Below are 144,179 nucleotides of genomic sequence, written 5' to 3'. Positions count from 1 at the left end.
AAAAAAAAATAAAAAATAAACAAAATTGACACCCCATTGGCCCAACTAACTAAAAAAAGAAGAGAAAAGATCCAAATCAATAAAATCAGAGGTTAAAAAGGGAATGTAACAACAGACACCATAGAAATAAAAAAAGTCATCAGAAATTACTGCAGAGTTGTATGCCAGCAAACAGGGAAATCTATCAGAAATGGATAGATTCCTGGACATAAAATACCTAAATTGAACCATGAAGACATAGAAAACCTAAACAGATCCATAACTGAGACACCACGTTAACAAACGGCAGAAGATAAACCATATGATTATCTCAATAGATGAAGAGAAAGCATTCAATAAAATACAACACCCTTTCATGATGAAAACTCTAAGCAAATTGGGTATAGAAGGACCATTCCTCAATACAATCAAAGCAATTTATGAAAAACCCATGGCCAGCATTCTGTTGAATGGGGAATAGTTGGAGGCATTTCCACTGAGTACCAGACAGTGATGCCCACTCGCACCATTGCTATTCAATATAGTACTGGAAGTTTTAGCCAGAGCCATTAGGCAAGAAAAATAAATAAAAGGGATACAAATTAGGGATGAAGAAGTCAAACTATCCCTCTTTGCAGATGATATGATTATTTATTTAGGGGATCCAAAGAACGCTACTAAGAGACTATTGGAACTCATAGAAGAGCTTGGCAAAGTAGCAGGATATAAAATCAACACACAAAAATCAACAGCCTTTGTATACACAGGCAATACCATGGCTGAGAAAGAACTTCTAAGATCAATCCCATTCACAATAGCTACAAAAACAACCAAATACCTTGGAATAAACTTAACCAAGGATGTTAAAGAACTCTACGATGAAAATTACAAAACCGTAAGAATGAAATAGAACAGGATACCAAAAATGGAAAAATCTTCCATGTTCATGGATTGGAAGAATCAATATCAAATGCCCATTCTCCCAATAGCAGCTTACAGTTTCAATGTAATACCAATCAAAATACAAAGACATTCTTCTCAGATCTGGAAAAAATGATGCTGAAATTCATATGGAGGCACAAGAGACCTCGAATAGCAAAAGGAATAGTTTACAACAAAAACAATGCCGGAGGCATCATAATACCAGATTTCAGGACATACTATGCGGAGGTTATAATAAAAAGACCATAATACTGGTACGGAAACAGATGGATAAACCAATGGAACAGAATAGAAACACCAGAAATCAATCCAAACGTCTGCAGCAAACTTATATTTGATTAAGGATCAATAGCTAAGACATGGAATCAACCTAAATGCCCATCAACAGAAGCCTAGATGAAGAAATTATGGGATATGTACTCTATAGAAAACTATACAGCAGTAAAAAAAAATGAAATCCAGTCATTTGCAACAAAATGGAGGAATCTGGAAAACATTATGCTGAGTGAAATAAGCCAGTCCCAATGGGACAAATATCATGTATTCTCCCTGATTGATGACAACTAACTGAGCACCTAAAAGGAAACCTGTAGAAGTGAAATGGACACTATGAGAAACAATGATTTGATCAGCCCTTGTCCTGACTGTCGAGGAACAACTTACTATTTTATTCCTTTTAGTATTTTTTTGTTCTACTTAATACTATTGGTTGAACTCTTTAATTAACACACAATTATTCTTAGGTGTTTAAATTTAACTGAAAAGTGATCCCTGTTAAATATAAGAGTGGGAAGAAGAGAGGGAGGAAATGTACAGTTCAGCACATGCTCAATTGGACTTACCCCTAACGGTAGAGTTAGAAACGTGCCAGGGGATTCCAATTCAATCCCATCAAGGTGGCATGTACCAATGCCATTTCACTAGTCAGAGTGATCAATTTCAGTTCATAATTGATCATAATGATAGGATTAAGAGTCAAAGGGATCACATAAACAAGACTAGTGTCTGCTAATACTAACTGATAGAATTAAAAAGGAGAGAACGATCCAACATAGGAAGTGGGATACACAGCAGACTCATAGAATGGCAGATGTCCTAAACAGCAGTCTGGCCTCAGAATCAGCCCTTTAGGCATTCGGATCTGGCTGAAGAGCCCATGAGAGTATTTCAGGCATGGAAAGCCAAGACACTGTGGCAAAAAAAAAAAAAAAAAAAAAAAAAAATGACCTAAATGGAAGATCTCTGTGAGTGAGATCCCAGCAAAAAGAACAGGCCATAAAAGAAGGAGGTACCTTTCTCTGAAGGGAGGAGAGAACTTCCACTTTGACTACTTTGACCATGGCCTTGTCTAAATAAGGTTGGAGTTGGCAAACTCAAGAAGCTTCCATAGCCTTGGCAGCTCATGACAAAAGCCTCAGGTGATTACTGATGCCATAAACAAGAGTGTCAATTGTTAAATCAACAATAGGAGTCACTGTGCACTTACTCCCCATGTAGGATCTCTGTCCTTAATGTGTTGTACTATGTGAATTAACGGTACAACTAGTACTCAAATAGTACTTTATACTTTGTGTTTCTGTGTGAGTGCAAACTGTTGAAATCTTTACTTAGTATATACTAATTGATCTTCTGTATATAAAGATAATTAAAATTGAATTTTGATGAAATATTGGATGGGATGGGGGTAAAAGCCGCTATAATCCAAAAGTTGTACTTTGGAAATTTATATTTATTAAATAAAATTTAAATAAAAGAGACACAACCCTTTCAAGAAATAATTTGGCCGGAGAGTACAAGAACCACAAAAATGTAACTTTGCAAACTATGTTAAGGAATAACAAAAACATACAATTGCAAACATGTGACCATATTTAATATGTCAGTATCTATCAATCTGAAAAGGGGATAATGAGAAACAATCTAAGAGACAGCAGTGCAGAAATGATAATAAGGAAAGCCACACATGTAAGACACTAATTTTTTAAATGATGTAAAAATTGTATGTTTTCTTTGATTCTTTTCTACTTTACTTTATATCACATCTAGCAGTTTGCATCATTTGTCTACATGATTAACTTCTGACTGTAATTTTCTTAAGCACTTCTACATTAATTGCCTGTTAAAACTTTGAAGTTTCAATGTTTAAATTTAACCCAGTGTTAGCATGTTAAGAAATCATATTTAGTACCTATTAGTGAAGATTTTAACTTGAATAATTTAATTTATTAACACAATACTGGTGTGTGAATGACTTAATTTCTTAACATAATACATGTATTCTTAATATAATACCTGCCTCATAAAACAAAACTACAAAGGATGCTCCACATTATGATTTTTTCCTGTATCATTGTGCCGATAGCTGAGATATTCCTTGCAATAATCGTGACTTAGCATAGTCTGTAGGGAAACTGTAGTGACAAGGCATCCAACAAATTCCAAAAAGAGAATCTGTTTCCCAACCAGAAAGAACAGGAAAAACACACATTGCTTCCCTGGTCTTGGAAGAGTTTGCTCTGAGTCCATTGAGTCCCAGATAATTTCAAGGGTGGAGATTGAGAAGTTGGAAAGATTTCAGCTAAATATTACCACCATTAAGCTCAAGTTTTAGGAGCTTGTGTATGCCCTGCAACATTAAAAGAGGGTTACCTAAAAGGGACCTCAGTGAAGTGTAGCCTATAATTCGCTTTAAATACTTTAGCACATACATCTGACATATATGTGTATACATGACAGCTTTAATATGCATTCCTAGGACAGGTGGCTGCCCCAAGCCCAACAAATATTCCAGGGAAATTTGTACAAAATCAAAAGTCACACTTTAGAGACCGTTACTTAAGCATTTCCTACGTTTTTTTATTGATAGCAGAGGATTTGTTAATTATCATAATGGACGTAGAAGTAACTGGCTCTCGTGAAAGGAGAACAGTCAGAAGCAGTGGGAAGATTCTCTGCGTCTTCCCAGGAATAGAACCCAGCAGTCTCAGAACTCTGGGTGTTTCACAATGGTGTTTGAGGGCTGCATCCTGGTACCAAGCCAATAGGTTCTGCTTGTTGGAGACCCATGGAAAGGTTGTCATCACAACCTCACTTCAGTCTGTGTGGCTGCTCCAGGTGCAACACACTGGTCCTTCCTCAAGAATACAGTTGCTTTCGTCTTAAACGTGAAGGCTGGTGAAAGCAACTAAAGAGACAGACTTGGGACTACCCTTCGCTGATGGAATAGCTTGTAGGGCTGCTTCTGTGCGTTCTGAGACGGTTTTCATTGAAGCCTCTTGAGTGAGGTTGTTGAGGAGGAGACCTACAGCCTTTTTCTTTCTTTTTTTTCTTTTTTCTTTTGACAGGCAGAGTGGACAGTGAGAGAGAGAGACAGAGAGAAAGGTCTTCCTTTGCCGTTGGTTCACACTCCAGTGGCCGCTGCGGCTGGTGCGTTGTGGCCGGCGCACCGCGCTGATCTGAAGGCAGGAGCCAGGTGCTTCTCCTGGTCTCCCATGGGGTGCAGGGCCCAAGCACTTGGGCCATCCTCCACTGCACTCCCTGGCCACAGCAGAGAGCTGGCCTGGAAGAGGGGCAACCAGGACAGAATCCGGCGCCCCGACCAGGACTAGAACCTGGTGTGCCGGCGCCGCAAGGCAGAGGATTAGCCTATTGAGCCACGGTGCCGGCCAGAGACCTACAGCCTTAATCTGTTTCTAATTGAAAATGACTGATACCCCAAGGTATCTTCTAATTATTATTGCATAACTTAGGTCAATTAGCAACAGATAAGTCCTGAGAAAATCTTTTTCGGCCACTGGAGCCACTACTTGTGGGCATAAGCTGCTAAGGATGGGGGCTTCTCACCATAGGGAAGTATTCTATCCATCATAAAGGATCACGGCCAATACCCCTATAACAAAATATAGGATGACAAGAGAAAAGCAAAACAAGTTCATGTATGTATTAATATGCACGCAAGCTTTATAAAATGCTAAGCTCTCAGAAGGGCCAGATGGTTGAGGCTTAAATACCTTCTTCAAAGGAGATTTGGAAGTGGGGGACTATAGGCAATTTTAGAAGGCAATGCTATGGTTTGCACGGGTTTGAGTCTCCCCCAAAGCTTCATGTGCTGAAATTTAATGCCCACTGAGAGGTATGATGAGGGAGAAAGCAATCTGGCTATGGTATTTAAAGGTGGGCCTTTAGGCAGTGCCCAGGACTAGATGAGGTCATCAGCGTGGAGCCCACATGACTGAATCATAGTGGCTTTACAAGACAAGAGAGACTGCACAGATAGGGACACAGATGCATGCACACATGGCCCCTGCCTCTTGCCGTGTCATGCCGTGGTGCAGCCCAGGGAGGCCCTGGTCAGAGCCTACACAATGCCATTTGCTCTTAAAGCCTCCACACTTGTGAGACAAATAGATGTCTTGTCTTCTTAAAGGTTTCCTGCCTCTGATACGTTATTGTAGCAATAAAAGAGCTAACACGGCAGCAAAGCATTTTTAGAGACGTGAATGAGCATGAATAACAGACAATGGCCTGGGACAATGTTTCCCTGGACCCTGGATGTGGTGTCTGACTTCCAGCGTCTTCCTCTGTGGTAGGAGTTTCAGCTTTCTTAGTGAATGAGGTTCCAGTAAGAAGAAGAAAGGGAGCTGTGTTCCCTGAGTGAATCTGATCCTTCTGTAGACATAGGGATCTCAGGGAAAGCTGCTCCCTGTGCTTTGGAAAAGAACAAAGATCAAAGGTGATTGACAGACCGGGGGGCGGGAGTTCAGCAAGATCTTGGTTCCGAGGCTCTTGTTCCAGCTCAGCATATGGCAGAGTGTCACCCTTGGGGGTGTTGTTTTCTCAGCCCCCAAATGTGGAGGAGCCCTGGTGTAGTTTCTCAGCACAAGAGAAACATACTACTCACTTGACTGGCTTCTGGAGGCTTCTGGAGGTTCTAGAGTTTCTGACACAGTGTCCATGGTTTGCCTGTGGGCTGACAGTACAAGGTACCCCTCTAATGAGGACCGTGTTCTCTGGGTTACAACCTAACTTCAGTCTGTGTGGTTCTTCCAGGTTGGCAACACACTGGTCCTCAGCTCCCTGAGCATTTTGCCTCATTATAAGCCTTTTGTTTCTCTCCAGCTGGGGAATGTTACCCAGACACAGTGGTTAGTTATATTGGTAAGCCTTGGGGGTGAGCATTGTGGTGCAGTGGGTTAAGCTGCCACTTGGGACTCCCATATTCTGCACCATCAGAGTGGTTGAGTCTTGCCTATTTTGCTTCTGCTGTGAGGTCCAGGGTTCCCAGTTGAACTTACTCCACATTCTTGACTTGGTGTGAGAAAAATTCAGGGCAGTGACATAGATAGAAGAGGTGCAGCAAGGTGGGATTTATTAAAGGTAGAGCACATTCAGACATGAATGTGGGCAACCCCTTTCCATAAAGAAGGAAGAGCTGCTGTCCATATCATAGTTATGGTCATCTCTTTATAGGGTAGTGTGTGATGCCCTAATTGAATATATAAATGGGATAGAGTTTGGGCAGGGTTTCAGAACACTTTGCTCCCTAGGAAGGTGTCATGAGGACTCCAAGTGAGATTTGGCGTAAATGTGGTTGTCTTGTTGTCTCATTTGTGAGGGGAAGTGAGGCTTAGGTGCATGATGGGAAATAGGTGTGAGGAACCTGTAGCCATGCCGGATCTGGTTGTGTGTGGTTGTGATTGTTGGCAGTCTTTCAGCTCTTTGTCACTCACTGACCACCTGGCCGGTAGCTTCGGGATCTGCAGGAGAGAAGGCCCACACTTCCGGGAATGGAGAGTCCCTACCCGCACTTCTGGGAAGGAAAAGTCCTTGTCAAGGTCCCCGTGGGCACCTAAAGGTCAACCAATGAGGATCAGACCTGCCTCAACCTTTAACTCCTATGCCCTGTATCTACAAAAGGAGCCCTCCCAACCTCTGATGTGCGACTTCCCCTGCCCCCATTCTGTTGGGACTGGTGAACCTCGCCCAGCAGTGGAATCCCAATAAAAGCAAGCTTGTAAATTAATTGATTCATCTGGCTGGGAAGATTTGATACATGCCAGACACCTGGCAGATGGTGCCGAGAACCAGGAGCTGAGGGTTTGTGCCTTCCCTCTCTGGGTTTGAGGCCTCCTCACTCCCTGAACCTGTCCGGTGCTCCAGGCTGACTACGGACCATGCTCGACCAACTGTAAGTAATTCCTCCTCTGCTCTCCCTCCCTCCTTTGCGCTGGCCCAGTCTCTGCGAAGTCTGGCCAGCCTCACCATCCAGAAGAGGACCCGTTTTTCTGAGTCATGCACACGCCAGTCCCATTCCCCACTTAGCCTCCCAGCAGCTGTGGAGACGTCCTGGTTGCTGGCTTGGCCCCATTGAGGACTGATCTCATATCCGTCTACTGAAGTTCAGGACAGGGGATGCCTTGACCGAATTCCAGTAGATCCCAGGCTGCCAGAAGACCATGAGACTTGGCCAATCCAGAGGTTGGGACTCAAAATGCCCCCTGCCCTCCCTCCTAAAGAATTTGAAACAACTGCGACTAGCCCAGGACCTATGGCGTAAATGCCACATCTTCTACTCCACCCAGACATGGCCTAATTACATACTTGCCAACGAATCTAAGTGGCTCCCTGATGGAACCTTTGATCCCAATGTCCTCACTGACCTTGACAATTTCTGCCACAGGGAAAGAAAATTGTCAGAGGTCCCACATGTCCAGGCTTTCTGGGACCTCCGCTCCCACCCTATTCTCCTCTCCTGCTGTTCCACAGCCCAGGTCTTGCTGGCCAGGACCAGGCCCCCACCTTCTAAGGACGCCTCTTCAATGCTACTGCCAAACTCTCCACCCTCCACCTTTTTGGACCCTCCTGAGTTCCTGGGGACCCCACTGCTGGCCAAGAACCTCCTGCCCCCATACATGCATTCTTCTGCCCCACCACCATCTTCTGCCCCACCCTCTGCCGCTCCGCTGCCATCTCCTGTCCTGCCACCATCTTTTCCATCTTTTATCCAGCTACCCCCTGAAACCAGTCCTTCATCTAACCCCACTTTCACCATAACCCGTGATGAACCCCTTTCCCCATTACCTATGACAGGCACCCACGTGATATTGCCATTGCCCATAAGTGTGTGCACGCGGTCACATGACCAGAAGCCCTCTTCCCACTTCGAGAGGTGTCTGGGGCTGAGAGTATTGTGCGTGTCCATGTTCCATTCATGCTACAAGACCTTGTACAGATTGAGCAAAGACTGGGGTCCTTTTCAGAAAATTCAACTAGGTTCATCAAAGAGTTTAGATACCTTTCTCAAACATACGACCTCACCTGGAAAGACCTTGGTATTACCCTTTCCTCCTCTCTTGCTTCTGAGGAATGGGTACAGGTCCAACAGGCTGCCGGAGATGAGGCTGACAAGGCTCGATTATCTGATCCCACTCTCCCACCAGGAGCCCAGGCGGTACCAGAGGTGGAGCCAGGATGGGGCTACCGGGAAGGACAGCAGGAAGACAAAACGTTGCCAATATGATAAGATACTTTTTGGCCGGCATGCACACAGTCTCCCACAGGTGATCAATTCTGATAGACTTTGAGAGGTCACCCAGGACCCGGGAGAAAACCAGGCTCTTTTTTTAAAATAGGCTCACTGAGGCCCTAACTAAGTTCACCAAACTGGATCCTCATTCCCCCTCAGGGGTGGCAATTCTGTCCTCTCATTTCACTTCCCAGTCCGCTGCCGACATCAGAAAAAAAACTAAAAAGGATGGAGGATGGTCCAGAGACCCCATTAGAGACCTTGTAAAGATAGCTCTCAAGGTCTATAACACTTGGGAAGAGGCATCTGAGCAGGCATGACAGGCCAGAATGCAGAAAAAGGTTACTTTCCAGACTCAGGCCCTGGTGGTGGCCCTGCAGCTGGAGGAGACAAGAAGGGTCAAGGGCAACCAACTGCCCAGGGCATGCTTCCAGTGCAGATGAGAGGGACATTGGGCTCAATCATGCCCCAAACTTCACACACCCACCTGGCCACGCCCCACTTGTGGCCAACTGGGTCCAGGGGAGGCCCGACTCCTGCGCCTGTATGCGGAAGCCCAACTCCAGAAAGGACTCCATGCTACAACTGCTGGGGATGGCCGAAGACTGACAGAGCCCAGACTAGGGGACCCCATCACCCTCGCTGAGCCCAGGGTAATGCTTCAGGTAGCAGGTAAGTCCACAGAATTCCTGGTGGATATGGGAGCTACCTATTCTGTCCTGTTGGTCTATGTGGGCCCACTCCTGCCCTCTTCAATTTCCATGATGGGGATCGATGGGACTCCCTCCCACCCTAGGCGCACGCTGGACTTGCTTTGTCAACTGGAAGACCACCTGTTCTCCCATTCCATCCTGGTAATCCCTTCCTGCCCAGTCCCCCTACTGGGACAGGACATCCTATTCTCCAACTGGGCTCGTCTCCAGATTCTACCGCAACAACCTTCAGCTGCTCTCCTACTCCCTCTGATGGCTTCTCTAACCTCTCCCACCCCTTTCCCTGATTCATCAAAACCCCAATGGCCAATCTCTCCCACAAAGGTCAACCCTCAGGTATGGGATTTTTCAACACCAGTGGTGGTGACGCACCACCAGCCAGCCCTTTTTAAACTCCAGGTGGGCGTTCCATATCCTAACCGACCCCAATTCCTCATCTCTGAAACTCACAGACTTGGCCTTAAACCCATCATTGACAGGCTCCTCTAACAAAATCTCCTAATACCCACTAACTCCCCTTGTAACACACCTATATTCCAAGTAACTGCCAGGTGAGTATAGACTAGTCCAAGACCTCCACCTGGTCAATGCTGCAGTTATCCCCCTATCCACTCTGTGGTGCTTAATCCCTATACACTGTGATCACATGTTCCCCCCAAAACCTCCCACTTCAGAGTACTAGACCTTAAAGATGCCTTCTTCTCTATTCCTTTACACCCTGATTCTCAATACCTATTTGACTTCACCTGGACAGACCCAGACATGCACCGGGCCCGAGAGTTGATATGGACTGTCCTCCCGCAGGGGTTCCGAGATAGCCCCCACATATTCAGACAAGCCCTGGCCAGTGATCTTTCAACATTCGAGGCCCACAGCTCTACCCTACTACAATATGTGGATGACCTCCTCTTATTCAGCCCCTCCAAAGAGGACTCTGAGTCCCAGACAATGGCTCTCCTAAATTTCCTAGGAAACAAAGGGTGCAGGGTATCCCCCACTAAGGCCCAACTGTCCTCTCCATCAGTGACCTATCTAGACATCCTTCTGACACCCTCCACCCAGTCACTAATGACTGATCGGCCTCAGGCCCTAAAAGTTCTCCAACCACCAACTGACGCTGAGGCCATACTCTCCTTTCTTGGATTGGTGGGGTTTTTCTGACACTGGATCCCTAACTTCGCTATCCTGGCTAAACCTTTATACCAGACCACTCATGAGACCCCAAGGGGCCCTTTATCGTCACCAGCCACCGTAACTTGTGCCTGGAGGATCCTTCATGACGCCCTGCTCGAGTCCCCCGCTTTGGCCTGGCCTAATCCTACAAAGCCTTTCCATCTGTTCACAGATGAACACAACGGAATCGCTACTCGCCTCCTGGCCCAACCATCTGGCCCCACACACAGGCCGGTGGCCTTCCTCTCAAAACAGCTTGACCTTACAGCCCAGGGCTGTCCCCAATGCATTTGAGCTCTGGCAGCAGCAGCCACACTTACCAAAGATGCCACCAAACTCACCCTGCAGCAGCCTATCATGGTCCTGTCGTCCCACAACTTAGCTGAACTTTTGGGACAGAGGTTCCTCCCCCTCCTCAGCCCCTCCCGGGTTCAGGAGCTACATCTCCTGTTCATCGAAAATCCCCGTATTACTATAGCCTGCTCCCCACCCTTAAACCCAGCCACCCTCCTTCCGCTCCCGTCTTCCCCCATGGACCCTCTTCCTGACCCATTCCTGCACTGAAGTACTAAATTTCTCCCAGACCCTGAGAGACCATGTTCTAGATTACCCAATAGACTTCCTTGACCTAACACTGTTTGTGGATGGCAGCTCGGTGAGGGGGGCAGATGGGGTGTGGAGAGCAGCTTATGCGGTGGTTACCCTCAATAAGACCATAAAAGCTCAATACCTTCCCCCAGGAGCCACCTCCCAGAAGGCAGAACTCCATGCCCTGACCTGAGCTCTTACACTTGTTAAGGACAAAAGGGTCAACATCTATACAGACGCTAACTATGCCTTTCTCATAGCTCATTCTTATTCTGCCATATGGAAGGAAAGGAGGTTCCTGACATCATGGGGAATGCCAATAGTTAATCCCACCCACATCCACCAGCTTCTCCAGGACCTCAACCTGCCCCTCCAGGTGGTGATAATCCATTGCAAGGGCCACCAACAAATGACTGATCCGGTGTCAATGGGTAACAGGCGAGCAGACTTGGTGGCTCAGACACTTACTAGTCAAGACCCACCTACAAAGGAGCCCCTCACCCCTTTATTGTTTCTCACAACCTCTATTAAGCCTGCTTACCTCCCTCAGGAAAGACATCAACTACTACAAAAAGGAGGTAAGGAGCACACTGAGGGGTGGATTTTTCTCAAAGATTGCTCTCCCTACTCAAAACTCCCTTCCATTATTAACTGACATTCACAACTCTCTACATATAAACCCAGACTTGCCTACTATTTTCTGACCCCTCTGTTTTACTGTCCTACTCTTAAAGATCTCCTTAAACAGGTTCATTCGTCCAGTTCTATTTGTTCCTTGACATCCCCTCAGGGAAAGCTAAAGCCCCAGATACCGACTCACCAGATGAGAGGCCACCTTCCTGGTGAAGACTGGCAAACAGACTTTACTCACATGCCCCCTCACAAACGCTTATGGTCTACTCTATCCATGGTGGACACATTCTCCGGTTGGATAGAGGTCTTTCCTACGACTTCAGAAATGGCAGCTGTAGTGGCTGAAATCTTACTACAACACATGATCCCACGATTCGGGCTGCCTACCTCTATCCAATCGGACAATGGGCTGGCCTTTGTATCACGGGTGGTACAACAAGTTACACAAGCCCGGGCACTACCTGGAAGTTACACATCCCATACCACCCCCAATCCTCAGGTAAAGTCGAAAAGGCGAACGGCATGCTCAAAGACCAGCTTACTAAACTCTCCATCCACCTTCAGATGGGCTGGCCACAACTACTCCCGTTGGCCCTCACCAGGCTCCGTGCAGCTCCATGCAAGCCTCTGGGACTTAGCCCGTTCAAGCTCATGTATGGAAAACCGTTCCTTATCAACCATAACCTGCCGGTCCACACCCTGCCGTTGGCCTCTTACCTCCCCTGCGTCACCTTACTTCGTTCACTTCTCAGGGAACATGCTGACCAACATCTCCCATCCCCAGCTGCTCATCACCCAGCTGGTCTGGAGCTCCTGCCTCTCCAGCCGGGGGACTCCATCCTACTCGGATCCTCCCAGTCCCAACCACTGCATCCCTGTTGGACGGAACCCCACATCGTAATTCTCACCACTCCAACTGCAGCCAAACTACTGGGTCGTGAAAACTGGTATCATATCTTGCCTCAAGAGGGCACCTTCCTCTCCCCCAGGGCCGCCGTCATCCTGCACAGCCACTGCTCTGGGGCCTACCAAGCTTAAGTTTGTCCATAATCCTAGTCCTCCTGGCCCTACCCCTGATTCCTAAGGTCCTGGTCTCGGCTCAGTCCTTGCCCACACGTTCACGCTCCTCCCGCCTATCTTACTTTCCAGCCACGTGTTATAAGGAACATCAGCACAATTCCAATGTTCCTTCGCTGGATTACCAGCAATCCAGGGAACTGTCCGCCGTGGTGGAGTTCACAGACGTGACTACTTTGGCAAATCCCCCGGATCAAAGGTCTGTATGACACCGACCACTCACTGGGGCTATAGTGACGGGGGAGGGCACAGGACTTTAACCAATGACAGGAGGTTGCTAGGATTAAGGAGGTGCACCACTTTTCCTATCATCAAGAGGTTGGGATGGTAGCTTCGGGATCCACAGGAGAGAAGGCCCACACTTCCGGGAATGGAGAGTCCCTACCCGCACTTCTGGAAGTCCTTGCCAAGGTCCCCGTGGGCATCTAAAGGTCAACCAGTGAGGATAAGACATGCCTCAACCTTTAACCCCCATGCCCTATATCTACAAAAGGAGCCCTCCCAACCTCTGATGTGCAGCTTCCCTGGCCCCCACTCTGTTGGGACCAGTGAACCTCTCCCAGAAGCAGAATCCCAATAAAGGCTTGCAAATTAATTGATTCATCTGGCTGGGAAGATTTGTTATGCGCTGGACACCTTGCACGGGCTACCTATACAATGCCCATTTCAGCTTCCTGCTGGTGCGTCCTGGGAGGCAGCAAAGGATGGCTAAAGTGCTGCTTCCCCAGTACCCACATGGGAGACCTGGATGCAGTTCCAGGCACCTGGTTTTAGTCTGGCCTGCACTAGCCTACGTGGGCATCAGGACTGAACCAACAGTTGGAAGATTAATCTCTGTCTCCCTCTCTCTCTCCCTGTCTCTTTCTATGTCTCCCTCTCTTGCTCTGCCTTTCAAGTAGATGAAAATAAATAAGTGAACCATTAAAAAAAGTTAGCCTTGGCTTCTAAGGCGTGTTGTCTTCCTCCTTGCTTTGAATTACCTCCCTGACTAGTTCTTGAAATTTAGATGCATATGCTTTGGAAATTGAAAGAGGCTGGTCCTGTTTTTCACCATCAGATATCAGAATATGCCACCCCAGTTATGACTGTAAGAGACCAAAATGTACCACAGGAAAATACGGTGGTAGGAAGCCAGAAAGCCATCATAAAATATGACTGTAGGAGAACAGGATTTGCTACCCTCAAATCTGGTGAATTAGCATTGGGATCATTTTGACAAATAGACACAGGAGGAGTTCTGAAAACAGAGTGGGAATCTCCCTTTTCTAAGGGAAAATCATATTTACGAAGGAAATCTTCACTTGTAAGGGTTCACTGGGTCAGGAGGAGGAGGAGGCTGGGCAAACCACCTGGGGCTGCTGGTGGAGGAGGTACTGACCTGAATCTGCATAAGGAAACTGACCCTTGTTTGCCATGCATTTCCTTCCACCTCCCCCTCTCTGGCCACCCTCATGCATTCTTGTCTCATCTTCCACTGAAGATGGATTTTTTAAGCCTGACTGTTCAGCCGTATCTTTGGGAGTTATTAATTTTCCCCAGGTATCTCCCATGTATACGTGGGGCATTCGTGTTAATAACCTTTTGTCGGTTTTTCTCTTGTTCATCTGTCTCATGTTGGGTCCCGAGTTGAGAACATAGAAAGGTGGCGGGAAATTATGCTTTGCCACTGTTAAATGACCATGTGAAACAATATCATGAATAAGAAATTTGCCCGTTCCACACAAGCATGTATATATGCCGTGTGTGCATGTGCGTGTGTATACAGACACACTGACTTATAAATATATAATTTTAGAAGAGTATGAAAAAGATCATGTGATATATACCAGCAAGTAATCAACACATTCAGAATCAAGTACATTGCTATTTTTGACACATAGTATGTAAATATTCTCTCTAAATGGGATAAATAAAACTGTATGTATCCTCACTTCAGTTCAAGTCAGCTTCGGAAACCAAATGAGCTACACAATTTGTTTACATTTTCCACATCTTAGGATGTAACACAGCACATGAGGGATCATGAACTTGTGTTATCCTGGTAACGAACATCAAGTCCGCCATTCTGTTCTGTTTTCAGCACTTGCTCGGTGTCCTCAGCTATGAAAGAGGCTGTTCTCCCATCACACTCAGAGATTAAGGACGTAGGTAAGCAAAGATACAAGGAAACTCTCAGATGGTTCTCTAATTCCCTTTATCACACAGGGAAATACACAATGCATTCAAATAAGCCTGATGGATTCTTTTGCAGGAGAATGTGAACACCCGGATTATTGTGGGGAAAAAATCATCATTTGTTCTCCCTCCCTTTCTTTGAACAGCTAGATGGGATGCAGATATCTCCTTCTCCAGGGAAGATCTGCAGATGAAGTAAGCGAGTTACAGGGTTGCTAATGATTCAAGCCCTGGGTGGATACCTATCAAAACCTATTAAGAAAAGAGCAGGAGTAGACCCTAGGCAAAGCAAGAGGTGCAAGGTCCAGAACCTCAGGATTAGGGAGCATGACAATTGTGGTGGTCTGTGGAGAAGGGGGCACCTGTCCAGTGCTTCCACACAGAGCCTTGAGCACCCGGTGGGTTAAAGGGAGGAACCCACCATGTACCAGGCAGCAAATCTGGACTTGGGCTCATAGGCTTTTGCAACAGCAATACAAAGACTCCAGTAAGGAGCCAGAGGAGAAGTAGGACAGAAAAAATCCAGCAAAGAGGAATGATGGACATTTCTGGATGGCTCAGGATTCACTGACAACAGAGAACCATAGCTCTCTGACCCCTTGTGCTTTGCTCTTACCGTGTGAGACCTGGAAACATTCTACCTGCTGGGGAAATGATGGCTGTACACAAAATAGATGATGTCATCAGGATCAACAGTCTCTCTCTCTCTCTATCTCTCTCTCCCTCTCTCTCTCTGGTTCTGACTTGCAAATGAATAAATATAGCCTTAAAAAGATGAAGTGATGTGAGGGTGGAGGCAGAGCTCAGAGTGTTGTGTCTACAAACCAACAAATGCCAAGGACCACCTGGAGTCAATACAAATTGAATGTGGCGAGCTGTTGACTGTCCAGATTTTCCCCAGAGCTTTATAGGGGGCAGGGGTGGGGGTGCTCCTTGACACCAGGCTACAAGCTTGCAGAATGACGGGAAAGTAAGTGTTGGTTCGTTGACTCCAATTTGCTCCATCAGCCCTAGTAAGATAATCCGAGCACCTTCAGGGGCAGTCCTAAGAGAGCTGGAGGAGCGAATCCACACACTCAGGAGTGACAGTCACGTGGGCAGATGCACAACAGCAGTCAGACTCACACCAGGAGTTTTTGTGCAAAAACCAGGCATTTTTGCCCCAAGGCTCTTTTATTCAGAGAGGCATCACCGATCGGGGCATCCTAATCAATTATTGTCTGTGTCTGTCTCCTCCGCTGGATCACAGATGTCTAAAGGTCAAGAGCTTTCGGCCGGCGCCGCGGCTCACTAGGCTAATCCTCCACCTTGTGGCGCCGGCACACCGGGTTCTAGTCCCAGTCGGGGCGCCGGATTCTGTCCCGGTTGCCCCTCTTCCAGGCCAGCTCTCTGCTGTGGCCAGGGAGTGCAGTGGAGGATGGCCCAAGTGCTTGGGACCTGCACCCCATGGGAGACCAGGAGAAGTACCTGGCTCCTGCCATCGGATCAGCGCAGTGTGCCGGCCGCAAGTGCGCCAGCCGTGGCGGCCATTGGAGGGTGAACCAACAGCAAAAGGAAGACCTTTCTCTCTGTCTCTCTCTCTCTCACTGTCCACTCTGCCTGTCAAAAAAAAAAAAAAAAAAGAGCTTTCATTTCTTCCTTCAAAAATGTATCTAAAGATTGCCGCATGCTCCACTCTGTGCTAGGTGCTGAGATAAGATGTGCCGAATCACACTCGGTTCTTGCCTTCAAGATGCCAGTAGAACTTGGGTGGTTCATCACTCTTCATTCAAATAATCTGAGTTGGGTGAAGGAAATAAATGCAGAAGAAAACCGTTTGGAGGAGTGGACAGTTTAGTACTGAGAGACCTGGGCTCCAGCTGTGTAGACTTGGATCCAATACTTATCTCAGGTTCCTTAATAGTAAAATGGAGAATGCAGCACCGTGTGGAGCTGCTTGGGTGATTATCAAAGGAATGAATGCATATCACACATAAAATGTACGTGCAAAATGCCTTCGTTGTCACTGTGTATGAGAAGCTAGTGTTTATACCTTATGTTAAGCTTTGAGTACTTTTTTCTTGGTGTTTTTCAATTCTATTTTTTCCCAGCTTTTTTTATTTATTTATTTATTTATTTATTTTTGACAGGCAGAGTGGACAGGTGGAGAGAGAGACAGAGAGAAAGGTCTTCCTTTGCCGTTGGTTCACCCTCCAATGGCCGCCGCGGCCGGCGCACTGCGGCCGGCGCACCGCGCTGATCTGATGGCAGGAGCCAGGAGCCAGGTGCTTTTCCTGGTCTCCCATGGGGTGCAGGGCCCAAGCACTTGGACCATCCTCCACTGCACTCCCTGGCCACAGCAGAGAGCTGGCCTGGAAGAGGGGCAACCGGGACAGAATCCGGCGCCCCAACTGGGACTAGAACCCGGTGTGCCGGCGCCTCTAGGCGGAGGATTAGCCTAGTGAGCCGCGGTGCCGGCCCTTTTCCCAGCTTTTAATGTAATCAGAGCATGGATGTTTCTCAGATGGTGTAAAGTAGCAGGAAACCAATGTCACGGGACAGGGTAGTGTGGAGCTAGGCTGACACCTAAGGTTTCCTGTCTTCTGGGCTCTGGATTCACCACCACAGCCCAGCCGCCCCCTCGGGGAAACAGAATTCAAGACAGGGTGGTTTGCTCCCATCTGCAGGATAAATAGGACTCCTCTTCCTTGAGAAGCAACTTACCCACGATTTATGTCTTCAAAATATTCCAGCAATGGTGGGCATTTGGTCTAGAGGGTAAGATGCCTGTGCCCCCTACTGGAGTCCCTGGGTTTGGTTCCTGGCTCTGGCTCCTGATTCCAGCTTCCTGCTAATGCAGACCCTGGGAGGCAGCAGGTGATGGTGATGGTTCCTGCCAGCTACATGAGACCTAGATTGAGTTCTTGGTTCCCAGCTTTGGCTTTGGTCCCAGCAAGGGGGAAGTTGCAGCAGATGGACCTCTTTCTCTCTCATATACAAAAAAATATGTTAAAACATATAACACAGCTTTAGTTATCAACTTGGTGTTGATAACAACTAATGCTTACATGCATTGGTCTTTATTCCAACTTTTTTTTCTTTCTCTCTCTTTCTTTCTTTCTTTTTTTCTTTTTCTTTTCTTTTCTTTTTTTTTTTTTTTTTTTTTTTTTTTTTTTTGACAGGCAGAGTTAGAGAGAGAGAGACAGAGAGAAAGGTCTTCCTTTTCCACTGGTTCACTGCCCAAATGACCGCTATGGCTGTCACACTGATCTGAAGCCAGCAGCCAGGTGCATTCAAATAAGCAGGCAGAGGATTAGCCAAGTGAGCCTCGGCACTGGCCTATTCCAACTATTTTTTTAAAAAATTATTTGTTTGAGGCCAGCGCCACAGCTCACTTGACCTGCGGCGCCGGCACCCCGGGTTCTAGTCCCGGTTGGGGTGCTGGATCTTGTCCTAGTTGCTCCTCTTCTAGTCCAGCTCTCTACTGTGGCCTGGGAAGGCAGTAGAGGATGGTCTATGTGCTTGGGCCCTGCATCCGCATGGGAGACCAGGAGGAAGCACCTGGCTCCTGGCTTCAGATGGGCACTGCGCTCCAGCCGTAGCGGCCATTTGGGGGGTGAACCAATGGAAAAGGAAGACCTTTCTCTCTCTTTCTCTCTCTCACTGTCTAACTCTGCCTGTCAAAAAACAAATTATTTGTTTGAAAGGCAGAGTTACAGAAAGAAGATGGGGGGCCTGGAGAGAGAGAAAAAGAAAGAGATCTTCCATCTAGTGGTTCACTCTCCAAATGGCTTCAACATCTGAGGTTCAGACTGAAGCCAGGAGCCAAGAGCTTCATCTGGGTTTCCCATGTGAGTACAGAGGCCCAAGTAATTGAGCCATCTTTATTTCCTTTCCCAGGTGCACTAGCAGGGAGCAGGTTAATTAGCAGATGATTAGCAGGAATCAGAGTGGATCAGCTTGGACTTGAACTGGCGCCCATATGGGAGACAGGCATTGCAGATGCCAGTTTAAACGTTTAGGTCACAATGCTGGCCCCAACTAACTATTTTTAAGTGTCTCATTTCCCTTGCAACTATGCCAAGTTGATCCTATCATTATCCACATTCTAAACATTAAGAAATCAAGAAAGGGGCTGGCGCTATGGTGTAGCGGGTAAAGCATCTGCCTCCAGTGCCGGCATCACATCCGGACACTGGGTGAAGTTCCGGCTGCTCCTCTTCTGATCCAGCTGTCTGCTGTGGCCTGGGAAAGCAGTGGAAGATGCACCCATATGGGAGACACAGAAGAATCTCCTGGCTCCTGACTTCAGATAGGCCCAGCTCTGTCCGTAGTAACCATTTGGGGAGTGAACCAGCGGAGGGAAGACTTTCTCTCTCTTTCTCTCTCTCTCCCAGCCTCTCTGTAAGGATTAATAACCAGAATCTACAAAGAGATCAAGAAACTCTACATTAACAAAACAAACAACGCACTTAAGAGATGGGCCAAGGACCTCAATAGATATTTTTCAAAAGAGGAAATCCAAATGGCCAACAGACACAAGAACAAATATTCAGGATCACTAGCAATCAGGGAAATGCAAATCAAAACCATAATGAGGTTTCACTTCACTCCGGTTAGAAAGGCTCACATTCAGAAATCTACCAACAACAGATGCTGGCGAGGATGTGGGGAAAAAGGGACACTAACCCACTGTTGGTGGGAATGCAAACTGGTCAAGCCACTATGGAAGTCAGTCTGGAGATTCCTCAGAAACCTGAATATAACCCTACCATACAACCCAGCCATCCCACTCCTTGGAATTTACCCAAAGGAAATTAAATTGGCAAATAAAAGAGTTGTCTGCACCTCAATGTTTATTGCAGCTCAATTCACAATAGCTAAGACCTGGAATCAACCTAAATGCCCATCAACAGTAGACTGGATAAAGAAATTATGGGATATGTACTCTATAGAAAACTATACAGCAGTAAAGAAAAAAAAAAAAAGAAATCCAGTCATTTGCAACAAAATGGAGGAATCTGGAAAACATTATGCTGAGTGAAATAAGCCAGTCCCAATGGGACAAATGTCATGTATTCTCCCTGATTGGTGACAACTAACTGAGCACCTAAAAGGAAACCTGTTGAAGTGAAATGGACACTATGAGAAACAATGACTTGATCAGCCCTTGTCCTGACTGTCGAGGAACAACTTACTATTTTATTCCTTTTAGTATTTTTTTGTTCTACTTAATACTATTGGTTGAACTCTTTAATTAACACACAATTATTCTTTTTTTTTTTTTTTTTTTTTTTTTTATTTTTTTTTTATTTTTTTTTTAAATATTTACTTATTTATTTATTTATTTTTTTATCTTTTATTTAATGAATATAAATTTCCAAAGTACGACTCATGGGTTACAATGGCTTCCCCTCCCATACCGTCCCTCCCACCAACAACCCTCCCCTTTCCCACTCCCTCTCCCCTTCCATTCACATCAAGATTCATTTTCGATTATCTTAATATACAGAAGATCAGCTTAGTATACCTTAAGTAAGTATTTCAACAGTTTGCTCCCACACAGAAACATAAAGTGAAAAATAATAGATGATTTTTTTTAAATGATGATGAAATCAGATCAGACCTATTGTCATGTTTAATCCCAGTGAGAGTCAAGTTGGGAATTGAAAATTTCTTTCTTTTTTTTTTTTTTTTACAGAAGATCAGTTTAGTGTACATTAAGTAAAGATTTCAGTCGTTTGCACCCCCATAGAAACACAAAGTGAAATATACTGTTTGAGTACTTGTTGTAGCATTAAGCCTCAGTGTACAGCACGTTAAGGACCGAGATCCTACATGAGGAGTAAGTGCACAGTGACTCCTGTTGTTGACTTTACCAATTGACACTCCTGTTTATGGCATCAGTAATCTCCCTATGCACCAGTTATGAGTCTCCAAGGCTATGGAAGCCCCCTGAGCTCTCCGACTCTTATCTTGTTTAGACACGGTCATAGTCAAAGTGGAGGTTCTCTCCTCCCTTCAGAGAAAGGCACCTCCCTCTTTGAAGACCTGTTCTTTCCACTGGGATCTCACTCACAGAGATCTTTTTGCCAGAGTGTCTTGGCTTTCCATGGAGAGAGAGAAAGGATTGGAAGGCCTTTTTAGTGAGATACTAGCAGAGAACTTTCCAGGTTTGGAGAAGGACAGAGATATCCTAGTACAGGAAGCTCATAGAACCCCCAATAAACATGACCAAAAGAGATCCTCACCACGACACACAATTATTCTTAGGTGTTTAAATTTAACTGAAAAGTGATCCCTGTTAAATATAAGAGTGGGAATAAGAGAGGGAGGAAATGTACAGTTCGGCACATGCTCAATCGGACTTACCCCTAATGGTAGAGTTAGAAACGTGCCAGGGGATTCCAATTCAATCCCATCAAGGTGGCATGTATCAATGCCATCTTACTAGTCAAAGTGTTCAGTTTCAGTTCGTAATTGATCATAATGATAGGATTAAGAGTTAAAGGGATCACATAAACAAGACTAGCGTCTGCTAATACTAACTGATAGAATTAAAAAGGAGAAAAGGATCCAACATGGGAAGCGGGATACACAGCAGACTCATAGAATGGCAGATGTCCTAAACAGCACTCTGGCCTCAGAATCAGCCCTTAAGGCATTCAGATCTGGCTAAAAAGCCCATGAGAGTATTTTAGGCATGGAAAGCCAAGACACTCTGGCAAAAAAAATGAAAGATCTTTGTGAATGAGATCCCAGTGGAAAGAATGGGCCATCAAAGAAGGAGGTACCTTTCTCTGAAGTGGCTCCAATTTTAACCATGCATTATGACTAACTACACAGTTGATCCTGCAAGAATAGTTTGATGACCACATGGTACTAGGGTTACAGTCATGGTGGACGTGGGCCAGGAGAAGACTTTAGCAGCACTGTGCTGCAGAGGCTACCTTCACAAATGATTTTTAAGGATCAGTTTTTAAGGGGGGTGTGGGGAGGGCATTGGGAATGTGGAGAGTTCAAGAACGAGCAAGGGAGCAAACGTTTCAGTGTGTGCAATTCTTGCTTAATTAGAAAAGAAGACTATTAAGTTATTTTTAAATGCACTGAAGATCAGCAGGTATATTAGAATTAAATTACACTGGGAGGCTGATTGGCAGGCTATGCAATGTGGGCAAGTTTCTAATCTTGTCTTTATCAGCATAGTTTGCAAAGTAGGCTTGAAAGGCATGCCCTCAAACCCATAGAGTATGGAGCTATAATTATGCAAGCAAAAAAAGAAACTAATTAGAAATGTGATAAGCAATGATTAGGGAGCCTCTTTCAGGAGGAAAAGGAACAAAATAAGCAGATGCCAACTGTGGCGGCTTTGGTGACAAGGGACAGACCCACTGGTAAAATGAAAAGTTCCCTGTCACCTGGGGAAGGGATTTCCCTCAGGACTGGAGTATTAGTATGTCATTTATGTAGAGGGCTAAAAACAAAAACAGGTACCACAGAGAGAGCCTGCCATTAGAAGATGCTGACCCTGCAAGGCCTGAGCCCCCACTGAGAGCACTCGCAGACTTATTGCCAACCAGGAATCCTCCTGAGTAGCAGTAGCAGGAACTGAAATAACCCCAGCAAAACAGAGTCTAGTGGGGAGGGTGACTGAAGACCTTGGCTCCTTTTTGGCTGAAGTTCTTGGGCTTGATCCCGAGGCAGGGTGCATTGGAAGAGAGACTTTTTCTCCCTAGGCTCTCCCCAATGCCTGCCCTCCTGCCCTCCAGGGTGAACCGCATCTTCCTCCTTCCTAGTTTGCCTTGCTGAATCAATCCTGAGCCATCCAGAGGCTCTGAGCTGTTGCCCTTCCTCTCCAGCCTCATCTCACCCGCAGGGTGCAAGTGTGAATTCTGGAGCCTGACAGTTTCCGGGTGCTAATGACTGAGTTGTGGGGCCCTGCAGGAAGACCTGGCACTCTGTGTCTGGGTTCCTCATTTACAAGTGGAGGTGAGACTATGTCAGAGGACTGTTGTGAGGATTAAAGCAGGTATAAAGGGAAAAATGCAGAGACTAGCATGCAGGAGGCTCACTTGCTGAGTACCCAACAAATGTGCAATTAGTGTAAATTTGCTTCCTCGGGTGAAACTCCTTAACTTCAATCATTACCCACTCTTCTTCTGTAGTAATTACCATTATCTACTTAATGTATTTAAGAAATCAATGCAACGTTTTACTGGGCCCTGTTTCAAGCAATAGTGTTTGCGATCATTTCTCAAACATATGTTAAAATAAGAGCAGATCCTCTAGAACAATGGTTTGGATGTTTTGAACGTTGGCACCCTCTGAAGTCTCAGATCAGGTGCACATTCCGTGCATCACCTGCCAGTCACTCTCCCAGAGAGCATGTCTGCAGCACTCCACTTTCAGAGATGAAAACACATCTTCCTTGCCCTTGTGAGCAGAGACCCAAGGGACGCAGTGGGGAGAACAATTATCACGTACAAATGGGGACAGGGGACACTTCACCCGGGGCTGGCTAGTTTTTGAAAAGAACCAAATATTTCAGATGTTCCAAATTCCAGATGCAAGACAACTTGGCGTTGCACTTGGAGTCTACGTTGTGAGGCTTGGCCTCTTAGGTGAGATCCTTGCAACCCTCATCTATCAAATGGGATTAGGTCTCCATCTCGCAGCTGCTGGAAGATTACAGACGCAGCCGGTCCTCCATGGATGAGTGTCATCCTCAGAATCTCAGCACTCGCATAGGCAGACCCTTTCCTGTCCTGCAGGCATGTGGACCTGGCTATCCTCCTCTCTGCTGTTAATGCTCTCTAGGATTTTCCTCAAAGTCTGCCTCTGCCGAAAGCATCCCGTCATATGCATAACCCACCTAACTGGTGAACACATACCAAAGGCTTCCCAAGTTCAAGGCACAACTCCAAAAAGCCTCCTGTGTACTCCTTGTGACAACGGTATCTGACAGAGGATAGGGCTTGTGAAATCCCACTTGACTTGTGATGAAATGAGGCATAGAGAGGTTAAGCCATGAGACCAGGTCCCACAGCTGGTAAGTGAGGAGTAGGTAGCAATGAACCTGCTTCTAGTTAACACGGGGTTGCAGTGAATGCCCATGGAAGACCAGTCCATCTAGCCCAGTGACCTGACTGCAGGCATTGTGTTCCTCAGGGGACACTGGCAGTATCTGGAGACATCGTTGGTTGTCAGAGCTGGGGACTGGGTGTTGCCAGCATTTAGTGGTTATCAGTCAGGGATATTGCCAAATATCCAACAATGCATAGGACCATCCCCTGCTCCCAAAAAAGAATTACCCATCATAAAACGTCAGTGGTGCCATGTTGGAGACCCCCTGATACAGACACCAGTGCATCAAGTATGTAGAAACTTCCCTCTTTACTCTTTTCAAAGATTTCTTTTATTTATTTGAAAGGAAGAGTGAGGGGGTGTGTCGCTCCCCCTCTTCGTGGAGGAACGACACAAGACCCTGCGCTGTTCTTTCGTCTGCTCGGCCCTCCCCGGGTTTGCTGCTGGTTCTTCCCGGGTTGGCTACTATCCCTTCCACCTCCGTGGAAGGGCAGTTCCCCCTGGCCACATTCCCCACTTCCGCAGGGGAGCGGCACACCGCCGGCCGGCTCTTCTCGGGGGCTGCACAGGTGTTCCTTCAGCTAGATGTTCCCCATAGATGTTCCTGGTGCATGCCGTCTCTCTCCTCCTTTATAGTCCTCCTCCGCCAATCCCAACTCGGCTGCCCACACGCCGAGTACGCTGCTCTCCAATCAGGAGCAAGTCCTACAGTTTATTGGTTGAACTGGAGGCAGCTGTGCGGAAGCTGTTTTCTCCTCTCCCAGCGCCATATTGTAGGAGAGCAGATGCATAGAATAAGTCTTAATTCCAGTAACTTAGTCTAGTCCGAGCTGCTCCCCACAGAGGAGAGCAGATGCATAGAATAAGTCCTAATTCGAGTAACTTAGTCTAGTCCGGATTGCTCCCCACAGATCCCCCTTTCTTTTTATTTTTTAGCGTTGATACGCGCCTGTCTTCGGTGTCCCGCGGCACACACTCTGCTCTACTTGCTAGAGTTGCCACAGGCTCTTACAAGTCCTATCAATCAGGAAAACCGAATCCGGGTCCTCTCTTCGCCATTGTGAGGAGGTTTTTAGGCGCTGATGCGTGCCTGTGTTCGGTGCCCTGCAGCGCATGCTCTGCTCTGCCCGCAGGGGCTTACAAAACCTATCAGGCAAACCGAATCCAAGCCTTCTCATTGCCATATTGTGGGGGAGACTTATTAGTGTTGGTTCGTGCCTATCTTCGGTGACCTGCAGCTCATACTCTGGTCGAGCTTTGCTGGCGCTTACCGCCTTAAATCAGGCAGACCGAATCCAAGCCTCCTAATTGTTGCATTGTGGGGAAGCTTTACTGATGTTAATTCGTGCCTGTCTTCGGTGACCTGCGGCTAGCCGCCCAGGTGCTCACCGCCTCACTAATCGGGCAGACCGAATCCAAGCCTTCTAATTGGCATGTTGAGGGGAGGCCTTATTTTTCTCTATTTCTCTATCTCCGGGCATTTCTATTTCTCCCATTTTACTTCTGTCTGCCAACATTCCTATTTCTCTTTTACTTCTAAAACTTCTGTTTCTCTTATCCCCGCAGCTTCCCGGCACCTCGCCCCGCCGGCGGGTTCCCGGCTCTGCGCCGCTTCAGCCTGCGGGCCTCTCTCATCTGCGCAGCTTCCCGGCTTTGCGCGGCTCCGCGGTCTCCACGCTTAACCCTTTCGCGTCTGAACCACGGCCTACGCCAGCGTTCCCTATCTATTCACGCCCCGTGCTCTCTCTGCACGCGGCGGCTTCCGCGAGTAACACAGCGTAGCTTGCGTCTCCGCCACTAGGATTCAATCTAAGTTCCCCGGGCTAGCCTGGCGAATTCAACCCAGCGTACGTCTCCGCCCCACGATCTGGCTTCCCGTCCTTTGCTCCCCGGGCTAATCAGACGGATCCCAATCTGGCTTACGTCTCAGCTTCTGGTTTTAACTTTTCGCCCCCTATTCCCGGGCTAACTTGAGAATCCCAAAGTGGCTTTCGTTTCCGCCTTGGCCTGCCCCCCGCGGCTTCAATTTCCCTAACATTTTTCTCTACCCGGTATGTTTCCCCAAGCTTTCCTCCAACGATATTCCTCCCTCATTTCTCCTGGCCTCTCCCCACAGTCCGCGTCCGAGTCTGTTTGTTCTAGCTTTCACTTTCGCTTTCGACCTTAGAGATTCCTCCCAGCTTCCCCCCGTAGTCCGTATCCGAGTCTATGCCTAGGCTTTCAACAGCTTCTTCCGGCTCCTTTTTCGTCCGGCTTTTCCCTAGGCTGTTTCGAGTCTATGCCTAGGCTTTCAATAGCTTCTTCCGGCACCCTTTTCGTCCGGCTTTTCCCTAGGCTGTTTGCTAGTCTCTCTCTCTGGTATTTTCCTGCTTCTTCCCGTTTCTTCCCTCCTAAGTTTGCTATCCGAGTCACGGCACCATTATGTCGCTCCCCCTCTTCGTGGAGGAACGACACAAGACCCTGCGCTGTTCTTTCGTCTGCTCGGCCCTCCCCGGGTTTGCTGCTGGTTCTTCCCGGGTTGGCTACTATCCCTTCCACCTCCGTGGAAGGGCAGTTCCCCCTGGCCACATTCCCCACTTCCGCAGGGGAGCGGCACACCGCCGGCCGGCTCTTCTCGGGGGCTGCACAGGTGTTCCTTCAGCTAGATGTTCCCCATAGATGTTCCTGGTGCATGCCGTCTCTCTCCTCCTTTATAGTCCTCCTCCGCCAATCCCAACTCGGCTGCCCACACGCCGAGTACGCTGCTCTCCAATCAGGAGCAAGTCCTACAGTTTATTGGTTGAACTGGAGGCAGCTGTGCGGAAGCTGTTTTCTCCTCTCCCAGCGCCATATTGTAGGAGAGCAGATGCATAGAATAAGTCTTAATTCCAGTAACTTAGTCTAGTCCGAGCTGCTCCCCACAGAGGAGAGCAGATGCATAGAATAAGTCCTAATTCGAGTAACTTAGTCTAGTCCGGATTGCTCCCCACAGGGGTGGGGGAAGAGAAAGAGAAAAAGAGACCTTCCATTTGCTGGTTCACTCCCCATATGGCTGCCAACAGCCAGGACTAGGCCACGCTGAAATCAGGAGCCAGGAACTCCATCCGGGCTTCCCACATGGGTGCAGGGGCCCACGCACTTGGGTCACCATCTGCTGTTTTCCTAGGCACGTTAACAGGGAGCTGGATTGGAAGTGGAGCAGCTGGGACTCAAAGCAGAGACAGGGGGAGGCCAGAGTTGCATGTGGTGGCTTAATTCACTGAGTCACAACTGAAGCCCAGAACCTAACTCATTAAAGTCCAACTTCTGGCTTGGAAGAAGCCACAGAACGCTGACATCCGCATCTACTTTTCTACAAGCAATCCTGCAAGCCAGGACCCAGAGCCAGCTTCCTCAGGCACATTGTCTTGTCATTCAGATAAGTTGATTAAAAGCACCCCACAGAGTGCAGGGGCTGGGTGGAAGAGAACAGGCAAGGAGCAGCACAGCAGGTGACCTGAGTTAACAACACAGCCAATGGCCTGGCCCCTGGCAGTCTACAGGATGGAGAGAATAAAGAAGCAGGGACAAGCTCTTAGCAGCAGCCTCCACTCTGTGATCCCGGAAGGAAGAAACCAACTTGTAGGGCAGAGGGGAGAGCCGTGCAGGCACATGGACATCCTGCCAGGCCCCAGCATTTCCCTCTTCTTACACTGGTGACCCTGTTTGCTTTTAGTTTTCGAAGAGACATGAAACTGTCAGTTGACAAACATAATCAATAGGACAAAGTTGGAGAGGGTTTGTTTAGCAAAGTTTTCTGTATACACTGCCAAAATAATCCGGTGAGGGGCAAATACATTCGCTACGACGAACAGCAACAGAAGGCAGGAAGCTGACCTGAGTATTTTTGCTTTATTCAATCTAATAAACATTTCATGTATATAAGACAAACAATGCATAGGATGAAAATAAGTGCTTGAGATTTCTGATATAAAAGAGTATACAGCATTCACATTCCTATTAATACATGAGCATGGCTGAAGTGTTCCATAAAAGAATAAACTTTCCCTTTATGTATAGTAGTAAGAAAAAAAAAGTCAGTATTTTTAGGAACTACAGAATGTTATTCCTTGGTCTTTTCTCTTGAATAAAAAAAGACAACATAGAACAAGCCACAGTATCATCCGACACCACGATCCAGTTTACACTGAGGATGACCCAGAAGTGGTAAAGCTCTCAAACCTCGGGAGATCCCCTGTATGCACCAGTATTCTAAGAATCCACCACTAGAGGTCAATGAGCAACAGCTATTGGGAAGGCACCAGCAAGCCCTAAGGTGCAAGTGCAACTCAGCGCTTCCCTCCTAGGACTGCACAGTGTGTGGTCGTCTCTGAAGCCCAGCAGCACTGAGCAGGGCGCCTAGGGCTTCCACTGGGCCCCACGCTTCGCACGTATCCTAGAACCTCAATGAGATGAGATCTTTTACAATCCACGCAGAGCTGATGCGCCCACTGCCAGTCCTCTCTCGTATTCCCCTCTGGCTAAAGACAAATAGCTTTAAAAACACAAAATGATAAAAAAAAAAAAGATTGTTACTTGCAGCATTAACACTTGTGTTTGTGGAGTAACAAGTTTCCTCTGGAGTATTAAAGCTCATTCATTCTTTGTTCCTGTCTACATGGACACAGACTTCCTTACTGCAAATGGGACTGGGGTGTCCCACGTTCCAGCCCTCGCTGTGTGGGGAAGGCTGGTGTCCTGAAGATTCGGAAAACAGGAGGAAACCTTCCTGGAGGAAAGCACTCCCCTTCTTAATGCAGAGGGAAAAACCCTTCATGGAGAAGCAAAAGGGACGTGGGCTACCTGGGACCACACGAAGCAGTCCCCGTGAGTCCAACTAAAGGCTGACTTGAAATTTTCATTCCAGACCAGGTAGTCAAAATCCTATGATATAGCCAGAGAATGATGGCTTGAATGCACGTTTCTTACAAGGGACTTTGGTGAAATCCCAGAGTGGGGTACAAATGTTTACAGTGAGAAGAGAAGCAGCTTTTTAAGTGTGTCCACACCTTCATTTTGTGAATGATGTGCATTGCAGAGAACTGGAAACCATTTGCTATCCTTACGAGGGATCCATGTCCTTCTGCAAAAATCTACTAATATTTTAAAAAGTGGCTCAACTTTCTTCAGCGCTGTGCTGGCCAAGCCAAACACGTGTTCAGCCTGCCCGAGGACGGGGTCCTCACAGTGGCAGGATTGTGTAGTTGGGCTGACACCTGCTTGAGCTTTCAGGCGCTCAGAAAGACGGGACCCAGGGATGTTTGCACGGAAAGCGAGAGACTCAAGCCAAGTGTGGCGAGAAACTAAACACAGTGAGCCCTGGGGCGGGAGGCGGTGGTGGGAAATCTGTTCCCTTTTGGGGAAGGAAGAAGGCTGGGACTGGGGAAGGGTAGCAAATGTACAGAGGGAATGACACAGCGAAGAACAATCTTACTAGTAGATGGTGGGGCAAGTTCACGGGTGCAGACATTTACCCTGATTGTTCTGCAGCCTATGAGGGTGACACACGGGGCCTCGAAACATTTAAACTAGCAGAGATGGGGCAGTTTCTGAGCTGTGTGGAGCTTGGAGCCCAGATGCAAAATCCAGGAGCGTCAATGGCACACAGGAACCCCAGGAACACTGGTCCCCAAACAGTGCGACCATACTTAGCTCCAGGGCTGGAGGAGAACCCCCGTGCCAGGAATCATGATTGCAAAAGCAAGTGTAACATGGCCGAAGCAGGCCCCGAGACACGGAGCGTCTCTGCTCACGCCAGGTGCCCCGTCGCCCAGCTTGGGGAGGACACCACGTGTGTCTGTCAGGGGGTAACGCTGTCCTCTGCCTTCCTTCCTCGCTCGGTTCTGGGGCTCTCCAACCAAACCGATTTCCTGGGAATCTTTGATCTTTTTCCTTGTCTCTTTTCAGAGTATGGCTATATATATTTATATAGATAGATATAGATATAGACATATATAGATATATATAAAACATAGCTATTCCATATTTATATACAGGCATTAATAAAGTGCAAATGTTATTGGCTATTGTAAAAAAATCAATCTCGTTTCCTGAGGAAGTGCTAACACAGCTTATCCTATGACAATGTCAAAGGTTTAGAATGCTTTATGTCACCTGCTCCCTGTGCTGTGTTTTCCACTCATCCCCACAGCTTACAGGGAGGGGGAGTGATGCCCTTGGTTTTCCAGGAAGCATCGGCCAATTCAGGGGCAGCTTCCTGCTGCCGCTGTTCTTTGGTGAGAGTGGTGGCTTCTTTGGATTTGGCCCAGCCGGTCCCAGAAGTGCTACTTGGTAGTGTTCAGCGAGCCATCTTCTGGAATCTTCTCCTCAGAGCAGCTCCTTCCCGAGAGTCTGTCCAGGTACTCCAACTCGCTGAAGCGTTCCGCCACGCACTGGGCCGTGAGACGGGCCTCCGGGTCGTGGTCCCAGCATTCGGTCAGTGTCTCACACACCATCTGTATGCCCTGGAGAGGGAGAGGGGTCCAAAGCACACTTGAATGGAGGGCTCTGGGGGTGGCAAGGTGGTCTGTTGACATTTGGCCCTGCAGCATACTAACATGCTCTGCCCAAGCACCTTGCCAGTTCCATGTGGAACAGGGGCTGTGCAGGGGGCAACGGCTCAAGACACCTGTCTGCCTATTCGCACTGGTGCGATTTGGTCACTACAGGTCAGGACACACGAGGGCCCCCTGCTTGGGATACAGGGCGAGAGGAGCATTGTCAACGCTTGATTTCTCAGGTGGTGGCCCCCAATACCTGTCACACCTTTCTATTCTACTTTGAGCAATTTTAGGTTCACCGCTAAACTGAATGGAAAAGTATAGCAAGTCTCTAAATAACTCCTTCCCCACACACGCACAGGCTCTACTGTCACCAGCTGGCCTCTGTTTGGTGCACCTATTGCAACTGACGAGCCAATGCTGATACATGATTCCTAACCAAGATCCACAGTTCACCCTGTGGTTCCCTCTGGGTGTTGTACACTCCACTGGTTTTGATCTTCCACTGCCGTGTCATGCATAATATTGCCTCCACCCCGGAAATCCCTCATATTCCACTTGTTCCCTCCCCCTCCCCCTGAAGTCCTGGCTCTGCAGTTGTTTGTGCTGGGGAACATAGAGTTGGCTCACACAACACCACTCGATTCCGACAGGGCTGAATACCAAAGTCAGGGTGGTGTGCAGGCAGTGGGCCGGGTTCTTTATGTAAAGTGCACGTTTCGTGGAAGAATTCAGAAGCAGCTTCGAGGAACTACCAAGGATGACCTCTCGCTTGCCCCATTCCTCTCCAACATTAAATCACACTCTGGGAAATGCTGTCTTTGTATGTTAAGAGTGCTTGCCTCTAGTCTGTTTAATAGGGTTCATCCCAGCCCCATAAATGCCCCATCCAATGAGTCCAGCAGGGTGCCAAGTTTCCATTCACTGGCTTATTATTTATTTTTTTTTGCATTGCAAATTTTGTTGTTACTATTGCAAATCCTTTTGGGGGAAGAAATCAGACAACAGCTAAATAGATAATGTGATAAGCCAGAAATAGTCTTTTCTTCCCAGCTAAAAGATCAGCATTGCCAATGGCGATCTCTCACAACGGCTAAGGTGGGACAGACAGATCTCAACCCTGTCCTGGAGAGCCAGCACTTGTCCCACTTGCCTTTTTTTAAAATTTTTTTGACAGGCAGAGTGGACAGTGAGAGAGAGAGAGACAGAGAGAAAGGTCTTCCTTTTGCCGTTGGTTCACCCTCCAATGGCCGCCACGGCCTGCGCACTGAGGCAGGCGCACCGCGCTGATCCGATGGCAGGAGCCAGGTGCTTCTCCTGGTCTCCCATGGGGTGCAGGGCCCAAGCACTTGGGCCATCCTCCACTGCACTCCCTGGCCACAGCAGAGAGCTGGCCTGGAAGAGGAGCAACCAGGACAGAATCCGGCGCCCCGACCGGGACTAGAACCCGGCGTTTCGGCACCGCTAGGCGGAGGATTAACCTAGTGCTGGTGCCGCAAGGCGGAGGATTAGCCCAGTGAGCCACGGCACTGGCCCCACTTGCCTTTTAACACCAACAGCTTTCCCAACACACCTACAAGCTTGTTTCTCCCTCCCCACCCTGTGAGTTCATGATGTTGAATTAATTGTAAAATTCACCTAATTGACGGCATTGATTGATGGCCCTGTTAAAAGTGGAGTGTTATTGTTGGTACACAAGTAACATTTATTTTATTCTGGCACTGTAATTACAGGCAGTAAATTAAATTAAATATTAAGCATTAACTTGAAATCAATAGGGCAACAAATCTCATTAAGAGAAAAAATGTATTATGCAAATTCTTCCCAGAATTTTATCATCATGAATAATGGCTTCATTAGAAGAATTACACAGCAGAAGAAGCTACAGAGTTTGGAAGAAACATAACACTCTAGAATCTTCTGATTTTTGAATTTATGCAAAACCAGTGTTGCAGTTTTAGAATCACAGATGATCTGCCGGAAACCCAGGACAGGCCCCTCCCCCACTGCAACCTGGGTCAGCCCTGACGGCTGACAGGCTGTCCCTGAAGTGGCTTTGGTCAAGGCTAGCCCAGGGCAGACTTTCTGCTCCATCTGCCTTCCGTCTTGCAGCAGAGGTGTTGTTATTTCTGTTTCTTATCTGAACCTGCCTTGCCCTTAGGAAAACCTACCACTTCCAAACTCCTTCCAATCCAGAGCAATGGCGCCCTCTTTAGCAGACACCTGTGCGCGGCGTCCTGCATGCCGCAGTCACTCCCCGGTCCAGCTGCCTGACAAACCCTGCTCCTCTCCCAACTCCAAGAATTTCTTTCCTAAGCCGCAGATTCCCAGAGGAAAACATCTGAAGCCAGCGGGAATGAAACATAAACTCCCGGGTTGGGGGAAAGACCGGGGAGGGAATGGCCCTGGCTGCAAACAGAAACATTTTCGCTCTAGAACCAAGGGTCCTTGTTTACAAAATGTGACAAACAACCTTCCGACGGATACTGATGAGCCCTCCTTGGGTGCTGCCTACTCCCCTGCTTGCTGGAACTTAGAGTAAATACCAGGGTCATCCACTTTATTGGTTTTCTTTATAAACAGAACCTTCTCCGGTCCCGGAACACACAGGGACCCACCCCGAGATTTAAGTCCCATCTCCCAGAATTCTCTCCCACCTAAGGGGCTGGTGAGCATGCTGTGTTACTGTATAACATAGGACAGGGTATGTATGTGACGTCAGTCACTGCTTAGACACTGCACCAGCCGCTGCCCCTCCATTTATTTCCAACCACTTTGGCTGCAGCAGCAGCTGTGCTGGGTGCTCCTCTAGCGTCCCCTTGACCTAGCCAGGAACACCAGATCCCGCCCCAGCAGTCACGCCTTACCTGGTGGTTAAGCCAGAAGCTGGGGATTTCTGGTCGACCTCGATCTCGCAGCACATTGTCTTTCATGCTCTCCACACAGGGGTGCTCCCGCACCTTGGAACCAAACGGAGGCTCGTAATCTTTGACCTCTGTGAAGACAGCAAACACAGGGCCACTGAGAACAGGACATGCAGCTGCAGGAGACACGTGTGTGGGGAAAGGTGACAAGGCAGCATGTGCACCCCAGGACAGAGCAAGGACCGTCCTGAAGGGTGTGCGCTTTTGCCTTCTTGTGCACGAGCATCTAGTCCATACAACTCTTGGGTAAGAGTTGGTTTTTCACTTCCTCAATGGCCCCAATGGCCAGGGCCGGGCCAGGCTGAAGCCAGGAACCAGGAGCTTTTTTGGGACTTCCATGTGGGTGCAGAGGCCCAAAGACCCAGGCCATCTTCTGCTGCTTTCCCAGGTGCATTAGCAGGGAGCTCGATTGGAAGTGGAGCAGCTGGGACTCTAACTAGCACCACCATGGGATGCTGGCACTGCAGATGGCAGCTTAACCTGCTGTGCCACAGTGCTAGCCCTGGAGAGTGGAATTTCGATCTGCGTAACACTTCTGTGTCACCTTCATCCCCACCCCCTTCCATCCCCATCTTCAGCCGAACTATAAATTCCCAAGGCCCAAGGCAGTGGCTGAGGTTTGTGTCTTTCAGTTCCTTGCTCAGTGCCCAGACTGTGCCTTATACGTAGTGGGCATTCCATAGACAGGAGTTGGTTGCAATCCAAGCAAAAGTAGAAAACTGGGAATGCGAGCTGGCTCCCAGTCCGGGTTTACTCTGACCTACTTCCCAGGTATAAAATGCATGATGTGACCCTGCGTGACCCTCCTGTCAACCCCCCAACCCCAGATTTATCTTGTAATCCAATTTAATCCAATAATGCGATAGTGGTATGCCTTGAGGAATGTGTGCTATAATACACTAGGATAGAAGAGGGTTTACATGTGATATAAATGGTCCCTTAGACAGAGCACCAGCCAAGAGCACCAGGCCCCAGCTGCTGCGGGCATTGGGTCAAAAGGACACACACCTTCACCTTTCCTGGGGGGACTGCCCTTGGCTGATGGGAACTGCCTGTCCTAGAGATTCCTGGCCGTGTCGGCCTTATCCCAGGAGCAGCCAATAACAGACAAATCCTCTTGGTGGAGCGATTCTGGTGCAATTCCTGGCCAGCGCTGCCCGTGAGACCAGGCCGAGGGGAGACCTCTCCCAAAACTCGAGTCCGCTGACCTTCCTCCCTGCCCTCTCCTGCGAGTTCTTCCTCAATGAATCATTGCACCAAGATCACTGTGCCAGGTTCCAAGACAGCTGCCAAGAAGGTGCCTTCTCCTTCTTCCCAGGTCCACCCACTCTGGTCACAAAGCCACAGGAGGAAGTCCTTTCTTGAGACGCTGCAAGTCTTAAGCTGGACAAGCACCCAGGGATGGCACCCAGCATCAGAGTGCAGGTGGAGTCCCAGCTGCTCTGCCTGCAATGCCACTCCCTGCTAACGCACCTGGGAAAGCAGCAAAGGTGGTCCAAGTCCTGGGGCCCCAGCCACCCATGGGGAAGACCCAGATGGAGTTCCTGGCTCCTGGCTTGAGCCTGGCCCGGTCCTGGTTGTTGTGACCATTTGGGGATTGAACCAGAGGATGCACGATCTTTCTCCCTCTCTGTAACTCTTTCAAATAAATAAAGAGATCTTAAAGAAGAGAGGGGGAGGATATGACCAATGGCAAGGAAAGACAATACCAAGATCAGAGTCAACCCCACAATGAATCTCACATAGGACACACAACTCAAATTGTACCTAGGGGCCAGTTTCCCTCATTTCAAGTCCTAATCTTCAACTTGACATAAGCCCAGCACTTATTTTAATTTTGTAAGTTCTCCATGAACCATAGCAAGTTTCCATGGAGCATGGGAGAGGACAGCCCAGGGTATACTGTTGTTGAAAGACAAAGCAGTGACTGCTCCGGTGAGAGAAAAGACAAACTCAGGGATCTTTTTCCAGAGCAAAGAGATTGGTAGCCGGGCCACTTCCTACTTTCATAAAATCCTGGGAAGTTGTGAGATTCCCCTACCGTCCCCAGGGGTCCCAGGGCTGCCTCCCATCTTTGACTTGCGGGAGTTTCCACAGGGAAGAGAGGTCAAGGACAGTGGGAAGGGCACACCAGGGAGACCAATGGATCTCCCTCCTCCTTCCAAATGTCAGACAGACAAGTCTGGAGGCAGCAGCGTCGGAGCCCAGCGGGCAGGCGCCACCCCGGCAGGGAGGCTGTCTTTCAGACCAGGCGTGGGGTGGGGTTGGGAAGTGTGTGCAGGTTTTAAGCTGACCTCTCTTCAACCCCTAGGGAATCTCTATTTATATAGCTTCCAAAGCAACTAAATACATGTTGACTTTTTATTTTTACCATGGATTTTTGCAATTTTTCTTTTTTGTCCTTCTCTTGAATTTTGCATAGCCTACACCCACCACTATTTTCTTTTTTCTCATGCCCCATAATGTGCAGCAAGAGCACCTAACGCCCACCTGTGTGTGTGCCTTTGCCGTTCGGTCAGCAGCTTTGCCACTGGGTTGTGGCTGTTGCACAGTGGTGCTTGTTTTTCCTTTTGTGACTATGTAGTCCAGGTCATTCTCAGGGCCCCATGAGGACCTGGACGATGACCACGACAGATGTTATGATGGAGGCCGTTCCCTCTGACGGCCTTGGTTCTTCTACATATTTGCTTTGCAGCAACAGAAGGGCATGGCCCAGGGTTCAAGGTGGAGGCCTGAACCCTGACAGAGGAGGTTAGAGGACAGGAAGCCTCCCAGCCTGATGGGTACCCAGGGTCCTTCTGAGGGGAGAACTCATGTACTGGAACTGAAGAGTCTCGGGTCGGGAGCAGTGCTGGGGACAATCAGTGAGGCGCTGGCCAAGGCTTTTGCTACTCTGGCTTCCTCCCAGGGCTCCAGGCAGCTAGCGGCTGAAGAAGGCTCAGTCCACTTTGGCAAAACCACTGGGTCCGAATAACATATCCTTGAGCTACGGATTTGTCACATTAATATTTAAAATCTTTTTATTCTAGAAAGTGAATGTGATTAAGATTATGAGATTACTAAATATAAGTTAATGGAGAAAAGCACATCTCTCTTCCACTCATAGTACCTAGTTTCATAAAACTGGGGTAGGTTGCATGGTGAGAGTACCCGTGATATTGAATTTCTCCCTATTGTTTACAAATGAGCATTTATCATTCTATTTTTTATTTTTTAATGAAAGAGCAGGTGTTTCACCCTCAATTCACTAGGGACTGAGGCTTTGGTAAAACACAATAGAAATGGGCTACAAGACAAAGGAATCTCATTGGGGAGTTGTGGCAACACTAAACTGATGATAGAGTCCCCAAACTCCTCCTGAGTTTCTGTGTCCGCCCCACGCCACCCGCTAACCCTCTCCACATGACAACTCTGAGGCACTCTGACACCAGCAGTCGGCACAGAACCACGCCTGGGGCTGCACTGCTTAAATGTTCCACACACACACAAACAGTCTTGGGAGGACAAGGAATACAAGTTATTAAGCCTATCTCCTGGGTTTCACACGAGTCAGAGAATGCCACGGGGCAATCTTCAGAGTCGTGAGCGACACCCTCACTTTACAGAGACAACTGAGACCCAAAGGGCACCCCCGATTGTAGGAAGAGCATCCAGAACTGCCCACGGTGCAGCTGCTATGCTGTGAAACTGCTTTGCCTTCTTAGGAAGCTCGTGTGCTTTTCAACCTCTCCAGCAAGCCATGCGGAGAGATCTTTCTCCCCCAAGCAGAGCAAGCACACAGCCCCACTGCGACCAAGCCCATGAGTCAGGAAGGGGAAGGAAGAGGGTAAAGGTATCTTATCCAGGGGGTCCCCACTCTGGGAGACTGCAGGGTAACTGTGTGCAGTGTGGCCCTCTCACGTCCACACCACAGCGCCTGCCTCAGCACACTTCCTCTTCCCTCCCTGTCTCCCCTGTGGCCGATGGACGCCATCCACAAGCACCAGACCCTCGGAGCTTCCTGTAGGTTCCCTCAGGAAAGAACAATGCCTGCCCCTCTCTTCCCAGTCCTGCGGTACTCGGAGGGAGGGCAGACCCTAGACCAGCAATGCCACCCCTTCTCCTCCGCAGGGGAGCAGCTGGGACACAGCTGGCTTTGCAGTGCTGCTCCCACTTAGCAGGACAGCAAAGCTGCTGACAGCTTCCCCACAGCAGTACCCCCTGGGTTTCCATAGCTGCGTTCCAAACTGCGGGCCCTGGAAAGTCAGGACCAGCCTCCTCTCCCAGGCTCGCTTGCTTCCTCATTCCTTTTCATTCTTGCTCTTTCCTCCCCTACTCCTTTGGGTTCTTTTGCTATTCTTGTCCTTACAAGACTACAGCCACCAGACAACACTCTAAGAAGCCATACTGGGAGTTGTGTTACTCCCCACTAAACTGTTAGGGCACACAGGTGTTTAGCTTAGTGGGTAAAGACACCAGTGAGGAAGTCCATGACCCACGATGAAGTACAGGGTTCAACTCCCGGCTCTGGTTCCTGATTCCAGCTTCCTGCTACTGCAGGCCCTAGAGGGTGCTGGTGATAGCTCAAGTAATTGGGCTCCTGCCACCCACATGGGGGGCCTGGATTGAGTCCCTGGCTCCTGATTCTGCCCCCGGCTGTTGCAAGCATCTGGGGAGGGAACTAGCAAATGGGAGCTCTCTCTAGCTGCCTCTCAAATAAATAAATAAATAAATACTATTCCTAACAAAAGAAAGGCTACAATGAGATAAAACAATTGGAAATGTAAAAACATTTCTTGCTCAGCTGGCTGCTATGCATCAGTTTCACGTGACTCTCTCGACTCTGGGGGTTTGGAAATGGGTTTGTTTGTGGGCCACTTCTGGCTGGCGATGACGTGAAGACCGTGCCTGCTGTGTGTGCCAAAGGGGCCCCGAGAGCAACCGCTTCCATCCTCCGCCCACATGCTCCACAAACACTAGCTGAACACCAAACAAACCAAAGCCGGGACAGAGACTTCTTTGTGAAAGGAGGCCGGACGCCGTGTCTGTCCCCACTGAATGATTTCACAACTTTTCTCCTCTGCAGAACAAGTACCACGCCAGGGACGCCAGGGATCTCCTTCTGACCTGTTCCCCCTTCAACCAGCACTGCCGGGCTTGCTTGCTTGGTTCTCCTTTTGTATGCCAATGGCTGAGCAAACCATCTGAAATAACACCCTCTCTCCTCACCTATCTGTGACTCTCCCTTTTCTTTCTAAATCATCACATCCATTGCAGTCCACACCCGACAGCACACAATCTATTTACTTCTTCATAGTCTCAGCTCTGGCTGGGATTCCCTGACCCTGGGGAAACAGAGGGCTTTGCCTGCTCCACTGTTTCCATTCAGAACAACCTGAGCCACACAGCAGGCACACACACGCGCTCCTTGAGTGAATGAATGAATGGATGCCTCTTTGGAGATGTTGGGATACAGAAGTTATCTCCGATTTTAAGGCGCTGATTCTGTGACACGCGACAGCAATGAGCAGCCTTGGGATTTTGTTAACAGAGATTCTCCCAGAGGGGACGAGAAAAGCAACTGATGGAGACATCTGCAAGTGAGGCCATCACTGATATGTCCCACATATGTGCCTGTCTCCCCAGGAACTCCTAAACAGGCTCTGGATAGGGGCTGGCATTGTGGAACAGTGGGTCAGGCCGCCACCCGCAACAGCAGCATCCCATAAAGGAAGCATGGGTTTGGTTTTTTTATTTTCATTATTTTTATTTTTTATTTTTTTATTTTTTGACAGGCAGAGTGGACAGTGAGAGAGAGAGACAGAGAGAAAGGTCTTCCTTTTGCTGTTGGTTCACCCTCCAATGGCCGCCGCGGCCGGCATGCTGCAGCCGGCGCACCGCGCTGATCCGATGGCAGGAGCCAGGTGCTTCTCCTGGTCTCCCATGGGGTGCAGGGCCCAAGCACTTGGGCCATCCTCCACTGCACTCCCTGGCCACAGCAGAGAGCTGGCCTGGAAGAGGGGCAACCAGGACAGAATCCGGCACCCCGACCGGGACTAGAACGTGGTGTGCCGGCGCCGCAAGGCGGAGGATTAGCCTAGTGAGCCGTGGTGCCGGCCGGAAGCATGGGTTTGAATCCTGGCTGCTCTTACTCAGATCCATCACCTCCATCTCCCTGGTGATGCGTCTGGGAGAGCAGCAGAAGATGGCTCACGTGCTTGGGCCTCTGCTACCAAAGTAGGGAACCTAGAAGAAGTGCCAAGCTCTGGGCTTCAACCTGGCCAAGCCCTGGCTGTTGGCCTTTTCAGATAGATGGATGGATGCATGCATAGATGGATGCATAGATAGATAGATAGATAGATAGATAGATAGATAATCTTTTTTAAAAGGCTTGGCATCACCGGCCAGTAGGCAGAAAGTAGCTCTGACTGCTCCATCCATGATAACACTGCTAATCATAGTTACTATTTATTAAATGCATTCTTTAATGGTCAGGCCAGCACTGCACCAAGGAGGTCAGAGCCTGTGGGCTATCGTCAGATGACAGGGCTTTGATTCTTGGCTCCACTGAAACCTCACTGGTCTCATCTGTGAAACAGGACTAATACTAATGGTACAAACTTCGAAGTGTTCTTGGTAGGTTAAATGCACTGATTCATCAACCAGCCCTCGTCCTTACATCTCTGTGCCTGTCTGCATCTGGATCAATCGTGCTTCCAACAGGAAGCCTTTCTCGTGTGACCACTCTCTTCCCGGGCCCAAACCCTCCATTAAGCTCTCCGTAGTAGGATTCTGTGCTGAATAAAACTGTACTGGCTGGCTTCAGATGCGTGCTAGCCCCACTGCCCATGAGGCTTCCCCAGTGTTGCAATCCCGGGAACCAGCATGAGCAGACCTGGAGGTGAGACCCAGAGCCAGTCACAGTGACAAGTGCAGCGAGCAGATGAGCCCGCAGAAGCCAGCAAGGCTGGGCTTTGGCGCTTGGGCTCCAGCCGCTGCACAGAAGGGGTGTCAGGCTGGCGCTGTGGCTCACTAGGCTAATCCTCCACCTTGCAGCACCAGCACACCGGGTTCTAGTCCCGGTTGGGGCGCTGGATTCTGTCCTGGTTGCCCCTCTTCCAGGCCAGCTCTCTGCTGTGGCCCGGGAGTGCAGTGGAGGATGGCCCAAGTGCTTGGGCCCTGCACCCCATGGGAGACCAGGAGAAGCACCTGGCTCCTGACTTTGGATCAGTGCGGTGCGCCGGCCATTGGAGGGTGAACCAATGGCAAAAGGAAGACCTTTCTCTCTGTCTCTCTGTCTCTCTCTCTCTCTCTCTCTGTCCACTCTGCCTGTCAAAAAAAAAGGGAGGGGTGTTAGAGGCAGGGGAGGGGGTCACGTTGTCCTGTGAGATCCCCCATGCTACTTCATTCAATCAGGCGCTCTGTTGCTGGGAATAAGCTGACAGCGTATTAGTTGACCTTGGGTGGAAAATGAACTATTGCTCCCCAATCCATCAAACTAAAGGAAGCATATTCCACATTTCCTGTTTAGAGATGAGACTGCCAGTGAAAAATGTAATGCGTGTGTTTGTTTCAGGTTACCGAGAAGAAGCAAGGCTCAAGGCAAGCTACCTCTGACATCTCCCCCTTTTCCTTACATCTTACGGTTGAACATCACTCAGAAGATAACGTCATTATCTGATGTTTAATTTTTAGAAGAAAATATTTATTTTAAGGGCAGAGAATCAGAGAGAGAAAGAGACAGACTTTATATGCAGGTTCACTCCTCAAAAGCCTACAACAGCTGGGGCTGGGCCAGGCCAAAGTCAAGGGCTCAGAACTGAATCCAGGTCTCCCCTGTGGGTGTCAGGGACCCCAGGTACTAGAGCCACCATGGCTGCCTCCCAGCTGCACAGCGGCAGGAAGCTGGAATCAGGAGCAGACCTGGGACTTGAACCCAGGCACTCAGATATAGGGGATTCGGGCATCTCAAGCAGATTCTTAGCTGCTGCACCCAAGTCCCATTGTTACTTTATTTCTAAGGTAAGAAATCTAGCTGCACATGTCAACTTACAACCACGATCAAAGGAGAAACAAATAGGTGTCTGTTTCCAATAAACTACAAGCTGCCTGAGGTCTACACCATCACTCACAGGTTTCTACAGTGGCCAGAGAATGGACAACACATAGAGGCACCCCGGGAGGCAGTGCGGCTGTCTTGGGCCTTCTGGACGCTCCATCGAAAAGAAAACTGCCACGGAGTTGAGCTAAAATACCTTGTCTTTACAATTCTTATGACATGCCCAAGAGATGCCAACAAAAGTGTTTTGTAAAGAGCAGAGGAGGCTGACCGGCGCCGCGGCTCACTAGGCTAATCCTCCGCCTTGTGGCGCCAGCACACCGGGTTCTAGTCCTGGTCGGGGCGCCAGATTCTGTCCCGGTTGCCCCTCTTCCAGGCCAGCTCTCTGCTGTGGCCAGGGAGTGCAGTGGAGGATGGCCCAAGTGCTTAGGCCCTGCACCCCATGGGAGACCAGGATCAGCGCGGTGCGCCGGCCGCGGCGGCCATTGGAGGGTGAACCAACGGCAAAGGAAGATCTTTCTCTCTGTCTCTCTCTCTCACTGTCCACTCTGCCTGTCAAAGAAAAAAAAAAAAAAGGCAGAGGCGGCGATCAGCACGGGGCTTCCTACGTGCATTCCTGCACTTCATCAAGTGCTGTGCAGCAGGACGCAAGCGAGGGCGGATAAATAATCTTGTCTTGTGCAGCCACAGCGGAGATGGGAGAAACAGCGCTGCGGGCTTGAGATCAAACAAAAAAAGCAAACTGGGATGGCCTCTTTCCGGTCCCCCCCACCCCCGCCCCCCTCAAAGCCTCCTGTTCTCCAAAAGGTTAAGAAAGGTTTTCTGAGACCGGCTGAACCGTCCCGCTCCTGTTCCTTCCGTAGGAAAACTTGTTTATCCTGCCTCTGTTTTTAGACCTCGGAAAAGTGGATGAGCCCGCTTCTTCCCCGTTAGCCTCAATTCTTCCCCACTCAGCAAATATCAACAGGAAGGGGCTTCCGTCCCTGATAACAGTGGCATCAGGGAGCTCGCGCTGGGCCTTAATAAGCCGGGGGCACTGCGGAGAGGGGAGGCAGAGACGCCACCTCCAGCTCACGTTTGCAGAGTAAAGTGGAAGGATCGGAAGACATTGAGATCTGGGTAAATTTATTCTGACAGGGACCGCGGCACCGTCTCCGACACAACTCATACCATTCTGAAGATTCATTTTAGAACTGTCAAAGAGTCCAGGCAGAAAATTATCCTCAGTGGCTGAAACCTGGTTAAACAAATTTCACTGTGCGAGGGAAAACAAAGTTACTTTTGGAAGTCTTGTGGGGGACGAAATCTCAGGCAGGAAACCAGAAAATGACAGCGTCAGGCAGATGGAAGAGCCGTCTGCAAAGAAGGGGCCCAGGAATACACAGGGCGGTTCAGCAAGGTACAGGATGGGAGGTGACTCAGCCCCGCCCTACACAACGGCTAAATATGTTCAGACAGGCAGGGACAATCAAAGCCCGCACCGGTGCCAACCAAGTCCATTTGGCTAAAATGTTGGGAGTCTGGCCCAGTGACCAAACCTATGGCAATCTGAGCAACACAACACATAATGGCAATATTGGAAATGATCAGATAAAATAAATAGCTTCGGCGGGCATTCGGTGCAATGATGAAGACACTGCTTGAGATGCCCAGCGCCCATAGTGGACAGCCTGGACTTGAGTCCCAGCTCCATGGCCACTTCCAGCTTCCTGCTGACTCCCACCCTTGGAAGCAGCAGATGGTGGCTCTGGTACTTGGGCCCTCGCTGCCCATGTGGGAGACCCACACTGAGTTCCCATCTCCTGGCTTCTGCCTGGCCCAGCCCCAGCTGATCTAAACAGCCCCAGCTGTTTGGAGAATGAACCAACAGATGAGAGGTCTCTGTCTGCCTGTTTATCTCCTTCTCTCTGCCTTTCAAACAAATCAAACTAACTAACTAAAAACTACAGAGCCACAATTCTATCCTGACAAAAATACATAATTAATGAATAAATAAGAACAGGTGGTGAGAGACAGGACAGAGCTCCCTTAGAGTAGAATAAATATAGAAGGAATTCAAAAAATAAAAAGTCTCCATCATGCAAATGTTACAGTAATAACCGCTGTAGGCTAGTACTACTGATGGACCCTCAAGTTAGCGGGTGAAGTTATGAAAAGGTCTAGCAGGTGTTCATGTCATTAGCAGCAGGTCAAAGTGTCCTCCCACAAGGTATGTATTAATTACACATGGAAAAACAGTGTCTCTGCAGGAGAGAGACCTGGCAGACACAATCTTGATGAAATCACCGAATTTAGCATCACCATCATCGGGGCTCCCTAATCGGAGGCACTGAGGAGGGCGCCACTCATTTCTGTGATGTGTAAAACACGTGATCTCAATCTAATCACCAGGAAAGTCTCAGAGAAGCCCGAGGTGAGAGACGCTGGTCTAAACTCCTCTCTGGCAACAAGTCTGTGTAAGAGGCAAGGCTGAGGTGCTACCAAATGGAGATGGTGGCACAGGCAGGGCAGGGTTCTGGGATGCAGAACAAAAGGATGTGGAAGTTCAAAAATGGTCTAGCGACTGGTGAAGAGCATTGCACACCTAAGGCTCACCTAGTTTTGATAGCTGTACCACAGGTTAGGTTAGATGCTAACACTACAGCCACGTTTAGAATGTCAGTCTCTGTGTCTCCTTCCCTGAAGCCCTGTGCCATTACTTTTCTCTTGACAATCTCTCTCCACAGATAATTTAATATCTAGCAAGTGGTGATCACGAAGAGTAGGTATAAGAGTGATTCCTACTTTAGCAAATGAATATTCCAATGAGCATCTGACTTTTTTTCCTTTTTGAAGATTTCCAGAATTTCAGAGCCTGGGAAAAGATTTGACTCAAAATTTACTTTTATTGACATGACTTCCTTTTTGCAGGCAAAACAAGCAGAATGGTTTGACATACTTGTGTAGGTACTGAAAGATCTGGTACAGAGAGGACATTGAGGGAAGCTCAGGGAAGCTGGGTTCAGTACAAGAACTCTTCAAGCAGTTTATAGAAAAATGTGTGCTATGGAAAATCCATTCAGGCATTTCTAAAAAATTTGGCACCAAAATGAACATCTTTTAATTTCAGTTTTCCATGAACTTTTTGGAAATATCTTTGTACATGGAAACTCTGTGCTGTTTCCGCAACAATTCTGTAAGCCTACAATTATTACAGAACCAAAAGTCAAGTAGAATTGGGTGAATAAACAGTCCTTATGTACATATACCACATTTTTCTTTAACCAGTGGACACCCAGGTTGATTCCCTACCTTGGCTATTGTGAATACGGCTCACTGAAATAAACTCGATACCGAAAGACAAATAATACATATTCTCATTTGTATGCAGAAGTTAAAAAATATAATTGATCTGAACTCAGAACAGTGAAAGCCATAGGCTGAAAAGTGGATGGAGTGAGGAGGCTTGAGGGACACAGTCAGAAGTAACACATTCTAGTGCATTATCCACTGTATGAACAGCTAGGAAAAGGGAGCTGCTAGTCTCTAAATTCAAAAAGTTAAGGAAATGGGAAGGCAGGTTGCCTGGTTGGATTGGTTTATACTGTGTATATGTGTTGGAACTGCATTGTACCCTATGAATATGACTAAGTATTGAGAATGGTTAAAAGTAATTCAAAGTTCAGGCAGAATCAAGGTGAGCTTGGCTTCACCAGGCAGTCAGCCAAGACAGTGCTCAGCCATTCTTCTGCAGATCGGGGTGGGTAATCCCACACTGTCCTTGAACCTACACCCCAGATGTCGCCCAACCATGGCTATATGTTCACGGCCAGCAGCAGTAATAGCTTCTGACAGGGAAAAGGACTCAAAGGGCAGTTTCCAGAGAAAACACACAGGAGAGAATTTGGGGAAGTCATGATCGTGTTTAGGGAGCAACATCTGTAAGGGTGACAGGGAGAAGAGGTGGCTGAACTTGGGGGTAACAGCCAGCCTGCTTGATCATTGGGATTAAAAGAAAAGAAAGGAAAAGTCAGTCTACTACTCAGTCTTGGAGTATTATCCATTATCCACTGAGTGGCATCCCTCAATGTCCTCTCTATACCAGATCTTTCAGTACCTACACAAGTATGTCAAACCATTCTGCTTGTTTTGTCTGCAAAAAGGAAGTCATGTCAGTAAAAGTAAATTTTGAGTCAAATATTTTCCCAGGCTCTGAAATTCTGGAAAACTCAAAAAGAAAAAAAAATCAGATGCTCATTGGAATATTCATTTGCTAAAGTAGGAATCACTTTTTTTTTTTTTTTTTTTTTTTTTTTTGACAGGCAGAGTAGACAGTGAGAGAGAGACAGAGAGAAAGGTCTTCCTTTTGCCGTTGGTTCACCCTCCAATGGCTGCTGCAGCCTGCGTGCTGTGGCCGGCGCACCGCGCTGATCTGATGGCAGGAGCCAGGTGCTTCTCCTGATCTCCCATGGGGTGCAGGGCCCAAGGACTTGGGCATCCTCCACTGCACTCCCTGGCCACAGCAGAGAGCTGGCCTGAAAGAGGGGCAACCGGGACAGAATCCAGCGCCCCGACCGGGACTAGAACCCGGTGTGCCGGCACCGCAAGGCAGAGGATTAGCCTAGTGAGCCACAGCGCCGGAGGAATCACTCTTATACCTACTCTTCGTGATCACCTCTTGCTAGATATTAAATTATCTGTGGAGAGATGTGTCAAGAGAAAAGTAATGGCACAGAGCTTCAGGGAAGGAGACACAGAGACTGACATTCTAAGCGTGGCTTTTGATTTCAGAAACTTTGGCCATTTGGCGTAATTGTAGTTAGTTCTGGAATGGCTGAATTCCTCTGCAACCCCTGGAACCATGCTGTAGCAAAGCAGGGTGACCACTGCACCATGACGGTGGCCCGTACGTACCCCCCACCGCATTGCAGCGGGACGTCATTTCCCAGAGCACCAGCGCCATGGAGTAGACATCGGTCTGCTTGAAGGACTCCACGTTCTCCAGATTCATCCTGGATTCCAGGACTTCCGGCGCCATGTATCTTGCAGTCCCCACCTGCAGCAAAGACAGACATTGAGGCCATGTATCGGCAGCTGCATCTTCAGAACTGACACTCGGCCCTGTACATGCAGGTGATCTTTACAGAAATCACCATGCTGTTTCGAATCATGAGACCTACCCAAAGAGCATACAGCACACATGGTTATTTTTAAATATAGACATTCTCTCCTTGAAAGCTCCTTAAAGCTATAAACAAAGCATGCCAAAATAAGGAAGTGCCAACCCTCAGAGCTGCCTTATCTAGCCTGTGATATATGTCATCACATTATTCGGTAACATCCTTGCTGATAACCTGGAAGACAACTGCGATATTTTAGATATTTATTTTTACTTTTCCAAATTAAATATTTTTTTTTCCTTCTGGAAACTCCAAGACGTAAACGTTGGTAATTGTCACCAGTTTTGATCAGTTAAGGACTGCATACTAATCTTTGCCTCACAGCACCTACCAGCATGCCAAAGATGCAGTATTATTTTATGAAATCTCTACTAAATTAAAGTGTATGAAAGTATTCCCACAGTTAAAAAAAAATCTGGGTCATCGTATAGTTTGGAGAGGTGTGCCATGTAGTTTTCAGTCTATGGGCTGCCTCATCACCACAGGTGACAATAAACAAATACAGAATGCAGAGGAAAATGGAAAAAATATGTCTAGGTAACCGATCATTGAAACGTTTGACACTCATGGACAATTTAACAGTAAAGCCCCATCTTTCCAGGGCTCTCAGGAAGGTTAAGCAAGTTGATCCGATCTCTCCGAGGAATGTTTCCTAATGGCATGTATTAGAAGACATTTTTCTTTTCACTAGGTCATTGCATGAGTCATAACCCTGGCACATGAATCCATCCATGTCTGAACATGTTTACCCCAACACTGCATGTGCTGCCATGGACACAGAGGCTGAGCTAGGAGCACCTTCTGCCACCTGGCTCCAGGAGATAGCAGTGTCCTCGCTGGGCGCCCCCGTGTGAACACACACAGGGCCCAGCAGAACAGCAGAAGTCTTGGAAATGCATAAACCTTCCAATGGCTCGTTAGTCACTCATCTCTAAGAGTGCCTCAAAAGTGGGGTTGTTCACTCACTCAGCTGTCACTGCTGAAGGCACTGTGCTAGACGTCTTAGGAGACCACGTGGACCCAGACTTGGGCTTCAGAGAGACGGTCTTCAACAATGGTGAAAAGGGACACCAATGTATCAGTTGATAGAGTAAAAAGGACCCAATACAACCCTAAGAGAAAGTGCTAACAGTACCTGAACCAAACAACAACAACAACAACAAAAACACAGCCATTTGCAAATGGAAAAGAACCAAAGATGGGCTCAAGGAGAAGAATGATCTGGGTTGGGAATGACTGAAAACAGGAGGAGCAATGTTGTCCATCAGCAAAGACAGGCAGGCAGGAGATTGTGTAGACAGTGTCCAGACAAGAGGCGTGAGATACGGATCAAGGGGAAGAATGAGGCGGGCACCAGCTCTAACTCACCTGCCCACTGTTAGCCAGGTCATCCACAGACAGCGTAGGGTCCAGACGCAGGGACAGCCCAAAGTCACACAGGCAGCAGGTCAGGTCGTTCTTCACCAGGATGTTGGAGCTCTTGAGGTCCCTGTGCACGATGGGCATCTTGGGCCTCCCACAGGGGGTGTGGTCGCTGTGGAGGTGGGCAATGCCCCGGGCCAGGGAGCTGCCCAGCTTGCGCAGGTCCTCCCAGCTGATGACGTGGCGTGTGAGATACTCCTGCAGGTTGCCCTTGGCATGGAAGGCGGTGATCAGCCAGTACTGCTTCCCGAGCTCAGTCTTGCGCTCCTCGGCCGTCAGGAACTGCAGGATGTTCTCGTGCTTCAGGTTGATGTCCGAGAAGATGTCTTTCTCCGTCTTCCAAGAGGCGTACTCCTCGTAGGGGAAGATCTTGACGGCCACGGTCTCGAACTGCTCGGACGTGTTCTGCCTCAGCTTGGCCTTGTAGACCTCGGCGAATCGACCTTTGCCCACCAGGGTGTCCAGCTCGATGGGCAGCAGCTCCGTGTTGTGGTTGATGTTGTTGGCGCACGTGGAGCTGATGTCGGAGCGGTCGTCTTCCAGAATGATGGCGCAGTGCTCGCTGAACTCCATGAGCTTCCGCGGCTTGCTGGTCTCCCAGGAGGGACTCAGCTTCTGCTGCCGGTGAACGCGGTAGCAGTAGAAGGTGACGATGACGGCGATGGCAATTCCCAGCGGTGGCAGGAGGCTGACGCCGGTCACTTGAAATATGACTAGCAGCAGATCCGGACTGCTGGTGGTGTATTCTGATAGGAAACAAGACCAGGGAGAGAAGGAGTTGGCTTCAGTTAGGGACCTGGTGTCACGCACTGTCAGGAGCGAGTCCATGCCTCAAGCACGTACGGATCTTGGCAGGTGCATAGTCCCCGCGGATACTGCAGCCTGTGTTTTTATTCCAGGGATGCTAGTATACGCTTGTCTAGTTTTCCTTGCCTCTGGCCATCTATTCAGGTCGCCTACTCTTTCTCTAAACTTCAGCTTATATATCACTCTCCTAAGGGAAGCCAGGGAAAACTTGGAAAAACATCAGATTTTACACATCCTCACATCACCCCATGCAGCAATAACAATACAGAATTTCCTAGGTACTAACTGATTATGACTTACAACCAGGACTCCGTTTTCTGGCTCTGTGTCTATCTTTCTCTCCACTGCCCACCCCAGCAGCCTGGGAACTGCTCACTTGCAGGCACTGGTCTTTCTGATTACTCTGTTCAGCACAGAGCAGCTCCTCAGTACTGCTGATAAAGGATTTACCGAGCAGTAGATAACTAAGCTCAAGGCATTGCAGGAGTACTGGTAACACAGGAAGAATGACACAGCTCCTGCCTGCAGAAAGCATGCATACACAGTATCTTAAAAGCAGAGACCAGGGTGAGCATTGTGGAGTAACTGGTTAAGCCACTGCCTGCAACAACAGCACCCGCTATAGGCACCAGTTCAAGTCCTGGCTGCCCCACTTCTCATCCAGCTCCCTGTTAATATGCCCGGGAAAGCAGTGGAACATGGTTCAAGTGCTTGGGCTCCTGCACCTACGTGGTAGACCTAGATAAAGCTCCTGGCTCCTGGCTTCAGCTTGGCCCAGCCCAGGGTGTTGTGGCCACATGGGGAGTGAAACAACAAATGGAAGATCTCTCTCTCTCTCTTTCTCTGACTTGCAAATAAATAAATAGAATTATATAATTCAGGGCCAGCATTGCGGCATAGGGGGTAAAGCCACCGCCAAATGAGCACCGGTTCCAGCCCCAGCTGCTCCAATTCCAATCCAGCTCCCTGCTAATGTGCCTGGGGAAAGCAGTAGAAGTCCTTGGGCCCCTGCACCCATGTGGGAGACCTGGAAGAAGCTCCTGGCTCCTGGCTTCGACTTGGCACAGACTTGGTCGTTGCAGCCATTTGGTGAGTGAACCAGTGGATGGAAGATCTGCCCCTGCCTCTGTAACTCTGCTTTTCAACACATAAAATAAATTTTTCCAACAAAGAAAAAGAAAGAGACTTCCACAGTTCTGCCACAGTCTGCTCTTTTCCAAGCTCCTGTTTGGAAGCCTGCTCTGCTCTGGTCAGGGTATCCTGAAATATCAGCACTGGGGTCATGTACCGTGTGGAGAGGACACTGGAAAGGGTGGCTTTGGAAGTAGGCTACCTTATTTCCAACCAATATTCCACTTTCCAATGTGTATGCAATCTGTATATTCATACAAAAAGAATATTTAGTAGCAACAATGGGAATATTGCTACAGAAGTGAGAAAAGTTAAACATAGCATGCAGGGATTGTCTGACTGAGAACACTCACGTGTTCTGTGAGCTGATGCTGAAAAGTCTTTATTGTTTTAAAGATTTATTAATTTATTTGTCTATCAGAGTAACAGAGAGAGAGGGAGAGAGAAAGAGAGAGAGGTCTTCCATCTGCTGACTCATTCCCCAAATGGAAGCAATGGACAGAGCCAGGAGCCAGGAGCTTCTTCTAGGTCTCCCACATGGGTGCAGGGACTCAAGCACTTAGGCCATCCTCCGATGCTTTTCCAGGCTATTAACAGAGAGCTGGATTGGAAGTGGCACAGCTGGGAGACAAATGCACCCATTTGGGATGCTGGTGCTGCAGGTGGAGGTTTAACCTGCTATGCCATAGTGTTTAACATCAGCTATCTGACTGTAGTGTCTTGGTCATTACACTTCAGTTCATGTGCTAGCTTTGATTGGCTTGGGTTAAACAAATTTCCTCTTTGGAAGAAACATTCAGTGGACAAGAGACAGTGAAAAGCAGTTGCACTTCGATGAGAGCTTTGCTGGGCTGTTTCCACTGAGAAAGAATGCCAGACTTCTATTACTTCATGTGTCAACCCTCTGTCCTTGATGGTAGTCATTAAAAGCAGGCTTCCAGCCGGCGCTGTGGCTCACTAGGCTAATCCTCCGCTTGCAGCGCCAGCACACCGGGTTCTAGTCCCGGTCGGGGCGCTGGATTCTGTCCTGGTTGCCCCTCTTCCAGGCCAGCTCTCTGCTGTGGCCAGGGAGTGCAGTGGAGGATGGCCCAAGTGCTTGGGCCCTGCACCCCATGGGAGACCAGGAGAAGTACCTGGCTCCTGCCATTGGATCAGCACAGTGCGGCGGCCATTGGAGGGTAAACCAATGGCAAAGGAAGACCTTTCTCTCTGTCTCTCTCTCTCACTGTCCACTCTGCCTGTCAAAATAAATAAATAAATAAATAAATAAAATTAAAAAAATAAAAAAAAGCAGGCTTCCTACTCAGAAGCCAGATTCATGCGTTAAACGTATCTCTGAGTGTCTACCACGGACATGGCACTGCCCTCAAAGAGTACCCAGGAGAGGGGTTGGGGCATGTGTACAAATGGTTAGCATTACAAGGATCCTTCAGATAGTACATGCCAAATGGAATGAAAAGATGAGTTTGGGGTCAGCATAGTGACATAGTGGGTTAAATCACCTCTTGTATTTGCTAGCATCCTTTATTGGAGCACCGGTTCAAGTCTCAGCTGCTCTGCTTAGGATCCAACTTCTTCCCAATGCACATGGGAAGAGAGTGGAAGACAGCCCAAGTGCTTGGGTCCTTAACTCCCATGTCAGAGACCTGGATGGAGTTCCTGGATCCTGGCTTCAGTCTGTCCCAGCCCTGGATTTTTTTTTAAAGGTTTATTTATTTATTTGAAAGTCAGAGTTATAGAGTGAGAAGGAGAGGCAGAGAGAGAGAGAGAGAGAGAGAGAGATCTTCCATCCGCTGGTTCACTCCCTCAATGGCCGCAATGCCAATCCAAAGCCAGGAGCCAGGAGCTTATTCCGGGTCTCCCATGTGGGTTTATGGGCCCAAAGACTTGGGCCATCTTCCGCCACTTTCCCAGGCCATGGCAGGGAGCTGGATTGGAAAAGGAGCAGCTGGGGCTTGAACTGGCACCCATATGGGAGGCTGGCACTGCAGGCCGGGGCTTTAATGCACTGTGCCACAGCGCCAGCCCCAGCAGCCCTGGATTTTGAAATCAATTCACTGGGAAGTAAACCAGCAGATGGAAGAGCCTCTCTCTCCCACTCTCTATTTTTGTCTCTCCCTCTTTAAATAAATAAATAAATAAATTCTTCCTTTCAAATAATTTTTAAAGATTAAATTTATTCTGGTGCAAAACAATTGAGGTCAATGCATTTTTTTCATAATAAGCATTTTCATTAACTTTATGGATATTCCTGATATGCATGCATTTTCAAGTTTTTGACCAAAATAAGCTTACCTTTTAATCCCACTTTCCATGAACTTTTGGACATCCCCTTATATGTGGAAATCTTGGGTGGGAGCTAACTGTGTGAAGCAGTCTATGTTGGTGGAGTGTGGACAAGCTTAGCAGAACACAGAAGGCACGGGACAAGGGCTGCCTTTTTGGTGGTCTCTGAGGAGAGCAAAGTCAATGATGGGTGAAGGAGTTTATGTTAAGGAGAAAGAATATTGGATCTACCTGAGGGGAACAATTCTCCCAGCATTGCTCTGCCCTGGGGAACAGACAGGAAAGGTTGGGTAGGTGGCACGGAAACAGATTCAAGTCAGAGACAGGATTGGGATTATTCAGTTGGCAACTTCCACCTTCAGTGGGTATTGGAGCCAAAAGGAAAGGGAGTGAGAATGTTGTCCCAGAGGAGTAGGGATTATCATCATCTTCCAAAGGGGCCTTGTCAGCCACGTGGGTTTGACACCACCGTAACAAGCACAGTGAGAAAGACAGCTAGCACCTCTCCCTGTGGAATGTCCAAGAGGATTTACCACCTGTGCTTAGGGCAAGTCTAAGTGGAAAGTTGATTTCCACGGACTACATATTCTGGATGAAAATCTGAAGTCCCAAGTAGACTTGAGAAGTAATCACAAAACATCTAAACCTTAGCAACCAAGGGACAAACATCATTGCTATGGAAATGATTCATTAATATTTTTAAAAACAATAGGAAAAGGGGTAGAATTGGGTGAGTAACCCTTGAAAGCACAAAATCTTACACTGTGAGGCTTAGATTAGAATAAGACAGGCAGGTCTGGAGGCAGAAGTGTCCGTGGGACAAGGCAATCCCAGAAGGGGGCATTTTTGCCTACTTGTTAGGATGCCAGTTGGAGTGCCTGTTAGAACTTACTAGGCCACAGGAGGCCTGATCCAGCCCATCATGCCACTGGGTGCGGACAGAGAACTAGAGGTGAGTGGAATGTTTACTGCAGGGGAAAGCCCCCGCACCTGGGACATTCCAAACTAAGACAATGCCCGGTAAACTCCACCAAGGCACCTTTTGCATGTCGCCCACCCACTTTATCTGCACCTCCCCCACCAAGCAGTTTAGGAAGGGACTCTGCCTGCTGCTCACACAGAGCTAAGTTTGGCTTCAAACCTCCTGCCCTCTGTCTGGGCAGGCTCAGATCCCCCTCTCTTTATCCATCCCTACTCTGTCCCCTCTAAAATTAAGTCTTTTCTACTTTAACTGCCTCCTCGCCTTCTTCCAACCCTCAAATCCCACAACTTAGCAGTGCCCTCATCTGACACCAGGGTCCTTGGGTTCCAGCCCTCGTTCTGCTCCCGATTCTGCTTTCCGGCTAACGTGCATCCTGGGAAGCAGCAGATGGTGGCTCAAGTACTTGGGTCCCTGCCACCCACTTGGAGCACTACTTGAAGTTCATGGTCTCCAACTTCAGCCCTGCAGACTCCCCAATGTTTTGGTCATCTGGGAAGGGAACCAATACACGGGGACTTTCTCTGCCTCTCAAATGAATAAAACTCAATAGATAAAATTAAAAACAAAATCAAACACAAAAGAAAAAAGAACGCTCTTGTGGAGACATATGGACTGTCCCCAGTGTGCAGCAAAGAGTGAACTTGGAAGGCAAAAAGGGCACAGACAAAATACTGCCCAGAGGCAACAGCTGATCCCAGTGTTTCCTCCATGGAGCTCCACCTCTATTCTTCATAGAATGGGTTTGCTTGTTCAATTTGGTTCAATTTTCCACGTCTGTAACTACATTAAATGCCTTGCAATTATCAATCATTTGTTTATCTGATTTTCTCTGGTGACAAAGTAAGCGCTATACAGTGAGTGGCCGGGACTACTTGGATCATAGTGACGAACCCTGCATCTGATGCAGGAAGCAGTACCTGGTGGTAATCAGCACATTTTTATTGTAGAAGTTTAATGAAGGTTATGGTTGTGGAATTCTATTACTCTCATTTCTTAGATTCTAGAGTAAGGTGTGGCAAATTACAGCCCATGGCTGTGTACAGCCCTGTGCTCTAAGAATTTTTTTTTTTAATTTGAAGCATTGTTTAAAAACCCAAAGAGGTTCATGAAATAAAGATCCATATCTGGCCCAGAAAACCCAGGGTATTTGCTCTCTGGCCTTGGAGAGAAAACTCTTGCACACCTCAGTCCTACAGTTATTATTTTAATAACTTGGAATACAGTATAAGAATCTGGACAGACTTCACTTCTTTGTTCCAATGTGAATAATCTCTCACATATGAGGAAATGAAATTAGAAAATTTTAAACATTAACAGCATACTTACTTAGCTGTGTCTCCAACTCCTTAAAACAGCCAAATGAACTGTTCATTTATCACTGGTATATTTATTTTATAATTCCTGGCCATATATGAGTATCTTCCTGGCTCATTTCTATTCCTTTCAGACTAAGGCAAACACAACAACAGAAATGCCCTGATGTTCAGGTGTGGTACTGACTGGAGAAAATTCTAGAAATCTCTGGTTCAATGTCAGAAACCTAATTTTACTTTCCCTTCAAATTTCCGGTGATTTCTTTTTGAAAGCCTACATGTAACAACTCTTGGTGCCTGTGTGCTTGGGGAGGGTGGGGGGAGATTATTGAATAGCATCTGTCAATCTCAGAACTTCAAAGAGGAGTAAAAACCCCTAACAAAAGCAGCCCTGCCTGGAAGGAAGCTTGCGGATGTGGTTTTATATAAACAGGAGCCACCCACACCCTCTCGCAGTATTAACCCTTGGGGCTGCTACTAGGAAAACCACCAGTGGGAGGTGCAGGGCCAAGTGTGCATCTCCATTACTTAGACACCCACAGGAAATGCTTCTCCATTACTTAGAGATCAACAGGAAGTACTTCTTTACTTAGAAACCGGAAGTACTTCTTTTAGCATCCCCCAGAACAATTAGTGTGTACCTGGCTTGCAACAAATAATCCCGCTAAGGTAGAAACTGCTACGGTCTTAAATCCTGTTTTATAGGTAAAAAAGCTAAAGATCAGACAGTTTAAGTAACTGCCCACGACCAGATCTGCAATAGCAAAGCTGACAGGTGGGGAGAGCTTTGACTGGACAGAGCTCCTCAACCCAGGACAAGGGTCTCTAAACTTCACATTGGTGACAGCCAAGTAACATTGACTTTTCCTAAGCTTCCAACTTGATAAGCTGGTTTGCCTTACTGGGAGCTGGCCTGAGTGTGTACTAAGGGTTATCAGTGATTCTTGGATAATGCATCTGAGGGGTACTCTGAGTGTGTGGACAATTCCTCTGGGTTCTTAACTGAGACCTACCATTGAGAAGTGTCCCTGAAAATATGGGTCTATTCCTGTCTTAGAAGAAACCACCTTCCATGAGCAAGAGTTCAACAACCTTTTCTTAGAGCCTATCCCAGGACCTGGCACACAGTGGGGCTCAAGACACAATTGAGGCCGGCGCCGCGGCTCACTAGGCTAATCCTCCGCCTAGCCGCGCCGGCACACCAGGTTCTAGTCCCGGTCGGGGCGCCGGATTCTGTCCTGGTTGCCCCTCTTCCAGGCCAGCTCTCTGCTGTGGCCCGGGAGTGCAGTGGAGGATGGCCCAAGTCCTTGGGCCCTGCACCCCATGGGAGACCAGGAGAAGCACCTGGCTCCTGCCATCGGATCAGCGCGGTGCGCCGGCCACAGCCCGCCGGCCGTGGCGGCCATTGGAGGGTGAACCAACAGCAAAGGAAGACCTTTCTCTCTGTCTCTCTCTCTCACTGTCCACTCTGCCTGTCAAAAAAAAAAAAAAAAAAGATAAATAAAAAAAAAAAGATAAATAAAAAAAAAAAAAAGACACAAGTGATATCCTTGCAAACTTCCAGGAATAGTTTCTTGCTATGTAACATCAAACTAGATATAATTAGGATGGAATTTCTCCAAGGTTCATATCAAAAATCAACAAAAACCCTGACACTCAAGGGAGCCAGTGCTGTGATGCAGCAGGCTAGGCCACTGCTCTGACTCCACACACCCCATACTGAAGTGCTGGATCCCGTCCTGGCTACTCTAATCCAGCTCCCAGTTACTGCATTGAGGAAAGCAGAAGAGGAGGGTCCAAGTGCCTGGGCCCCTGCCATCCATGTGGAAGACCCAGATGGAGATCCAGTCTCCTGGCTTCAGCTTGGCCCAATTCTGGCTATCCCAGCCAAGGGTGAGTGAACCAGCAGGTCAAAGATATTCTCTCTCTCTCCCTCTCTCTTTCTCTCTCTCTCTTTCTGTAACTGTGCCTTTCAAATGCATATATAAACAAGCATACATCTTTCTAAAAAATGAGGCTGTAAACTATGATAGCCAACTTGGATCCTGGGTTCATGAATAGAATTCAGTGCTTCTAAATTTTGCTCAAAAATTACATTTCTTTCTTTTCTTTAAACTTAAAAATGTAACATGTCCTAGAATTAGTTGTTCCTATGACTTGGTCACCAAGACAAACTACAGCTGTCTAATAGATGTCTTGGCATTATTTATATTCATCCCTGAAACATTTCATGTATTTTTATAGCTCTGTTGCTAGATTTTGTTATTAAAAGAATTATTATACAAACACACAGTACTGTATCATGAATTCAGTTTTAAAAATATTTGCTCATTGTATGTCAATATAATTGGTTTTCTTTGAACTGTGTGTTCAACTTCATGCATTTAAAAACATCACTGACTCTGAGTAGGGGCCACAGAATTCATCAGACTTTAAGAAGCCCACGGGATGCCCACAAACTTCAAGAAGTTCATGGAAAAGGCAAATTATGAAAAGCCATGGATGGAGTTCAACATTTTCTGTACCAGAATAAACATCTTTTAATCGCATCTTCCATGAACTTTCTGATGCCCCCTCATCCAAAAACTTAAGCACCGTTGGCCGACCACAGGCTTTCTGAGAACAGAGGCCTTGAGACTGGCAGCTTTCTCTGGGAAGGCACTGACCGGTGTCAATGGCAGATCTGCCCGTTTTATGTGCCACAAGGCACACGGCAGTTGTGGACTCTGTCAGAGCTTTCGTTCAGTGTGACACAATCCCGGCCATGCAGAACTGTCTTAGATCATTAATACAGAGGTTGTATTGGGCTACACACCAAATGATTTCATAAACATCATTTCACTCTATTTTCCCATCCATGCTGTGAGTCATGTTCTGTTATCACCTCCATTTTACAACGGGGGATTCTGACCCTCCTTTGCTTTGACAACACTCCTGTTTACTTAGTAAGTAAGCACTCTTGCTAAGTAAAGTCTCCCCAGTAGGTGCTAAATAAGTGAATGTTGTCCTCTTAATGTTGTAATTAACGTAAGGCCCTGAGGCAGGAAGATCTGTCTTCCCTTCAGTCTCTCTCTCTTTGGCACCATTTCCTTCTCTGGATCTTGGCCAGCTGCCTATACATTCTGCTGCTTCGGCAGAGCACACCAGCATGTGAACATCTCCGTGGTGAGAGCTCAGAGTCTTCACCGTAATCTCCTGGCTATTATGGGATGTTCACCGGCTCAACAACGCACCGAGGTGGGCAGAACACTTCCCACCATGTTCCTTTCTATTGGTAGGATAAGTCCGGATCTTAGGACATGTTTCATTTCTGCCCCAAACTCCTTTACTGAGTGGAGAAATTACCACACTGTTCCAAATATTAAAGTAGGAGCCCATCTCTGAAATTCATCTATGCTGATCGGTTCTCTAGCAAGGAAACACAAAAACTAGCCTACTTGGCTTTTTCTTTTTTTAAACCAGAATGCCCTTCACTGAATGTCTATTGTACCAGGGGAAGTTATTCTGAAATCATGAATTAGAGAGGTTCAGTTTTAAGTTCCTTTTAGAAACCAGGCTCAGCTTTGAGCCTAACAACGTACTTGAAAGAGGCTAGGATGACCCGTCTGAACTGCCTCCTCTGTGTGTGTGTGTGTAATGTGTGTGTGTACATGCCCCCATTAAGAAGACTGTCTCCTTTGCCATCACTCCAGAGGCAAGTACACCATGAGATTTCCCCTTGAGGTTTTCTTATCAATTTGTATTTTTAAAAAAAATACAAATTTATTTATTTGAATGGTAGAGTGACAGGAAGGGAGGGTAGATGGAAGAGAAAGTGAGAGAGAGACATACTGAGAGAGAGAAAGAGCAAGAGCGAGAGTGAGAGCGAGAGTGAGAGAGAGAGAGAGAAATATGAGCTGGTTCACTCCCCAAGTGGCTACAACAGCCAGGGTGGAGCCAGATTGAAGCTACCAGCCAGGTCTCCCACATGGGTGACAGCAGCCTAAGTACCTGGACCATCTGCCGCTGCTTTCCCAGGTGCATTAGTGGGAAGCCGGACGGGAAGCAGAGCAGCCGACTCCTGGCACTTGGCTATGATATGCCAGCATTGCAAACTGCAGCTTAACTCGCTGTACCACACCCCAGTCCATTTTTGGTTTTTGCATACTAACCTTTATCTTTAGGGAATACCTCCCCTCAAGGAATCTGGCATTTGCTTTAACAAATATGTATTTCGTAAAGCTCAGACATTTGTAAGAGGCCTCTTGTTTGTAACTAAGTGTGGCCTCTCTCTGCAGAACACACATGGTTGGGGATCATGAAGTGGATAACGGCCTCTGGGTCACTGCTGGGGAGACAGCTCTGGGTGGTGTGGAAAGGAGCTGTCAAGAGCTGGGGGAGCAGGGCCCCACTTGTCAGCTATGTGCCCGATACAGCAGTCACCTGATTCCTGATTCCCTGCCCTGACAAGGAGACTAAGACTCAGACAGGGGAGCCTCAATATCAAACAAGGTCATGTGGTTGCAGCTTCTGGCACATAGTAGGGACTCAAAAAAAGTTAGTTCCCCTCCCCCTTTCCTTTCTCCCAAGGGTTTCTGAAATAATAGGCTTACTCCAGGAGCAAAGTATTGCCTCTATTACCCTGACTTCTCTATTGTAAAAAGAAATTTTCATCCAAAAATAAAACACAAAACAAATGTCCAGCTTAGTGAGTTATGACAAGGCGAATATGCTTTCACTGGTCAGGTGAACTTTGCATTCGCTCAGAAGTCGCTTCATGGTCTCCAACACAGCCACAGACCCTTCCCTTCCACAGTGCCCACTGCTGCTGACTTTCACAGTCAACCTGCTCAGGGTTTTAAAAATACTTTTGTCATATAAGTGAGCTTGGATAGTTTTCTTGGTGTCAATAAGGCTGAATATACATGGCAGAAATGATTTTTGCAGAATCATATATGAAAATTCTCCTACCATAAACAGAATTCTTTTTTTTTTTTTTTTTGACAGGCAGAGTGGACAGTGAGAGAGAGAGAGACAGAGAGAAAGGTCTTCCTTTTTGCCATTGGTTCACCCTCCAATGGCCGCCGTGGCCGGTGCGCTGCGGCCAGCGCACCGTGCTGATCCGATGGCAGGAGCCAGGTGCTTCTCCTGGTCTCCCATGGAGTGCAGGGCCCAAGGACTTGGGCCATCCTCCACTGCACTCCCGGGCCACAGCAGAGAGCTGGCCTGGAAGAGGGGCAACCGGGACAGAATCCGGCGCCCCGACCGGGACTAGAACCCAGTGTGCTGGCGCCGCAAGGCGGAGGATTAGCCTAGCAAGCCGTGGCACCAGCTAATGTACAGTTCTTGACTGGATTCACAATGCACCAGAGCTCTAAGGAAATCTGAATATAAAATGAAATGTGTATATATACACACACATAACAGGCAGACACCAAGTGAGGATATTCACACACACACACACACACACACACACGCCCGCACATGCCCGCATGCAATATCAGAGGGCCTGTGTTCGAGTTCTGCCTCCTCGACTCCCAATTTAAGCTTCCTGTTAATACTCACCCTGCGAGGCAGCAGTGCTGGTGCTAGGACCTGGGTCCCTGCCACTTACGTGGGAAACCCACAGTGAGTTCCAGGATCCTGGTTTGGACGTGGCCCACCCCTGGCTGTTTTGGACACTTGGGGAGTGAATCAGCAGGTGGAAGATATCTCAATCTGTTTGTCTCTGTCATTCAGCCCTTCAACTTATATATATATATATATATATATATATATATGTAGATATATAGATATATATGAAATAAAAATAAAGGTTCCCTAGGTGGCTCCTTCAGACACCAAGTCTCAGAAGGACTGCTATAAGCAACAACAGAATAAGTTTCTTGGTGCTCTCAGAGAAACGCTTCCTTCTTGCAAAGAAACTCCCTAGTGGAATTATTTGCAAAGCTCTGGCACTATTGTACTCAGTACCAGCCCACTGAGTAAATGGCCCATAAGAAGTTTTTATTCAATTAACTGGTGGAGGAGTGCAGAATGAGATATGATTCCCCATTCGTCATCCCGATAAACAGCAAACAAATTCAGGCAAACAGCAAAAACATCATTGTAATTAAACAGCAGCAGGATAGAATTTCCTTTAGCTCCCAGAACACAGGCAGTACTGTCGGACATTCTGGACAGACCGAGAACATTTTTCCCCAAAAGACAGAAGTCTTCTCTGCAGTCCATCTGATTTTCTACTCCAATGGCACACACTTCAGAACCAAGCTGTCCCCACCTCTGCCACCCGATTCCAGTCTCCTTTGTATGGGCTCTGTCTTACTGCCCTCCCCGAAAAAGAAGAGCCTTACACTTAATCTAATCCAGCACGACAACCTCTTCTGGAATATTCCTGAGAAATGGAGGTAAAACTTCTGCCTGAAATGTTAACAGCGCAGGGACCCAAATCCTCTGCAATCATCTAATTCCAGTATATAAAACTGTGGTGCTAGGGGGACAGTCTAAACATCGGGATTATGAAGTCCTTTCTTTTTCCAGCTGAACAGCCCTGTTTGCTTCAATTACTTTTCAAAAGATGTATCTATCAGATCCTGAAATGTGACAGTTATCCTACCCTAGAATCTTCCTCCCTAGCATACAGGCTAGATTCTTTTCTCTTAGTATAGAGAGATCTACTCTGAAGCCACGCTTGTTATTCAAGATTGCTGATGGTGTGTTCCTTTGGACCCGGCCACAATGCTCAGAATTCAGTCTCTGGCAAAGAAGACCCTGAGACCCTCACCCCCTCTTCCAATACACGTGGAGTGAGACTACCAATGGTTTGTTTCTCTGTTTTGATTTTGTTGATTCTTTCAGCCAAAGCATGCTGATTTCAGAATGACCTTGACACACCCCTAAACCCGCCCAGTCCTAACCACCAGGACAGCTGTCAAGCCAGCCATCTGAGAAGTGCTGTCCGCACCTGGACCTGTGTCTGATCTTACACTTGCCGGCTCAGTCCTGTGCTTTTCAGCCCTCACGTTCCTCCTGGGGGATGGCGATTCCTGCTGCTTCTGCCCCTGGGACTTCACAGGAAGTCCAACACAACCAGATCCCTGAAAGGTGTCAAGACGGACCAGGAAATAATGACCCCACTGTCACTCCACGGCCAGAGCCTGCAGCCTGCCGTGTTCTTCGGAGGAGGTTTGGTTTATTTATTTATTTTTTTCCTTTCCTCTCTGTGTTCCAGTATCCTGAGTTTGGGTTTTGTTAGGATCTCCACCTGCCCTGACTCTGTAATTCAGCTCTGGCCACGTGTCTGGATAAACGTCTTGTGCTGTCTACAGGCTCTTTGTGTGTTCAGGAAACCTGGAAGCAGCTAGCAGCTTCCTCCCTGGTAATCCGGCATCTCGTCCACCAAGCAGACTGGACACGTGCGGTCTTCACGCCACCAGAGCCCCCATCTCTCCTGGCTGAGCACCTGAACTGGAGTTTTCTGTAGCTCCCCCACGCCCCCAAGGATCTTCACCTGCTAAAACCATGCACCCCTTGCCATCCCACCTTTCAGTCACGCCGCAGGTCTCAGTAATGTGTAATTTAATCATTTCTGAAACCTCAGATGCCTAGTCCCAGCGAGGCCCTTGGACTTGTCTGGAGTAAGTGCTTGTAAACTATAAAAAACACAATATTCTAAATGAAAGAATCCCGCGACTGCTTGGGATGGGGTGACACAGGTGTTTAGTTGTTTGTTTTTCTCCTCTAGCCTCAGACAGCTGCGTTTCGCCTACTTCCTGTGGTGTTTGCCATTCTCTAATTGTTACTGTCCCTGTCCAGGTTCTATGCGGAACACGATGGAGAATATAAAAAGGTTTGGCAGAACACACTGTTTTGAGTCTAGTGGCTCCCAGTGCTGGCTGCATGGTGGAATATCCTGGAGAATAAGAAAAAAAAAATCCTGATACCAGGCCCCAGACCAATGAAGTCCGAAACTGCAGGAATAAGACCCAGTTAATGAGTGGGTTTTAAAGCTCTTCAGGTGTTTCCAATGTGCAGCCGAGGCTGAGAACATCAGACAGCAGCCTGGCGGGAGAAGCACGGATTTCGAATAGGCTGGAGCCTGGAGATGCAAGGAATTTTAATGATTAAATTTTGGATCAATTGTTCTTGACCCTGGAACCCAGGAAATCCCCCAACAAGGCAAGAAGAACGTGAATGAAAGCATTTCAAAATTTTCCGGGAAACCTGAATTTTTAAAAGTTTATTTTGGTGCAAAACATTTTTAAAATCCATGCGATGAGGGATCTTCAAAAAGTTCATAAAAATGCAGATAATGGAACAACTATGCATAGATTTCTAAATATTTTGCTGCAGAGTAGATCTATTTTTAATTACATTTTCTCAGGGACTTTTTGAAGTACTTTGTGTACGTGTGTGTAGTTATTAAGTAGAAAAGCAAACAAGAATTCTTTCTTTAAAGTTAGCACTATTTTTTTAGATATGCATAATTACTGCTGCTAAAATTGAGATTCCACATAATTAGCAACGTGGAGAAGTGATTTAGGATCAGAGGAGACTTGCCAGAGGTCAAGCAACCAGATGTCCAAACGGAACTATCGCGGCCTCTGGACTCCGTCATGGGTGGGGATAAAGTCAGCTTCCCAGTGCTCAGCTGGCTCCCGGTGTGCTTTCCCCTGAGGGGACAATGGGACCCGCGCAGAGCACAGCTCGGTCGACCCCATCTGTCCAGACTCATGGGCGGACACAGAGAGACATGAGACTGCAGCAGCATCACCAAGCCTAAGTCAGCCTGAGGGACGCACTGCTCCTGGGCCTGGCACCCAGTGGACGGATCTGGAGACAGTCTGTGTCCACAGTGTGGACATGTGCCATGACTCAGAGTGGGGCTCAAAGTTCTCTACCAGGGACCACAACTGGCCTCAGCACATCCTTGTTTACTTTGCTGCTTATGGCAAAAAAAAGAGAAAAATCTACAAAAGCCAAGTGGCTCTATCTTCCGCCTTTTCACACACATTCTACGCTTCACTGGGCTGAGTCACAGTGCTCTCTGGCACGCACGGTCTTTGTTCCCTTGGCCACACGTGGGCACGTGGCCAGATTCAGAGCGTGCTAACCCAAGCCTCCCTCAGCTGCGAAGGAGGCCTCACCTCAAATAATGATTTCCCCGCGACCAGACTTGGGCCTTAAATCCACAATTCTCTTCCTCGACTTTTCTCAACCATAGTTCCATTTCTTTCTTTCTTTCTTTATTTTTGCCTTCTGCATTTAGATCGGGAAGTAAATCTGGTTTGTTTCTTTCGAAACGAAAAGGCACAGCTGGCCAGCAGCTATTCTGAGAAGGAAGTGTACGGTTCAACGGCAGCAGGACCAGACGCCTCCAGAGCTGCCGGAGCACCATTTATTCGTCTCATGTCTTTCAGGCAAGAACGAAGAGTTCCCCCCTAAGAAGCCAGCTCCCTGATACTGGAGCTGCACAAACACTAGATGAGGTTTGGGAGAGCGGGGACTGCATGCCAAAGTCTTCCCTTACTCTCCGTCAGCAATGCCGGTCAATAAAGCACTCGGGCCTGTGACCAGCACACAGAATGGGCTCGCTGGATGGCCTGAGGCCACGTCATTAAGGTCACAATGGGCCCAGAGGGAACCAGCTGGCTGAGATGTTCTGCTAGCGAGTTAAACATAGACAGGAAACCGCGTGTCTGATACTGTAAAAAAATCATTTGTCTTCCTGCCAGGGTTGGTCGAGCTTGCAAACCAAAGAGGCTGTTTTCATTTTAAAGAAATTCTACAACAACGAGAGAGCAGGGAATGAGACTGTCGCTAGAGAAGTCTTCCTCTCCCCACTTCTTTCAACATCTCAGGTTAGAGAGCTGCACCCCCACACTAACTTGTAAAGCCACAGAGCTCACAGCTCAGCGACACACACCACCCGGGCACCGTGTATTTCTCCATTCCTACTGAACCGCGTAGGTTGAACTTGGAGTCAGAAGTGGCTTCTAAGCTAGCTACATGCAACTAATGCATTTATTATTTAGAGTCCTGTCCTATTCCATATAAAGAAAAAAAAAGGACCAAAACCACTACAGATCTTGACAAACAGACACAGTGGAAAAGTCAAAACAGGAGCTGGAATTATGACAAATGAAGTATCAAGGTGAGGAGACAGGTAAGCAAGGGAGGTAGTTGTGTACAACATGCGTGTGTGAAGCAAGACTGGGTTTGACTCAGCTTTAGTGATAGTGTTGAACTGGGAAATCCGTAAACATTCTCATTTCCTTGTCTCCATCAGGGCTGGCCTGGCACCTGCTCCGTGAATGAAACTGCATCAACACGGCCACATCCCTCCACTCACATCCTCTGTGTGGCTGCTTCAAGAGCAGAGCAGAGCTGGCTGCACCACGGACTCCACACCCTACAGAGCTGAACACATGAGTGCTCAAGGCCTTCATCAAAGCAGCTTGCTGACCTCTGTTCCAGATGCCTCCAAGTGTCCGCAAGACCAGAAGCAAACGGGTCCTCAGGGGGAGAGCGATCTTTCCAAGATGGATTGCTGGAAGGACTTCTCCCGGCTTCCTCATGCAGGGAGCAGCTCCCCAGCAGCCTTCTATTCAGTGAACACATCCCTTTGATTCACAGGGCTGCACCACACCTAAGTACGCACAGGCCCAGGAGCGGGGGAGCACATGGTGTTGGTACCGGGCTAACCTCAAAGGGGAGACATCCAAGTCTGCTGGGACAAGAGTGCCATTTTGAACACGTGCTCGGTGCTGGGCACCAAGTTACATAAACAAATCCTCTTCAAAACCCTATTTAGGGTCGTTATTGTTTCGATGCCCATTTTTCAATAGGGAAAATGAAGTGAAGTCATTCACCCAAGGACAGGCAGAGTGGGGACGCCAGGTCCTCTCGCACGGAAGATCACGCTCTTACTCTCTCCTATGTTGTCTACTGGAAGACGAGTATCCCACGGGCCGTCACTTGCAAGCATCGATTCTCAGAGACAGGGGGACAGGGTTAGCCTCAGGTTGTGCTTTTTGCCAAGGACTTGCTCAAGGGTGAGCCTGGGCTGCTGTTCAGTGAACAGTTCAGACAGCCTCTTGTGTGCAAAGCCTCCTGTGTGTGTGAGGCTGATATGGGAACACGGGAGGGAGGGCATTCCTGGAAGAAGGGAAGAGACTCTGATTTCTGTATGGTTCTCCTGTGGGCAGAATGTGGGGAGCCAACTGTGAGCTCTTGGGAAATCCCCAGTAGTCCTGGGAGACCCATTTCTTTGTCAAGCCTTGGGATGAGTTCATTCCATGGGTTTCATTTCAGCATAGAAAAGTTATGACTCAAGGAAACAAAATGACACACCTGCAAGTGGCTGGCACAGGTGAGCACACCCACAGAGGGCTTCAATCCAGGGCAGCAATGGTCACTACTATGATCCGTGAGTTTCCACGGCGGGGTCCCTGGGCTTGAGGCCACCTTGCTGCACTTCAGCTAAGGCGGGCGTGGGCCTCCAGCCTTGCAAGCAAACTGTTGAACATCTAAGACTTGAGTCCAGTGCTAACTCCCTTTCCTACAAGGCCACAGCATTGCCTGCCATTTTCTAGAATAATCAGTTTAGTTCCAAGGAGGAAAAGTATGATAGCCAGGGAGCCAATCACTGGGGTGCTGGAAGGGGCTGAGAGGTATGCCCTCCTTGGGTCCTCTCTGGCCTTCCATGGATCCAGCTCCTGCAGACGATCATAACAAACAGCCGAGAAACAAACTGTGTCAGCCCCACGCTTCTTAAGGCCAATGGCATGATGTCTCCAGAGCTGTCTGTATCCAGTTCAGATCAGGATCTTTAAAACACATCTTGGAAACCTTCCTGAATGTCTTTTGGCTTTAGAGAATATTAGGGGACAAGCCCACAGATAAGCTAACATGAGCATTATGGAATCAAGAGAAATGTTCACCAAGAAGGTCCTCTGATCTCTGTATGTAGATCCATGTTGACTTCTCTGCAAACGAATTTTCACATAGCGGCTGAAAATGACCCCAGTGCACGGATGCACTGAGTGAAGTATACTTAGGTCATTTCTAAGTAACATTGCTCCACACGGAAGGTATTCCTCTTGGACCTGTCAGCCCAGAGAGCTACTTGCACAAAGTTAACAAGACTCCCATCTCCCCAGCCGGGTGCGTGCACGTGCGGGTTTCTCGTACTCCAGTGTGCCAACCACTGAGGACCCTGTGAGGCACGGGTGTGGAGGTGTGCACTTCTACCAAGCTCGGTAGTGATGCTGGCCTGACTGAGCTGTAGAAGTGCAGAGCTTGGCATAGAGTGGGCTGCTCACGCAGGGTAAGACAGGAGGCCCCTCTGTGTGCCAGCCACCGTGCACGGCTCCCCCCAGCACCACCTCCTTGAATCCCTACACCCAGCACCCGTCACCAGTGCCAATCCGTCAGTGGCGGCCAGTCAAAGGAAGGCCACGCGGCCCCAAGCAAGCTTTCGGCTGGGGAACAGAAAGCATCCCCAGGGCAAGCATGGACTGCGATTTCCCTAATCACTGATCTGGAAGGCTCTTGTGAGCTTTCCAGTTTTATTTAGCTGCTTCCTGCTGTGACTCTGCGTCAAAACAGGAACAGCGTGCCTAATTTGTAATATTATCCAACAATGCCAGGGGTGTGGCTGGCTTTGATTACCAGTCCTGGACTCAGCAGGCTCCCGAGGCCTCTGAGAAGGCGTGTGGAGAGAAAAGAGAAGGCAGACAGGGCGGGAAGTCAAACAAAGCAAGCCCCTCCGAAAGCCTGCGGGGCCCAGCCTCAGGGTCTGGACATGGGGCTGGAACACACACTGCGGCCAGAGCTCCGCGGCGAACCCTCCATGCTGGGCCAGACCTCAGGGTCCAGACAGGCACCAGGCTCAGCCCCCTGTACCAAGCCCACATAACGTTAACAGCAGCCAGACAGTGCGAGGCACGCTCGTGAGCACTTTGCATGTATGACTCGATCTCATCCTCACAGTAACATCTTCCATCCCCATTTTATTTCCATTTTCCAGGCAAGGGGACTGAAGCATGCCGGTGTCCGGTCACCAGCCCCGAGGGGCGGAGCTGAGCGGCTGGGAAAGAGGTCTGCCATCTAGAAAGCCTGCCTGCGGCTCTCGCTCACTGAACGGCTGAAATCAGCTCCATACCCAGGGCTCTGCAAGTCCACTGTCCTCAGTGTGCCTGGAAACCAACTCTGAAATGCATACAGCTGGGGGCTGAGTCTTCCAGGTTCGCTTTGCTTTGCAAAGCAAGTCCATCCTCTGCAAGCCCACAGGGCAGCCTTCGGAGTTCCTTCCTCTCCCGCACTGTGACACTGTGACACTGGCTTCAGTCCTGCTGCCTGTCAGGTCTTGTCTGATGGGCTGCTGTCACCAGGCCATCCGCCACGATCAACCCAAACATCCTCGCTTTGCAGTGAAATTCTGGTGAGTGCAGAGATCGGCTCTGACATCTTTTGGCAAGAGAGAACCTTCAGGGACGGGACAGGCATGAGATTGTCCCTGGCCTCATTTCCGCTGCTCCTCGACAGTGCTCCTGGGCCCTCTGGGAGTTGGGAACCACCAGGCACCAGATGCCCCTTGGGGCATTTCAGGGGTTAAGAGTGGGCAGCTGGTTGAAAGCAGGGCCTCTTCCATGCTTCTGTTCTAGAACAAGGGTTAGCAACACCTCTCCGCAAACCACAGCTTCTAAGGAACTCAGTACACCAGCACGTGAGGGAGAGCTGCCCTGACCCCTTCTCTCGCAATGCCGCGTGGCCCCTGCTAATGCCCTTGGAAGGCAGGTCTGAAACCCAAGACGAGGAAGCAACGCTGAGTGGAGAGTGTAGCGTAGACAGCGACCCGCGGTCCCTGCTGAAGACTGACAGCAGGTCACCTGACTTCTGTGCGCCTCTCTTCCCTCCTCTTCCTCATTCGCAACTGGATGTACCGACCTCACTCCCGTGCTAAACCCTGTGAGGATCGGCTCGGCGCATCTTCCCTGCATTTGCTCTAGATTTCTCCGGTGGGGAAAGAAATGCACTTGGACAAGATGACCAGGACCCAAGGTGTACGAGCCATCGCCAAAAGCTGACCTCCAAAAGCCAGGAAGGAGTGGTGGTAGGCAGGCTGTGGGCCCCACTGCACCGTCACCGTCTGCCAGGCCTCACCAAGAAGCCACGTGGAGTGGCCGAGAAAGCCCAGGCTAGAGAGCTTTAACACTGGTTTCGGTATTCCCTGTCATCCGAGCCTGGGTCCAGAGTATTTGAATTGGAAGTTCACAAACTACAGGAAGAAAATAAACAACATTTGAGACTAAGAATAATAACTCCCTGGTGTTGACTGCAAAGGGGCGGTCAGGTTGTAAGTGCTGCATCCAGTCCCCAGCACGCCTGTGGCCACACAGCTATATACACCTGTCACAAGTCAGCAGGCTTCACTTCTCAAATGGGTGAATTTCACTTTCTGTAAAGTAAATGTCAAGGCGTCAGACTTTTAAAAGCCTCAGCATTGTGCTCTACCACATTCTGGATTCACGCATAATTCTCTCCAGAGACATCCCCTGGAAAGGTTGCGTGATCAACTGGTAATGACCGCCACCAGGGACATGGAGATCGGGAGACACAATGGAAGGAAGGCTTACTTCTCAATGCACCCTGTTTTGTAGCATTGGACTATTTTACAGTGTGCATAGATCATCTGTTTAGAAAGACAGGCACAGGTCGGGAGACAGAGAGAAAAAGAAGGAAGTAAAAAGAGGGAAGAGAGGGAGGGGAGACGGAAGGAAGGGAGGGAGGGAAGGAAAGAAGGGGGTGAGGGAAGGAGGGAGGGAGAGAGCGGAGGAGGAGGAGGAGGAGAAGCAGGCAGGCAGGCTGACTGGCCTGCCTCCCAATTGGTGCCATACACAGCCCATTACAAATCTGAGTTCTATCACCACCTAATTGCTTGATCCCAGATGAAGAGAAGGGATGTTCATAGCAGGTGCCCCTGGGGTGGCCAGTGGATGACATGAGGTCATGGCCAGGAAGGTGTGGACAGCGCTGCACACAGCAGTTGGTTTACTCTGAGCATCAGCTCTCACTGACAGTCGCCCTGATCGTGAAGAGCTGCACTTCCAAAGCACACGTGGGGCTCAACTTTGCTTCCTTAACACACTGAAGACAAGCAGAAGGTGTGAGTGGCTGCCATCCCTGGCGTGGCTGCAGATTGGAAACCTGGCAGGGAGAACAGAGTGCTGTCCTAAGAACAACACAATAGGGGCTGGCACTGTGGCCTAACGGGTAAAGCCACTACATGCAGTGCCGGCATCCCACATGGACGCCAGTTTGAGACCCAGCTGCTCCACTTCCAATCCAGCTCTCTGCCATGGCCTGGGAAAGCAGTGGAAGATGGCCCAAGTCCTTGGGCCCTTATACCCACATGGGAGACCCGGAAGAAACTCCTGGCTCCAGGCTTTGAATCGGCACAGCTCCAGCTGTTGCAGCCATCTGGGGAGTGAACCAGTGGATCGGATCGAAGAATTCTCTCTCTCTCTCTCTCTCTCTCTCTCTCTCTCTCTGCTTCTGCCTCTCTGTAACTCTGCCTTTTAAATAAATAAATAAATAAATAGTGCAAGCACACTCTAACTCCCCATCTTCAGGTCTGCTACCTGGTTTGACTTGGAGTGGGGAAACCAAGACTGCTTTAGGAGACTTCATTTCTTGGTATAAAAAAAGAGGTGGTGGCAGTAGGAGGAAAAATGGAACCCAAAATGTTGCACCTAAAACGTGCTGTTTCCTGTGGGGGGGGGGAGATTCCACTGCAGAGCAGAGAGAGGTTCAAATGGCAAACGCCCCCCCTCCCACCCACTGCAGGACACTCCAGAAGTTTCCGGAATCACCCAGACACCTGAGTCACTGGCTGTGTGGGGTTTCCCGAGTTATAATGAGAAATGCCAGTGTGCTGATGACTCTGCCTAAGAAGGAAGGAAATATTCGTCCGCTAATGAATAAGAGGAAAAATGTGAATGGACGCCCACGGTTGTCACCTGAGTTGAAACACGCAAAAACCGGAGTCATGAAAGTGTCAGTAGATAAAGAAACATCACACTTGCAGACCACTTATCAACATGTGTCCTTGGGGTGAAATACATTCTTCTACTGCGGACAATCCAGTAGACAGATGGACAGCACCTTGCATACCCGGCTGCACACATGCCCGGGCCTTCTTTTGGGAGGTGAACTACTAGATAAAGTTGACAAGTCACCCCAGGAGAGCAAGGGTCACCATTCTTCAGCATGACTTTATCTAGTCACATCTTCAAGTCACACAAGTCACACAGGGAATATCAAAGAAATAGGATGCTTACAGGACGAGGGGGTAGGAAGGAGGAGGGATTTTGCAAAGTTGTGCCGAAAGAGGAGGCACACCTGCTTTCAACGCCCTGAGAAGCTGCATGGGTGGGGAGCTGGGCAGGGGGGGACAGTGCCAGCAGCAGGTGACGGACACAGGAAAAGAGAGCGTCAGATGTGTCGGCTGCTGCGTGCCACACACGGAACACGGGAACACCCCACTCACTCAGCGGCAACACGAGCAGGAACAAGGCCGGCGTGCAAACACGGTCCTGTGTTTTGCACGGATTCTTTTCATTGAATCAGACCTATTTCAGTCTAACTTTCCCCACTCTGAATCTACATGCCTAAAAGCAAGGCGACATCGTTTTGGCGAAGTTAAAAGACAGATTTGCCTTTAGTGTTGGAGATGGTTCGGGGGGACTCTGGCACTCATACGTCCCTTTGCAGAACAGAACAACTTGGCAGTGGTTCTCCATATTTGAAATGTGCATGACGTTGGATCCAGGAATTTCACTCCTAGCCACCCACCTTGCGGAAATTCGCATAAACACAAGATTATTTTTTAAACAAACATATTCAATAAAGCACTAAGTGGAAAACCTAAATAACCCACCAGCAGGGGAATGGTTACATTAGTCATGGAAGATAAAACATATTATTCTATTCATTACATTGTATTTATTAGGTTATTGTTATATAACTGAACGATAATTAGAAGATGTGCAGTGTATCTCTAAGTACTAGAAGGAAGTATAAAGTGGTTGAATGAAAAAGTGTTGTAAAGATATAGTATGATCAAATATTTGCATTGAAAGATGGATGGCTGAACACACGGGTTAAGGAGGGAAGAGGGAGAAGGGGAGGTGTGGGGAGAGAGACTTTGAAGGAAGGAGACAGGGAGGATGTGGGGAGAGAGACTGTGAAGGATAGAGACACACATGCACGCAGCCAAGTGTCAACCAGGTAAGGATGAGCGGACAAGGAAATGCGTTTTCCTTTTTCATTTTTACACCCTGTGCCCGTTTCAGTTTTGACAAGGGATATGCACTTGTGCGATGAAAGCCCCTGAGAAGGTTTTGCAATGGAGATGGGTGTGGTGTGCGCCCTCCTGGAAGCTGAGTGAACGCTGAACTTCAGAGACATAGGCCACCACCTACACTTCCCCTGGCTCCACGGGGGAAACGCTGGCTCCTTATTTTCCCACTGCATTTTTTTCCTCTGTGCCCTTTAGACAGATCCTAGGAACATGGATGCAAAACCTGAGTTCATTTCAAGTCCCCCTCCAGGACCTGTTGGCGCCCCTCCAAAGGGGTGGTTTCCCAATTTGGGCAGAATCAGAACCACCTACAGGGCTTGTAATGACACTGATCACCAGGCCCTCCCCATTCCTCCAGAGCTGCTGATCCAGCGGGTCTGGGGTGGGGCCTGAGAATCTGCACTGCATTGCTAACAGGTTCCCAGGGGATGCTGATGCCTCTGCCCCGGGGGGCTGCACTTCGAGACCCACTGCTCTAGGAGAAAGGCACTGTCCGCCAAAGGCAAATGACAACACCGGCTCTGGCGAGCGAGATTTGGTGAGGGCATAACCAGCCCTGCTGCTCCATATGCCTTCTGCCACCAGGAGAATGGTGGCGGCCCCGCAGAGGGACAGCTGGCCTCCAGGCCTGCACACAGCGAGGCTGAAACTCACCCTCAGAGAAGATGATGTGGTCATTGCACTCGTCAGTGCTGCAGGAACACATGAAGAAAGTCTCCCCAAACACCTTCTTTTCTTTCATGATACACTTTGGAGAGGCAGAATCTTCCAGAAGGAATCCATGGTAGGCGAGCTTGGGGTCGTGACACACAGTCTCCAGGGTTATGTTTTCATCGTTCTTCCTCCTGGAGTGCAGAGGAGCACGGGGTTGAGGGGAGAGAGGGAGAGAACGGATGAATGAGGTCTGAGGAGGATGGAGGGGACCCTACTGTCATTTAAATAATAATAAACACTGTCATTCTCCAGGAGCAGGCTGCCCCCAGGCTCCTGCACCTGCTCTTATTTCCCTTGTCCTTGTCTCAGAACCCAGTGGGGGATAACCCTGATGGCTTTCCTGGGAGACTGTCCTGCTAGAGAAATTAAGGTCTGATTTAAAACCATTAAGGGGAGCAGCCCTGGGGCTCAGGGGCTAAGCCACCACTTGGAACACCAGCATCTAACAGTGCAGGGCTGTTTCGAGTCCTGGCTGTTGTGCTTCCAATCCAGTTTCTTGCTAATGTGCCTGGAAGGCAGCAGAAAATGGCCCGAGGGCCACCTGTGTGGGTGACCCAGATGGAGTTCCTGGCCCAGCCTTGGCTGTTGGAGGGACTTGGCGAGTGAACCAGAGGATGGAAGATCTCTCACGCTCTCTCCTGTTTCTCCCTCTCTCTGTCTCTCTGCCTTTAAAAGGCATACATAAATAGACAAATCTTTTGAAAAATAAAATCATTAAGGAGGAAGTAATGGGAAAAAGAAGATCCTGATGTACTGGAGATAATTCCAGTCGTGCATCCTGAATGTGTGCTAAGGCTCCCTCCCTCCCCTAGTTCATCAGCAGAACCAGGGTCCTGGGGAGCTCAACTGCTCTCACAGGGCAGGCCTGGGGAGCCCTGGCAGTTCCTCTTCCGCTGTCTGCTGGGTCACAGGGCCCTGCACATGAGGGAGAGATGCCATGTCAGCAGCTGGCTCTGCCGAGAAAATGGGCAGCATTGTCCCAGATAACGCACTGGATTTTCCCCCAACGACAGAAAGGAGCAGTGGAGGAAAACCGAAGCACGTGGGGCAGAAGTACAGGGTGTTTGTCACCTACAGGTCAGGGAAATAGTTCATATTCTCACCCACTGATTATTTCTGCCTGGAGTCTCCCTCCACATCACCTATTTGGGGACTAACTGAGCTGAGAGAATCTCTCACACGGCATTTCTTTGGGCCTTGGGAAATGCTCTAAGTTGGCTCCCAACGGACATTGCATTTAATGAATTGATTAATGTCCACTATTGCAACTGCAAAGACTGAAATAAAAGTCCTGCATTCTGGGAAAAGGGCGTCACCCCTCTCCCTACTTCCCACTGTTCCTTTATGAATGTGTGACCACAGATGACTGTCCCACACCAAGGTGGCTCTGACCCTCTGCAGGTCACCTTTGTAGATGCAAAACACACATGAAGTGGCAGAGGATGAACCAAGGGGTGGGCAAATTTGCCTTTAGATGAAGTGATAGGTCCAGTGAGTTTTGCTAGTGTCACCTCCCTTAGGAAGAATTCTGAATGCATGGTCATGAGCACACGCATCTGCCCATATACACAAGTGCACAAGCCCCCTACACACACCCTGCACGAGCTCACTGCTCACAGTGAGGAAAATGGAAGGAGCTAAACACAAGCAGGAGCTAAGAAATGGCTTTCACTTGGAACAGGAGGTGGTGCACACCCAGCAAAGGGAGAGCAATGTTGACGAGGATCACCTCGGTGTTGCCTGCAAGGATGCTACGGGACAGGAGGAGCCGGAGTCGGGGTGAGGATGGAGCAGCCCAGCAGGAATGGAGTCGGGGATTCTGACACCATCACAGCCTGTGGCTGACTCCAGCAGGGGCACACGGGCCCTCGATGCCAGTTCATGCGTTCTTGAAGTAGAACTCCAGCAGGCACAAGTGGAGCAAACTTTTGTAAAGTGGGCCCTCCTTTTGCAGGCAGAGCAACAATCAGAATCCTGACTGTAGGAGGTCTTGAGGGCACTAACTGAAAGTTGACGTGATCACACAGCAAATGATGCATATTGAAATGGCTATCCATTTTTAATCCCAAAGTTCCTGGGCAGGAGCTTTGCAAAATATACAGCCATGGGGCCGGCACCGCGGCTCACTAGGCTAATCCTCCGCCTTGCGGCACCGGCACACCACGTTCTAGTCCCGGTCGGGGCGCCGGATTCTGTCCCGGTTGCCCCTCTTCCAGGCCAGCTCTCTGCTGTGGCCCGGGAGTGCAGTGGAGGATGGCCCAGGTGCTTGGGCCCTGCACCCCATGGGAGACCAGGAAAAGCACCTGGCTCCTGGCTCCTGCCATCGGATCAGTGTGGTGTGCCGGCTGCAGCGCACCGGCCACGGCGGCCATTGGAGGGTGAACCAACGGCAAAGGAAGACCTTTCTCTCTGTCTCTCTCTCTCACTGTCCACTCTGCCTGTCAAAAAATAAATAAAAAAAAATAAAAATAAAAATAAAAAAAATATACAGCCATGGAAGGAGTGAGGTCACCTGGCCTGTCCTTACAGTGGTGTGTAGGAGCAGGTTGCTCTGTTTTCCATAAGAAAAGGAAGGCTTGCTGAACCTTCAGCACTCTCATCATAAAGCATGGCGCTTCCTCCTTGCATAGCTTCTACAGGCCGGGGAAGGAACTGTGATCCAGGAAATCCAACTGCTCTGCCATCACTGGGCAGCTCTTTTGAGTTTGCTTTCTACCTCCCATTGCTTAAAGAAGTAAAATCGCAGAGAGCACAACTGGAAGATCGGGGTCTGGGTAAAGTCTTAACTGCTTTCTCTACTTACTCCTGAAACAGCTCACAGCCAGGAGGAGCTAGATTTGCAAAACATCACTGGACACAGTTGGTCATAGGAAGGGAAAATACAGTCGAAGACGTACAGACTTCTCTGTCCTGTGCCATTTGCTCTGAGCCATGGAAGAGGTTGTCAGTATCCATTAGAAGAAACACTGTCGTGAAATTAATCTTGATTCCAAAATACTTCCATCCCTAGCCAAAGCGGAAGTATTTTACGTGGAGTGGGTACACAACTGATAGAACTTGAATGAACCACTGACCGACTGAATGACAAGAACACTAAAGTTCATGAAGAGCACTGGGATCCACTACCACGATAAAGTCTTGCTGGTTCCACGTTGGCTATTTTTCAAGACAGCCTCCCATCTAGTGTGGGCTTCCTGGAAACAGATATGGAGGCCGTGAGGCTTCCACGCCAGGTTCCCTCTGCCCTTGAAAGGGAGTGGAGAGAGCCTCAGTAAGTGGAGGGAGACTGACCCACATGCAGCACATGCAGGCTGCAGCACAGGCCTCCCCTGACCCCCAGAAGCTCTGAAGCTGGGATGCCCCTTCACAACTGTCCCAGGGGCCAGTGCTATGGTGCAGTGGATCAAGTCGCTCCTCAGGATGCCAGCATCCTGTATTGGAATGCTAGTGCTGGTCCCGGATACTCTGCCTCTAATCCAGTCTCCTCCTAATGCAACTTGGAGGCTGCAGCTGATGATGCAAGCGCTTGGGTCCCTGCCACCTGCTTGGGAGCCACAGATAGAGTTTCTGGACTTCAGCTTCAGCCTGGCCCAGCCCTGACTATCGTGGGCTTTTGGGAAGTGAGCCAGCAGGTGGAAGATCTATGTTTCTTTGTTGGTATGCCTTTCAAGTAGATTAAAATAAACATTTTTTAAAGACGTATTTATTTATTTGAAAGACAAAGTTACAGAGGGAAATGGAGACAGAGAGAGAGAGAGAGAGAGTGTGTGTATCTTCCATCCATTGGTTCACTACCCAAATGACACATCAGCCAGATCTGGGCCAGGCTGAAGTCAGGAGCCAGGAGCTTTATCTGGGTCTCCCATGGGGATACAGAGGCCCAAGGAATTGGGCCATATATTTTTTTTTTTTTTTTGACAGGCAGAGTGGACAGCGAGAAAGAGAGAAACAGAGAGAAAGGTCTTCCTTTGCCGTTGGTTCACCCTCCAACAGCCGCTGCAGCCAGTGCACTGCACTGATCCGATGGCAGGAGCCAGGTGCTTCTCCTGGTCTCCCATGGGGTGCAGGGCCCAAGCACTTGGGCCATCCTCCACTGCACTCCCTGGCCACAGCAGAGAGCTGGCCTGGAAAGGGGGCAACCGGGAAAGAATCCGGCGCCCCGACCGGGACTAGAACCCGGTGTGCCAGCCGCTAGGTGGAAGATTAGCCTAGTGAGCCGCGGCGCCGGCCGGGCCATCTTCTGCTGCTTTCCTAGGCACATCATGAGAGAGCTGGATAGGAAGTAGACGGGCTGGGACTTGAACTGGTGGCCATATGGGATGCATTTAATCCATTACATCCCAGCGCCGGCCCTCAAAGTAAACATTTTTAAAATGCCTCAAATTGAAGCACTGTAGCCATTAATTTGAACCCCTGCATCAGCCAGCCACAGGGTGCTGGCTGCCCATGACAGGAAGTTCCTAGAGGGACTTTGGGGTGATCCCTCGGCAGCCAACACTCCCAAGGAGTGCGTGCCTGGGTCCTGAGGGGGACTGGGAGGTAACACCCCAGCACCCACTACCCTGCCCTTACTCATCATCAAGGCGCCACTCCATGGAGTGTTGACCTTTGCCAAGACAGGCTAGAGCCATTCTCACCGTGCTTACTCCTGATGGCTGGCACACAGTGAAAACAAGGAGCTTCCGTCTCCCCTACACACCCACGAATTCTGAGACCAGCAGAGGCTGTATTCTGGAGGAAATTGATCGATCTTCAATCATGTGGACTTGTATGATGGGTCAGAGGAGAAGATTCTGAATTAGAAGCTCCTGCTTACGCTCTCACACCACGGTGGGTAGCTACGTAGACGACCAGCAGAGGACGGGGCCACAGAAGGAAGCGCTGGAGCTGTCTAGGGCAGGGTCTCTATTCTTTCTGCTCAGGACCCAGCCCCTCCCTGAAATCCACTTGACTGTCCCAGGAAAGGAGATCTGCTTCCTGCTGGTAAACCTTGGTTGTGAAAATGTTTAAACTTAGGCTGAGCACAAGCCTTCTTGTATGAGGATATTTCAAAATACATATGGACTAAGGAACCAAAGGTTTACTTTGTTGCAATTTTTAAAAAAATCTATGCATCATATTTTTCATAATGCGCATTTTCCACGAACTTTTTAAAGACCCTTGTAAATGTTGCTGCTCCTTCCTCTACCTTCAGAGTGTTGCAGAGTAAGTTAGAACATTTCCGTTTCTTTCTTTAAGATTTATTTTATGTATTTGAAAGAGTGACCCCAAAAGGGAGAGACAGAGAGACAGGGAGAGAGAGCTTTCATCTGCTGGTTCCCTCTCCAAATGCCTGCAACAGCCAGGGTGGCCCAGGCCAAAGTCAGGAGCTGGGAACTGCCTCCAAGTACTCAGTCTTCTTGTGCAGCCTCCCATAGTGCACACCGGCCTGCAGCTGGATAGGAAGCAGAGGTGGCAGTGGTGCAAGGCCCTCTGACGCGGGATGCACGCATCGCAAGTGGCGGCTTTTGTGGCTGCCCCACAAGGCGCACCCTGAGTCCCATTCTCTCCACGGAACCCATGTCCTCTCTGCGGAGCGTTCAGCTCTCTCAGCCACCCCTCCGATAGCAATGCTTTCTAAACCTGTGATCCCTGAGCCCTCTTCTCTGTACACACTCTTTGCCAGAGTCCCTTCCTCGAAAGCATTGGCCAGACCTGGACAGGAATGAAACTCCAGCGGGACAGCAAGCTGCCTCGACAGGTCTTTGTTGTTAACACTCCTGTAGTTCTTAAGAAACCAGCTCATCCCTTGGTACGGATGAAAATTTGCAAAGTCTCCATATCTACCACCAAGGCTAAATGTGCACAGTCTGGAAAAAGCCTCAGGAGGCGAGAAAGTCAGGTTTGAATACTTGTTTGTCAAGGAGACATATGGACTACTCCTAAACAACCAATAGACTCAAAACATCAGCATCAAGCTTGATAGGTGTTGCATCCGTAACGAATACCATTAACAATCACGGCTGTTCATCGCTTGCTTACACTTCTGCATCCATAACCCATGAATTTATCAAGCAATGCATGAGTACCAACTGCTCATGTGCGAAGATGTATGTGTACACATGGGGAAGGGGAGGAGAGAGAGAGGCAGAGACAGAGACAGAAAGAGAAAAGAGACAACGCAGAACTTGGCTCAGGAGCAGAACCCTGCATAGCTCAACCGTTATGAATGACCCAACCAGGGCTTCTGAAAGAGCAGGGGGTGTTACTCTAATTCTCCAAGCAGCTGTCCTATATGGCAGGTGCCCCCCAACTTTTCTTCTCCACTTCTGCCACAACACAGAAAAACAAACCTCCTGGTGGTGCCACTAGGGGGTCCGGAGGAAGACTCAGTCAAATGGCAAGTGGGAAATTCTTATTCCTTAAAGAATTCATTATTAATTATTAACTAATTAGCTTGAGCGATACAAAGAGAGAGAAGGGGAGAGCAACAGACTGAAGGAAAGAGCTTTCATGCACTGGCTCATTCCGCAAATGTCCACGACTGCCAGGGCTGCGCTGAGCTGAAGATTGGAGCTGGGAGCCCTACCTGGCTCCCCTGCATGGGGGAGAGGGATTCAGGACAGGATGCAGGTACTTGAGCCATCACCTGATGCCTGCCAGGGTACAGGTGCCCCAACTGGTGTCTTAACCACTAGGCCAAATGCTTGTCGCCTATGCCCCCAATTCCAGTTTTTGATACAAGGAAGAGTTTCCAGATTAATTGTATTATTATATAAGTATTAAAGTATATTCTCTCTCTCTCTTTTTCACATACATACACACACACACACACACACAGGCACTTAAAAAAGTCCATAGAAAATGGAATTAAAAGATAATGACCATTATCTACAATCCTCTCAAAGTACCCTCTTATAGACATGGGTGTGTCTATGGGAACATGGGCCAGGTACCCCTGGAAAGTACACAGAATCAGTAAAAAGAGCCAGTCCTGGGGAAAGGGAAATGGGACGAGCGTCTCCACATAAGGGATGGAGACGCTGACTGGTGCCACCAGCACGCGCTGCTCGTGGGGGGAGCGAAGGCAGAGAGTGTGACTTCATCCGAGGCAGCCTTACCAGACGGCCACGCAGACTTCGTGTGCCTTCTCACAGATGGACGTGATGCTGCAGTTACTCATGCAGGACTTCTGGTTGTCACAGGTGGAAGATCGCACATCGCAAAACTTGCACAGTTGTGGGAACTTGACGGCGCCATTGTTGTCCGTGACCATCATGTCATTATTAACTGAGGGAAGAGAAAGACACAATCATTAGTCAACTGCCAGGCGGGCTGCCAAAGAATTCCTGAAGATGTTATGCAATTTCGAGTGAACTTAACGTCATGAGAATGAATACACAGAGAGGCAAAATGACCCCTTTCTATCAGACTAGAATGCCCTCATGTATGCGGCTTTTAATAAAAGCCATTGTACGGTGACCACGCGGGGAGAGGGTGTTTGCACAGCTTTTGCTTTTACCAGTGACCAGCATGAGACTTTGTTCTATAAAAAGCCTATCATTCAATAACAAAACACGGCTTGGTCCACTACACAGCACTGGGCACTTGGAGCACAAACGAAAGGATTCTTAAGGAAATTGTAGGTTCGCGGGGTAGACAAGGAAACAGACCAGAGCAGGGTAACCCACAATAGAGGGCAGTGCAGAGGCTATGGGGCCAGACAAGAGTCCCGGCCCAAAGACACAGAGAGGTTGCCACCGAGCTGTCACGCAGGTCACGTGGGAGTGAGCCGACCCACAGGAAAGGGTCTGGGGGGGAGTCACGAGACTATGCTATCAGCCAGCAATTTCCTGACCTGTGCCCAGAAGGACCTCCTTTGCAAGGGGCTGGCTCTGTGAGGTCTGACTTATGTCTGTTTTCTTGGGGGAACTCAGTGGATGAACCAACACTCACTGAGGGCCTCCAGGCGCAGTTCCAGGCATTGGGAGGCACAGTAGGATGGCAAATCAAAACCGCCCTTCGTTCCCTTACTCCACACTTGCTTCCTCGGAGGACGCAGGGCCCATGCCAGAAATACTGAAGTCCATTCCTTCCTCAGCCCTTCCACTTGCTATTCCTTCTTAGTCATCTTTGTGGTCCCTGATTAACTACCAGTGTTTCCTCCTAAAGCCACCTGCAAGGTGCTACCACAGGACTCTTACTGTCCACGCAAAGTCTCTGCATCACGTGTTTGCTGAAAATCTATCCACCAAATGCAGCTCCATCAGACTTCACCTATCTTGTCTATACATTGTATCTCAGTGCCTAGAAGAGTGCCTAGAAGGTACCCCAAGACATGTGTCGAATGAATGAGCGCGCGAATGCACATCCCCAGGCCTACACAGAAGGAGTTGACATTTGCCCTTTTCTACCAAAGGAGACAAGAAATAACTTCACTTAGATAAGAGACGAACACAATCATAAACACAGCGCTCATTTATATTCATTCAATAGGATACTGAAGACAAAACACATGGATGCTATGAGGCCACAGACACATGTAACACCCCATTCCTATCACCACAATGAGATCTGTTTCCTTGGTGCCGGAGGTGAATGAAGTCATAATTTGGGGTGGGGGGGTAAAGTGAAGTAACACGAGGCTACCAGGCACTCAACAAACACACATGAATGAGCATGTATACTGTATGCCCGATTCAGAAAAGCAAACACATACACTGGATGTGGCACTAGATTAGCTGCTGGCCCGCAGGGAGGTAGGGGCACTTCTGCAAGGCATCCCCCTTGCTGAGGTCTCAGCCAGGCCTCCCGTGTTCTCCCTATGGGAGGCCACTCCTGCCCGGCGTGGAACAGGTGCCATCCACTTCCTCGGTTACTCTCCTGTGAATGTGAAATTTCCATCATTGATACTGCACCCTGCAGCCCTCTTTGTCATTTGGGCGTAGCACCTGTTTCCTGGGTCTCCAAAAATACAAACACGTATAAATTTAAGATTCGCTTTCTTGTGGTAACAGTAAATCTAGAAGGAAAAAATAAAGCCATTCATCCCTCTCAGGCCTCAAGTTCATTTCAGGAAGTATATTTTTAGGTAAGAAACTATTTTGAAATCCTCAATGTCTCCCAGGCCAAGAGTTCTATGCTTAGCTAAAAATACAGCTAGAAATGCTCTCTGAACTTTGTGTTAAATTTGGAACTAACACAACAATGAATATATATTTTTTTCTACACTGGTTATATTTGGATTTATTTATGAAACAACTAATTTAACCCTTGAGATATTCCTATAACACACGGTCAAACAAACAACAAAAAAGTGAGGCCATGGTTTGCTTACTTATTTTGTTTTTGTTTTTGAGCACAGAGAACGTTTTGGACAAATATCTGTTTGCTGATTGGATAGCTTTGCTGTTTTAGTTACGAAGTCGAACCTCCATGACTTGGAATTGAGGCATCCAGCATTTTGGGGTTTTGGGCTTAGATGAGAGGTTATCAGCCTCCAGAGCAGCCGTCCTCTGGGCCACTCTGCAAAATAATGAAGCCTGGGTCCCACTCCCAGATATGCTGACTTAATCACCCTGGACACAGATGGGCACCAGGGGAGGACGAAGCTTCCCCGGGTGACTGTAACGTTCACACACAAGGTTAAGAACCTGACCCAGAGTTAGTTACAGAAACAACAAGAACAACAAAAACCACAGGGGCGGGCATTTGGCATAGTGGTTAAGACACCTGCGCCCCATATCAGATGTGCCCGGGTTCAGGTCCCAGCACCCTGCAAATACACACCCTGGGAGGCAGCAGCTGATGGCTCAACTACTTGGGTTTTTACCGGCCACATCAGAGACCTAGACTGAGTTCTAGGCTCACAACACTGGCCTGACACTGCTTTGGCTGCTGTGGACATTCAGGGAACGAACCAGTAGATGACAGATTTCTCTCTGTCTGTCTCCCTGCATCTCAAGGTAGAGTGAACAACGTTTTAAAGCACAAAGAGGCACGAAACAAAGTGGCAGCCTTCCTCCCCACGCTGCCCATTCAGGCACAGTACAACCTATTTACTGGTGAAGATGTAGCTTTCCAAGAAGCTCCCTCGTGAGCAACGCACACCAGAACACCTGTGAGATAAGATGGAGAGCAACCCTTCGCTTTCCAGCAAAAGCCGCCAGTGTGAGAAGTGACAGGAGGCAGGAGTGATGAGACAGAATGAAAACAGGAGACGGTGCTGGGAGCAGCAGAGGTAGCCATGAACCTGTAGATAGTGTCGGTTTAGATCTGATGCTTGCAAACACAATCAAGGAGAAAGAGACAAAGAGGGGCCACTGGGAGAAGGGGGAGGGCAGGGGGAGGGGAGGGGAGGAGGAGGGGGAGAAGGGAGGGGGAGGGGAGGAGGAGGGGGGGAAGGGAGGGGAGTAGGAGGGGGAGAAGGGAGGAGGAGGGCAGGGGGAGGGGAGGGGAGGAGGAGGGGGAGAAGGGAGGGGGAGGGGAGTAGGAGGGGGAGAAGGGAGGGGGAGGGGAGTAGGAGGGGGAGAAGGGAGGGGGAGGGCAGGGGGAAGGGAGGGGGAGGCGGAGGGAGCTGGCCATCCTCAGGGAATGTGCTACCCTAGCAGGCAAATCATTTGTACTTCTCCCGAAAGAGGCTCCAGCGACCACGTCTCACCTGCCAATCATTCCCTAAAGGAGGACACCACGGGCAGCAGCTGCTGGCATATGACAGGATCACATGGCCCCTATCACACTTCCCTTCTCCCCCAGCCCATGAGTAACAGCAAGGCCTTCACTCCAAGTCATACGGCCTTCCTCATTCCAGCTCACGTGTTCCGCAAACTCTTTGTCCACAGATGCAGGTTCCAGGTCTTGAGGGGATGAATTAAGTAAGTGCTGAACTGTGTCTATGTTTGCAACGGTCTCAGAGGGTCAGAGATGAGTAGCCTGAGAAGGTTCAGACTTGATCAAGATGAACACCAGGAATTTTGGGTATGGCTTCTTAGTCTGAAAGGGTGTCTACTACTAGTAGAATCACTAGTAAAATGTTCTCAAACACCTGGCCAGAAAAGGATTCATGTATCTGAATTCATGCATCCGTCTACTGCTGTTTTGTGGCATAACTGGGAAAGGCACTGAAGAATTTATTTATTCCACAGACATCTTGCTTTGTGCTCTCCATTTCATAGCAGGACCACTGACATGGACACAATTAAGTGTAGCATCGCAAAGAATAATCCATGGCAACTGGTGATGGGACCCACTGAGCCAAGACAGGGCAACTCAACTATTAGCCACACAAACCCTCAGGAATATCTTCAACCTGCCAGTGCAGGCTCGTGTGCTGCCTCCCACAGCTGTGGGAGTGGCAAAAGTCTGAAACGCACAGGGCAGGCTGCCACCCAGGCAGGAATCAATGCTAGTTTTAACGCGAAATTTCTCACCTGGGAAATCTGAGTTCTTGCTCTCATAGGCTTCCAATTGATTAGGTGAGACCCCACCACACACATACACACATAAATGAGGGTAACCACCTTAACTGACTGCAGCTGTGTCGTCATCCACGGAACACCCTCGCAGCAACACCAAGATCAGTGTCTGATTAGACAACCAGCAGCTACAAGCCCGCCAAGTACACCTGAAACTGACCACCACCGGCAGGAAGTGGACGCTGCTCCCAGGTGCTGCTGGTCTACCCTCGCTGCACCAGAACCCAGACTTGGACCATCGCTGCCCTGCCACTGCTGATTTTGAATCTAACACAATACCATGCCCATTCCTTTCTACAGGGCTTTCTCTTCTTACAGTCCTTTCCATCTGCTCTGCTTTTGAGCCTGGCCTCTTACATGATCGCAGGCCCAGGGGCACTGATCACCATATGGGCCTGCGACTGAAAGACTTGTTCTCTGAAAGGAGGTTTTTAATTGCATTTGGCATTTCAGAGTCAGACACAGAGGCAACCATCTGGCAGACAGCCGCCGTGGTCTGTGCCGCTGGCAACCAGCACCCCCCGCCCCAGCCCTCCAGAGCAGGTGGGACAAGTGTACTGGCCCGTGGCACAGGCACACGTCCTCCACCAGGAACAAAGAAGTCAGGCAGTCCAGGAGAATTCCTGTAGGACTCCCCATGGGAGAAAGACGTGCCTACGCCAGCCTAATACTTTGGCCAATTATGATAACCATCCAAACAAACAGTGATGTTTACTTGGCTGTTTATTTGAAAGGGGGAGAGGGGAGGAGAGAGAGAAAGACAAAGAGAGAAAGAAAGAGAGAGAGAAACATCTCCCATCTGCTAATTCACTCCTCAGATACCCAGAACAGCCAGGACTGGGGCAGGCCAAAGCTAGGAGCTAGGAACCTCACCCAAGTCTCCCACATGGGCGGCAGGGACCCAACTACTTGGGCCATCACTTGAAGGTACACACGACCAGGAAGCTGGAATCAGAGGCAGAGCCTGGACTTGAACCCAGGCACTCTGATATGGATGCATTCCAAGTGGCAGCTTAACGACTGTGAAATCAGGACCAGTGCAGGTGAAACCTCAGTGAGCCAACAGGGAGACCCCGGCGTGCACAGGAAAGCAGCAGAGTAGTGGCCTGAAGGCACCAATGCTCGCTTCCATGCAAATGTTTCTGTAGTGACAGTACATTTTTAAAGCTTTCCACAATGACAGAATCAATATTCTAGAATCTCTTTGAACTTCCAATGCCTTGTAATTCCTGCTTCGTAAAACAGTATTCAACAAATGCTGGCAAAATTAATGCCGTTTTGAATCATTGTCAATACCCACTGGAAACAAATGGCATGTCCCACCAGTTCTCTACACCGTGATTTTCTTAAAAGACTGCTTTAAATACTCATTGCCATCCACATCACCAGAGAATAAACTCTTTAAAACCAAAGCAAGTCAACCTCATTGCTAACAGGAGAAATGCAGGGGAGAAATGCATCACACCATTTTCCCCTACATCTTTCGGGGAAAGAGTTGCAAGTCAGTTAACACGGTGAGCTGAGCAAGGTGTGGGCAGGAGGTAAACTGGTCTCACTTCCCAGAAGTCTATGTCAATGACAGCTACCGGAGCTACAAATGCAAACAGCCTTTCACCTAGCACTTTCACTTGTAAGAAACTGATCCTTGTGGATTAATACATGGCAGTGTTGTTTACAAGGGCAAATACCTGCTTCATCAAGGGAGGGCTGGCAGGGGAGGAGTGGGGGGTGGGGGGCTGGGCAGGATGGGAGGGCCCAGATGTTCTAAGGGTCTAATGCTTCATTTCATAGATAGGAAAGGTTAGGTGCACAGGCGTTTTGGCTTGGCTACCACTAGATTTACAGAAGGCAAAGAGTAGGGCTGGCCAGGAAAAGTTCCAGCAGAAGCAGCCCAACAGATTATCACACTCGGTCCACCTAAAGTCACAATACAACGATTCTGTCTGAATCAGAATAAATGTGATACCTCATAGAGCCGTTCAGCCTGTGAGTTTAATTATTCATTATACTCGCTTTAAGGAAAACTGCAGAAGCATATACATTTGTGCTCACATAGCAAGTAAACAAAGGGATTAAGGAATGGGTACCCATGTTCCAAAGGGACTGATTCAATGGGGTACTTGAAACTGAAAACTTGACTGTCCTCTTAGACTAGATTTTTTTGCAGTGCAATTTACCAGGAAAGTGTAAAGATGACATCTACAGAATAAAACAAGCTATAGCTGAATGGAAAAGGAATTGGCTTTCCCTGGTGACAAACACACAATAACTGAGCTAGAGTTTTAGCCGCACCCTTTCTTCCCAACAGAACACTCCCCAGTGCCCCTAACTCTAAACGATTCCTAAATACACACACGGTTTTTGGGTCAATCTCTACATTTCTTGTATCACTCAGGAATGAGGGGCAGTTTAAGTGCTTCCCACACTTGCTGAATTTTCCTTTCTTTGCTTTCCTTTTTTTTTTTTCTTTTTCTTTTTAATCTGTATCCCAGAATCAGCTCACAAAGCAGGAGACAAAAACCTAAACATTTACAATGCTTCCTGCAGGTGGAAGCATCTACAGTGTGGAGAAGAGCAATCTTTCAGAATCCTAGCATTTGGCTCATGTTCGAATGTTTTTAACTTTCTCAACCACGTTCCTTCATCTTTAACAGGGATCATGTGGTCAGAATACACTTCCCAGAGCTGAGGCTGGGGGAGTAAAACCTAGCATCAACGCTTGGCGCTTTTAGTCGTTCTCTGAGAATGTGAACAGTGTGTTGATGTGGCAAATCTTGATTGCAGTGACAGTGAGATGAGCCCCAAATCAGAAGGTAACAGCCAGGACTGCAGAAAAGAGGAATCCAATTGAAAGAAGTAAGCCTCCCCAGTGCACATGGGGCCATGTGCCAACTAGAGGGGTAGAATGTGGCATGACGGCCTGAACTTTCAACACAGCAACTTTACCCTCCTGATGAGAAGTGCTGTAAAGGTAGTACTTCATGTAAAGTGACAGCAACTGAGAAATCAATTCCATGTCCCTTGATATGACTTGGATGGAGTACTACAGCGACAAGGAAGATGACCCACAGCTTACTGCAAATAAAAGATGATTAAATAACTCTCCTGGTGGCAGTGAAAACAACCCTGGTAAATGGCACAGTTTGATAGAGGCGAGATAATGAGCACATGATTTATGAAGTTGTATAGCATTCCAGCTCAGCTAAAATAATTTGCTACTTACCAGCAAAATTAGCCAATCTAAGCAAATGTGCAATTTGTCTGCCCTGAAAGTGCTCTCGTGTCAAGCTCTGTGGAAAAGGGTACCTTTTCTGCAGGGCATGAAAAAGCACGTATACAAATTATTTCTCTGTCTCCAAAGAACTTTAGAGATGGAAAAGGCCGAAATGAAGATCTGCTTTTTAATTAAGTTACTCATTTAAGACTTAAACAATACTTCATCTCAAAGTGCTGAGGCAGCATAATGGAAAATGCAGAAACGAATACCCAGTCTGGTGACAGGGGATTTCTGTAAAAGGAGCAGCTAATAGAGAATCAGAAAAATAAGCGTCTGAGCTGAATCAGTTGCTTCAGCTAAGCTGGAATTTGGTCTGAATATCAGTTTCCTGTGAGACTGAGATTTTCACTGATTTTCTCCGTGAAGGCTCCCCAGCCCTTCCCCAAAATTTGTTGCAGTGCCTCGGTGCCTGAAAGGTTTCCCAATTACGTAAGTGAAAATACTGGTCAAAGCAGATGGGTGCCCGTATTTCCCACATAAAAGGAGCTGGAAACACTCTTGGGTTCCGGGAAGGCAGCCCTTTAAATGGTGATATACAAGGTCCCAGATGCTTGGTTTCTGACAACCAAATACCCTGGGAGTAGACAGGGCCGGGAGAAGTTAAAGCAGAGACTGCTCCAGGTGGACGCGGCAGCTGGCCCAAGTCCATGGCCGTGTCAAGTTTGCCCTACTCTCTTTGGAAAATGTGAAGCAAGCATTGTTACTCTTATTGACTTGTGTATGTGTGAGAGACAAAGAGTGACCTTCCATTCAGGGGTTCACTCCCCAAATTCCCACAGGTTCGGACTGGCCAGGCCAAAGCTGGGAGCTGGGAATTCTGGGACCCTCAAGTGGGAGCAGGAACCCTGTTCCCGGAGCCATACCCTGCTGGCTTCCAAAGTCTGCATTAGGAGACAGTGGAATCATGATCCGGAGTTGGGAATCAAACTCTTGTATGGCATGCAGGCTGCCCAACTGACTGCTAAGCTGCCAGTCCAAATGCCTGCCCCTAAACCACATGTGAAGGTCAGGGTGTTTCATATGAAAAATCAAATCCACACTCTACTTAAGAAAATACGAACAGGTGGCCACAGCAGGCCTACATCACCCCATGACAAGACAGTGGTGCCTGTATCCCCACGTTCCTGTCTTCCCTGCCACCACCTCGTGTCCCTTCCTCCCTGCCTGGACCCCTGGGGCCACCAGAATTTTTACAATTAATGGTACTTTAATGGGCTCATTCAGTTCTCTCTCCTAATATTAGAGACTTAACTGGAATGTAAAAAGTCATGATTTAACTCCCTTTTATGGATATTTTCTAAGAAGCCTTTAACTCCCTCATGTGGATAATCACATTTCCATTTAAGGAAAGAGGTCACCGACTTCAGAACTCAGATCTGTGCGTTAAGAACTATTACCATCATCACCATCACTGAAGACAGAAACATGCTGCGTTCGGTTCTAAGTGTTACGATGATTTATTTTACTTACTGATCACAAAAAGCCAGGTAATCCTGCAAGTATTGTGTTCCTCATGGGGAAAGCAAAGGTCAAGGAGCTGAAACAATGGATTCAAAGTCAGTGAGATGGCTACTGAGAGACAAAGCCAATGGCCACAGGCACACTCATCCGTCCTGACACTCAACAGTAAAATAGACATCCCATTACGAAAGTGTAGGAACGGAGCTTGACATTACGTCAGGCCGAAAGCAAAGATGCCAGCATGAAGCTGAAGGGAATGTGGAGAGGGCAGAAGGAGTGGAGAATTTCTATTTTTTTAAACAGGCAGAGTTAGAGAAAGGTCTTCCTTCCATTGGTTCACCCCCAAAATGGCCGCTATGGCCAGCGTGCTGTGCCGATCCGAAGCCAAGAGCCAGGTGCTTCCTCCTGGTCTCCCATGCGGGAGCAGGGCCCAAGCACTTGGGCCATCCTCACTGCCTTCCTGGGCCACAGCAGAGAATTTCTTCCCAGATGGCTTTGGCTGTTTGGCACCCCTGACCTACTGTGGGAGACATATGATAATGAGGACAGCCCAGGAGCATGGAGACTGAAAATGTTGAGTATGGGCTCTGCCAAGCTTTCACTGTGGGCCAACAGGCAAGCCACTGTCCTTGGAACCCCAAGCTCCTGCTCTATGACACAGTGCCTTTCGGGGTCAAGTTCAAGACCAAACACATGGGAAGCACATGCGAAAATCCCCTGGACAGTACAAAGTGCCACACAACACTCTCCTAGTAGAGACGGTGGTAGAAAATGTTACAAAAATTCCCACGCTGAAGAAAATTACAAGCAAAGAATGACAAGATAATTAAGGGCTTGGTGCATCTATGCCTACTCATCAATAGAAAGCAGCAGTGTGATGACTTATAAAAAGCCTTCCAGGAAATTTGAGAGAATAGACAAATTGCAATATAATAAATTTTATTCCATACTCCAAAGCTTTCCAAGTGATAGAATGGAATCAATCATTGTTACGCTGCAGTTCCCAAGAGCGCCTGGATGCTTACATGAGTCTAGTTTTAAAATACCGTTCACCACCAGTCTAAGGCTCGCAAATAGGCGGTAACTTGAGAATCAAGTTTAATTTTCAGATCGTTTGCTGACTCTTGCACATTCATCAGGCGAGGGCTGCTCTGTTCTGGCTTTGAGACACTTCCTGTGTGATCTGGCAACATGATAAACAAAATGAGTAAATCTAGCATGAAGTGGTGGGGAGGCAACGAGGCGCCTCACGCCTTGTGGAATTCTGCAATATTGAAATAAAATTAGGCTTGTCTTTATTACTGAAACAAAAACAGTGTGCTTTGATCCACAGCTGATGAGCGATTTTTAAAGGAACATAAGCAAGAATTGTATTAGATTTTTAAGCGTGAAGGTATTTCAAAGAAGTTTGTGGGAGAATGGAATTAAAAGGAGCTTATTTAGGCACAAAGAAGTTTGAAATCCATGTTTATCATGCTATGCGTTTTCGGTGAACTTTTCGGAGACTCTTCTGTACGGATTTCAAATTGAACATCTTTTCACTCCATTTTCCATCGACTTTGAAGTCCCCTTGTACCTACTTACGGAGTGCTGCATGCCATTCAGGGATGTGGGAAGCAGGATCGCTTCATCTCCTCTCTGCAAGGTTATTTCCTAATGTAAAATTAATTATGAAAAAAAATTAATTATGAGGGGCAGACGTTGCGCCTAGGGGTTAGGATGCTGGTTAAGACACCTGTGTCCCACACGGGCTCCCGACTCCAGCTTCCTGCTAATGCACACCCTGGCAGGCAGTGGTGATGCCAGCCGCATGGGACACTTCTCCCTTCAGCCTGGCCCACATCTGGCTGTTGTGGTTATGTGTGGAGTGAGCCAGTGGATACCAGTGCTGTTTCCTTCTGTACCTCTGCCTCTTAAAGGAACACATGAGAATCATTCATGTAATATTACTGTATGCTTTCTGCTGGATGGAAAGGCACCACGATGAGAGAAGAGAGGTAGGCTGCAGTAAGAAGGCTCTGACAGGGGCCTGCATTGTGGCGCGACAGGTTAAGCCACTGCTTGCAATGCCAGCATTCCATGTGGACACAGGTTCCAGTCCCCGCTGCTCTGCTTCCAATCCAGTGCCTGCTGATGTACCTGAGAAGCCAGTGGATGATGTCCTGAGTGCCTGGGCCCTGGGAGACCTGTATGGAATTCCTTGCTCCTGGCTTTGGCTTGGCTCAGCCCAACTGCAGGCATGAACCAGCAGATGAAAGATTTCTCTCTCTCTTTCTCTCTCTATTTCTCCTCTCTCTCCCCCTCTCTCCCTCCCTCTGACATTCTGCCTTTCAAATAAATAAATCTTAGGAAAAAGAAGGCTCTGACAACCACTGGCTGACTTCATGGGCACTGACAAAACCCCTCTGGTGCCTGTTCTCCAATCAAATAGGTGGGTTGAACACGGTGATCTTAACAGTCCCTTTCATTTATGCACAATTCAACCCCCAAACACCAAGAAAGCAGAATAATTCCACTATGTCCGGCTTAGATCTGTAAGTCCTGGCTACATGGAACGAGATGCAATGATTCAATCGATAAGAAATCTGACTTCAGGTCCATTAAGCACATGTGGTGTATATTTCGTTTTGTTTGTTTTCTCAGTCAATTGGGAAAGCCACTCTTTGCAATGTCTTAGTTTGCTGTTTAGGGACCTAGTTCTGCCCAGCACTCCCACACACAAACTTAAACTTGATCCCTGCAGCTGCAAAGCTTGCAACAACAAGAACACAATTGCACAGTGTCATTTGCATACTGCAAGGTCAAAAGGAAGGAAAACCATGTCAGGTGACAAAGGACCACTCTCCATACAAATCTTGTAGTCATGTCCTCTAATTTCATGGAGGGTGTGGAGGAAACCGATACACAGCAGAGACACTTATTGTAAGCATTTAAAACAAACTGCCTTCAGCATTCGAAGTGCCTAGGCGATGATTCTTAATATATTCTCTGAGCTCTAAATGATGCCTGATAATAAAATCGAGTGAAATCTAGTAAAAGCATCCCATTACATGAGTGGTGCCTTGATGATGTCTGATGAATGGGTGCAGAATTACTATTGTTCAAATTTGTCCAAAAAGTTTTTAAGTATAACTCACTGAGTTTTTGGCACTGTCAACAGCCTACAGGCCACAGGAGACATGGACCATGTTCTGTCTTGTTCCACAATGGACGGCTTCAGCCCAGGGTCTGCTAGATGGCAGGGGCTCGGGAAATGTTTACTGAATTAAAAGCCAAACTTAAAAATCAAGCTCTTTCCGCTATACCATCTATTCAAGGCTAATTTTCCCCCAAATGCAAATTAAGAAATAAAGTCGGTTTTAAGGAAATGAAAGCGGAAACCACACCTTGCAGGGTTTCGACATCACGTGAAAGCAGTGATCCACTCTTAAAAGATCTTAGGAAGACTTCCAGTTGATTAGCAGAAGTCAAAGGACCGCTGGCAAGCTGGCCGATCGGACACAAAGGCCAAGTTCAGATTCACTCTGGTTTCTAAGATAACACCCAACACTCTGAAACCTGCCCCTTCATGCTTCTCAAGCAGGGGAAGTGAAATGAAAAAGAAACAAGCTTCGTGCATTGTTAAGACTTCAAGAAATGACAATAAAAGGCAGGAAATTTGAAAGGAAATCTGAGAATCTGCCCTTACACGGGCACTTCGGCTTGTTTTCCCACAGGGCTGATGAGAGAAAGCATGAGGCTGATCTCTGTCTTTCCGGGGCAGTACTCAATGCTGTCACGACCCGCGTGCCATCTGCACTAAGGGGCCCTGGTGAGGTCAATGGCTGAGACTTGCAGGCTGCAACCTTCCAAGGAGTGAAAAATTAGCTCTCCTCCAAGTCCTCAGAATCCGACTGAAGTTGGTGCCTGCTTTAACCAAATCCTTGAAACTGCGTAATTTAACAAGAACAGACATTCTATTTCTCATACTTCTAGGGGCTGGGAAGTACAAGATCACTTCCTGGCAGGCAATGGTGCTGGGGTGGGCAGGGTGGTGGCGGGGAGCACAGCTCCCTGCTCACCAGATGGCACCTGCCGCACCCTCCGGAGAGGGTGAACACATGGAAGAAGGCAGAAAGGCAAACGGGATTACGCTAGTTACTCTCAGCTTTTTCTATGGGCTAATCCACTCACCTCTCAAAGAGCCCACTCCTTAATACTACACCCGTGGAGACAAAGAGTCAAGGTCAATTGTGAGGGGGCACAGTCATTTCACAGCAGTGGGTGGGAAGAAAGAAAGGCATTTCCATAACGACACTGTTTTATCTTCACTTGGCTGCAAGAGGGTCAAGAAAGATCCCAGGAGCCTTTCCAATATGGCAAACCAGAGCCACACACAGTCTCCAAGGAGTATGTTTCTGACACTCTACTGGATAACAGCTGGCTCCTTTTGTCCATGGGAAATGGCCATATTTGTGTACTGACATAATATTTAGTACCAGGGATAAGGTGGAATTCATAGCCTAAACTTTGAGATGCCTTGAATTCCCTTTGATTCAAAGTCAATGCAACATCTTCTGCTTCTTTAGAAGACACTTTTTATGCGAGCTGTAGTATGCACTCAACGTGGGCACCTTCAATTTGTCCCCTATGTAAATAACCTTACACACTAAACCTACCTGACGCTGGAGCAGAAGCTGAGACGGATGCTGCGTGGCCAGAGGCAACCAAGAATCTTAGTCTAGTCTTTTTACTGACATCAGTAGATGCTGGATTGTGAAGTCCAGTGTGAAAATATGTGTCTATAGGGGCCGGGCTGTTGCATGGTGGGTTCAGCCTCCACCTGTAGCATATCCCATAGGGGCACTGGGTCATGTCCCAGCTGCTCCATTTCCATTCCAGCTTCCTGTGAATGGCTTGGGAAAGCAGCTGTGGATGGCTTGAGTACTTGGGCCCCTGCACCCACATGGGAGACCTGGAAGAAGCTCCGGGCTCCTGGCTTTGGACTGGCCTAGCCCCAGCCGTTGTAGCCATTTGGGAGGTGAATCAGCAGGTGGAAGACCTCTCTCTCTCTGTAACTCTGACTTTTGAATAAATAAAATAATTCTTTTTTTAAAAAAGTGTCTACCAACATAAATTTTACAGAAAGAAACTAATGTGAGAGGCCATGGGGATGTAGGGAGGAGAAAAGAGATGACCAGCACACTTGGGCTTTAGGGTATTGAATCAGCTGTTTCCTCCAGCAAAAATGTTCTTACCCCAGACATCTGCCCTCTTCATCCCCTGACTTGACTCCAATCTCTGCTTAATTGTTATCTTATCAATGAGGCCATTCTTGAAAACCCTCTGAAAAATTACAAAAATCTGCCATCATATGGCCCTTCCCCATATCCATCCCTTGACGTCTTAGTAGACTCTGTTAGCTCATGCACATGCACTTGTTTAGTTTGCTACTGTACTCTCCCAGTCTGGAACACTGCCTGGTGCATGCCAACTGCTGCCTAATAAGCAGTCATGGATGGCTTTCCACGCCCCTAAGTCCTCTGAAGCCAAGTGTCCTACCTCATCCTTCCATTCCAGGAAAAACCCCCTACCCTTTCAGATCAATTCCTCTTTTCTGTTAAGAAAATGCGTATTTGCAGCTGCTAGACAAGGAATCCAGATATACAGAGGAACTAGAACAACTTAAACAATGCTAAATTCATTTTTGCAAGGTGTCAATAGAGTAGAGTTTTGTTTTTTGGCTTTTTTAAAGATAAAAAGCTCAAGGTCTGATCAGTGAGAAGAAGCAGCCAAAGGAAGTCCGTTTAGAAGTCAAAGCCAGTTTCTTTCCTGGCAGGAGCTGGGTCACAAGTTGCAGGGTCGTGGAGTGGCAGGTGCAAAGGCCTCCCCAGTACATGCCCCTCTGAAGTGAGGGCACAACCAGGAGAGTTATGAGCACAGCACTCTTGTACACGCTGCTGTGTGCCAACCTGCATGAACTCCAGTCAAGGGAAATCACCCGTTCAGTGCCAAGTGACTGCATGACCACATGGCCGAGACGAGACAAGAAATATGTTCACCATCACAGAAAGTTCTATGGGACAATGCTGATCAAAGGGAATCCCAAACACCTGGGCTCCTCTGCTTCCCAAGAGGTCTGGAAATGGAAGTGGGCAGACATCTGCAAGGAGAAGTCAGACAGAAGCAGAAAAGCCGTCTCCCAGGGAAGGGACACGGCTCCCGGCCTGGACGCCGCTGGTAATCAAAGTTCCATCCAACTGCTGAAGGATTGATTGCATCTTGTATTGGATGGTTGGTTGCTGGGTCTCCCTGTTGAGGCAGGGATGGGCGACAAAAGGGACAAGGGCTGGAGTTGCAGGGTAAAATTCTAAGCTGTGAGTGGCAGCAGCAGAAGGTTCCAGAAGTGCGAGAAATGGACCGAACAAGGTTTGCAACAAGCTGAGGCCTGTGAGGAGGGCTCAAGTCAGCTGGCACAAACTCTCAAAATGCAAATCCCTGCGCCTAAGATAAAAGGCTGTTTAAAAAAAAGTGAGGCTCCTCTGATTCGTAAGTCCTCAAGTAATTCTTATTAAGTCCCATTCCAATGACTGACACATGATGCAGGGCCGAGTCACACAGATTAAGTTTCCAGTCAAAGCTCACGGAAGCCTAAAGCAAGGAAATTAATATTTTAGAGAAAACACTGGATTTTTTTTTCATGGTTTTTCAGCGGGGCTAAGTTACAGCATGCCAATCCGGATGCATTTCTTGGAGAACATAGCAGAGAGGTGACCAACAGCGGGGAGAATTTATTCACAGGGGAAAATCCCATTGCCTTCAGGGGAATCACTGGATGGCCTCTGCTGAAGAAAGCTACGCCCAATTAAAAGCATTCCTCCAGGGCCAGTTTTCTCCTGGGAGACTTCGACCTGCTGCTTTAACTTCCCTTCTCCTGGTACTTTCAGGAGTTTGAATTGTTTATAGTCCCTACCTTTCTATGTGCATAGACCCAAAGCAACTTCTTCTCCTTCAAGTCAATACTACGTTTTACAGCTCCTTTAAGACGAAAACTAAAAACACAGATGATAAGAAGAAGCCTGGCGGAATCTTCCTCTAATAAAGTATTATAATTAGAGTGTATTACTTAAGTTCCATAAACATTAGCGTTCCGGGATAGAAATAGCCTATAATTCCAAGGCACAGAATTGGAGAAGTTAGAAAAAAAAAACAACCCTGTGCCATTGTCATTACAGATGCTACAGAATGACTTGCGCCTGTTTGGGACTTGAGGAGAATGGGGATTTTAAGCAGACCCTGGGGGCTGGTGCTGTGGAGCAGTAGGTTAAGCCCCCTCATGCAGCACCAGCATCCCGTTTGGGGGCCAGTCCGAGTCCCGGCTGCTCTGCTTCTGATCCAGCTCCCGGCTAATTCGCCTAAGAAAGCAGTGGAAAGTGGTCCAATTGCTTGGGCTTCCGTACCCAGAAGAAGCTGCTGGCTCCTGGCTTCAGACTGGCCCAGCTCTGGCTGTTGAGACCATTTGGGGAGCAAACCAGTGGATGAGAGACCTCTCTCTCTCTCTCTCTCTCTCTTTCTGTAACTCTACTTTTCAAATAAGTAAGTCTTAAAGTAAAAAAGAGACTCTGTAATGGTCCCATCCCTTATGGTAACCATTAGCCTCTTGTGCCTGTTTCAGTAAAGAAATATTTAAAATTCAGCTGTGTAGTTGTGCCTGCCACAGCTCAAGCCACAGGTGGCTAATGGGTACCACCCTGTGCAGCACAGATATGAGACATCTTCATTACTATAGGTAGTCTCTTCGACAGTGTGGCTAAGACAGCGACATCCTTTGCACCAATGTTCTGATAAGGATTATGAAGTACGAGTTCCCTAAATACGGTGTCTCTAGATTACTGGAGATCTTTTCCCTCTGGGGGACTCCCTGCTGCGGCTTATCAGTTGTCCAGTCACCCCCGTTCTCTCCAGTCCCAAGTCCATCATCATGGCAGCAGACACAACAAAACGCCCATCATTGAGGCTGGAGTCTTCAGAAAGCCAAAGCAGGAGGCATCTCTCTGTGATGGCACCTGAATGGGGAAAAGGTCAGAGATGGCGCCCGGGAAACTACAGGCACTCTCTGGAATTAACGAATTGGTGTCTTTGGTTTGCTTTCCACACCTTGTGCTTTAGGCATGCACAGGCTACTGTGCATGGAGTGAGGTCTGGACAGAAGCTAAGGCTGACCTGGGGGGATCATGGAAACACTGGCATGATGTAGAGCTTTCCCTCACGGCTTCACGTGTTGTCTTTTAAAAATCCTCAGGTTGAGGCCGGCGCTGCGGCTCACTAGGCTAATCCTCCACCTTGCAGCGCCGGCACACCGGGTTCTAGTCCTGGTCGGGGCGCCGGATTCTGTCCCGGTTGCCCCTCTTCCAGGCCAGCTCTCTGCTGTGGCCCGGGAGTACAGTGGAGGATGGCCCAGGTGCTTGGGCCCTGCACCCCATGGGAGACCAGGAGAAGCAGCTGGCTCCTGCCATCGGATCAGCATGGTGCGCTGGCCGCAGCACACCAGCCACGGCAGCCATTGGAGGGTGAACCAACGGCAAAAAGGAAGACCTTTCTCTCTGTCTCTCTCTCTCTCACTGTCCACTCTGCCTGTCAAAAAAAAAAAAAAAAATCCTCAGGTTGAACCCCAACCCCAGTGTGGGATCAGGAGCTAGGGCCTGGGGGCTGGCTTGATGTGGGGGGAGGTTCTGATGTGCCCCCCAGGCTGCTGCTGACTGCACAGCCATTGTGGGAGAAGGAAGGGATCCTACCTTCACGTTGCAACTCCTGGCTCCACAGGGTTTTGTTAAGTTACTGCCTGACTGTAACTGGCCAGTGACTCAGAGAATGAAGCCCAAACTACGTGGCTTTGCACCTAGGGCCCTGTCATCTGATTACTTTCTGCTCTACTATTAACTCCTCGTGCCTTCTTTACCCCGGCTTTTCCACCTTCCCACTAGATCTCGCAGGTGGACCATGAGGCCAAGATCAGCAGCACATTGTCTTAGCTGTCAGTCGTCGCCACGCTGGCCATGACTGATAGCATCGGAGGCTGTCTCTATGGGGCCAGGGGACGCCCATCCCTACAGGCACGTCCCAGCTTCCTCTCTGTATCTATGAAGCAAGTGGAAAAGAATGGTCCTGGAGCTGGCAAGCGGACAGTGGTGCAACCCTGTGAGCCCGACCCAGCCTTGCAGACCCGGGGCCACCGTCCTCTCCTTCGCAAAGCTGACATTACCTCCCAGTGCTGTGGCTCCTTCCACCTTCGTTCTGAACCACCTTGACCATGAGACAGCCTTTTTTTTTTTTTTTTTTTTTTTTTTTTTTTTACAGGCAGAGTGGACAGTGAGAGAGAGAGACAGAGAGAAAGGTCTTCCTTTGCCGTTGGTTCACCCTCCAATGGCCGCCGCGGCCGGCGCGCTGCGGCCGGCGCACCGCGCTGATCCGATGGCAGGAGCCAGGAGCCAGGTGCTTTTCCTGGTCTCCCATGGGGTGCAGGGCCCAAGCACCTGGGCCATCCTCCACTGCACTCCCTGGCCACAGCGGAGGGCTGGCCTGGAAGAGGGGCAACCGGGACAGAATCCGGCGCCCCGACCGGGACTAGAACCCGGAGTGCCGGCGCTGCTATGCGGAGGATTAGCCTAGTGAGCCGCGGCGCCGGCCTGACCATGAGACAGCCTTTAAATAGGCCTCTATTCAGGCTGCGGATGAGTTTCTAGAGCTAAGATTTGTATTGTCCCCAAGGCTTACTCCAAACTCTTGCTCGTATTTGGTACAGTGGAATTAAAATCAACACATGGGGGATTTTAAGCCTGGCAAATGGTATTTCTTTGCAGTGGGACATCAAGTCAGTCGCCCGATCTCTCTGTAACGTAGCTGGGAGAAGCTACATCAGTGCTTCTCAACTCAGGTATCACACCAGAAACATCTGGGGATCTTTCAAAACAATACTGAAGCTGGAGCCTGCCCCCAGGGCAATGAATCAGAACTTCTAAGGGTTTGGCTCAACTTTTTTGAAAAGTTCTCAGATGATTCAAATGTGCAGCTATGACTGAAAACATCAACAGAGTTCAGGAAAGGACTTATTCTATGAGGAGTGGAAAACTCAATAGGAAAAAAAAAATAGCTGTCAGAGATAGAACTTCTGGACAGGGTGGACAAGCCTCCAAGTGATTCTTTCCAGTTTTGCTAGGAACATTGTAAACTGCAGTGTAACAGAATTTTACTAAGAAATACACACAGGTACAGTGAAGCCCAACCCAAACAGCTTTCTAATAACATTGTGGAACGAGGCAGGGATCAGCAGCCTAACTGGCTGCAAGACAGGTGGTTGCCTCGGTATAAATTCTGCCTGGAAGAACATTTGTAGACAAACTTTTGAAAACAGATTTCTCAAGTTCCTATCTGTTTAAAGGGTGGAAATCCTGTGTCAATTGCCAAGGGAACAATAAGTTTAAAGGAAGATCTATTTGAAACATCTGAGGAGCAGGTTTCCCAAGAACGCTGTAGTTCTGATGTGTTTTGCTCTCATAAGACAGCAGGAACGTGAGAAAGCCCATCTCCCTCAGATAAAATCTGGCCAAACAGCTAGGAAGGGAAACAGGGACTGAGATCAGTGTTAGCAGCTATCAATAAGTCCTTCCTTCTGAAGATCACGTCAGACAGAACAAGATAAATCCTAAGTCAATAGAATCTTCTAATTTAGTGTCTTTTCCTATTTCTGTGGCATTTGTAATGCCATCAAATAAATACACGCTGAGCTCCATCCACACACCAAGTCTAAAGAAGAACCATTTCTGAAATGTTCAAAGTATTTTCCTGGCACAGTGATGTTTGCCTCATCTCGAGTGACTGTGTAAAAGTGTTACATAAACAGTACAATTCTGGAAGATTTACTATAGAATCTCTTTTTAAAATGAACTACATAGGTGTGTGTCACAGTGGGTTAAGCCACCATCTGGGACAACCCTATCCCATATTGGAGTGCTGGTTTGGCGACTCTGCATCTGAACCAGCTCCATTCGAATGTCACCCTGAGAGGCAACAGATGATGGCCCAAGTGCTTGTGTCCCTGCCACTCACAAGGGAGATCCACATGGAGTCCCAGGCTTCTGGCTTTGGCCTGGTGCAGCTCTGGCTGTTGACTACATTTGGGGGAGTCAATGAGCAGAAAGAATATCTCTCTCTCTCTCTGCCTCTCTGTTGTTCTGCCTTTGAAATAAACATAAATAAATAAATAAATATTTAAAAAATCAAATTGTTGGGGTTTTTGTTGTGATACAGGGGTTAAACTATTGCCCCGGCATCATCTGTGGGTGTCGATTTGAGTCCCAGCTGCTCCATTTCTGATCCAGCTCCCTGCTAATGCACTTGGAAAAGGAACAGAATGTGGCCCAAGTCCTTGAGCCCCTGCACCCCATGGGAGACCTGGAAGAAGCTCTGGACTCTTGGATTTGGCCTGGCTCAGCCCCGGTTGTTGTGGCCATTTGGGGAGTTAACCAGCAAATGGAAGATCTCTCTGTGGGTCTTTATCTCTGTAACTCTGACTTTCAAATAAATAGAAAATCCTTTCTTGATAGTGTGGGAATAACAACATATAGGACACACTGTGGAAAGCAGGAGCCCACACCAGCTTGGTAAGCTGGAAAATGCAATGCAGTTCCTTCAACAGGTCCTCTGCCAATGCCATAGTCACACAGCTAAGTTTGCTACTCTTCAATGGGTCACTTCTTTTCTATAAAACAATCTGACAAAATATTCGTATCTGTGTGGCTTGGGTTCTGCCCATCAAACAGGCTTGCCTTGGTTTCCTTCTAGCACCTGACCTCCGTCTATATGATGCTGAAGTGCTGTTTCCGTGGAAAGACAGCCCTTAGCCTCATCATGCTGGGCATCTTCACGCTCTGAGGAACAGCCAAACCATAGCACAAGAACAACTGGCAGGACCCTTTATAAGTGGCAGCCTTCGCCTACCGGCAACAGTGACAGAACCCTCAAGAAGCCAGACCACATGGTGCTTCAAAGAAAAGCTGTCCCCACAAGAAAAGGGGAAAAGGAAAATGACTCATTATAGAGCTTGAACTCTAGTAAGACGGGTGGACTAAACTGTCCAAGAAGAGTGACTTGAAAGAGGAAATTCTCCAGTCTAAGCTAAATAGGGTTTCCAACGCTCAAGGCAAGGATGTGACTTCTGATGTCAGCCCTTCCACTGCCTCTTCCCCAATTTAGCTCTGAAAACACGAGGGACCACAGACTTTTATCACAGTTTTACTTACAAATTAAGCAGCGAGAGAGCACAGTGACTGAAACTGGTAAAGTGATGAAAAGATAAATTCATGACACTCTACAATGCCTCAGTGGATGGATGGTCCTATTACAGCTCGGATAGATGGCTTCCTCTCTCTGGGCCTCCATTTCCACTTCTGTAAAATGGGCTAGTTATACCCATCTCAGAGGGTTATTTCCGAGATTAAACACGACATGTAAGCAGAGCTGTGTTCCCAATAATAAAGTGCTCTATTTTTAAAAAATAGAGTTACAAAGAGAGAGGTCTGCTGGTTCACTCCCCAAATGGGAGCCTGGAACTCCATCCAGGTCTCCCACATGGGTGGCAGGGGCCTGAGTACCTGGGCCATCTTCTGCTGCTTTCACAGGCATATTAGCAGGGAGCTGAATTGAAAGTGGAGCAGCCAGGACTGGACCTAGCACCCATATAGGATGTCAGCATTGCAGACCAGCACAACGTAAGCTGGGCCACAATGTTGGCCCCATGAAAGACTCTATTAACATAAGGGGCGAAGAAAGATCATTAAACTCCATGTGCTCAATGCATTTTCTTCAATGTTACCAGGTTAGACTTTGTTTTTTCCCATTGCTGCCCTTCCCCCCGTAAGTCTCTACGGTAGTCAGATTATTCAAATCACTTCTCTTTTCTGTTCTCCTCGCATTAGTATGTTTGATATCTGCATTTTATTATTAGTATATCTGATATCTGCATGGACAAGCAAGCAAATAACTATTTTTGTGACTTTTATTTTGTTTGTGATGTTCCCTTTAACAGCTATCGTAACAATGAAAGGCATGACAAATACGCATCAAAAAGGACCCTGAGCAGAAATGGCCACTAAAATCAAAACCTTCTACCGCATCTCGGGTCACCATGGGTGAGATGCACACAAGCCCACAGCAAACTGAGGTTCAAAGGAGCTTCCCCCAATGCTGTCAACAACTACCACCCTGACCTCCTTGTGTTCTTGTAACTTTGAGACACTTCAATTTACAGAGCCCAAGAGCCAGCGTAGCCTCCACGGTCATGTTGAGTACATGGAAAGAACTACACAGAAGTGACGCTGGGTCTGCCAGAATTTCCCAAGCTTTTCAGGGGCCCCCTCCAAAGATTCTCTTGAAGATAAATTTTATTAAAGTACTGATCATAATCAAAACAGCACATTGTATCAGAGGTCAAGTATTGTTTTTCACTTCCTTTCCCAGAACTTCTTAAAGATGAATGTCTGAAGAAAGCTACAGAGATGAACAAAATTGTTCTGGCTTGCGGAATACAATTTAAACAGATATCCAATCCTTAGGCTGTTGTTATGTAAAAGAATTTATACCTACGAGCTTGGCTCATGGTGGGTTAAAGTTAATTGTCCCTGCAGCAGTTATTCAAGAAGTTAACATCGAAATATTAAGAAACTCTTATCCCTTGTGCCCTGAAACACCACGGGCATCTCTTTAATAAACTTGTAACAGGCAACACTCTGAGTTGGTGAAAATGCATTACGAAGCCCCGAATAAATCTAAGTGATTACATAACTGCTACAAACATCTTCACCATCATCATTCAACTCTTGGGAGTTAAATCTTTTCAGTAGCTTTGAAAGCTAACCAGTGGCACATCAAACTCAAAGTACTGAATTTCAACCACTGCTCATCAGCGTCACAGACTATTACATCCCAAGAATATCAAAACCCTTATGTCATCCCCTATTCTCCATAGGTAGAGCAGGACAGGAACTGCTCATCCATGTCTGCATGTACCACAATGAAGTCAATGGTGGCTCCAGGATCCCCAGAGAAGAGAGGTTTGTGGGTGACGACCCGGCTGGCAGGGAGGCACGAGGAGGGCCTGGAAGCCGTGGTTGTACACGAAGCACATGTTCCTAGTGTCTGGACTGCAAGTCCATTCAGGGTGGGCCTGCAGGGAACTGATGGAGACCACTGGCTGAAGGGCTTCAAGACCCTGGGCACTCTCGACACTTAAATGCCCATCTAAGAAAGGCTTCATGTATAAGTCTCCTTACCACCTGTCATTTTAGTTTTTACATTTTTATTTTCATTTTATTTGAAAGGCAGAGAGACAGAGATCTCCCATTTGCTGGTTTGCTCCACAAATGCTTGTAATAGCCAGGGTCAGGCCAGGTCAAAGGCAGGAACCTGGAATTCATTTTGGGCCTCTCACATGGGCGGTGGGGACCCAACTATTTGATCCATCACCTGCCGCCTCCAAGAATGTGCATTATCAAGAAGCTGGAATCCAGAGCTAAGCTGGCACCTGAACCCAGACACGTAACATGCAATGGGGGAATCCCAACTGGCACCTTGATTCTGTGCCAAACGCCACCCCAGCACCTGTCATTTCAACAGAGCTCTCTGCAAAGTGCAGCCAGGGGTCACCTTTGCAATTTGAGATACCTGCCCTTGGGAGGTAGATGGCTGTCTTCGGACCCTCTCCACTGCACCAACACTCCTTTGGCCACCCCTTCTCCAACAATCCCAATGGTGGGAGACAACCCATGATTCATTAAAATGAAAAGCAGTGGGCAAATAGAGGTCCTGAGTCAGACAGGCTGATGGTTTAATGACTTGTTCTAGTTCCTACAGCCATAACGCATTGAGCCCTCTGCAAAAGATTCACACAAAGGATAAATGAATCAAAAGTGGCCTGTGGTGGATGGAAAAACAACAGGCCTTAAAACCCACACAGTGCAGTGCCCCTAAATTCACGGAAGTGTCGACCGCAGACAGAGCAAACCTCACTGTAAAGAGCAACTTACACACAGCCGATCATTCAAGATTTCCCCTGGGCCTAAGTTCTAAACAACTCTACAGGTGGCTGCAGACAAGGAAGCCAAAGACACTCACTCTTGGTGGCAAAAAGCATGCAGTCTAGAAGCAAAAATCTCCACCCCTTGTCTTGGATCCACAGTTTCTTTTGCCTTGAAAAGCAATGGACGGCCAACAGCAACAAGTACAACACACAAACCAACACATGTAGTGAGACGGTGTGCTCAGTGCTAGGACAGAATTAGGACTTATCCTTCAAAGAGATTTCATTCTCGCAAAAGGAGTTAACATATAAACATGGGTGGATTGGTGAACAGGCCCAAGGATTGTGGGAGCCAGGCCAAGTAGAGAGGTTGTGAGCATAAGAAGGGGAATCAGGATGGGATGATAAAGAAAGACCCACTAGAAGAGGTGACACTTGGGACAGGCAGTACTTCCAAGGATGCAGCTGTGGTAGGGAAAGGGAAAATTCGGGGGGCTGCAGAACCATCACAAGTTAGGAGAGTGGAAAGCAAAAGGTTGTATGAGCAAGTCTGGCTCATGTGTAACCAAGGGCATGAGGCCTGACTACGGTGGAATGCAGATAGGAAGAGACTCATCCTGATCAACCCAGTCCTATGTCTCATTTGTGTGCAGGGCGCTGTCTTAGGAGCCAGGAACACTGAAGCCATCTTTGACCTCAAAAAGGAAGGGATTTGACTGCTTAGGATTCATGGAGAGGACCACTGACGGCTTTCTGGCATGGGACACTTGTTCAAAATGATGTCTGGGAGGAGGTACAATGGATGGCTATGCCTGCAGATTGACAAGAAAAGTGACAAATGCTGTCCCTGGGAAGAAGCCAATTAGGAGAGTCTTATAGACAACATAAAACAGAGCTCAGCTTTGTGTAGTGGCAGGAGAGTGGAAGTGTGGCTCAAGAGCAAAAATGAAACCAAATGGCTATGCTTTCTGTGCAACTAGGTAAATAAATGTCTGATAGAGAGATTCCAGATGTTGAGATTTTAAACATATTCTGATGAATAACTTTAGATTTGATGCAACAGGAAATGACATGAGTTATGGGTTGCAACGAAAAGTTTTTCTGCTCTTTTTTGTTATTGCTGTTAATTTGCTGGATGACGTACTTTGTATAGAAGAGAGGGTTATATATTTAAAGAAATGCCAAGGCAGCTCCAGCGTGAATTAAGGCCTACCTGTGTCACAGCAAAAGCCTATTGAGGTAAACACAGCTGACGTTATGAGTTCAGCAGGAAAACCTGATCCTTGAGGTCTGTAGTTCATGGTCAAGGAACAGGCATTCGGTAGATGGAAGACCCATAAAGCAAGCTTTGGTGAAACAGACGGATTAAAAATGACTCATTTAGTAAAGCCACTCGTGGTGCACCCTCTTCTCTGTTAGTTTTAGTGTGCTGGCTACATGCAGTCAGAGTAGGTCTTGTAGCTGAGTTAGACTCAAAATACTCAGGAAACGAAGCTCAACTCCCCTGGGAACCTCATCGTCTTTGCTACAGACAAGCTCGAGGTGACACGCTAAAATCACCACAGATCACTTGCCTCCTCCTTGGAAAATGCTTTAATGCTAGGAAAGCAGTGTTTCTTCCCCAACAAGGTGTCCAGGAATCAGCCAGGGATCTTGTGCAAATGCAGATTTCGGGGGCAGGAGGTGCAAGGAGGAGCCCAACGTTCAGCACTTTCAAGGCTGCTGCTGCTGATGGCACCAGGCCCTTCCTACGATCAGCAAGATTCAAGACCATCTGGAGTGGCTGTCATTGGTTAGATGGTGACAAGCCATCGTGTTGGGGGTCAGCATGCTTGAGCTCAGGATGGGGGACCTAAGTGCAAATTATAACGTGACTGTTTAGAGAGTGATGAAGTTCCTGAGGGACTCAGAAAGTAGAACAAACAAGGCCACAGCTGGAGGTGATGGGAGAAAGAGCAGCAAAGGAAAGCACTGGCCCTTTGTTCATTTGTGGAAGAGACGGGTGATAAGAGAGGTAATATGAACTAGACCAGAAGCTCATGCTACTGGTAGAAATTATAGAAATAGAAGAGTGCCAAGGTTGCTAGGAGTTATTCTATTATAATGCAACTTAAGAGATTCTAGAATAGTGAGTACAAAAGATGTCACCATTGTTTTTTTCTCTTTTCTCATAAAAGGGGATTTCAGAAAGTTCACGCAAACTTGAATTTAGTGCAAAAAAAAAAACCCTGAAATTCATCTATAATCTTTTCATAATACACATTTTTCCATGAAGTTTTTTAAGACACTCTCGTAGACATGGATTTCAAATATTTTTAACCAAAAATAAATTTAACTTTTAAATCCATTTTTTTGTAAAATTTTTGAAGTCTCCCCGTATTAGAAGGACAAATGGTAAAAATGGTCCGTTTTTGCATAGTGCTATGGGCTGTAGAGAATAAAACAAAAAAAGCAATGGATAGTAAGACTGCCACTCCGAAAAGAAGAGTTGAACAATTCCTACTCTGCACTAACAGGTATCTGCAAACTACAGAAATGCAATTATGGCACTCAGTAAGAGCTCCTTAGCCTAAAACAGCCATCTGAAAACTGACAATCTGTAGCAAATTCTGTCTTTTCGGGGAATATTTTAAGAAAACTGGTGGAAAAGTCATTGGAAGGCAACAGAACACTAATTATATCCAGACAAGTTTTCTCTTTTCCAAAAAAAAAAAAAACCCACAGAATGTCCTTTGGGTTTTTATTTCTCCTACACACAGCAAAGCTTTTCAAAAATTCTCTACCTTAAGAAAAACCTTGACAGGCACTTGCACCATTTCAGAGGAAGGGGATCATGAAAACACATAATTAACCAAAGAGAAATGCTACTACCGCCAAAACCAAGCAAGACCTGTCTTTAGCCAGAAGGGGCGAGCCGAGCTGAAATAAACAGGGTTTTTGGTGAGGATCTATGCTCCTATACCGAGAGTATACGAAATTTTCAAAATAACTACAGCTTCTTTTTCTCTTTTTAGTAGTAGTCATCTCTAACAACCCCCTAGCAGATGTTTTCAGTATTTGTCAGTTCCTACCTGCTATGACTTTTGGACAGTTTTCCACCTTCATTAGTTAAGAATCATGTAAACGTTTTCTAAATCAACTTCAATGATTTTCTCTACTAACACAGGGAATGAAAACTTTTAGTACAGAAAAAAAAAAAAACCACAAAGATTCCATCTAGTCCAATTCTTGTCGTTTTTACACAAACCATTAAGTGAGACTTAGGGGACCAAGGACATAGCCTGGTCGACCAGACACCAGGTTCCAGGTACCTGAAGCTAAGGGTCAGCTCTCGGTTACCTTTCATTCAAAATCTAGGTTTTGTGATAATTACATATTTACAGCTTCTTCTCTACTTGGCAGTGGGCTCTCAAGTAGGAAAAATGATGAAGGGTTTAGCTAAACCTGGGGGACAGCTTTGGTGCGGTGACGTAACAACGCAGACTTCAGTCTCCATCTGCCGTGGCGGGAAGGAGGAGGAAGCATTTTTCATTTATTTCCCAAACCAACAATCAAATCCCACTGTTAGGCATAGACTGGGGTCCGGAAGAAGATGGAGCTTGTGAGTTTCAGGGGCACTCTTTGGGAGAGAGAAAATTAAGAATGGAAATGTACATATGAAAATGAGTATTTAGGATTAAAATGGTATCTTATAAATTACAGTTTTTTTATGTTTTCTTTTTTTTTACTTTTTTTTATTTAATGAGCATAAATTTCCAAAGTACAGCTTATGGATTACAATAACTTCCTCCCCCCCGTAACTTCCCTCCCACCCACAACGCTCCCCTCTCCCTCTCCCTCTCCCTCTCCCCTTCCCCTTCACATCACGATTAATTTTCAATTTTCTTTATATACAGAAGATCAATTTAGCATATATTAAGTAAAGATTTCCACATTTTGCTCCTCAAATACCACAAATAAAAACTGGGGGAAAAAAAGCTATTGTTATCCATTAACTGCTCGGCATACCTCTGATAGTTTACCATAATTTTTGATTGCATTATTTTTGATCACCTCTTTACGTGGCATTTTACGATAGTATCTAGTAGGAAAATTGAAAAATAATTCAGCTTTTCCTCTACAATTGATGAGAATTTCTTTTAATTTGCTGAACAATTGGACAAGATTTTTTTCCCTTCATAACTCATTACAGATAATGTCACATACATTTTTTTCAATTTGCCTCCAAATCTGGGGGAATGTCTATACTTTTATACATGAGCTGTAGGATTCAGGGCATTGCAAGATTTCTGAACTAGTGTTTGACTTGAGGCTTGTTAATTGCATTGCCAAGGCCTCCCTGGGGCCAGACGATGGGCCTATCCTAGGGAGGAGCCTTGAAGAGCAAGTTCTATGCAGTTCATGGTATGATCTAGGCTAACGTCCATATCTCTGCCATGTGAGATGCAGTCTTGAACTCCTCCAAACCTTGCAGATAAACTGTCTGTTTCACTTCAAGTGCTTAAGCTCCCCGAAGGCATAACCGCTCCAAGACGCAGCCAAGGTTGTATCACTTGATGTATATTTTATTTTCTCACCAAGTCACAAGACAGGCTTGATGTTCAACCTGCTGGTCTGTGAATCAAGCATTATTTTATTTTGCCGAGGAAATTAAATGAGATAATATATGACAAATACTCAATCACTGGGAAATTCAGCTATTATCATTGTTTCTCTTAAACCCTGGAGTCTTGCAGCACCCTTGGTATAATACAATAGACAAGTGGTCTATTTCAATTGAGGCAGCCTAGTCTCAGTAAATGCACAGCTTACTAATTAGGCATCTAGGTCCCCAAAACAGTTGGTTTCAACCCCATTGTAATGATTTGTAATGGGGTAGTCTTGGGCAAATGTCTTCCTCTCTGGAGGACTTACAGAGAACACTGTAAAACCTACCTCCTAGAATTGTTCTAAGGATTAAATAATACACACCAAGTGTTCAGTATGATCCAGGCAGTAGCAATATCTCGGTATGTGGCAGCTGCTATCAATGTTGGGAAACTTGTCCAGCAATTCTCTGAAGAAAAATGACCAGGGTCCTAAGGCTAATTTGATTTCTCTATATAAAAAAGTTTTGCAAAGTTTGGGGGTGATGGGTAGACATCCACAAAGCAGTTGTAAGACACAATCAATGAATCTCTGGAATGATTTATAGCTTTCAGAGATAAAGGCATACTGTGGCCCATGCTGAATATGCACACTTGACCCTGGATTTTTCTTGCCTTTGAACAGCACTGGAGGGCTTTTGACTTCTCCAAACTGACCTGCTGTTCTTGCCTTTTTTGTTTTTTTAAGGAAGCTTAAGAAGGCCAGGGATTGCTGAAATGAAATATTTATAATAGGAACAAAGCACTCTGATTAAGCTGCACCTTGCTCCAGTGGTTGCAAGACACAGAGGAAATGCAACTAAGGCAGTGGAAAATCTCAAAAAAATTATAATGTGTAAGTGAAAAAGCAGATAGAACAAGTCAGGTGGGTAGAGCTAAAGTTCCCTTAAAAGAAACCACAAACTATGAAGAACTGAATTTCTCAAAGGATATCCAACACTACAGTTAGGGGGAAAACTCTTTGCTTTTTCATTAATGAACAATGCCCTCTACAACAGAGAGAACAGATTACAATGAACAAAAAATCCAATTCCTGTTCCACACCCCACAGAAGCACAGCGCTGATGCCTGACCCACCCTTGACACTGGAAGGTCCAGGGCAAAAGTAAACAGAGGACCACACAACATAGGTCAAATGTTTATGGCTGTAAGTCAGCTGGCAAACTTACTCAGTAAAACAGGTTTTATTCTTCTACCTTGACTCACAAATCTAAGTTCCCAACATCTTGGAAGATCGGGGAATCTTTAGGACTCTCAGGATATTCAAAATCCTTCCTCGGGATTGTGTGGTGTAAAGCGCTGAGCTGAACTCTCATCAGCAAACTGCCTTCCTCCTTTTGCATCACTTCTCCATTCTGCATGAAGCGGACACTGTGAGACGTGTATGCATGGGCAACCAAGCATGTGCGCTCTCTCTCTCTTTCACACACACACACACACACACGTATGCACACAGATGCAGAGCTGTCCCTCAAGCTCAGGTGCACCAAAGTCTTTGTAGGCTACAGACACTAGTTTACAGTCATCTAGGCAGGGAAATCGAGGTACCTAGGCACCCAAAGCAGGGTCTAAGAAAGGGGACACGACAGTGAATGGGACCCCCAGGAGTCTTCTCACCCCACGCATGTGGCCTTGGCTAGAGAACAGCAAGAGCACAATACCCCCCAAATCCCAGGACACAGGGCCCTTCTGCCCATACACTAGGGCCTATCTCTCGGTCGGAGAGCTGAAAAAATATTGGAGGAAAACACTCCATCAGAAAGGGAAAAAATGAAGTGGGGGGTAGAGCTGCATATCTTGACTTTGCCCAGCTAGATTCCCACCAGCTAAATCCCTCCTAATTATTTATAACCTCCACCCTATAAACAAAACACAGATGCTAGGGAACCCTCAAGAGTCTAAGCAGGGTGCAGTAAGTCAACGAAGTCGACAACACCCTAGGGAACAGCTGTTCCGCCCTGGGTGCCAAGACGTAAGAAGCTGATGGCGGCAAGTGAACGGTGGAAGCGGTCCTGCTGCAAATCGGGGCAGGAGACTGCTAACCACCGACATGTTTAAAAATTAGCTGGACCTCAGAAGTCTAATTGTTCCCTTCTTCTTCGTTGGATACACTCAGCTCTTCCGGCCCTCATCTGCACCTGCCTGAGGCCTGTGCACTGATTCTGCTCTTAGGTGCTGGGAATTTGTGGTTGACAACACACGTCTCCGAAAATGGTCCTTGTCCACCTGCTGTCAATGGTCACACTCTGGGTCCCCTGCAGAGGGTCCCACTACCAACAGGCCATCACTAGCCTGGCACCGGTCTGCTTCCCTTGTGTAAAGAAACTCCACCCTGTCTTGATTTTCTATGACACAAGGATGTCAGGAAGAGGCAGATCACGTAAGCAAAGCCAATCAGTTCAATCAGGGGCACTGAACTCACGATGCTAAATGGCAAATTTCCTCTCTCTCAAATACAGTATTTCTGCCCCTCCCTTGCGTCCCTTCCAACACACACACAGACCATGAAAAAGAGGCAAGCAGAACGCGAGACAAGCCCAAAACACCCCCCCAACACACACACACACAAATCTCAAGGGGCCATCTTCCCACTTCCAAAACAGACAATAAAGTCTATCTTGCAAACTTCTGCTTAAAATTATAACAGCCAGCCAGACCCAGTGGCTGGCTGGAGAGAGTTTCTCAAACGTTGGCTCACCCTCCCTCCTCTCTCCCCGACATCTCCCCGAGATGAGCCAATCGGAGGGAGCATGTAGCATTCTCAACCCTCCTGATGCAGGTGCCAGGCAAAGGGGTGGAGTAATCCTTCTCTTGCCTCTGTTGGAAGCAACAAGTACTTGGGAGCGACATTACCAGGAACGGAGGGAGGGGAGAGCGGTGGGAAGCATCCCTGCTGCTCTGCTCGGCACACCTGCTGGGACACTGCCACTCAGCGTCACAAGTCACCTCTGTTGAAACCACGCGGAAAGAGCTGGAGCGCCGGTGCTGGGTTCCGCTTTCACGTGGAACGTGGCTCCTTCAGGCCCACGGCAGCCCGGAAGTGTCTTTCCCTTGCACCTTGCTTTAAACTGTTTTGTTGGTTTGCAGCAGGCCTAAATCATACCCAGGGTGCTCTATGGTAGGCAGTGGCTGCTACAAGGCCACACTTCCTTTGACCAACTCTGCTTCACTGCTTAGAAGCCCAAACAGAAAACTGGATTAAAAAAAAATGCTTAAAGCCTAAATTTAGATGTCAGCACTTCATTTTTTAAATGAAATCTCTTTTCGACAGCTTTCTAGAAGAAACAAGAGAGAGTTCAGTATTTACTGGATGATTCCTGCGGTGAAAACTTCTTAAAAGTTTGACAATGGTTTTGAATGGCCTAGACTCGTTTAAAATTAGAGCTAAAGGAGGCGGGGGAAAACTTCTGGCAACTTTGCATGATGTTTGTCACAAGTTGAAACTTTATTTTTTTCCGAATTTCATGGGAATAGAGGAACCAATTACATAATATAAAAATGGCCAAGCTGCACATTTTGATCGGGACCAAAACAATTTGAACTGAAAGTGAAGATTTTCATCACCAAGACCAAACCCCCAGTTGCTAAGGACTTCGTGGTTTCTAAAAGCCTGGCCTGTTACACTTTGTCCACAGGAAGACGCGGAGGTATAACTCAGCATTTCCGGGGTGCAAACTGAGGCACCAGACAAGGTGGGAGACCCTGAAGACAGAGAATGGAACAAACGGACCTCTTGCCTCTGAAGGTTTCAAGGTCTAAAGTGCAGGGCATCCCACAAAGACACCAGGGGTCTTCAAAAAGTTCATGAAAATGTATATTACAAAAAAGCTGCATGGAATTCAAAAAATGTTTGCACCAAAGTCAACTCACTTTTAAATTCCATTTTTGCACAAACTTTCTAAAGAACTCTCTTGTTATTTCAGTTTGCCACTGTCATCAGCGAAGGAAGTAGCCCTTAGTCCTACCTGGGAGAGTCACAGCAAGTGTCCTTGAGTAGACAACACTAGAATTGCCTTAAAAGCAAAGTGAAAAGGGGCCAGATGGTGGGAGCTCCAGCCAGGTAGCAGCTAAAGGCTTGAACAAAGACGGCAACCCACCTTCTTCACAAGACACACATGCAGGGGGCAGGGCACAGGGGGCTAACCAGGAAAGTGTGGGCCTTGGTGGGATGTGGAGCTGAGTCAGGTGACAGCCAGGTCATGGAGGCCCCCTTGTGAGGCCCAATGGAGGAATTCCCAACAGCAGCTACATTCATCATGCCCATTTTACAGATGAGAGCACTGAGGACTAGTAAACGGGAGGCAGCTTGGGGCCCCAGGATGGTCTGCTCCTAAAGCTTGCGCCCTACATTCTACTCCCAGCCCATCTTCCAAGAAGAGGCTTAGCATGGACACACTGCCTCCACCCTGCTGGCCCTGGAATGGAAAAGGGAACTAAAAGCCCGTCTAAGCAGGGTCTGTAACAAGGCAGGGATAGAAAAGTGAGAATAAATCAATCCAAATAAACATCCAGAGACACGGAGAAGGAATATTCAACACACACACCCTCCCTGTGAAATCAACTGAGAAATGAGGTCAAGCAAAAAAAACATCGGCAGCCAATAACGCTTCCAAGCACACTGCATTAAACTATGAATACTTCTCTCAGCCTGCAACACACAGCCCTGGTTAACTCAGTGAGGGCCAAGATAGGTTCTGTCCTGTTGGTTTGGGATGGTGCTGGCAGGTCCGCCCAATCTGTGTGGCAGAGTGATACTCAACAAATACACATCGTTGGGAAGGAAGAAAAAGCATCCACGAGGCCGCATGACTGATGGGAAAAAAATCATGACAGCTAAATTCGCAGAAATTCAAAAACACCGAAGGGACAGCGAAGCAAAATGCAAACCATGTAGCAGGTCATGGTGACTACAGGGACGCTGAGCCCAGCGGAAGGCGAGGAATCCAAAATGGGGCTCGTATTTTGTATAAACCGTAACGCGGTGAAAATCAGATGTCATTAGAGGAAGTGGTGCAGAGGTTCAAGTGTGCCTTATGGGGAAAAGAGCAAGTAGACCAAACATCAGATTCTGGGCCTGATGATTCTAGTCTCTGGCCCTGACAAATTCAGCACGCCATTCAAGTGGCTCTAGGAATATGCACCCCAGCGACGCTTTTACCATAACCAAGTCCACACCACGAATCTCTGAAAAGTTAAAGTCCTGTTCTTCAGATCTATGAGTCGTCAGACACTCAAAGCTTTCCCCCAAAGAGTGATTTCTTCATTTTGAGCATTTAGGAAGAGTGGTGAATCTACTAAGTCAAACAATATTTCCTACAAAGTTTTCAGCGAAATTTGTTCTTATACTGAAATTCTGTGCCCACATCTATGAAACAAAGGTAGGTTTTTGAAGTGACCTAATAGGTGGCTGTAAACCAACTCTTATATTTTGTCTTACATTAAGATATTTTGTAAATGTTCTCACGGTTTTTTGATTACGTTAGAACAGTCTTGAAACTATTCAGTGGAAAATTAAAATACAAGTGGAATTAAGTTGCTCATCTTCACTCTAGAGCTGTCTGCAGACCTCAACCATCTTTGAAAAATTTAATTTGACCAAATGAATAAAATTCAGAATGATTCCTTCATGCAACCATTTTGAAAGTTCAATTCTATCACCATATGGTATCTCTAGGCTCTGCACAACTGTTCAAAAAACCAAATAAAAAGCCAGCAGGCGTTTAAACTAATTGTTTAAAAGTGTGTGTATAGATGAAATGAAACTGACTCACGGAACTATTGAGTCTGGAATTTGCAAATCATAAATCTTATCCTCGTAAACAAAAGTTAACTAACAAAATCAGGGCCTGCTAATCTTTGTCATCTGAACCAACGTTTCAACGAGGATTTTTTTTTTAATGCAGACAGAAAATTAGCGGTGTTTTAGAAGTTATTAGCAAAATATAACTCAGTTTTTAAGAGTTTGCAGTCAAACCAGAGACGGTGGAACATTCTGTTTTTTCAGTGTAAGAAAGCAGCCAAGAGCAAAGCTTTGTGATTGCATAAACCATAGAATTCATATCTGTGTCAGAAGGTTTTTTTTTTTTTTTTTTGCATGCCACAGGGCTCCTTCTGAGTCCATTAAAAACTCAGATCTCCATGCCACCCTCAGTACGAGCCACACACTCCAAAGCTCCCGGTCTTCCTCCATACTTTGAAATGCACCCTTTAGAGCGTCTTGCCTTTTAGTCTAGACAATTCTACAGGTACGCATGCCTGTGTCACGGGGCAAGTAAAACCCCCTGCCTCTGGGCGAGCTGGTCTTTCATGCACCTTTCCACCAAAATTGATGCGCAGTATCTGCCAGTCACCCAAGGGTGCCGGGGGGGTGGGGGGGCGAGGGTGCAGGCGCTGCTCAGACGTCACAGATGGAGGGGATGTGAGACGATCCAGCTCCCACCACGTCATTTTACAGATGAGAAAACTGAGGCCTGGGAAAGGGACAGGGCTCGCCCAAACCCGAAGCTCCCCGGAGCAGGGCCGCCAGCTGCAGAAGGCTAAGTGCCTCCTAGCTGCAAACATTCCAGCTTCTGACGTCTGGGGGCTTCTGCACTTTCCATAACAAGTCGTTAAGAACCAAATTCCTGCAATTTTTTACCCCCCCCCCCCCTTTAAAAAGCTCCAGAGACAGCGATCAGGTGGGCGGCCCATTTAGGACCCTAGCCACCCCTTGCTCGGCCGGCCCCGAGTGACAACTGCAAAGAAAGGAGTCAGCTCCCTGGAGGCAGGCACGTCTCGCTCCAGGCACCCACGCCTGCACCGGGCAACCCAGCAGGCCTCGTCTACCTGTCCATCTCCAGCGCCCGAAAACTTTCCTTTGCAAATCGCCGCTTCTCCGGCATGCATGCAGGAAACCCGGGGCCAAGAACCGGCCTGGGGCGCGTAGGGGGCGATGGGTGGGAGACGGGCCGTGGGGCCACTTTCAGGCGCTCCAGCCGGGGTTAACCGGCCTCTGGGGGCTGGGGAGGGCTCGGGCAGCCTCGAGGGGCCCGCAGCATCGCCCAGGGCCCAGGTGCGCGGCCTCTGCCCGGCCGCCTCTGGATCACCAACTTCGCAAACTTCCCTTTCCGGGACTGGGGGCTCAGCGGGGCCGCGGCCGGCACAGCGCCTCCCCGGCTCGCACAAAGGGGCCCCCCCCGCGGGCCCCGCGCCCCCTTGCGAACCAACTTTCCCCTCGCTGGGGCTGCGTGGGTGCCGCGCGGGCCACTTTCCCCGTTTCCGCCCCAGCGCGCAGTGCCCGCGGCCGACTGTCAAGCGCAGCGCAGGGGCCCCCGGCGCCCTCGGCGCGGCGCTGGCCGCTACTCACCCGACTTCTGAACGTGCGGCGGGATCGTGCTGGCGATGCGCGTCCACAGGACGAGGTGCAGCGGCCACAGGCCCCGGAGCAGCCCCCGACCCATGGCAGACCCCGCCGCTCGTCATAGACCGAGCCCAGAGCGCAGCGGACGGCGCCTCCCCGGACCACCCCCCACCCCCACCCCGCGCCCTCTCGAGACCCCCGAGCCGCGCGGGCCCCGGCAGATGTGCGGGCCAGATGTGGCGCCGGCCGGCCGGGAGGAGGGGGCCTGCAGCCGGCGGAGGCCCCCGGCGGCCGAGGGGAGCTGCGCAGGAGGCCGGCTCCCGGCCCGAGCGGGTGCGCGCGCGGGGTGTAGTCTGTCCGTGCGCGCGAGTGACTCACTCAACTTCACCCGGCGCTGCGGGGGAAACAGGAAACTCCTCGCAACAGCTGGGCAGGACCTCTCGCCGCCCAGAGCCTCCGCTCTCTCCCTGCTTCCAGTCCTCGCTCGCTCAGGGCCTGCCAATCAGGGCCCCCGGACCAGCTCCTGCGCGGACTTTGGCCGGGTGTGCGCTGCCCCTCGCAGCCCTCCCACGCCGCCCAGGAGTTCCTGGCTCCCGGGCTCTTCCCCGGAGCGAGCCAGGACACGGGCTTCACAAAGTCTGTGCATGCCAGGTGTCTACACCTTCCTCAGCCCACCACCAAGCGCCCCCAGCCCCACCCCGACCACCCCACCGCGTTATTTGGCTTGTTCCTGGGTTTTTGAGAGCCACTCTTTCTAATTGCAAGTGGAGACTCCAAGCAGTCCTGAAAGCCAGTTAGTGAATTCTGAGCGCTTTTCCCCCCTCATTAGTATTGTTCCAGGAAACTTTTGTGTTCGCTGTGAGTACCAGCGTGCCTGTGCCATCACCCTGTGCGATGTGTGTCGCAGTAGATGACATTCAGGCTTGAATGTGCTTGGTGAGCACCCGGGGGGCTTGCTAAGGTGTGGATCCCGATTCAGAAGGAAATTCTGCTTTTCCACCCCTGTACTGCCCCTCATTTTGAGCCATCTCTCTCTGCAGGTGGGTGGTGGATAATTGTGAATGATCACTCATCACAGAGCGACAATGGCGGAGAACGTTATTTTTAAGTTTGGCAGAAAATGTAAAATAAAAGTGGCTTGGGAGTCACCTGAATGGTTCCCTTTGCGCTCCAGGAACGGAGCTGACAGAAGAGAATACTTGGCCTTGGGTGTGTAGAATGCCTAAGAGTGCCAAACAGGACCGTGTCAACGTTCAGATTTCTCTGCTTGCTAGGGCACCCAGGTTTGTCCAAGGCACTGGATTTACATGTTTGGTAGTTAAATGCTCTTAGAAGCCCCCTTCTCTTTCAGTTGTGTGTTGATTGTATCATGGGTCATGGGATCAGCCCAGCCCCAGGTCTCAAAGACATAATGTGTGCAGCCATCTGGTCAACTCTGCCAGCACTTCCTACAAGGAGTTGCTTTACCTGAGGGCGAGATAGTTTGCAGAAGCAGGTGCCAGTTTCGCCAGGAGAAAGGCAAATGCACCCCCACTCCCCCCCACCCCAACACACACCTAGCTCCAAACTCGACCCTGTCAGTCTGCTTGGGGCTGGAACCTGAAGCTTTGATTCTTCCAGCAGCAACGCTGTCTCTGCCTGTGCCCTAGGAACACATCAGGTCCCAAAGTCTCCTGTTCAGGACAGAGGGAGTGCAGCACCATCAGGAGGGCTGAGCATCTTTTTGGCCATCAGAAATCTTGCCAAAGCTGGAGCCACCGCAGCACTGGAGAACGACTGAGGGAGAAATCTTCTCCCCACGGCCTCCTCAGCCACCCAGAATGAGCCACTGCCACCCCCTGGGCAGGAGTCTTCCACCTGCTCTTCCTGCATCAGGGGTCCTTTCATTGAGTTTCTCAAACCTGAAACAGAGTCAGTTTTCTCAATCTGCAAACCCATCTATAACAGCCCTCTCGTTAGTATCATTGAATGGCTGCCCAGCAAACCCATCTATAACAGCCCTCTCATCAGTATCACTGAATGGCTGCCCACTGCTTATGAGACAGAGAGAAGCTAGAAACCGGATCCTCCAGCAGCACTTGAAGCCCCTACCTCTCCTCTACCCTTTCCTGTGGATTTTCCTCCTTGCAGGCAGAGTCCTCTGCATTCCATGAACACGCCTCCTTGTCCTCATGCCCAGGGTGGATTTCCTCTTCTCTCCTCTCACCCAGCCCGTTGCAGCTCTTCCCTGATTGAATCATGACTTCCTTGATAGATGGTCTTCCCCCGACTTTCATAAGTACATCCTTTATTCTAAGTTCTCTTGGCACCACAGGCCCTTCTTTTGGTAGAACTCACTGCAACTCTAATTATTTGTGTCTTTCTTTCATTTCTGTTCCTATCCACCCGCTCAGCTTCAAATTTCCTGAGGGCAGGCATTGTAAATTTCCTTTAACTTACTATTGTAGCCCAGCACCTAACACAGAACAGGTGTTTAATGAATATTTGTGGAATCATTGGATGGCTAAGATAATGAAGAGGCAAAAGACACTAGTACTCAGTTGTCCTAGTTGCTTTACAGCTCTGGAGGAGGCATTCTGTTACCTAATAATTTGAAATATAAACACGAGATTTCAGCAGAGGGTGATGTCAACAATACCTCATTTTCTTAAGAATGGAGAAGTGTGTGGGCTTTTTTTCTTTTCCTAGATTTGCCCAAGTTCCTCTGGACACCATAAATGTCCTTCTCTACTCACCAAAACACCTGAAGCAAACAAATGCCCAATGGATTCCCAAGGCTTTCTTTTCTGTTGGTATCACAAACAGATGTGTTATATGATCGGAGGCCGGGTCCCAGGTACTTGACTCCATGATGGGAAGTTTAAGGTGGTCTTTCTCATCCTACATCACTCATGTTCACTTTAATTTCATGTGCCTTGGCATTTCTAATTTAATCTTCAGTTTTCTATGAAATGGAAGCAAAATACATTACCACTATAATTTTGTGGGTATTCACATAGGAAGTTAAAACACATGCAAAAAGTGGGCCATTTGCAAATAGCGACAATGACAACAACACAAACACACACACACCAAGGACTGTCATATGGAGCCAAACAACTTGACAATTTAATGTTTTCAGTTTTATAGGCTACACACATACAAACAACTGAATGGAATTCACGTGTGGGTGATTTAAGCTCTGCATTTCTCAGTTGTAATGCAGGAAGAACTTCCACCACCCTGAACTTTGTGCAGCTGTTGAGGTTAGTAACTGGCAGCTAAAGCAGTTGACATGGAGGTTCCTCTCTGTGTAAATCAGTCATTCAGCTTTCTCAGCTCTTATCTCTTGGCCCATTGTCCTTTTGTGTGAAGCAAACCAAAGACCACTGAGACCACAGTTAATCAGTGAAGGTCAAGCTTCCTTTATGGTTTATCCATGATGCCGGCTTTTCCGGGAAGCATTTTGAGATTTCCGGAGCCTAACAGGACCACTCCTTTCCCAGACAGAGGACCTGGGGTGTATGAAGTTATTGAATCTATTTTTGGGTGGGGATGAAGTTGGTGGTTTGTCCCATTCTGACATACAATGCATTATGGTCATCCATTTATAGTTTAAGAATTCCACCTTATCAATTATAAAGTCCTTGAAAGAATAGCAAATTTTCTTTGCAACTTAGAACCTTACTCTATGGATTACAAATACTCCATATGTGTTTCTTGTCTTTATGAGTGGGAAAAATAAGACTATCCATTTTGCTAATCCATTCCCTTGTTTGCGGTGTTTCACAGATATTAACAGAATGTCCAATTAGGCCATCTGTTTACAGAAAGTGGTAATGTTTCTTTTTGAAAGAAATAACTTTTTAATCACAAAGGAAGTATAAATATTCATATAAAAATCAATATATATATTGCAAGTAGAAAAAATATGAAGTATAGATAAGCCAAAGGCAGAAATTAAAAAGGATTCTTGACCCTATTACCCAAAGATAAGCTTTGTTGACATTTTGGAGCATGTCCTTGCAGCGCTGTGCTAATCTTCTCTTTACAGATGAAGAATTTGAGGATTAGAAAGATTAAGTATGTGGCAAAGGTCACATAGCTAGTCGGAGACAGAGCCCAGGTTTGAATTCAGGCCTGTTTAGCTTCGGATCTGCATTCAGGATTAGATTGATCAGGAGGTTGATCCCAAACCCCTGACTGGTGTGAGTGTTCAGGAAATACCACCCCAAATTATGCCACTTGGGTACTGATGGCCCTGGGCAGAAGACCTGTGGGGAACAGCAGCAAATGCAAACACGGGTTTCTCTGAACTGCCCCATCTGCCACGAGACAGATTCAGCAGGAGGAAGTCAGTGGCCATCCATCACCTCCCTGAGAGTTTTGTTAACCAAGGGAGGTTAACTGGGATCATAAGAGAGTGGGGCTAGCGTTGTAGCATAACACGTTAACCCACTGCCTGCAATGCTGGCATCCCATGTGTGCACCAGTTCAAGTCTTGACTGCTCCACTTCCAATCCAGCTCCATGCCAGTGAGCCTGAGAGACCAGCAGAAGATGGCCCAATTGCTTAGGTCCCTACACCCATGTGGGAGACCAGGATGAAGCTCCTGGCTCCTGGCTTTGCCGGCCACGTGAAGACAGTGGGAGGAGGTGTCTTCTGCAAGAGAAACCAATATTTCTGACACTTTGATTTTGGACTTCTAATCTCCAGAGCTGTGAGGAAATGAATTTCTGTTAAGTCACCCAGCCTGTGGGAGAGTTTTAGGGCTGTCCTAGCAGAAGAAGAAGCCCTGTTTGCTGCCTGTTTATCCACTTGCTCCTTCTCAATATCTTTATAGGGTTTCCCCATCACATGCTTCTACTAACTCGCCTGTCTCTGTACCTTCTCTCACTCCTCCTAGAGAACATACTTACTTCTATGGATTCACTTCAAAAATACGATGGAAGACCGGGAGGAAGCACCTGGCTCCTGGCTTTGGATCAGCGTAGCTCCGGCCATAGCGGCCATTTGGGGAGTGAGCCAGCGGAAGGAATACCTTTCTCTCTGTCTGTCTGTCTCACTGTCTATAACTCTACCTGTCAAATAATAAAAAAAAAAGAAAACGATGATTTCCAAGTCTAATGGTGAACCTGTGACTTCTCACCTAAGCTACAATGAATGCAGTTGCCTACATGACTCTCCAAAGATGTTCCACTATCATCACATGCTCATCCTTCTAACATTGAATTCCAAAATGTATAACCCCTTTGTACATTTCCTGTATAAAAGAAAAAGTTCTTACCCCCAGCTGGGTACCCAAATCTGAAGCATAAAATTAGTTAAGGGTTTGTCTCTATTTTACCTCCCAGAACTATTTAGGCATTGGGCTCTATGTAATTAGTATTTTCTAAACATATCTTGACTATGTTCTGTTTCTTGTCCCCACCACTGACATAGCCTCAAGGGTTTCCTCATTTTTTTCAAATATTTATTTATTTATTTATTTGAAGTCAGAGTTATAAAAAGACAGGAAGAAAGAGAGAAAGAAAGGGAGGGAGAGAGAGAGAGATCTTCCATCTCTTCCATCTGTTGATTCACTCCCCAGATGGCCATAATGGCCAGCGCTGGGCTAGGGAAACCAGGAGTCAGCAGCTTCAGCTGGGTTTCCCACTTGGGAGGCAGGGCCCCAAGTACTTGGAAAGTCTTCCGCTGCTTTTTTCAGGACATTAGCAGGAAGCTGGGTTGGAAGTGGAGCTGCCAAGACATGATCCTGCACTCATATGGGATGCTAATATCAAAGGCAGTGGTTTCACCTGCTACGCCACAGTTCCGACCCCGTTAAGTGTCATCTCTCTGGATTTCATGTGGGATTACTTCAGTTTCCGTATGTTCTTGATGCTCTAGGGTCATGCCATTGTACTACATCCTCCACTGCTGCCAGAATGGTCCCACCCAAAACTACCAGGATACCAGTTATTCAATGGCTGCCTGCTGACTTGAAGATAGAATTTCCTCCAGTTAGCATCTGATTCTCTGTTATGGCCCCAATACTCTAAAGATATAAAGAACCAGAAAATATAATCCAAACCTTAACTCAAGGATTATAGTTTACTTTTATGTGAGTATGTATTTAACGTGAGACATAGATAAATAAATAGCATTATTAAACATGATACTGTTAATGTCAGAATGATACTACAAGAAGAGACAGGAGAGGCCACTGCTCCAAGTTGAGAGCAAGAGAAGACCTAGTGCTGAAGGATGGTCAAATGCAAGTGCGAGGAGGACATTACAGACCCAGGTCAGCAACATAGACAAGGACTTGTGCAAGCTCAGAGTGGTTAAAAATGCAGACTTCAGAATGCCTAGAGTATGCCTTTAAAGGGATTTGGAGTTGGATCACCAGTACCAATTCTGCACTCTTGCGTGAACCCATGTTCTTTGTCTTCTGCTTGTGTAGTTTTTCCTATTGACAGCAAAGGGTATTTCTCTGCCTTTTGACCTTAGTGACCTGTGTCATTGCTTTGGCCATTGGGGTGTTAACAGACATGAAGCAAGTGAAAGCTTGACATGTTTGCTTGAATGGGCTTGCATGCTTGCAATTCTACCATGACATTGAGAAGGAAGCCTGCTGATTCAAGAAGGATGAGAGACAGTGGAACAGATGCAGGCTCATCTAAGTATTCTGAAAAATCTGCTTTTTTTTAACCATTCCAAGCACAATCTCCATCGTGCCAAGTCTATCCCCAGCCAACTCATACATGTGTTAGGAATAAGTAAACATTGTTTAAATTACTGTGCGTTGGCATGATTTGTCATCCAGAACTTTAGAGGCAATAGCTAAAATATATAAGGGATTTGAAAAGAGATGACTCATGAAAAGTGAGGCTAAATAAGCATGCAGATGGTAAGAACATGAAGATCCTCATAGGCAGAAATGACCATGGTGTGTTTTTTGTGGGCTGGAGAACAGGAAGACAATATGTCTTTAATTTAGAAATTTTTAGTCATCTGCAAATTCAGTTATACACTAGGGCCCACCCCATTTTTTCCTTAATAAGATCCATTCTTCCTCTTCTACTTTGTTTTTAGAAGTCCAATTTTACTTACAACTTGGGGCAGCTACATCATAAGGAAAGGCCCAACCTTTTCTAAGGGTGTGTGTATGATCAAGTTCTGGCCAGAGATGCAAGAACAAATCCAATGAGGGCTTACAGGAAAATATTTTTTTTCTGCATAGTAAGAAAGAAGAACCTGAAAACACTCAGCCCTCACTCCTTTTTGTTGCCTTCATTTAAAATTCATCAGAATTGGAGACGTTTCGATCACATTTCAACCATGAGAGAAGATCAAGTTTTCACAAAGTGGAAGTTCTGAGTCAACACAGTGACTCCCTTGATGTGGACTTTGTTGGAGTGTGGTAGACGCTGTCGAAAGACAGCTATGGTCTCTTGCTTCCTTCACTGTGCTTCTGTGTTGAGAAGTCGGAGGGAGGCCCTTTGGCACTTTCCCTTAGCTCAGGCTACAGTCAGAACATGCTTTCACCAACCAAATAGAGTGGAAGGGATGTGGTGCCCATCCTGGGACCGCCTCAAAGAGGAACTTCCTCTTTCAGAAGACTGTTTCCGGGTGAGTAGTCGGAGCACCTGCGCCACCCTGCTGTGAGGAACTCATGCGCGCCATGTGAGAGGCCACATGGAAAAAGAGGTGTCCAGCCAGCTATTCCTGTCCGCCTACCCGAAGCAGCAGACCCGTGAGTGAAGAAGCCATCTTGGACTTCCTGGCCCAGGAAATACCGGGGGAGCAGAACCCTCGAAGTGATTATCCCAGGCCAGATTGAAGAATTGTAAGAAATAATTAATTGATATTATATAAACTCAGAGCCAGCCACAATCATTTCTGACAAATACAGAGGAATTCGCTGATGAAGCTGAAAGAGGAAGGTGTTCCTAGTCACCTTAGTGATGTCAACGTGTGTACCAAATTCGTAGCTGCATGAACCAAGAAGTAAGAATGGCATAGCTGCTTCAGCTAGCTTGTGAAATGATCAATTACATCTACTTTTTTGTATTTGTGTGTGTTAAATGTGATCGTATGTGGCCAATATGCAAATGCAAGAGTTTTGTGATTTCAACATAGCATGTATTCATGTTTATAGACTAATAGGAAATGTCAATAAGCAAAAGGGGGCCCAGCATAACTTGAGTTCTGAGAGGCCAAATTTTTCATGTTGGAATGAAGACAATGAAAAGGTACTGAAGGAGACTTTGGTTAGAGAAGAGAGATGATCCCTGGCCATTAGGTATGATTTTCAAGTGAGGGATTAGAAAGTATGGAAGATGCACCCCCAGCCGTACACTGTGTCAGGAAAACAAGTGTAAAATGACAGGCATCTAAACAAAAGTGATGGCTGTGGGGGCGGAGGAAAGTCAATACATAAGAAAGCTGAGAAAAATTTGCTTGGTTTGACAGGAATTGGTGTCTGAGTTGGCATGCAGTGAAACACAGCGATGCCCTTGTGGAAGGCGGATCTCAACAGGTGATGTCCAGTGTGTGTGTTACTATGTGCTGTAGTGTTTGGTGACAAAATGCCTTTAGCCTGTCCAACAATCCCATGGGTAGGTAGTATTACTGTACCCATTCTACAGATGGAGAAACTGAATTAGAGAGGTTAAGGAGCAGCAGAGACAGAATTCTATCACAGCAAGACTGGCTGCAGCATAGACGACGTGTCCTCTGAGCAGCTCTGTTCTCTGCTACCATCTCTGTCTCCCGGACAAGGCCGTGAGGATGCGGAGGCAGGCTCTGTGTCTTTCACATCTTTCACTTCTTGTGCCTGATCCAAGTTGATGGCTTCATAAATACCAATGAATGAGACTATGATTCAGTGACTAAGCTCTGTAATCTGTAATGTTCAAGAACTGGGACTCTGGGCCGGCGCCGCGGCTCACTAGGCTAATCCTCCGTCTTGTGGTGCCGGCACACCAGGTTCTAGTCCCGGTCGGGGTGCCGGATTCTGTCCCGGTTGCCCCTCTTCCAGGCCAGCTCTCTGCTATGGCCCGGGAGTGCAGTGGAGGATGGCCCAAGTGTTTGGGCCCTGCACCCCATGGGAGACCAGGAGAAGTACCTGGCTCCTGGCTTCGGATCAGCGCGATGCGCGCCGGCTGTGGCGGCCATTGGAGGGTGAACCAACAGCAAAAGGAAGACCTTTCTCTCTGTCTCTCTCTCTCACTGTCCACTCTGCCTGTAAAAAAAAAAAAAAAAAAGAACTGGGACTCTGAAGGCTGTGAACCTGGGAAATAAAATCAGCATCACCCTCAATCCCAGCTACAAAATAGGCCTGAAAATGCTTTTCGTATAATTATACACCAGCTTAGAATGCTCCTTAAAGTGGAATGAGGCTGGTGCCACAGCTCACTTGGTTAATCCCCCACCTGTGGTGCCGGCACCCTTGGGGCGCCGGATCCTGTCCTGGTTACTCCTCTTCCAGTCCAGCTCTCTGCTGTGGCCCGGGGAATGCAGTGGAGGATGGCCCAAGTGCTTGGGCCCTGCACCCGCATGGGAGACCAGGAGAAGCACCTGGCTCCTGGCTTCGGATCGGTGCAGCGCACTGGCCATAGCGGCCATTTTGAGGGGTGAACCAACAGAAGGAAGACCTTTCTCTCTGTCTCACTCTCTCTCACTGTCTAATTCTGCCTGTCAAAAAAAAAAGGGGGGGGGGGGATGATGGAAACAAGTAGGGGTAGATTCCACTACCAGAGAGAGAACTTACAGCCTTGACAGTTACATTAGTCAGATTCATCATCATAAAACATTCTTAATTTTTTTAGGAAAGGAAAATTGCAACACAACAGTTTACATTTTCCAAACTTGCTTCCTTAGAAATTCTGGACAAGTTTATCCTCCTCTGAATGTGTCTTCTCTTCTTTCTGCATGTCTCTCTTTTTAAAGATTTATTTTATTTATTTGAATGGCAGAGTTGTGCAGAGAGAGAGAGGGAGATACAGGGGGAGAGAGAGAGAGAGAGAGAGAGAGGGATCTTCCATCTGCTGGTTCACTCCCCAAATGGCTGCGACAGCCAGGGCTGGGCCAGGCCAAAGCCAAGGAGGCAGGAGTTTCATCTAGGTCTCCCACATGAAGGCAGGAGATCAAAGGACTTGGGCCATCTTCCACTGCTTTCCCAGGCCATAAGCAAAGAGACTGATCAGAAGCTAGGCAGCCAGGAATGGAACCAGAACCCATATGGGATGGCAGTGTTGGAGGCAGTGGCTTAACCCATTACACCACAATGCAGGCCCTCAATATTCCTTTTAAAGCACTGTCATCATTCAGTTTAATATTCAGTTATTAGCCAAACCATACCACCAACTTTGGAAGTTAGTCACTTAATCAAACATAGCATTACTACTTTAATTACAACACACTGTTTGCAATTGTTCATGTCATGAAAGTACAAAGTCACTTAACAATAGCTTCATTTAGTTACAAGTCATGTCTCAGGGCAGGTGTTTGGCCTGGAGGTTATGATACTCAGGTCTCAATTCCAGCTTCCTGTTAATTCACATCCTGGGAAGCAACAGTGATGGCTCAGTTACTGGGATTTTTGCCGCTCACCGTGGGAAACCTGAACTGAATTCCTCATTCCTGGCTTTGGCTATTTGGGGAGTGAACCAGAAAATAGGAGAGAGTTTGTCTCTCTCAAAAAATTATGACATCTCTTAAGATTGATTTACTTAGTTGATGTCAGAAAAATGATGATAGTAAATTTTTTTAAACATTTTATTTATTTTTTTATTTTTTTATTTTTTTTTTTTGACAGGCAGAGTGGACAATGAGAGAGAGAGAGACAGAGAGAAAGGTCTTCCTTTGCCGTTGGTTCACCCTCCAGTGGCCGCCGCGGCCATTGCGCTGTGGCCGGTGCACTGTGCTGATCCGATGGCAGGAGCCAGGTACCTATCCTGGTCTCCCATGGGGTGCAGGGCTCAAGTATTTGGGCCATCCTCCACTGCACTCCCTGGCCACAGCAGAGAGCTGGCCTGGAAGAGGGGCAACCGGGAGAGAATCCGGCACCCCGACTGGGGCTAGAACCCAGTGTGCTGGCGCCGCAAGGCGGAGTATTAGCCTAGTGAGCCGTGGCACCGGCCAATAGTAAACACTTTAAGAACTGCATTTAATGCACATTTTAAACATGGTACCACACATCTTGGAGCATACGAAATGCTTGTGTGCCAATTTTATTTAGTAAATACTGGAGATATTCTGGTAACAATTTTGTAGCCTAAACAAAAATCAATATTTCATAGTCAGTGGCAGACTTTGGAAATCTCTTATGAAAACACGGCATCACTAGGCAACTTTGGCCATTGCTTCAGCCTCTTTTGTCATTGGTCAGCTCCAGAGGGTGTGTTGACTGACATGATGGAGGTCAGAAATGACTTCCTTGGTGCGTAACTGGTGCTCAGGATATTAAAGGATTGCATAGACCTAGACCTAGGTGCCCAGTACTATGTTCAGCCATTTTTGGAACATACTGTCATTCGATCTCATATTAACTGTTGCTAGATTTTTTTTCATATTTTTCCAAAGTGACCATGTCCTACAAAATGCTCTCAGAGTGTGTGAACGTACCCAGAGCAGTCTTCATTTGTTTAGACAATGAGTCACTGTTAGTTTGCTAATAAACATTAGTTCATGTGGCAGAATTCAATTGTTAAATGATATCTGGTAGCAAGAATGGGTGGAGACCTAGAGTTCTCACCCACTTTTAACTTCTCCCATCTAAAAAACTTAGCCAAATATTTGTCAATGGAAAATTCACTTGGGTCAATTCACAGCAGCAGTTTGCAAATGCAGAAACTTTAACTCCTGAGAACCATTGCAAAGAATATTTGGTCATAAAACACTCAGCTTTGGTGGATCAGAGGTGTGTGCTTATGCCCTTGCTTCATTGTTTGGGCAAGGCTCAAGAGGTCACTAAGGATTAACCTGCAGAGTCAGGGGGAAGGTATGTGCCACTTGGGCCTTCAGGCATTTCAAAGAGTTGCCTCCTTCCTGAAGTTGGCTCATTGCTTATTGCATGGAGTTGCCAAGGTAAATGCATATCTCTGTCATAATACAATTAAGCTATCTGCCACTCACTGAGTCATTCCTCACCTGAAGGCTATCAAAATGCTACCTTTTTTTTTTTTTAAGGATACCAGAGGAAGCAGGTAGAGAGCCTGCCTTTGACAACTGTTGCTATCATTTTGCCTCCACACCCAAAACAAATTCCTGAAAGACAATCAAAATGGTAGGCTCTTTGCATAACCCTTATTTTTTATTTGAATGATTTTATAGGCATCTTTTACTATAGTCTGCGTCTTTCATCTCAGCCAGCTGCTCCAATGAAACATATTTACTGCTTTTATGGGGAACACTCATGTTCCCTAGGATATTTTTCTCTCAGTAGAGAAAACTAGGTTGTGCTTTTGTCCTAGAACTGATACAAGTTTTCATCACAAGTCCTTTACGTAAACATTTGTATGAAAAAATAACAATTTTGTAGAGACATTATACTTCTTTTTAATTTTCTTTGGTTTTATTTATTTGTTTATTTTTATGATTTATTTATTTGAGAGATAGAGCTACAGACAGAAGGAGAGACAGAGAGAAAGGACTTCTGTCTGCTTATTTACTCCCCAAATGGCCGCAATGGCCAGAGCTTCGCCGATCCAAAGTTAGGAGCCAGGAGCTTCATCCGGATCTCCTATGCAGGTACAGGGGCCCAAGCACTTGGGCCATCCTCCACTGCTTTCCCAGGCCATAGCAGAGAGCTGGATCAGAAGAGGAGCAGCAGGGATTCGAACTGGTGCCCATATGGGATTCTGGTGCTGCAGGTAGAGGCTTAGCACAGACCCCCAACATTCTACTTTTAGAAGTGTAAAATGTCTAGTTCGATATAAAATTAATATTGTCTTAGTGTTTTCCAGATCATAAGATTCTCTCTACGCATGATCACACTCACTCCTCATGAAAAACCACATGGTAGAAGGGATTGTTATTTATAATTATTGTTAATGATGTAAGGATGGGGATTATGTTACAGATGATGTTCTAAGACATTAGTGACTCTCCCAAGACTACGCAGCTAGTAAAAACCAAGCTTCAAAGCCATATTCTTTCCTCCATTCCTCCTGTCTTAAGGTCTCTTTTCTGCCTGAGTACATGTCTCTCTTTAAGTCCAGCTGTCACCCCAGTCTCCAGGGTGGCTTGGAGTACACCCTGGCATTTTTACATCCATTCCCAAAGGAGCTTAAGAGTGCTCTCAGGAGCCAAAGTGCCCCAAGCCATTGCTGTATCACATCCACATGATGATGACCTATTAGCACATGGCATCTTCCCACACGGAAGACCCCAGTGCAGCACTCTGCCCTGAACAGCCGTCCTTGGGGAAAAGAGCATGGGGGCGGGGGGAGAACAGTGGCCTCCTAGAGGTGGGTGTCTTCTCATTCAAGCTCAACTTTGGCTCTACCATGGTTGTTGTCGCCTCATGCATGATCCCAAAAGAAAGACAGTTAAAAATATTAGGTGTGGGACTGGCACTGTGGCATAGCAGGTAAAGCCACCACCTGCTGTGCCAGCATCCCATATGGGCACCCGTTCAAGATCTGGCTTTTCCGCTTCCGATCCAGCTCTCTGCTATGGCCTGGGAAAGCAGAGGAAGGTGGCCCAAGTGTGTAGGCCCCGTACCTGCATGGAAGACAGGGAAGAAGCTCCTGGTTCTCGGCTTTGGATTGGCCCAGCTCTGGCTGTTGCAGCCATTTGGGGAGTGAATCACAATATGGACGAACCCTCTCTCCTCCCACCCCTCTCTCTCTCTGCCTCTGCCTCTCAAATAAATTAATAAAACATTTTTTAAAAAAAGTATTAGGTGCCTGCTGGCTTCCCACAAAAAATGACAAAAGAAGAAATTTTGGAAATTCAGAAAGTACAGTGCAGAGTAAAGATATGAGTAAATACAAAACACTTCCATTTTCCTTTAGCGTTTTCTAAGTTATACTTCATGGCATAGCACCATCCAATGTGGCTCTAAACGTACATAGATGGAATATTCAAGATGATTCTTTATTAGCAAGGAGGGTCAGGATGAAAAGAGAGGTGATACTTCCGCAGTTATTCATGCCAATCAAACAATCACACCTGTAGACTGTAACAAGTAATGTAACAAGTAACAAAGACTGTAATAAGTACTAAACCATGAAAAACCATGAAAAAAACAAAATGAACAGAGCCCCAGGGACCTGTGAGATCATAACAGTATCTGACTTTCATGTCATCATGACATGATGCCCTGGAAAACAATGTTTCAGTTTCTCAAATAACTAAGCATGCAATGACTATGCAACTCAACCATTCCACTCCCAGGCAATTTTTCCAGAAAAATGAAGATGCGTATTCACATAAAAAATAGACAGTAATGTTTATATTGCATTTATTCACAATAGCCCCAAATCAGAACTTATGCAGATGTCTTTCAGCTAGTACATGGTTAAACAAGTCACACTGAAGGACTAGTACTCAGCAATAGAAAGGAATGAACTGGAGCCAGCGCTGGGGCACAGCAGGTCAAGCTGCCGCCCACAACGCCAGCATCCCATACGGGCACTGCTTTGAGTCCTGGCTGCTCTACTTTCGATCCAGATTTCTGTTAATGTGCCTGGGAAAGCGGCAGAAAGTGCCCAGTTCTGAGGGCCACTACCACCCCTGCGGGAGACTCAGGGTAGAATTCCAGGTTCCTGGCTTCAGCCTGGCTCAGACCTGGCTTTTGCAGCATTTTGGGAAGTGAAACCAGCAAAAGGAAGATTTCTCCCTCTCTCTGTCTCTATCTCTCTCTCTCTGTAACTCTGCCTGTCAAATAAACAAATTGATAAATCTTAAAAAAAATGAATTATGACCATGTAATAGCCTGGATAAGTATCCAGAGGAATATGTCCAGGGGATAAAGCTGCTTTCAAAATGTTTCATGCTGTATGTTTTTATTTATGTAACACTCTGAAAATAACAAAAATATAAAAATGGAAAGCAGATTTCAGTGGTTTTCGGGGGTTAAGGAGCAGGAAGGCAGTAGGGGGTAGCTGTGACTGTAAAGAGGCAACATAGAGAAAAGATAGAAGTGTGATCCTGACTGCACCAGAGTCACTATCCTGGTTGTGATATGTGCTATAGTTCTACAACAGTATTAAATTAGAAAACTGGATTTGTGGTACTTAGACTCTTTCTACATTATTTGCTATAGCTGAATCTACAATTGTCTCAAAATGAAAGTTTAAACAATTATGCCTATCAATGTTTCCTTGAGAACCAAATGTGATGTTTGTGAAAATTTTATAACTTGCATATACTCTTAAATGTTAAATATGGGTGTGTGCATGTAACATTAAGATTTTTTACAAGTATTTTAGTTTGATATTTTATCAACCTATTGCAATCAATAGATTTTCAAGAATTTCATTGTTATGTTTCCAGTGTACATGAAATGAGAAACAGTTCATGCGCATGAAGGGCTGATGCTAATTATAAGAGGAGATAGATTAAAAAGATTCCTGCGTTAACACATACAATGCAGGTCTGTGTTTGAGGATGTGGCTGCCAACAAAGTAATTAACTATCCGTGAGGCATCAGTGGATGGATGCATGCAATGGCTAGAGATCCTTGGGCAACTATCTCAAAGCAATGTTGGGAAAATTGCATAAGAGAATGCCAGTCAATGGTTGAGCTTATCCCAACTGCACAGAGTTGTACCATAAATATTTGCTGACTGAATGAATGGTATTCTGATAAATAAGTGTTAACAGTTTGTATTGCAGTCAGATCTGCATAGGAATGTCCCAAAGACACCTCACACCCATCATTTCCATCCATAACCAGGCAAAATGGGGATTTCTCTTGTATTCCCACCTCAGCCAATGATACTACATCTGCAGAGACTGGCACTGTCATGCCAGAAAGCTCAAAGTCTTTCTAGAGTCCTCCTCCACACCCCATACCAAACACTTGGCGTCTCTTTAATTGTCTCACTCCTCCACCGTCATAGCCTCTGGCTTGTCTTCGTCTCTTGCTATTTCTCATCTAGGCAATTTCGTATTGGCTCTGTTTTCTGTGCTCAACGTGGCTCGTCTTGTGGCTGGCTTCCCTGATCACACCGTTCTTAGATAACCATTTATTTAGCTGTTGCATATACTATCCACTGTGCTAAGATCCTTTCGTAAACTCACGGTGAGGATGGTTTAGTAGGTTTTTTTGCTTGCTTTCCCAAGTTTGTCTGACCATGCTTGCTCCAACACCCTTTTCACATAGTTTTTTTCTTCCTGGATCTCCTTCTAGATTTTGATCAAGTCTTTTTGTTTGCTTGTTTTGTGTGTGTGTGTGTGTGTGTGTGTGTGTGTGTTAATGTTTCTGCACATTTGAGCAAGAAAGCAGCTTCTTCCCTACAATATTTCAGAGGGAAAATGCTGTTTATTTGGAGCCAATCATGCCCCGTCCCCGACTTCACCAGTTGGAGATTAAGATACAGGCATGTGGTACAATTGTGGCCAAATAAGAGGAAGTTTGCGAGAGCTGGGGCTGGGTAGAATGGAGAAGAGTGGCTTCTGACAAAGGGTTTTGTTACTCTGAGAAAATGCGAGAGAGATCCAAGGCTTCCCTTGCTGGGCCTTCAGCCTGAGTTACAGGAGGAAGCAGCTGGAGCCCCTGTAGCTATTTCACAGATACAAGGAGGAATGATGAAAGCAAACACCAACCTAGCCAGAGGCAATTCAGTTCTTTTTTTTTTTTAAGATTTATTTATTTATTTGAAAGAGTTACACAGAGAGAGGAGAGACAGAGAGAGAGAGGTCTTCCATCCGATGGTTCACTCCCCAGTTGGCTGCGCCGATCCGAAGCCAGGAGCCAGGAGCTTCTTCTGGGTCTCCCACGTGGGTGCAAGGGCCCAAGGACTTGGGCCATCTTCCACTGCTATCCCAGGCCATAGCAGAGAGCTGGATTGGAAGAGGAGCAGCCAGGACTAGAGCCGGCACCCACATGGGATGCCAGCGCTTCAGTCCAGGGCATTAACCTGCTGCACCACAACGCCACCCCCTCCTTTTTTTTTTTTAAGATTTATTGGAAATTCAGTTCTTACTGATCTCATCGCATGGATGCATTAATGCACTCTGGTCTTCTCTAACGTTAGGTAACTGAAGCTTCTACTGCTCAAACGGTTTCAGTTAGGTTTGGTATTACTTGTAGCTGAACGCTTCATGAATGATCTAGTGCCATCATTCCCATTTTATTGTTGAGGGAATGTATCTAAGCCCTCACAACAAGTGTGGGGCAGAGATCAAATCTGGTTTTGTTCGCAGTAGTTATCAAACAATATTTCATTTGTTGCTCAGTTAGCTGTCTCCTCTCCTAGGCTACAATTTGTTTATGGGTTAGTTTTATGGAATGCAATCCATGGATTCTTCTGGTCTAGAGATGATATATTTTCATAATTTTGTATGAGCACGATGCCAAGGTAAGTGCGTTAGTCAGTTTTCCATTGTTGTTATGAAACACATGAGGCGGGGTGATTTGCAAAGAGGTTTGTTCAGCTCAGAATTCTGAAGGCTGAAATTCTGAACAACACGGTGGTGGCCCTGACAAGGGTCCCCTCACTGTGTCTTCCCATGGCAGGTGGCATCACCGCTGGAGCATGTGGGAAAGGCAAGAATCGCACTGTGAGACAGGAAGCCCGAGAGCAGGGAGGGACCAGGTGTGGTCTTTCCTAATGTTTCCATGTCTTTAGAAATCATTCCACAACATCAGCATTCCCTTCCACGGGCAGTGCCCCCACGATTGTGCGTTTGGCCCTGTCTCTATTAGGCTTACTGCCTTTCACACTGTCACATGGGGACCAAGCTTCCCATACATAAATTCATGGAGAACGCACTCAAACAATGTCCAAATCTTAGCAGCAAATGCATAATATACCATAGAAATACAGATTTATCTTCTTTGGTGGTGCATATTCCAATGACTCCTCAAGGGAAAATGAGACCTGATGACAGTGGAGACCTCTAGGTCAAACCTGGATTATGCCTTAATTCTGAATTTCCCAACCACATGGGTCCATATATTACCTTACTGTATTGATCAGATCTAGGCTTTCTGTTGTATGCATACAAGCATTCTTACTGATATAATCTTAATTGCATTTTAAATTAAAATATATTCCAGTTAAAAGATTACATTGAAAATATGAGTAAAATAACTATAGAATTCATTCTGTATTATAATCACAGCATTTATTACATATGCCTTTTTCTAGTTCTAGCCTTGAAATATTATAAGGTTCTAACTGATACTGTATTACTTGGTGTAAATTATAGTAAGTGGTCAAATATTAATATTAACATAGGAAGAAAAGGGAGTTTTCCTATGTACAACTAATTTTTCTTTGGGTATCAGTGAAATAATGATTTGGGCATACATACAAATCCTTAACTTCTAAAAGAAATGAGACTAGTGTAACCTTGCCGTTGAGACGGGGACACTGAAATGCGCCATGTGGAAAGTGAAGTCACACAACACTTGGAGCTCAGTTCCTTAACTTACATATGAAATGTTGTGTGAAATGATCTATTAACATGCACACATGTTTAATTATAATGTTTTTGTTTTCTTTATGAAGGCACTGAGTTTTTAAAATTTGGATATATTTGTTGAATGAATGAATGAACTTGGCAAATATTTACAGTAAATTTTTTTTTTGACAGGCAGAGTGGACAGTGAGAGAGAGAAAGAGAGACAGAGAGAAAGGTCTTCCTTTTCCATTGGTTCACCCCCAATGGCCGCTGCGGCTGGCGCGTTGCGGCCGGCGCACCACACTGATCCGAAGCCAGGAGCCAGGTGCTTCCTCCTGGTCTCCCATGCGGGTGCAGGGTGCAAGCACTTGAGCCATCCTCCACTGCACTCCCAGGCCACAGCAGAGAGCTGGACTGGAAGAGGAGCGACCGGGACAGAATCTGGCGCCCCGACCGGGACTAGAACCTGGGGTGCCGGCGCTGCAGGTGGAGGATTAGCCTATTGAGCCGTGGCGCCGGCTACAGTAAAAATTTCTTAATTTATTCTTAATTTGTTTGAGAAGAGAGGAAGAGGAAGAGAGAGAGAGAGAGCGCGCAAGAGAGACCCCTCCCACTGTTTTACTCCTCAATGCCTGTTACAGTCAGGGTTGGGCCAAGTCCAAGACAAGAGCCAGGAACTCAAGTCAGGCCTCTCCCCCTGGGTGATGAGGACCCAAGCACTTGAGCCGTAGCCTGCTGAATCTTTGGGTGTGTGTTAGCAGGAAGCTGGACCTGAGCCCAGCCACTCTGACGTGAGATGCAGGCATCCCAAATAGCATTTTAACCAATATGCCAAATGCCCATCCCTAAGATTTTTTTTTATAAAGAGTTCAAGTCTTTAAATTCAAACTATTTGAGGGAGCTCTACTTTGGGGAAATGTTACGTATTTTTTGGAAATGAAAAAGTAGAAATTCATCTTAAATATTCTGTTTCAAAAACTGATATCCATATGCCATATAGGAAGTTCACAGGCAAGAGACAATTGTGAACAAATTCATACTTTGACTGTTAGATTGAAAGTGAGTTAATAGCCCTAAGACTGCTTTTGAAGTTAACAGCACAAAGCCACCGAACAAACGGGCTCTTCTATTTGTCCTTGTGAAAACTTGGCTCTACTCTTACAGTAAGAGTTTTACAACCTGTCGCAATCAAAACTCAACACCAGATAGTTGTATAACTAACTACCTGGTCTTGCTCACAAGCTGGAGCTGAATGACTGTAACTCTGCCTATCTGTTTCATCTCCGATTCTTCCACTCGACTTTGCCCTTTTGATAAAGAAGTCATGTTTGCACAAGTGTTCAAAAGGAATAGTGGAGCAAAACAAAGTAGGGGGAGTGGTAGGAAGTGAGACCAAACTGGGATCCCAAGTCTGATTATAAAGGAGTTCTGTTTTTAATCCTGAAAGCTGTAGAACACTCCTAAAGGAACTTAAGAGGAGAGCCTCTTGGGGCCAGCTCTGATTATGCACTTACTGGAAGTTGGCATAGTTCTGAAAGAGATTCCTCCTCTCCCTCCTCTTGTCCTTACTCCCGTCTGGCCTGATTCACTTCCTTTTGTTTGTGCATTCCTCATTTCCAATCTTGGCCTCTATCCTCTCTTGTAGGCCTGTGACTCACAAAGATTTTTTGTTGCACACATTTATCCATTTTTAAAAATGTGAAAAATTTATGTGCAGCCATTGCTGTCCATCTCCCACAATCCTTCATGCTCTTTCTTTCCAACTTATGCCCTGCAGATAGCTTCCACAAAGAAGGGTGGCGCGAAAGGCTGCCATTATACAGAGATAGAAATGTGCTATGAAGAAGCTGGGGCTCCAAATGTGTGATTGACACTAGGCTCAACACAGCTGTCTGGGCCAAGCAGTAAGGAATGTCCGATACCACATCCAGATGAGGTTGTCCAGAAACTGCAGTGCCGTTGAAGGTTCATCAAACAAGTTCAGTACTTTGGTTTCTTATGTACCTGTCACCATTTTCAAAAATCTACAGTTGATATGAAAGAGAACTAATGGGTTATCGTCAAATAGTTACAAAACTGCAAGTAATAATAATAATAGAATTAAAAATGTGAGGAGAGATTTTTCTCTGATATAAAATAATCCTGGAGATAGCCCTTCCAGGGCTAGTATGGTGGCTCTACAACAGAAACACCTGCTACTTTTCTACTTTTTGCTTTTATAGTGACAAGATAGCAAATGGAGCTCCAGCCATCATACCTAGGCCCATGAAGGGAAAAAAAGAAAGAACTGGATTAAAAGAGTTGCGAAGTATGTAATTAAAATTTTTCTATTAGCCATTAAAAACTTTAGTAAGAGTCACTTTATGTATTGTAAAGATTTATTTATTTACTTATTTATTTTGATAGAGTGACAGAGAGAAAGAAAGAGCAAGAGCAAGATCTTCCATCTGCTGCTTCACTCCCCAAATGTCTGCAGCAGCCAGGGCTGTGCCAGGCTGAAGCCATGAGGTAGGATATCTATCTGGGTCTCCCACATGGGAGGCAGAGACTTAAGTACTTACATCATCTTCCACTACCTTCCTAGGCAGATTAGCAGGAAGCTGAATTGGAAACAGAGTAGACTAGACTTGAACTGGACACCCATTTGGGATATGGACATTGCAAGCTGCATCTTAACCCACTGAGCCACAATGTTGGCTCCAGGTAAGATTAATTTTAATGATATGTGTTGTTTAATATAACATATTCAAAATATTATAATTCAACCCATAATATAAAACTTACTAGTGATACTTCATATTATTTTTTGTACAGAGCCCTTGATCTTCATTGTATGTTATACATTTACAGCCTTTGTCAGTTCAAACTAACCATGTTTAATTTATTTGAAAGATAGAGAGGGAGAGACACAGAGAAACACAGACTGACAGAGAAGGGTCCCATCTGCTGGTTCACTCCTCAAATGCCCCCAACTGCTGGGTCTTGACCAGGCCAAAGCTGGAAGGCAAGAAATTGATCCAGATTTCTCTACTTGGTGGCAGGGACCCGATTACTTGAGCCATCCAAGAGTGTGCATTAGTAGGAAGGTGGAATCAGAAGTGGAGCCAGGACTTGAACTTAGGTACTCTGATAAGGGACAGAGTGTCCCAACTCAGCTTAGTCGCTAGATCAAATATCTGCCCCCAGACCAGCCACATTTTGTAGGCTCCAGGGCCACCTGTGATGAATGGCTACTGTGTAGGACCCAGTGGTTGAGCTCTTACTGCTTTGATCTATATCCTCAAGATCCTTGGGTTATCAATCTTATCACTTCCTGAACTCAAGTTCAATTCCAAGGAATCCCATATCCCAAAAAATCCCTTTAGAGATCAAGTTATTTCTCCGTCATAATTTAAGATGGTGGCAATGATGCTTGACTCAACTCTTTGTCTCCCTTACCCCATTTCTCTCAAAAAATCTTGCCGTTTCTTCAGTGGATATGAACCCTATTCACTAAGTTTAACTTCCGAAAGTTTCTTAGATGGTTATCAAATAAGACCTCATAGAAACAAATGTCTAGTATACTCTTTAAAAAAAAAAAAAAACAGATTTATTTTATTTATTTGAAAGACATAGTTACAGAGAGAGACAGAGAGGTCTTCCATCCGCTGGTTCACTCCCCAGATGGCCACAACAGCCGGAGCTGCGCCGATCGGAAGCCAGGAGCCAGGAGCTTCTTCCAGGTCTCCCACGCGGGTGCAGGAGCCCAAGGACTTGGGCCATTTTCCACTGCTATCCCAGGCCATAGCAGAGAGCTGGATAGGAAGTGGAGCAGCCGGGACTCGAACCAGCGCCCATATGAGATGCCGGCATTTCAGGCCAGGGCTTTAACCTGCTGCACCTCGCGCAGACCCCTCTAGTATATTCTTAATTATGCTAATCATGGAAACACCCTCTGTCTTTCATTGAGGGCGAGATCCCTTTGCTCTGTCTTATACCAGTCACCAAAACTTGCCCTTCATAGGATAGCTCCTGCTATTTGCCTTTGCTCACCCAGGTTGACCAAAGCCCCTTAGCCTCTGTGTCATTTCTTAGAAAGCTTCAGGCCACAAGCAGCAGAAACGCCTTACTCATTCTGTCTTCAAACACAAGGGATTGCTCTAGTACACACAGCTGGAAGAACAGGGACAGAACAGGTGTCAGGTATGGCTGAATCATGCTTTGGGCACTGTCTTAGGATGAAATCTCAACACAGGAGTAGTTTATGGAGGAAAAATCCTCAGAAAAAGGGCGTATGAGGAAAACGGGAGGGGCTACTTAGAGCTGTGGTATCAGCTTGAGTGAGCTTCTGCCTGATGCCATGGGGGAGCTGGAGCACGAACTGAAACACAAAGATAGTCCCACGTAAGGCAGGAAGGTGGCTTTTTTTTTTTTTTTTTTTGACAGGCAGAGTGACAGTGAGAGAGAGAGAGACAGAGAGAAAGGTCTTCCTTTTGCCATTGGTTCACCCTCCAATGGCCACTGCGGCCGGCGCGCTGCAGCCAGCGCACCGCGCTGATCCGATGGCAGGAGCCAGGTGCTTCTCCTGGTCTCCCATGGGGTGCAGGGCCCAAGCACTTGGGCCATCCTCCACTGCACTCCCTGGCCACAGCAGAGAGCTGGCCTGGAAGGGGGGCAACCGGGACAGAATCCGGTGCCCCAACCGGGACTAGAACCCAGTGTGCGGGCGCCGCAAGGTGGAGGATTAGCCTATTGAGCCATGGCGCCAGCAAGGAAGGTGGCCTTTTGTGCTGCTGTGACAATCAGTCATTTGTTGTAGGTTGCTCCTGCGGCAAAAGAATGCAGTATCCAGGAGCAAGGGAGCCTGAACTTCTCTTCCATAGAGAACAATTCCTAGTAGGAAAGGCCTGAGAGCTGAGAACTGTTTGCAGCCAGCACTCCTAACGGTAGCACGCACTTGTGTGGAATAGGGGTCATGGCAGGGCACCCACAGCATTCAGGACAGCTGCTTTCTCTGGGACATTCTAGGTCCAGTCCTTCTTTATGGCTGCCAGCAGCCGTCTGGGAAACCTGCTTTCTTGTTCCAATTCCTGGGGAATCCGACTGTTAGAATTCCTCAGAGTCTCCCAAATGAGACAGGACAACCTTTCCACGGATCCCCAACAAACTTCTCCTTGTTGCTGTTTAGCCAAAATGTCATCACTTGATCATTCCCCCAGCTTTCTCCAGCAAGGAGGATAGGATAGAATGTACACCAATCCACCTCACAGACTGATGAGAAATCAGTTTTCATGGAGGGAGAAGTGGGATGGACAATGGGGCATCAGCCTCAGGGTACATCACTCAGCTTCCTGTCCAGATATAAATAAGCACTAATGGTTTCCAGGAACGCTGCTCAATGGGGACTTTTCCAACTTATAATTCAGGAAGGGAAGTAGCCGAAAAACATTTTGACAGAACATATTATCACATAGGACAAATGTGAGCCTTTGCAATTTTACTTTTTCTAGCAAATTATTAAAAGAAAAATAAATAAAAGGAAACCTTAGATTATATAGAGGACAAGTCTCCTAGTTGAGGAGCTAAAATTTTCAATGGTTCCCATGCTCCCTAGTATAAGAAAGTGTATACTTATGTGCCTGAATGCACATGCCCTCACACCCCCCATTCACTTTACAAAGTGAAGCACCATGACTCAGAAATCCTGGGCTTGGGGTGAGCATTGTGACACAACAGTTAAGCTACTGCTTGGGATACCACATCTTATATCAGAGTGCCTGATTCAAGTTTTGGCTACTCCACTTCTGATCCAGCTTCCTGCTTTTGCACATCCTGGGGGCAGAAGATGATGGCTCAAGTATCCCTGCCACCCATGCGGGAGAACCAGATGGAGTTCTTGGCTTTGGCTTGCTCCAATCCTGCTATTGTAGGCATTTAGGGGAGGGAACCAGCAGATGGAAGATCCCTCACTCTTTCTCTGTGTCTCCCTCTCTCTCTCTTTCACTCTGCCTTTCAAATTAATATTTGTTTATTTATTTTAATGATTTTATTTATTTACTTATTTCAAAGGTAGATTTACAGACAGAGAGGTAGAGACAGAGAGAAGTCTTTCATCCACTGGTTCACTCTCCAAATGGCCACAATGGGCAAAGCTGAGCTCATCCAAAGCCAGGAGCCAGGAGCGTCTTCCAGGTCTCCCACTTGGGTGCAGGGGCACAAGCACCTGGGCCATCTCCCATTGCTTTCCCAGGCCACAAGCAGAGGGCTGGATCAGAAAAGGAGCAGCCAGGACATGAACTGTTGTCCATACAGGATGCCGGCACTGCAGGTGGAAGCTTAGCCTACTGCACCACAGCGCCTGCCCCAATAGAATATATATATATATATATATACACATATATATTTAAAATCTTGAGCTTTCTTCCCAGTTATACCATTTACTAGCTGTGTAGTCACAGAGAACTGATTTAAGCTCTCTGAGATAAATTTTCTTTATTGACAAAATAAAGAAAAAGAGTTCTTTTGCTGGAAGAGGGTTATTGTGATTTAATATTAATAGATATGCCTTCTGGAGGATATGTTCATGTATTTCTGATTTATTTGTTATGGTATTATTATAACAGAGGATTGAATTAGATATTGTGGTGGATGACATTTCTGGATCTCCAGTAATACGCCGGGTATTGAGTCGATGGTTTTAAATGTATTTTCTATGTGTCCTCTCTTGAGTCAGAGAGGGCTGGACCATGCACTGACTTATGATGAATATGGTGGTGGGTGATTTCCCAGGTGAAGGTGTTCACCTGCTATTTAGTGTGCTGGAACACCTGCTGTTAAGATTCTGAAATGATATGAAAGAATTCCAGCTGTTCTGAGGTCTCCTTGATGGGAAGCCCTGGAGGAGACATCACAAGGAGAAGCCTTGGGACTACTGCACAGAGACAGATGCCTACCAGCTCCCAGGCCTTGCCCTCATGGGATCCAGACACTAGACATGGAAGTGAACAAGTTGCCAGATGATTCCAACCTCCAGCCAGCCAAGTCAACCCCAGCCAATTGATTCTGCCCAGCTGGGGTTCCAGGGGATGCATAGTCAACCATAGTGGCCATGCTACTGAAACTCCTGACACCCCAAATTCGTGCATATAACAACAAAGTCATTGCCGCCCCAGATCCTGGAGTATCTTACTAAGCAGTAATAAATAATCAGAAAAGTTTCTCAATTTCTATGAAACTGCATCTTTTCCTTTTCCTAGATGGATAGTTACAGAACTAGTAACTTCTAGTCCTACCTTTCGGTGATAGTAGATCTAGGATTTGAACTCAAGGCTGAGCTCTGAGGGTGGGCATGGCCAGCCTGCAGAGTCTGCAGGAGAAATGCGTGTTCCTGTCTTGGTGTGTGTTTGCAGGCGTCTGCCAGGTGATCTTTCAGGGAGCTCCTCACATTTGTTATTATCTGCCTCAGACATCTTAATTAAATGCTTTGGAGGCCTCTACCATACAATCAAAACTAAGCACTTTCGTCCCTCTGGGGGAAAAAAAGTCAACAAAAGTTCCTGTCCACTGTTCAGATTCCAGCTATTGATTTCTGCCTTTGTTTTTAACCTACTTTCACTCTGAGAGAGCAAGTCCTCAAACAAGAGAAGGAAAAATCAAGGCGAGTGGTTGCCACTTGGGTGAAAGAGGGAGGAGGCATGAGAACGTTCCGATAGGGGCTGGATTGACGGTTCAATAGGAGAAGCGGGCAGAGACCTCAAGTTCAAACAAGTTTGAACTTGAAAAGCCCTTTCTTGAAACCCCAGTAGAAGATCTTTTCATTTTCACGTTGAACTTTGCTCCACATATACTCTCACGAGAAGAATAAGAAAAGGAAACGTGAAGAGAGAGAAAACGAGGAACAATGGGATGGTGTATTAAATTGTGAATCATTTCGTCAGCTGGCACTGTAAATGGAAGGAGTGTATTCCCTCAACTTCCTTCGATAAAGAAGGCCCTTGGCGCTTCTCAAGGGGGCAGGAAACTGATAGAGGCAGTGTCGAGCACAGCTTCCAGGCTGTCCCTTGCTCCCACACGAGATTGTCCACTTCCACTTCTATCCCATGCATTGGCTGTGGACAATGTTTATTTTGCATACAATTGGTTCACATTGTTTCTGTGAGGCTATATTAGAAAAAAGAGTGGCCAGTAGATGACAAGAGAGCATGAGCCGTGGGGAATGAGAAGTCAAGACAGTTCCTTTGAAAGGGAATGGGCACGATGTCTCAGCAGCTGTAATATATTGAGCAGCTAAATAAACTCTGTGGGCTCCTATTAGGTGATTTACATATGCTGTTTTATTTAATCTTCACATCAATTCTCTGAGGTCAGTTGTCGCTCCCCCTCTTCGTGGAGGAACGACACAGGACCCTGCGCTGTTCTTTCGTCTGCTCGGCCCTCCCCGGGTTTGCTGCTGGTTCTTCCCGGGTTGGCTACCATCTCTTCCACCTCCGTGGAAGGGCGGTTCCCCCTGCCACTTTCCCCACTTCCGCGGGGGAGCAGCACACTGCCGGCCGGCTCTCTCGGGGGCTGCTCAGATGTTCCTCAGGTGTTCCTTCAGATAGATGTTCCCCTTAGATGTTCCTGGTGCATGCCGTCTCTCTCCTCCTTTATAGTCCTCCTCTGCCAATCCCAACTCGGCTGCCCACACGCCGAGTACGCTGCTCTCCTCCAATCAGGAGCAGGTCCTACAGTTTATTGGTTGAACTGGAGTCAGCTGTGTAGAAGCTGTTTCTCCCTTCTCAGTGCCATATTGTGGGAGAGCAGATGCATAGAATAAGTCTTAATTCCAGTAACTTAGTCTAGTCCGAGTTGCTCCCCACAGTCAGTCACCTTATCTCTGCATTTCTACGAAGCACTGACTTCTTAAGTAATTCTGTTACCTTGGAAGTGGCAATGTTCCAAAGTTTGTGTTTGCTTAGAGGCTCCATGTCTCCTCTGGGACATGCAAAGTGACCTGAGTTAGCACCAGGAGGCACAGGAAAGATTTCAATATTTATGTGCTTGCAGTGTGCATAAAACCCACATATTAGAACACATATGTGCAATAGGCACACAAAACCGAAATGTCCATGGATAGCGTTTCTAATGGCAGAAACAGACTAGTTAAGTTTTCAAAATGGGTAGAGTTAGAAAATTTTACTCAATAATCACATAAATTAAAAAAAAAAACAAAGAAGAAAGAAGTAGGCAATGATCGGATTTGGGGAAACGGGGAAACTGCACTGTGCTGGTCTCTCCTCACACCATTGATTATTGGCTATTTGAGCAATTCCAAAGTATTTTGAGTGTTTTCAAACTTGAGTGAAGTCTGGTTTTAAAGTAATGTCAATGAGTTAGAGTATGCTCTTAAGGAAAAAAAGCAGCATTCCTTTCAACTATTTGTATTTAAGTTAGTAGGGATGCAAACCTCATGTATTCATGAAGTGTTCACAGGTTAGAGTGGCATCTACTTGTTTATTATTTATTTATTCACGAATGGAGTTAATTAAGTAGAGCTTCGTTAATTAATCAGTGCACATTCCCTGTCTTCTAGGAGCTCATGTCTACTACAGGAAATAGTCATCTACGGTCTTCCATGACATGAGTTTGTGGACAGAGTGCTATGGTGTCAACCAAAGGCAGGACTGCTCTCCAGCTAGGGACGAGACCTCTGGGAAGCCTCACAGTGCAGAGAATTTGGGAGTTAAGTTGGCACCAACTTCAGTCCAGATGCAGGGCCATTGAAAGCCTGCTGCCTGTGTTTGATAAATCTTTGGAATTCACTTTGGGGTTTAGGTTGTACCTTATAAAAGGAAAGATCTAGCATAATTGACACTTATCTTAGTGCTATGCTTCCTTAACAGATAACATCATTTTCAGTAATATCACTGAAGTGAAGGAAT

At 47.3% G+C, this 144,179-nt stretch overlaps 1 protein-coding gene and 1 long non-coding RNA gene across 3 annotated transcripts; one reads left to right on the top strand and one right to left on the bottom strand.

The window, feature by feature from the left end:
• Positions 1 to 27,719: 27,719 nt before the first annotated feature.
• Positions 27,720 to 116,267, bottom strand: TGFBR2 (transforming growth factor beta receptor 2). Of its 2 annotated transcripts, none has more exons than XM_070071692.1 (7): positions 116,113 to 116,267; positions 79,607 to 79,775; positions 72,447 to 72,637; positions 47,876 to 48,675; positions 46,242 to 46,383; positions 33,254 to 33,381; positions 27,720 to 30,350 (listed from the first exon to the last, which is right to left on the bottom strand). In XM_070071692.1, exons 2-7 carry the CDS (start codon positions 79,762 to 79,764, stop codon positions 30,171 to 30,173), a joined length of 1,599 nt encoding a protein of 532 aa, XP_069927793.1. In that variant the 5' UTR covers positions 79,765 to 79,775; positions 116,113 to 116,267; the 3' UTR covers positions 27,720 to 30,170.
• Positions 116,268 to 124,170: 7,903 nt separating this feature from the next.
• On the top strand, positions 124,171 to 136,783 carry LOC138849438 (uncharacterized). The gene is made up of 3 exons (XR_011388308.1): positions 124,171 to 124,237; positions 136,503 to 136,588; positions 136,687 to 136,783. It is a non-coding gene; the product is annotated as an uncharacterized lncRNA (long non-coding RNA).
• The last annotated feature ends 7,396 nt before the right edge of the window (positions 136,784 to 144,179 follow it).

The sequence above is a fragment of the Oryctolagus cuniculus genome, chromosome 4 (genome assembly GCF_964237555.1).
Source record: "Oryctolagus cuniculus chromosome 4, mOryCun1.1, whole genome shotgun sequence".
NCBI lineage: Eukaryota > Metazoa > Chordata > Mammalia > Lagomorpha > Leporidae > Oryctolagus > Oryctolagus cuniculus.
The sequence above is the reverse complement of the archived record's forward strand: the minus strand, read 5'-3'. Positions and strand labels throughout refer to the sequence as shown.

Bases quoted from the DNA above. Each gene is read 5' to 3' on its own strand.
- TGFBR2 (XM_070071692.1), bottom strand. From the start codon at position 79,764: ATGATGGTCACGGACAACAATGGCGCCGTCAAGTTCCCACAACTGTGC. The intron at 72,638-79,606 runs GTAAGGCTGCCT...TCTGCACTCCAG, and splicing joins GAAGTCTGCGTGGCCGTCTG to GAGGAAGAACGATGAAAACA. The intron at 48,676-72,446 runs GTGAGTTTCAGC...GTTTCCTATCAG, and splicing joins CCACATCATCTTCTCTGAGG to AATACACCACCAGCAGTCCG.